Consider the following 144,179-nt stretch of genomic DNA (forward strand, 5'->3'; position numbering starts at 1 on the left):
ATGGACCTTGGGTTCAAAGAACATTTTATTAATTTAACCCCAACGGCAAGGGAAGTAAAAGTTAAAGTACATGAATGGGACTATATCAAACTAAAAAGCTTCTGCACAGCAAAAGAAACCATTGACAGAATAGGCAACCAACAGAACGGGAGAAGATTCTTGCAAACAACACCTCCAATAAGGGGCTGATATCCAATATATGTAAGGAACTCATACAATTCAACAACAAGAAAAAAAACAAACAATCCAATTAAAAAATGGGCAGAGGACCTGAAGAGACATTTCTCCAAAGAGGACATACAAATGGCCAATAGACGTGAAAAAATGTTCAACATCACTAATCATCAGAGAAATGCAAATAAAAACCACAATGAGATATCACCTCACCCCAGTCAGAATGGCTATCATCAACAAGACAAATAGTAACAAGTGTTGGAGAGGCTGTGGAGAAAAAGGAACCCTCATACACTGTTGCTGGGAATGCAGACTGGTGCAGCCGCCATGGAAGGCAGTGTGGAGGTTCCTCAAAAAATTAAGAATACAATTACCATATGACCCAGCAATCTCTGTCCTGGGTATTTACCCAAAAAGTCTGAAAACATTTATCCATAAAGATATATGTTCTCCAATGTTCATTGCTGCTTTATTATGGTGACCAAGACATGGAAACCAAAATGTCCTTCGATAGATGAATGGATAAAAAAGTTGTGGTATATATACACAATGCAATACTATTCTGCCATAAGAAAAGATGAAATAGGACCATTTGCGACAACATGGATGGATCTTGAGGTTATTATGCTGAGCTAAATAAGTCAGATAGAAAAAGTCGAGAACCACATGATTTCACTGATATGTGGTATATAAAACTGCAAACAATAAAAGAACAAGACAAACAAATGAAGAAACAAAAATTCATAGACACAGACAATAGTTTAGTGGTTACCAGAAGGTAAGGGAGTGGTAGATGAGGAAAAAGGGGATCCAATATATGGTGAAGGAAAGAGAACTGACTCTGGGTGTTGAACACGCAATGTGATATATAGATGATGTATTACAGAATTGTACACCTGAAATCTATGTAACTTTACTAACAGTTGTCACCCCAATAAACTTTAATTACCAAAAAAAAAAAAGAGGACCTTAATACTCCTTTAATCCATTATTGGATTCTATACTCTCTATAAAGTATACCAGTACTTTAAAGTTAACTGGGCTAATAACTAAGAACCAGCTGTTATGGAACTTGGGAAGAGAAGGCTACGTGGGACACGAATTCATACAGTCCTTGGGAATCCTCAGTGACCAGTTTGGATACATTTTAATGTTTATGTCCAATTTTTAGGTAATTTAGCTATTGAAAAATTTCTGAAAGGATGTTTATGATGTTTTAATGGGTAAAAACATCCTTTAAGGGAACAAGAACTGAGCGACATATAAAGCTGATAAAAAGAATGTTCCACTATGTACACATATAGCAATATTAAAATATTATATATAATATACATAAATCGTACAAAAATCTCATAAGTGAGACAATTTGAAGACTTGAATCAATAATTCAACTGTTATTGTCTCTCCACGCTGCTGCTTACTAGTTTCTGTGTTTCAACAGGTCTTTCATATTTCTGATTCAGTCAAGCACATACATATTTTTAGACTGCAGGATTAATTAATTTCATTTATTACACTTTCTATCCTATCCCTCAGCTTGGAATTCAATGGAAATCTACATTTGCAGATGTTCTCCAACACCCAAGCATATAGGAGACCTGATCATGTCTACCCAAGGCTTCAACCTCACCGTTTCTATGCTACAAACATCCCATTGCTTAAATGGAATTTTGTTGTTTTAAATGTATTTAACTTGTTTGTTTTATAGGGCTTTGCCCTTCATCTTCCCTCTCATTGATATTTTGCCAAGTTTTCACCCCATCATCTTCTTTCTCCAATGCCCACCTTACCATTGCCTCTCAACAAATCTATTTTCAGATTTAAACATGGTCATGTGGATGGAATATTAAGGCCGGGTCCACACAGGCAAAGCAGAGTACTAAGGTAACTATCTTGAGCTTTCAGCAAGAAGTAACACATTTTGAGCAAAGGGAAAGCAGGTGGGACATTTTGAGCACTGAGTCTCTCCAAACTGATACAAACTGAAACTAGATAATTTCTAAACCTTGCAACCCACTCTCAAAAAGCATATATATTTTTACTATATTTACTAACATGTTTACATGTCTGTTGTACACTTAGTGGAGCAGAGGGTGCTGGGGTGAGGGATATCAAAGAAATGCAAGTGAAGGAAAACATGTATTGAGGAACTGGATCAGGGCTATGAGCTTTATATTCACCATCTCATTTAAATACCCCAAATAAAACTGAAAAGTAGATGTTACCTCTGAGACATGAAGAAATGGAGACTCAGAGCAGTTAACTTTCTAATGGTTTCACAATTCATGAATTAGTATTTGAAAGCAGCTGGGTTGGTCCTATAATTCCTGTTCTTTCTGCTAGCTGAACTGTTCCCCCCCACACACACACACACACACCGCCCTACTCTAATGATGCTTAAAATCCATAGGGAGAGGCAAGATTTACACTGATAGAAAAAGGAAAAAAAACATTGACTTAAAAATATACTAACACAAGAGGGATTCAATCAAATGCAACAAGGAAAGTAGTCAGAAAACATACTGCATGGTCATAGACAAAAATAAAGAGGAACAATCTGTGTGGAATGGAAGTTAGCTTTGCCATATACCCTATTGAGGTGTTCATTATTGCCTTTCCTGTGCTGATTGAAATTTGGATTCATTTGGACAATTCTGACTCTGTCTGAATATAAATGCTGAGTCCCAGGATCCATTTGCACTGTTGCCATTTTTATTCCCTAAACCTTTACCACAAACTTGACCAAACTCCCCCCAAATTCCAGCCAGTAGTAAGCCTTGAAAAATAAAAGAAAGTCAAATTTATTATTATTTTGACAATGACTGTGCAGTATATTCTATACTTCACATCATCCTAAGGGCTGCAGTGTTTACAGTAAGAAAGGGTCAAACCAATATTTGCTTCTGGGGCCTCACCTGTTAGAATAACAGTGAAGAGTCCAAAGTACAGTCCTGAGGACACCCATTGGCCTGCTTTATGAGTGTTTTCCTGAAAGTTACTGGGAGCCAACTCTCTCTGGCCTGCTGCGGGCTCCTTTGAAATGAGGGTATTAGTTCTCCCCATTCACTTATCAGAAATATGTCCATTACTGGGCCAGATAAATTGTTTGAGTACTCATTTGAAAGCAGCAGCCATTCCTGCTTTGGACCCGGAAGACAGTCATTTAAAGTTACAGCCTGATAAAAAAGAAAAGTAATTGGGGAACCGTATCCAGACCCTTAACACTTCTTGTCTCCTTCCTGGAGTTTGCACTGAAGTCCCTGGAGTGCAGCAGTGACCGAGAAAACACCGTCCATTCTACTACTGGAACCCCCAACCCATCTTCCTTTTGTTCTTCGAATAATTATAAATCAAGGCTTTTGAAGCAGGCAATTTCGTTTTGGTTTCGGTAGACTGAAATGAATTCAGGCCATTAGATAAAAGAAAAAGGATGAAAATATGGTTATCCTACACCACCTCAAGCCTGGCAACCTTAGTTCTGAAAGAATCAGTTTTTTAATATAAATTTAGCATGAGTAGTTCCCAGGGAGACATGAACCCATATTTGTATGATAAAGAATATTCCAACTAATGAGCTCCCAATACAGTGAAGTCTCATGTCATACTGGAAAGGGGTGTATCAGGGACTTGCTGGAGAACTTCTGTGTAAGACTGAAAGACAGTAGCATTATATAAACAGCAAGCAACTCGTACTTTTAAAGTTTTCTGGATATTCCTGATGTATGTATTTTGTCCCAGTGCTGGTATAGTAATACATGTGTCTTTATTCAGTGTGTGTGTTCTCTCTTACAGGATAACTCGGTCCTGATTCTATATGATCCCACAAAGCACGGAAGTGATCGTATTTAAAATCTTAGAAAATGTTCATAGCGTCTCACCAGTTATAGACTAAATATAGTTTGAGCCCAGTTTTGAAAATTAATGACAGAGGAATATATTATTTAAAACCGATTTTCTTCTTGATAACAAATGTACCAACATTTTGGACTTGGAAACTACATTGCCAATTATTTTGCTCTTTCACAAGCATGTCCCAGAATCAGAGTTAAAAGCTGAAATACATCCCATTCTTCTGATGCTTGCTTTGCCAGTTTTTTTAAAAAAACAAGATCTCATTTGTGGTCCTCAATGGTATCCACACAGGCAGCTTCCATTGGCCTTACAGCTTTAGTTTGAAAGCCTCTGCGTGGTGGCTCAACTGCTGAGCCAAAAAGGCCTGAGAATGTCTATTGAACACAAGCTGTGTAAGAATGAATGAAACTACGTAGGCCGTTACCAAAACTCCTGTTACCTTTTTCTGACTCCTCAAGCACAATAAATACAGCCCCCCAAAGTCAGGAGCCTTTCACAGGGTACTTCCACAGTCATGCCTCAGTAGCAGCTCTGGGAAATACCACAAACCCCAGAGAATACGCCTGAGTGTGGAAACTTTGCCCATAGAATTGTTGTGGGTTTGTGTTGTGGTCTGAGTCCCTTTATGACTAAATGTAATGACTGGTTTGTTTACCATTTCTTTTCTTTTAAAGGTCCAAGTGGCTACAAAACATTACTGTGAGGACAGTTTGCTGGGTTTTGGTTTTTGTTTTGAACCAGTGCACCAGTCCTTTTAGAAATACAACTGCTACAGAAAGGAAGGAAAAACTATGGGGGTGGGGAAGTACTGGGAGAGAATGCAAGAAGTCTAACTCGTAATTCTACCTCTCTGCCCTGCAGGGGAAACCATTTCCCGATAATAAAAGTGTGGTGGAGACTAGATTCTTTATTTAGTCTTGGCTCCTTCCAAGAACAGTAGAGGTGGAATTCAGGTTCTGAAGCTGCTTCGGCATGTCCACATCTACCCCTGGCCTCTACGAGATGCAACCATGCCTTGGGGAACAAGCCATGTGTCAGGCCAGCCAGCTGACCATAAACTGTGCTTATAACACTAATGGCTCCTTGTTTTCATGCTGAAAATATGCACCCCCTGGAACCTCTTCTCTCTTGGTCAAATGAATGTGCTGTGATTTACATTATGGAATGCGGGAGAGGTGTGTGCTTGCAAGCGCTCTGATCCAGGGGTTTCCATTTATGTACATGATCCCTAGTGCCTTTTGCGGTGCCTTTAATACATTTTTAATTTTGGGCTTATTTTAAAAAGATTCATTTTCTATCAAGCCCTAGGCCTAAAATGGCTGCATGGAAGATAACTGTGCTACAGTGACCAAAACGTCCTGGAGCCTAATTTCTCAACTCCTTTTTACTGTGTTCTAGGAGTCCTTGGCCTTGTCCTCCAGGAAAGGCTATTGTGTGAATAACTGAGAGGGTGGGAAACATCAGCCTTGGATCCACTCTCCCCGCCGTCACCTCCTGCTGAGTGGTGTGTGGGTGGACATATCTGGGATTCCAAGCTTCTCAAAGAACTGTGACAGGTCCCATGAAGACATTAATATATTTGCCGGAACTATCTATATAAATGTCTTTTACTTCCGCATGAGGCTATGTTTGTATTCATTGAAACTTACTTTTAAGGAGAAGATAGGGAGTAAGGAATAAGCTTAATGTTTCTTGGAGTCAGAAAGCCTAGATAGCTTAGTTCTAAGCCTTCATTCTATCAGTAACCCACTAGCAGACTTCATAACTTATTTAATCTTTCTGGGCCTTGGTTTAGGAACACTTGATTGGATTAAGAAAAGTCTAGCAGTTTGGGGTTTTTTATCCCCTTGTATGATCTCTAATTTTTTGGTATGTTAATGAGTACTATAAGCTTCAAGAGTGTGTAGTGAATCCCAAACTGGTAGGACTATTGAACACCCGCCCCCCTCCCACACACCCCCCCCACACAAAAACCTATTCTCATATCCTAGACTCTATTACAAGTGTTCTATAGATTATAGTTTGAAAAACTTCTAGAAGTGGAAATATCTTTTCTGCTCTAAATTTCTATGAAACTCTAAAGGCAATGTAGAATTACACAAATTTAATGGAGATATAAAAAGAGGTCATTTATGATCCCGTTGTACCAAGGCTTTATGTTGCAGATAAAAGTATTCACTATAGTTTAAGCAGAAAGGGATTTATTATAATCATTAGCTTATACTTATACCATCTGTAGGACCAAAGAACCAATTTGAATGCTACCAAGAAAATCACAGGAAAAGGTTGGCCAGAAAAAATGCTGAACCACATCAGTTGTTCACAGAAAAAATACTTCTGCTACTGCTGCTCACTGCTTGGCACAAAGGGGATTAGGAAAAAGAAGTGAAAATTCTGCTAATGCTGCCCTGGAAGCACCATTAATGCCACTGTCACCTTGGTCAATTCTACATTTAAATGGCACATTAGGGTAGGCAGAATTCTGAGATGGTCCCCAAGACTCCTGCTCCATGATGTATGCCTTGCCCAATACGCTATCCTTGAGTGTGAGCATGACTGATTTAGGAATGTGATGTGATGTCACTTTCATGTTTATGTTCTAGTGTATAGCAAAAAAGGAATTTTTGCAAATGTAATTAAGGTCTCCAGTCAGCTGGCTCTGAATTAATCAAAGGGACGATTGGACTGGGTGGGCTTGACCTAATTCAGTGAACCCTTAAAATAAATCAGAAATTCAAAGGCAGAAACACTCAAATTCAAAGAAAGACAACACGTCCTGTTGTCCTTGCAGGAGAAAATTGCCATGTTGTAGAAAGTGCTACATGGCAGGGAATGGCAAGAAGCCTCTACAAGCCATGAAGGACCCCTGATTGATAGCCAGCAAGAAAGCAGGGACCTCAGTCCTACAATCTGAGGCAAGTGAATTTTGCCAACAATGAGCTTGGAAGAGAACCCTGATGAAAGTGTAGCCCTGGCAAACATGATTTCAGCCTTGTGATTTCAACCTGAGCAGAGGATCCAGCTACCGCTTACCCCAAAATAACATTTATTGGCTTCCAGTTTCTGCAGATCAGAAACTGGAAGCCAATAAATGTTATTTTAAGATACTAAATCTATATAATTTGTTACAAAGCAATAGAAAATCAATACTTTCATTTGCATAACAGAGCCCAGCTTGCTCCTTAGTTAACCTCCAAGGGCTTTTGGAGAATGTCCTTTTTAGTTTTCTATCCTCTAAAATTCAGTAAGCCAGAAGTGGCTGGTGTTGGTATTGAGTGACTCCATCTCAAATATAAGCCATCCCCTTCTTTGGGGATTTTTTCTAAAGTATGTCTCTTATAGGTCATATGATAAGTTTTAAAAGTCCCTAAGGTTTTTTGTTTTGTTTTGTTTTTAGATGGCAAAGATAAACCTAATCCTATGACTATTCAAGAAAGAGTAATGAACATTTTTGCCAGCAAGTCTCTTATATAGAATCAACCAATTGTCTCAACTCACATGCCAATATTCTTGTTGATTTCTCGATCAAAAAAAAAAAAAGTTTCTTATAGAACAGACAACTCTGCGGAGAGATCAGTGCTAGGAAGGAGATCGAGCAGGGAGTATGAGGAGATTCGTCCATATTCTTATACATAGACAGTTGGACTATATGCATAAGGCCTGACCTCTTGATCTCACAAACATCAAGTATATGGTGATATTCTTGGTGGTTTTTCACTGAGAATCAAACAAACCATCAAGAAGAGAATTTTTTTTTTTTTTTTTTAATTTTCCCAAAGAGGAGTGTTAGGGCAAATTTTATTTATCTGATGACATGCTGCTATTGTCCCTCGGAGTGTGAGAGGGTGGGGATCCCATCGTGTTCCTGGAAAGTCAACACGTTTTCAGATAAAGCTGAATTTATTTCCCATACCTATACATACACTCATTCACATAACCAAGGTCTCACCTATCTTCCCCACACTAAAGTGATTTAGTTTCTATTTGTTACATCAGTAAGTTTTAACCACCTCCTTTGCCTTATTAATACTCCCTGACCCAACTTCCTCTCACCTCAGAACCACCCACGGTGAGGAAGGTAAACAGTGAGAATGACAATTAAGAAATTGTGATCTCCAGAAACAAAACAGAAAGCCCCATTGGCTTTACCTCATTTCGTAATTTCCCAGACATGTTCCTCTTGGCCAATGTTGAGCCAAGCGTTTTCTCCCTTGAAGGCTGAGCAACTTCTTACAAAACCACGCGATGTGGGTTTTCCCAGGTGCGTGTTATTTCCTGAGCAGTACATAATAATAGCCCCTTAATTTTCACAGTGCTGAAAGTTCTCAGAGTACCTTCAGAAAGTCCTGTTGCAACTCATTTGATCCTCACAACAGTTCAATAGCGGTGAGGGCAAATATCTTTATCTCTAGTTTAAAAGTAACAGAAACTTTCATTCTAGACTTACATGACTGGCTAAACTATGGTAAAGTGATGCTGAGATAGAACCCAAGTCTTCTCAGACTAAATCAAGCAGTCTGCCCCCAGGACTCTGAACTCTGGCAGACACATCAGTGAATGGGTGGAAATAAATATCCAATAGTCAATGGCTTTCTATTGTTCTCTAGTCTTGCACACCCAAATATCTGCCCACACATTGTAAAATGCACAAGTGACCATGGTAACACAATCAAGTAGAAGTTCCCAAGCATACATCTGGATTCTGACTACCTCCTAAGTGTTCCCCTGTGTCCTCCAGGAGCACCCCATTCCTCATAGGCCATTCCTCATACTTCACGGCCTCTGCCTAGACTTGTCTTCGACTGCCTTTTCTGTCTGAGTAAATGTGTTGTTCTTCAAGTCTCTGCTCAGAATTTGCCCAGGCTGGTCATGATAGTCCCCTTCTGTGTCCAGTCTGTTCTCTATTCACCACCTTATTAAAATTTGTGCTGATATGTGCACGCCCTCCCTAGGGTATGAGCCCAGTGAGGTATCTTATTTACCTTATGTCCTCTGTATGTAACACAGTATTGGCCATTTCAGCACTGAGATGTTTGTGAAATTAGGATTTTTAAAAAGAAATGGTTTTACCCGTAGGAAATAAAATAAACAAAAGTGGTCTCAGGCGGTGTAGCTTCCCTATCTAAACTTGCTATGTGGGAATTGAGACTAGGAATATGATAATAATCATGAGCTAGGCTGGCAATGGGAGTGGAGAGCAGAGGGAATCATGGCAATAATCTCTGAAAAGTTCTGCTGAGGATCCTGTATTAATATCAGAGCTTTGGGTACTTTGTTGACCGTGGCCTTTCCCCTCTCCCTTCCAGAGGACCTGATGCAGGGAACATAGCTGACTGACAGCCTCAAACTGCCACGCTTTTGGATCTCCTGCAGCATTCATGTCAGGTCATGCTTCCCACTGGCTGCTCCCAGACACTGACAGAGCACAGTGCGGGTAGTAGGTCCTGGCTACTTCTAGCTGAGACTGAATATCTCTAATGGGAAATTTGAGCGTAGGGATCTCAGGGATCCCATTGCCCTGGCTGAAAGTTTCCCAGAACTGCACTGTGGTCTTAGGCTCCTTCCAGCCCAATCCTCCCTTCTCTCTCTCCTTTTACAGACCTGCTTCAAGGTCTAAAATCTCTCCTTGCCTACTCAGGGTCCTTCAATTTGCCCTTCATAAGCATTTTCCCCAATAAATCTCCTGCCCATCTAATCCTAGCTCAACATCTGCTCTTCCAAGGACCTGAATTGACAGTTATTTTAAGATTAAGGCTAAAAGTCAAATTAAAAAATTGCTCCTCTAAATTTGTGTACTATGTCCCCAAATTAACAATGCACTAACTTAGTCTAAAGCTATGTAATAAGTTACAATCAGGGCTTAAAGTACCATAAAACAGGACCAATGGGTTCTGCTTCTGTATATTTGAGGTATACACACAGGTGAAATGGAGGATAAAAGTAGCTCATCCTTGATACGTGGCAAGTCATGCAGTCACAGCAGTTCTACCGATACTTCAGTAACTCAGTCTGGCTGGTTGTCTTATCTTATCTTTCTGAACCTAGTATTAACGTGTTCTATCGTTTTTGCCTTCCTTTAAAATAAGTTAAAGAAAAAAAAAGGTGACTGTACTTTTCCAACATATTCAAAGAAAAAGAAAAGGTTTATGTTAACCATGATAGTATACTAGATGATAGAAGCTTCTTGGGATTAGTGCATTGTCTCTTGCCTTTATTTAACTCATTGAAAGCCATAGAAGAATGCAAATTACGGCCCCTCCCAAACCTAACCCAGAGATTCTTTTATCACCCATGGGAAGAGTTGGCCCTCAACCTCTGAGAAACCTGGGAGCCAACATTTTCCAGAACTCTTTTTTCTATTTTTTTTTCAATTTACAGAAATTGTACCTTTCTTTTTATTTTTCAAATATAAAATTGTATAAAGATATTTTTTCAAACCACAAATATCCTAATAAAGATTCTGATGTATCCTATCCATCCCTGAATATCAGGATAGATCCAAAATCAATTGAGAAGTATTGGTCTGATCTAATACCCTTACTTTTTCAGATGAGAATAATTGAGGTCATGATTTAAATGATTTGCCTAACTTTGAAAAAATAAAAATGGATATTTTTCAATGTTATATAAACTGACTTTCAGTTTCAAAGTGACTTTAATCACTTTGAAAGTATAGTCCCATAGTTTTGAAAGGCAATGAATATAACAATAAAAAAAGTAATTCCTACCCCAAAATGATAAAATAGAATAGGTTCCTATGGTATAATTCTATTCTGTCTATTAAGGTCCCATGACTTCTCTTCTCCGTCGTCTGTCTGGTGAACAAAGCAAGCAGCAGAGCACAGTTCCTGCCCTCAAGGGACTCATAGTCGAATGGGTACAACTGACATGTAAATAGATGACTTCATGTTATGCAGTAGGTTAATGATAGGAAAAGAACGGAGATGTCGAAGCACAGAAGAGAATGAATGAACCAAGACTAGTGGTCAGGAAAGCTTCAGGGGGCAGTCGAAGGGATGCTCTAAGGACAGAGCCTATAACTATTTCATCTTACTAACCTACTAGTATACCTGACTTACTAGCCCTTAACAAATATCCCTTGCCCTTTTGCATAACAGTTTTATTACACAATTGTATAGCTAAAGGTCTATGGTTTTTAGACCTTTACAAACACCTACAAAATGGTACTCATTGCTCTTATTTTTGCAATTATTTTTACTTGAGTAAATTTACTAAATCATCTGATACAAAAACAAATCAACAACGACAAAAAAAAGAAACACACCACTGTTAACTATCCTATCCAAAAGGAAATTTTCCCTTCCTTTTGTTTCACCACCTCTTTTGTTTCACTTATGAGAACTTGGATCCTTGAATGTTTGTATAAATGAAAACAAAAACAGAATCCTACTTGTATGAATTTTACAATGAAAAAATAAACTCATTAATTAAAATATTCAGATTAGATGGCTGGCCTGGTTATTTCACTCATAGTGTAGAGCAAGAATCAAAGGTTTTAGGGACATGTTGTTACAAGTTCTATAACTTGGTCATTCTCAGCTGCCTCTTTGCCTCCAACTTTCTTTCCTTCTCTCTCTCCTATTAGCTTCAGTGCTGGCCTGGACAAGCAGTGTGACGATATTGCTTTTTTCTCAGAATACTAGAATTGTGCCACCCACAGTCCAATGGCTGGTGGCCAGGGCACTGCCAGCAACACAGACCCGAGTCAGGCTGCGGCTTGCAAGAATTCTTGCTCAGGTTCTTTCCTGAAGGTTCACTTAGAATTGCCATTATTAACAGAATGATGGCAAGAAGTATGGGATATAAAGAAATATGTGGTATGTCAAGTCAGAAAACTTGACTCCCCCTTCTTATTACTTTCTAGATGTGTGACCATTAGCATTTCTCCTAATCTGTTCTGTCTACCTAATAGTTATTAAGAATTAGAATGAGACAATGAAGATTAATAGTTTTAATTTCTGTTCATGAGGGAAAAAAAAAACATGTATGTGGTCAAGTGTAAATTATAACATTTTCTGGAGAACAATTCAGCATTAATTATCAGGCTTAAAAATGCCCAGACCTTTGGCCTAGTTATTCCTCTCCTGCAAATTTAGCCTCAGGAAGTAATTAAGAAGGTGCAGAAAGATGTATGTAAAGATGTTTATCAGTGAGCTGATTGTAATAACAAAGTATTAGAAACAATCAAATGTTGAATCATAGAAATTGGTTAAATTAATTAGAATATGCCTACATAATAGAGTACTATATAGTTGTTAAAAATAATGTGGAAATGAAAATATAGTATTGGTACATAAGGGTGTGTAAATTATAATTATTAAGTGTACAAGCAAGTAAAAATTTGTATATGTGATGTGATATATCTAGATAGATAGAGCAAATGGAACTGTACTCCACACACATACATACTGAGAGAGAAAGAGAGAGAGAGAGAGGAGAGAGAGAGAGAGAGAGAGAAAGGAAGTGTGAAACTGTACTCATCAATGTGTCCAGAGAGTTTAACTCAGATTAATGTTATTTTATTTTTCTTTTATTTTCATCAATTTATGTGTCTGTTATTTTCTAATTTTTCTATAATGTGAATGTATTTCTAGCATAATGAAAGCAACTTAAAAGTAAAATAAGGTATTTGAAAATATTTTATAACACTTGTTTTACAAATACAAGGTATTATATTCTGGTAGCTTCTACAAGACTATAAGGATCAAAGCACTATATATACATATGAATTATAAAATGGTCTAGGCTTTGTCATCTCAATGATACATCTGTTGCTGTAAATTTAAATTAAAAAGGCTTCTTTTTCTATGGCAAGAGACTTCTAAGCTTTTAAAACACTAAAATATTTTTTAAGTTTTCCCTAAAATGAACATTCCTTTAGGAAACTTAATTGAGGTTAATGAAGAAAATGATGATGTCCATGCAGAAGGTGATGGTAACATTGTAAAAGGGAAGAAAAAGTTTGTAAATCTTTGTAAAACAAAGTTTGACCATCATTACCCACAAAATATATGGCATAGAGTGTTCTAAAATAGTTACCTAATTTGCAAAGAGGAAACTCCAGTTCTATTGCTTGTTCCGGCAAAAACTTTCTGCAGAAACTCAGATATGTAGAACTTGTCTATGCTTGAATTAATTTGTCTATGAAATGAACATCATGCTGGCAAAGCCTTTAAATGAAGTTTAGCTTTTGAATATAAAAACATTATAAACCTTCTAAAAATGAACTAGGTGGAGACTTTGGAAAAGGAAAAGAAGAAAGTGTTGATGGGTCTTTAAAGAGAATTTATAGCCATTTCCCAATGAGATGCAACATTTCTTTAATGAGAACATTCTAGTGCTTTAACTCCAAAAAGTTACTGTGCTGAAATTTGAACTATTGGCATTAATATCCAACTTATAAACACCACTACTTTTTTTTATTTTGGTCAAATCTTTTAAAGAAATGTTTTAGCTAACTTTAACTAAACTGTTCTTTTTTACTAAACAACACATGAGCTTTAAATGTAAAAGTCCTAAATTATACAATATTTAGTTTTCAAATTAAGTCAAGTACTGAATTATGTTTTACTGAATTATAAACTCATATAAATATATGTAAACACAACTGATAAAAAGAAATCTATGTATCTGCCCATTACAACTATATCACATTTGAGGGCTTTTCAAATGAAATAGTTGTATATAATTAGCTATAAGACATTCTATAATAAATATATCAGATTTGAGTTTACTGATAGAGCAGTAAAATAGTCATTTTTGGAATATGTATTAATTATTTTGGAACACTAGGACAATATTTCCCAATCCCTAGAACATACCATAAATTCACAAAGGATGATAGTTGTCATTCACATTTCTTTTCCTTTTTTCTATACTCTTTAGACTATTATTTGTATTTTCACATTCTTAATCAACCAAGAATTTGTGCCTGCCATGTCCAATCCATTCTGAAAGGTGCTATGAATAATACAACATAATCAAGCCATCAAAAAAATTACTGTCAAGTATGAGGTTAAGAGATAGACAAAAAATTCTCTCACTGTCAAGCAAACATACATGAATGCTATGTAGTGCTAAAGACAATAAAGATGCCCCACAGTCAAAAGGTAAGTGAGAGCTCCAATGCATGTGAAAAGTACATTTCCAATCAGAAATGCATGTGAAAAGTACATTTCCTAGGACATAATAGGTACTCAATAAATGTCAGGGGATTTTTTTTTTTTTTTTATCCCCCTTGGTTTCCCTCATCTGGAAGTTTTGTGAATAAAGTGAGGGCTAAGCCTTAAAAGATGGGTAAGATTTGAACTGGCGAAAAGGAACGGAATAGGCATTAATACAGGATATTGTTATGACAAAAGGTGCAGAGGCAGGCTGATATATTCTGATTTAATAAACTAACCCCTTCAGTAGGAATAGAGGTGCTAGTAATGGAGGAAAGGGATGTATGGGTGCAATCCAGTAACCTTTAGTGTTTGGACTTGGAATCAGGCATTATATATCCATTACTACTGAGTTTCTATCAAATGCATATTAAATCTACCATGATGCCTGGACCTCATCAGGACCTCCCGTCCTCTTCTACTCCTCCTTTGCCCAGTAGCCCTCTCCTATTTTCACTTCCATAACTACCCTGCTTAGATTCCTTGCTTTAATATTCTGACACCCATCTTACCAATTCTTTAAATTCCCCTCCCTATTGTCTTCCCATAGCATTTGCCTGGCAAAACCCCAATCCTGGGTGAATGCAATTGTTTATTTTGTGTGTGCGACTTACCAATTTGGATTAGTGCTTCATGGTACAGTAAGAAGGAACAATTGGGCAATTTGCTATCATAAATCTGAGATCACCACTGTCAGCTGAGCTGTCCAAGCTGGCTATCAAAGAACCAATCAGATTCCTTAACCATGCTTCCATTTTCCACACTGCTTATGCTCTCTCCTCTCTCCTGACAGCTACACTTTACCTCAAACTTCTATCAGATAACCTTTCCTCCTACTCCACTGGGAAAATACAAGTAATCATATGGGAACTTCTCAACTTCTGACTATCAAATCTGTTAGACCTACTTTTGGTTGCAACCTCTGTTTCTCTCCTTACATTGGAAAAAATAACAGCATCCATTATTTTATATGAAGCCAACCCCTCTACTATGTTGTGCACTATGAACTTCATTCTAATGTTCTCAGGGACACTGCTCTGCAATTAATCTCTCTTTCTCTTACATTCAACCTCCTATCTTACTCCTTCTCTTTCATACTCTTCATCAGTGTTTAAATAAACTCAAATCTTATGGCAGGGAACTGGGGACCATGCTCTTTCAGCATCCCTTCTATCCAATGCTTTATTGCACTTCTACTCCTCACTGTGAAACGTCTTGAAAATCTTGTCTATACTCACTTTGTTTCCTCACTTTCCATTCATACTCTTTAATACACTATAATCTAGTTTCTCTGCCATGATTTACCAGAATTGCTTTCGCCAACACCTAGAAATCCTTGGAACATTCTCAATATTGCCAAAATCACCAAAGTCTATGTATGAATACATTCAGTGGTTATTTCCAGTTATTTTTTCACTTGACTTTCTGTCAGAACTTGACACTGTAGATCACTCTTTCAAATATTCTTTTAATGGTTTCTAATGCTCCTCACACTGCTGGAATACTGCTTACTTTTCTGATTTCTCTTTTGGAGTCACTTTTACAAGTTTCTCTTCTTATCCCTACCTCTTAGAGAGTATATATTAGTCTTTCTTGCTTTGCACACTTTCTCTGGGCTTTCTTATTTATTCCCAAGATTTCAAAATCCCCCAAATCTTTAATCTCAGTCTCTTCTATGAACTTCAGACCCATATGTCCAACTGCTTCCTGGATGTCTCCAAATGAATATTCACAAGCTCCCCAAACTCAACATAGTTCCCAAATGAAAGTCCTTCTCCTCATCTCCCAAGTGGCTTCCTGCTGGAGGTTTCCTGTCATCACCCAGTCAATTGCTCAACAGTAACCTCTCTCTCCCTCTCTCTGTCTCTCTCTCTCTGTCTCTGTCTCTCTCTCTGTCTCTCTCTGTCTCTCTGTCTCACACACACACACACACACACACACACACACACACACACACTGAATGCACCATGAAGTCCTGCTGAGTCTGATGTTGATCACTGCAACAGTCCTATCACCCAGTTCATTTATCTTTTCAACCATCTCAGTGAAAAAACTGTTCAAAGCTGCATAATCGTCATTAAGTCATTAGTGTAGCTAAAATGGTCATCTGTGGGGAGGTTTAAAGTTCTGCTTTTCTTTTTATAGAACATTGGAAAAAAAATCTGGGAAAAGTTTTTCTGTTTCTTCCTCTGTATTTTTAATGATAATGTCAGTAAGATGTCGTCCCCACTTTTCTCACAACGATTTTCTGCAGGTACACATCCTCAGTGTTTGTTTATGCTGACAAAACTGGGAGGAGTGTATTTTCTTTCTGAAAACCATAACATTTCTACAGCCTGGGAAAATATGGGTTATTGCTGTTTGGCTGGAAATATCAACTACATGTTAAGACAGGCTGGACTGAAACAACTTAATCAATGTTTCAAATATCTGCTATAATTAAGAGCAATATTGAGAATGTTCCAAGGATTTCTAGGTGGTGGTGTTGTTTTTTCCCTATTAGCTATAAATCAACAAAGATCATCTATGCAAGACTAAGATCACAAGTGGTGTTAAGCTGGTCCCACAGCCACTCGCACCTCTTCCTTATTCTCTGTGGAAATAGGTCCAAAATGGACTTTTAATTTAAAGCCCCCTGTCTGTTCTTTTAGTTAATATGCCTTCGTGGGCGTTGTAAATTATTTTCTGCAGTCAAGGGAAACAGTAAAGAAAAATAAAATTAGTAAAACTCCAAGGGGTAGGTTCACAAGGGGTATTTCTAGTAGAAAACAAGTGAGAAACACTCATTAGACAGACTGAAAGTCCTGGTCGAGACATAATGTTCATATATTTTAATAGTTTTGAGTATAATTTACATTAGGAAATGGCACCAGTTTAGCCAATACCCAAGTGTAGTCTTAGATTTTTCCCTGTCCTTCACCTTGCCCCCCAATAAGCCTTGACATCTCACCTCCAAGCTAAATTCTACGTTTATCCAATTTCTCCTACCACCCTCCCTACACCCCTATTTCAAGCCACCATCATCTCTCACTGAGTCAATTGCAACAGACTCTAACTGACTTCTACTAGAATCTCTTTTCTATACAGTCATAACATTGATCTTTCTAAAATATAATTCAAATCATATCCTTCTTGTGCATAAAAACCTTTCACAGAATTCTCTTTGCCTACAGAGAAAAAGAAAAGCTCTCTTCATCCCAAGAGGCCTGTGATCTGGTCTCTGCCTAATCTTAGCTCCCATGCTGATGTCACCTCCTACTATTCTCCCCTTCTCTCTGTGACCCGACCACACTTCCTTGCTCCTCAGACCTACCATTTGCTGTTCCCTTTGACGGGAGCCTTCTTTTTCCAGACCCTTCATAGTCGCGTCTTTGTCTTTCAGCTCTCAGCCCCACTGCCACAGAGGCTTCCTCTAACCACTCAGTCTAAATGAATCACCTTCACTGGCTATCACGTCAGCCTGTTTATTTTTGTTTATAATATATTCAAAGGACTGAAATTATTTTGCTCATTTATTTGTTTTTTGTTTTCCAGTTAGGATGTAATTTCACAAGTACAGAAACTTTTCCTATTTTCTTCACTGTTGAATGCCACTGATTAGAACAGGGAACAGCAGACGTTTTCTGCAAAGGACCAGATAGCAAATGTTTTAGACTTTGCAACATACTCTTTGTTGCAACTACCCAGCTCTGGTTTGGTAGCATGAAACAGCTGTAGACAATAGGTAATTAAGTCTGTCTGTATTCCATTACAACTTTATTTATAAACATTTTATTTATAAACATGATATATAATTTTAATGTGTCACAAAATATTCTTCTTTTGATTTTTCTCAACCATTTAAAAATGTGAAAAACATTCTTAACTCGAGCTGTACAAAAATAGGCAGCTGGCCAGATTTGACTCATAGGTCATTTTGCCAATCTCTGATCTGGAATGACTATTGCTATGCATAGGAGGCTTGCAAGAAAGATTCTTTAGGGGCAGCTGGATGGCTCAGTTGGTTAGAGTGCGAGCTAGCAACAACAAGGTTGCCAGTTCAAGTCCCGCATGGGATGGTGGGCTGCGCCCCCTGCAACTAAGATTGAAAATGGCGACTGGACTTGGAGTTGAGCTGCGCCCTCCACAACTAGATTGAAGGACAATTACTTGGAGTTGATGGGCCCTGGAGAAACACATTGTTCCCCAGTATTCCCCAACTGAAGAAAAAAAAAAAGATTCCTTAGATAAGCCAATGGATGAACAAGGAAATAGATTTCCCTTGTAAACATTCACAGTCTTTCCACGGGCTAATAGTTAATATTATTACCCCTTCACCGCTTCAGTCCTCAAGTTGGATTTGTTCTACCTATTTACTTGTTATTTGTTTATGGGAATGACTGATTGTTAGCTCGAGTCACCAGAAGCCATGGAAAACATGGAGTTCTTATCAAATAAGAACCCTTGATAACTTCAGGTATAAAAGGCCAACAAAATTGGGTTGGGTTCTGTATTCACAATCAAAACTTAAATGTTTGAATTCCAAAAGCTTAAACACTATGATGAAAAAATATTAATAATTTATTTCTCTTAAAATATAGTTATGAGTTATAACTTAAAATAAGTTGAGTAAAAACTCATAAAAGTCTTTTGAGAAAACTCTCAAAAGTAATTTTAGAACGATTATTTTTAGCTTTTCCTCCAACTCCCTACTTCATATAATTGGGGAAGGTTTCCTAAAGAAAGTAAAATTTGCAGCATTTTAAATAAAGGCTTTGAAATGAGTCATTTTTACTCTCATTGGGACCATTTTTCTGTCTATGGCCAGGAACTATCCCCCTTAAACTACACTCACCCACACCCAAATACTCAAATAAAGGGAAGAGATTAGACTTCTGTCCCTAAATTAAGACGAAAACAAACATTAAGTTGAAACAATAATAAGGGAAATGACAATAAATATTTCCTCCACAATCAAGGTGAAACTCTTTAGTTTAAAAAGCAAGTTAAAATGACAAGTAAAGAATTACTGGTAAGATGCTAAATTGTTCTCAAGAAAATGGTTTCCCCTAATAAGTCAGATTAAATCACTCATCAGAGGGAAAACACATAATGTCTTAAAGAAAGTTTTAGTAAAACCTTCAATAGCTCCTGGCACAAGAAACTTGGCAGAAATATTTGGAAAGCAATGACAGCATGAGTTTGTACAACTGATAGCTATAAAGAGAGCATTGAGGTCTCTTTGGAAATAAGCTGAATTGGGGGTGGTACCTTACTTTAGATTAGCCCAGAATTCTGCTTCTAAATTGTTGCTTGTAAAGTGAAATACAGAGTGGAGAAATTTTCAGTGATTTCGTGGGCTGTCCCTAAGATGTATTTCATAGCTTACAGTCTCATTCTGTTTAATAAAGAAAGTGTACAAGTGGGAGGGGGCGCTTATTCTTCTGGAAACTCCAAAAGATCATATCAATATTTATAGTCTTGGGAAGGAGGGAAGGAAAGAAGGAAGGAGGGAGGGTGGATACGTCCTTTTCTTTGCAATTACCTTCCGTTTGGAGAGTGATAGGAAGTTTTCTCAGTCGACGGTGCTTGTCTGGGTTTCCATTTCATGACTTTTCTAAGCTCAGTTTTCTAAGAACTGCTGAGAGCTTGCTCCAGGCTTGCTCACCTTTCATTGAGCTGGAACCTTACCGTGTTTCCCCGAAAATAAGACCGGGTCTTATGTTAATTTTTGCTCCAAAAGACACATTAGGTCTTATATTCAGGGGATGTCATCCTGAAAAGTCAGGCTAGGGCTTATTTTCTGGTTAGGTCTTATTTTCGGGGAAACACGGTAGGTATCTGTATGAAAGCCAAGTTCTGAATAAACCTGAGGCTATTTACAGTTCCAGGTGGGAATCATGTGCTATTCAAGTTAAACTTGGCAAGTTTTGCCTGGATTATACTTTTAATGGTACTTGATTGTGAGGCTTGTCAGGAATTGGGGGAGTTCCATTGCTAGAAACTGAATTCAACAAGCATAGAATTTAGCTTTGTATACTCTTCACCTGGAACCAGCCCCCTGGCTAATACACAGTGGATACTCAATAAATGTGTGCCATATGGAAATATAACTAACTATAACGTGGGGCCTAGTTTCAGGCTTCTGTCAATGAAAGGAACATCCAAACCTGTAGAGAATTTTTATAAGAGTTTATTTGAGCCAAATTGACCACATATGCTGGGCAGCAAGATCTCAAATGCTCCAGAGAGTAACAGTTTTGCAATTTCTTTTATGCATTTGAAATTAAGGAGAGGACATAAGGAAGATTACATGAAGGTGGGAAAAAGAAAACAAAGTGAGGATCTGATTACAGGATAGTTAATATTATGTACTCTCTTGAGCGTAGTCTGATTTACAAAGAGAGGTCTAAAATAATGGTCACATATTAGAAGGAGGGGCCTGAAAGGGGGCATTTCAAAGATGTGTTAACCTATACCGTGTTTCCCTAAAAATAAGACCTAGCCTGACCATCAGCTCTAATGCATCTTTTGGAGCAAAAATTAATATAAGACCCCATCTTATTTTCAGGGAAACACAGTAAGAGATGCACAAAATCAATAGGCAGAGCTTGCTTTAAGCAAAGATAAGCCTTTTAGTAAAGAAGTTATATACTATGACCTGCCAGTTAGGAATTTATGATCAGATCACCCTATGAGATTGCCTTCCATAGCACCTTTTTTCATCCACACTTCCACAGTTAAAAGTTGACAGTCTCCTGTCCATTTCCTCCTCTTCCAAATGTATCCATTAAGTAGTATTTTGTCCATATTAGGAGGAACTGCATGAACTCTGTGTATGCGTGGATGTGTGTGTGTTTAGGTGTGTATTTCCTTCACTGAACAACTGCTATAGCTAGATGCAAACTAAGGGAGACAGAGCCCGCTGAGAATTTCTGAGATTAAGGCCAAAAGGACTATCAAGGTGGGCACAGAAATCAGGCGTGTCCTTGTTTCCCCTAAAACTAAGTAACTCGCTCTTATGACACAGATGTGTGCCTCCCAGTTCAAGACGATATGAGAAAGAAGGGGGCAATGACTCTACTTACACTGTCTGAACTTAAAAAAAAAGAAAAAAAAGAAAAAAGTAAGACCTGATAAAATGGAGGCTATCTCTGTATTAACTATTGGAAGCATAGAGGGTAAGGAAGATGCAAAGGACTGAAAAAAGAAAGTCTGAGTGGAGGTTAAAACTTCTCTGAGTCCTGTGGGGAAAGGTTATCAGAGATTTGCATAAGGAACAATCCTTTGATAAGAAGTGCTTAAGGGCAATCCTAGTCAATTAGAATATGTTTTCCTAGGATTACAAGAGACGTTTTAATTTTAGTATAATTAAAATTATCTATATCACTTTGCAAGTTGAATACAGGAAAACACTAAACAAAAACCTAAGTCACTATGTGGGAGAAAGGAGGGAACCTGGGAAAACAGACCAGAGAAAGTAGAGTTCATTTTACCCCCTCAATTTACAAATGACGAAATGGAGTCTAAGGCATTTAAATGGCACAGAAGTTCACTCAACAAATTCGTCAGTGGGGATCAGACTGGGTGCTACTGAAAGGAATTTCCAACCAACGTGAGGTGAGGTCTAGCAGAGGTATTTTGGGCAGGCAGAAATCCCAGGGTCCTTCAAAACGAGCTGTGTTTATACACACAGTCAATTTGTTTTTAGAGGTATGCACAGCATACGAATACATCTTAAAATCTGAAATCCTTAAATGCCATTAGGGACATAACATGGGGAGGGAGAGTATTTTCATTCATGGCATTCCCTAGGTTTGCTAAGGTTATTCGTGCTATGCAGACAAACTGCCTTGGCAAAAAAAAAGATAACTATCTGAAAAAAGAAATATATACATATATATATGACCTGTACAGTTCAAGAGAAAGCTGACCCAAACTACACAAACATAGTAATTGCCTCCCTTTTCCACTTTACTGCCACATATTCTTTTAAAATCCCTGGAACAGTGTCTGCTGCTATTTTGATTATGTCACACACACGCACACACACACACACACGCACACACACACAACTTAGTGATGCCAAATCTCTCTCTTTGCCTGTACAAAGAAAAAGAGAGAAATGCTTGATTGAGTGATTAACCCATGAAGGGAGAATCTCCATCACCATTAGAATCTTCTCATTTGCTGCTCCCCAGAATGACTGGCTTCCAGTGTAACACTCAGTGACACAAGTCAAGATGCCTTCCGCTCCCCCACTAAGATGGAAATAAATCCAGAGTCAGGAAAGAGCACAGGCGAGGGAGGAGGAGGAGTGGCCGTAGTACGGTGCTGTTGGTGTTGTAAGCTTAAGCGGCTCTCTGTGTGTAATTATCATCCCAAGTGTGGCTTGTTTTGAGAAGTAATAACAAGACTATTTACTTAGGCTACTCGGTGAAGTTTGTGTGGCTCTCTCGGCCTTACGGCTTCTTGGTCCTTTGAGTAAATAGATCTTTCCATCTTTTCCTCCAAATGAAAAAAAAAAAAGTTGCAGCTCTACAATTTATCTTGTCTCCTAATAAAGTTTCTGAATCTAATTCTATCTCTAACATGTGATGAACTACAAAGAAGGAAAAAACTCAACTATCTCCATGTGATTGAACTCAGTTTGGGCTCTTATATTATTGATGACTCTAACTAGAACTCTTAAACAGGGGAATGGTATAAATCTTTGAAAGTTAACTTAAATCAATTTCTCAAAATAATTTTTGACCCCCCCCCTTTTTTTCCCCAACTTAGCCATGCTTGTACATACCAGTGTATCAACTTACTAAAGTCACAAGTGCCTCTCTAGGAAAGTGACACACTTTCCATTCCTACTATGGGCGATGGAAAGTATCAAACGCTTCAAAAGGGAATCTGTATTATTATTAGTAGTAACCATTGTGTTCAGTAACCTCCTGTGTATAAGATTACCAGGGTAAATATGTAAGAACCCAACAACTATAAAATGTGTCCTATTTCTTGCTTTAATTGGGAAAGCAAGGCATGTGCATGAAAAAGATAAGAGAAATAACACAATACAAGGTGACCAACCTCAGAGAAAGTGCTACTGGCCACAAAAGTTACAGATGTTCATTAAGCAAAAAATGTGGAGTTACCAAGGGCTGAACAGGTGACTGCTTTCTTATGTACATTGAATAACGGAAACCTTAAGTAAGGTTTCCCAAAACTGTTTTAAACATTTGTTCTAGTTTCCACAATGTTTAATTTCCATCATTTAAGTGACTCAACTGATCCAGGCCAAGCGGAGATCAAGGATGCCTTCCAAAGTAGCGTAAGATGGGAAGCAATTATTCTAAATGATATCTCAAAGTTACTCACAGGATTCTTTTCTAAAGGGTTTCTCTTCCATCTGCGTTGGGCAGGAAGGCAGTTGCCTTGATGTTGCTTCTTTTCTTCCACTGTAGTTTTCAACATATTCTGTAGGACAAGTGAAAATCACACCGGTTAGGACCCCACGGGGGCTAGATGAATATTTGTCCTCCAGCAGTTTCCAAGCATGGCCAGACTCTGAAGAGTGAAAGAGTTTCCTCTGAAGGAAGCATATGAAACATTCAACACCAACAGGCACTTGTGACACTCAGAAACGTTTCTCAAACTTTCATCACTCAAATCATATCCACATGAAACCATATGTCTATATGAGAAATTAAAACAAATACATATCAACTAGTGTTTACAGATATCTGAATGACTGAAGTTTTCAGTACTCACCCAACTGTGAGACTGGAGTTTATATCTACCCAAATAGTCAGTAAATTAGACATTTTGGGGTCTGGCTTCAATTTAACAGTAAGAATTATTCATTAGAAATAGTATAGACTTGCACATAACCAGATTGAAGATTAAGACATTTTCCCCCCAAAAAATGGAATGTAATTTATACATAATTTTGATAATGAGGTTGTATGATTAAGTAGGAAGACACATTGGTTGAGATTAAAGAGTAAAATGGAGATTTAAAGCCTCACATCAAGGATTGTTGGGCAGGTCAATCTAAATTATCTGTTTCAAACTGTAAATATCTAAACAATTTAATTTTCAAAGTAATGATTATTTAATGCTAACCTCAGCCCCCACTAGCCATGTCATTCAACTTCCTTTGCTTGCTTCCCATTTCTAGAAGAAAGAAAGAAAGAAAGAAAGAAAGAAAGAAAGAAAGAAAGAAAGAAAGAAAGAAAAGAAAGAAGAAGAAAGAAAGAAAGAAAGAAAGAAAGAAAGAAAGAAGAAGAAAGGAAGAAAGGAAGAAAGGAAGAAAGGAAGGAAGGAAGGAAGGAAGGAAGGAAGGAAGGAAGGAAGGAAGGAAGGAAGGAAGGAAGAAGAAAAAAGTAACATACTTGCCCTGACTGCCTTAGAAGATTACTCTGGGCATTGAATTATTTAAAGAGCATAAAAGTGCTTCAAAAATTTTAAAGCACTTTGCAAAAGCTAGAGTTAAAATTAAAAAAAATAATATAGCAAAATTAGCCATCTAGCTTTAAAATCAAAAAAGAGTGTAGTATGTTGGAAAATTATAGTTTAATTACAACAATATCTTTCTTTATACCAAAATTAAATAGTAAGGACATTGAGTTTTTTAGTTTGTACTTATAAAATTTTCATCTACGTAGAGAAACTAAGGAAGTAAATACATTTCCACATTCATGATTGCTTCTTGTTTTAATATAGTCACATTCATACACTATATCCTTTCTAATTTCTTCATTTCCTTAGACTTTTGAAAATAAAATGACTTTGGTGTATGAAACTATCTTTTAAGAAAGCAAAACTAACATAGGCCCTTTCCTTTAAGTTACTAATCAAAATCTTGAGTGAATTCCATGTGTGATATTAGTCATTTCAATTTTACCTCTTATTGGGTCAATGTACACATTTTCTTCTTGTTTTTAAAGCTACTTTTTCATGTTTGTACTTATTCTTGAAATACCTGTTAGTAAAGGATACTACTAACTGTTATTAAGTGTTTATTATGTGCCATACACTGAGCCGACACCTTTAACATGTTTATCATTTCATTTTACAGTAATCTCATGTATGTGTCCTTATTGCACAATAAGCAAAATGAGGCTAGAAAGGTTAAACAACTTGCCCAGTGTCACACAGCTAGAATTAGAATGGGGCAGATCACAGGTGTATGGTGAATCCATGCAACCTTTCAGTCTCTTTCTCAATCTTTTCATCTCAAGGCAGGCAAAGTTTTCTTCAAAGTTTTCATCAGTCTCGCTTACAGATAACTGTACTTTTTCCTTAATCGCCTTGGTTGAGTGAGTCACAGAATTCAAGCATCTCCCAAATATGTCTCAGTTACTTTTATCATCACGGCTGGTCTGTCCCTATCCAACAGTGGGTCTAGTCGCAGAATTGAGATCCCACTGGACTGTGCCTTATACTTCCACTTCTCTTTCTACCTAGACCCTTGCTCCTGAGCCCAAAGAGCACCAGCTGCCATAGTGGTATCAAGGTTCTAATGTAGAGCTACAAACTTCTGAGCCAGAATTAATACAGAAAACATTATCTCAGTAGTTAGGTGCTCTATTTTTCCCTTATACTTTCTTTTTGCAAATTCAAGCACCAGTCCTAAATTAAATCTAAAGGATTACTACTATATCAATGGTCAGCTTGTAAAGATCTAATAATAAAGAGAGCTTATCTGAATCGCACCTGCATGTATTTTGTGGCCACTCCGTCATTCACCATCTCAAAAGGTACAGGCAGTATCCAGTCCTTGGGTTGCTGATTCTAAAAGCTTTTCTCTACTGATAAAAACCATTTTCATATCCCATCTACAACTGCAGAACCAGTTAAACCTAAGCTCAGTAACTAAAGACGGTACCAAAATAAGGTTTAGTAGTTGTCATGCAGGGACTCAGCTCCGGCTCCCTACACCAGAACACAGGATATGGGGAGGCCACAAAGGAGCCCCAACAGAGCCATGGATGGGGGGTCATACCACTATAGTGTGGGGACAGAGCCAGGAGTGCAGTTTCCAGGCTCTCGGCCTCACATGGAAAGGTGCTGGCTCAGGTAGTAAATACCCATCGACTGTGATCGGATGGCCATCAGCTGTGGCTAGTTGGCCATCAGCTGTAACCATTGAGCCATTGGGCACTAATATAACTGCCGTGGCTACACTAGCAGCAAATGGGGGCTAGCAAGAATATGGTGGCTGAGCTGGCAAGCGGCGCAGTGAGGGTTATGAACAGTGTGGCTGCTGCTTCCTGTTTCTCTAACCCAGCCGCCAGCGAGAATATAGTGGTATGACTCCCCTACCTATGGCTCCATGGGTGTTCCTTTTTGGCCTCACCATGTCCTTCGTTCTTATGTAGGGAGCTGGAGCAGAGACCCCGCAGGCTGCCCTGCACGACAAATGGCGCAGTGAGCAGGGTCCCCCGCACGACAGTAATCTCTCTGGGGTCTGGGTTGGAGACACAGGAAGCAGGCTCCACAATCTGCCCTCCGCTTCTCTGCCAACCAACCAACCTTGCTAGCCACAGTCCATGCTTCTCTGCCAACCAACAATCCCAGTTGCTAACTACAACCCTCACTTGCTAGCCTAGCCATAGCAGTTATATTAGTGGCTAATGGCTAACTGATTACAACTGATGGCCACCCAGCCACAGCGGGTGGCCATCTGATTACAGCTGATGGCCATCTAATAACTTTTTCACGTGAGGCCGAGAGCCTGGAAACTGCTCTCTGGGACTCTGTCCCCACAGTAGTTCTTCGAGATACCCAGTATTTCCCATAGTAAATACTGATATAAACTTTTCCCATAGTAAATATTGATATAAACTTTTCCCATAGTAAATATTGATATAGAGATGCTTTCATAAGCTTTCCCCTGGACAGTTACTTTTTAGGAAACTTAGAGAGCACAGGACAAAATAAATGTTTCCTGTTAGTATATTAGTAAAGCTTGGTGCAAATTTTAAGCTGAAAAATTTTAATTAACAAGATAAAATCCTGGAAATCCTACCAAGAGTGAAAACTAAATCTATATACTTTAGATAAATAGTTTTATATCTGTTGTCTTTTACTCCTATAAGGTCAAGTCCTTATGGGTAACATGTAAACCAGATAAGAGTGAAAACATATAAAGTTGTTGAATGGATGAAATTTATTCTACCACAAGATAAAATAAAGAATGGGCATTTAGGGAGACCCCAACCAAAATTTACAGAGGCCTCTGTAAGCAAGTCAGAAAAGACAAAAGGAGCCTCTAAACCGTGAAATGAGTATCGGTTGTGGAGCACAGTCCCCCATTTGTTCCGCAACAGGTAGTTCACATTTACCCAGGTCACTGTTCACCTTACGCTTGTCAGAGCTTTATACCTTGGTGCTACTCAGGTGCTAATAAGCATCATTTTACCAAGATCTTCAACAGCTTGAAACTGTAATTCTTTTACCCTTCCATTCACTTGGGACTAATTTGAGTTATGCAAGGCTTAGTCACAAGAAGCATGTAAAAATTGCATCCCAAATCTTTGACAGCTTCAGAAGCTGGTGTGTTTGCTTTAAGATGTTCAAAACAATTCTGGAATGTCATCATTGAAGAAGCTCACTCTATGACTTTGACATGTTTTGAAAAGTGAAGAAGTCAAACTTTTCCTCTTACCTGCTTCCTCCAGATAAGGCCAGAAAGTTGTTATATCAAACTTTGCCCTTTAGGAATTTACGCAGGCAATGAAAGACGCACACAGAAAACGAAGAGCCTCTGAGAATAGACATGCAAGCCTGCAGCTCTCACATCTGTGGGCCTCAGCCCTTCCCCTGTCATCAAGTAAATATGCAGGGAGTGGAGTTGCAAATTCCCCTGAGGCGAGGCCTCTGGTTAGAATTTCCTGAAGCAGCCAGCAGGTCTCTACCACTTCCCTGCTCTGCCATCCTCCAGCCCCAGCCGATAAGTGTAAAGGGCTCTGCTTACTAGGCAGACAGCCGAGACAAATACCAACTGCTCTCAGGGCGGCCCAGCCTCAACTGCAGGAGGACAGTGGGGGCCCTTAAAGACGAGAACTCCAAGAAACTCTAATAAGACAGACAGGCCCCAGTCACCAAGATGTTCTGTTCTAGAACGCTGTTTGAATTTCCATGTGGGGAGGGACCATGTCTGTATCATATTGCTGTACAATACAAAAAATAACTAGCTAATATATATTAAGCACTTTCTATAAGTCAGGTACTCTTCAAAGGAGTTCACATATTACAATTCATTCAATCTTCATGACAATCCTATGAATTAAAAAACCCTTTTATCCCCATTTAACACGAAAGAAAACTGAGACCCAGTGTTCAGAAGATGCATGGCACATGTTAGTCTTATGATAAATATTTGTTAATTGAATCTAAATAAGTAAAAAAGCACTACTGCATATAAATAATGTCATAAATAGGAGACTAACTTCCAAGAACAACCAATAAACTTATTTAGCCCGTTTGTATCTTTTTTATTATTAACTTAACTCGATTTCATTTAAACCTAATACTCATCATAATATTGTTTTTCTAGGGAGATAATGTCCGAAATCCCAGCTTGCAACACCTTTCAACAGTTGTTTGATGAGCAGCTACCTTCTGAAGCAACACTGGAGCTAAAGGGTGCATGCATCCTTTTAACTGAGAGAGGTGCATCGCTACCATTTAGGAACTTCTGTCACCGCCCCACCCCAGGAGCAGAGGTGGTCCTTTCTGAAGGGACTCCCTGGCCAGGGCTGGAATGGCAGTACATCAACGCCCATGCCCGGCCACGTCAGATGCCCCCACACCCTTCCACCTGATCCCTGGGGTTCTCTGAGCTGCTACAGAAATCGAGAGATCATCATCATTTCCCAAATCGCAGTTTTCAATTAAGTGAATGGATAGAATTTTCTCAAGTCTTCACTTTCCTTCGACTTTTGGCACCTGTTACTGCTTGTCTGGCGACAAGTGCTAGCAGATGACAAAATAAATTAACGAGTAGTATATTAACATTAACAGAAAACTGGGGAGACAGCCCATCCTGCTTAGCTCAACAGCTTGGAATTATTTTTGTGGGCCTGGGAGTTCACAGTTGTGATTTTACAGTACATACATAGATTTAAACAGTCATGCTTTCTGTTTGTAACATTCTCCTTTTTGCGGCAAAATAAACCGGATCAGCATTGTATAGTTTCCTCCATGGCATTCACACCCATCACCACTTCAACAGGTTTAAAGATTCCCGAACTATACTTTTCTTGGTTGGACCCACTCTCCAACCCCACCCCACTCAAATACACCAGAGTTTTTCCACCCTGGACTGTGAGCTCTCTGCGGACTGCAGAAGTCTCGTTTATCATTTTATCTTCAGAGGCACCAAGAGTTAGAGATTAATAGTCATAGGCAACGTATACTAGGCTTTGCTGAATTTAAATGGATCCCAGTGTAAGTTAGGGAGTGAGGCTATAGATCTGGCTTCCCCTCCTATCCTATTCACCTAGAGAGGGCTGTCCCAATTCACTGGTTTCAACAGGATCTGCTTATGAGCCACTCCTCATTTCAACTTAACAGTAACAACAAAAAGTTAAAACAGAGACCACCTGGCTTAAACAGCTATTTTTGTTCTCCAATGAAAATATGATTGCATGTTAAACCCAAAGATATTTTAAGTCAGTTCACTTCCTATTTATTAGTTTTCCTAAACATACAAAATATACTCTTATTAGGTAAACCTATTAAACTGTGATCAGGACCCAAACAGCAAAAGTTTCCAAGGAAACCAATATTCTTCTCTGCTGAACATTTAAGTAAAATATCAACTGAAAAGAAATAAAACTAGGAGTTTCATTCCACTATTCCATTAACTAATTTTCAGTGTATCCTTTTATGGTCAGCACAAATTCAACCTAATCTTCTATCACTCTCCAGATGTAGAAATGTACTACAGAATCTTTAACCACCAAGAAAGGTTTGATTATAGCCACTGCTCACTAATTATAAAAAGTCAATTTTAAGCATTTTAGACTTTCAACAAAAGTTGGAAACAGAATTTTTTTTTTTTTGAGTTAAGCCTTTGTCAATCAAAAAACAGAAAGAAGTAAATGACAAGAACGTCCCAATTCCTTGCAAATCCTGCTTAACTGAGCCTTTATCGTACATGGAAATCTTTTTTTTGTAAAAAAAAAAAAATGGAAAAATTATATTCTTGGCAAAAGATCTGCCGGGAAATTCCTTTTAAATGGCAATTTTTCCACTGAATTTAAAATGTAATTTGATTTACAAAAGTATGATTTTCCAAGGTGATCAAAGTGTGTCTGGTGTAAGAAGTGCACCCAGCTGGTTTACTTTCTGTGTGGAGAGACCCTGCTGTGCCCCTTCCAAAGGTGCATTTGCAGCCAAAGAATAGCTTAGATCCTGGGAAAATCTGTCTCAATAACATTTTCTGGAGAAAGAGAAATTTTTTCTCCTTGTATTTGAATTTGGCTAACATCTCATTTTAAATAGCTTGTTCTCTAAGGACAGAAGAAAGGGTAAGGGGGATTGCCACCAGGAAACCAAAACAAACCAGGGTGCCTGGTGCTCCCTGCTGCTCCTCTCTGAACAGGCAAAGCTGTTCATGGTTTCCATAGCCAGGAAGAGCTGACCAGCTAAAGCTGACTGCTGCGAGCTTTGGGAGCCCCAGATTGTGTTTGTTGATAAGTAAACGCATTATTGCTTATCAAACTCATATCCTTTTTCCATGTGCAGAATATACCCGTATAGTGTGCAAAATTCTGTGTTGGAAATACCCCCAAACAGCTTTGAACAGGAATTCCCAGGGAGCTGATTCCTCATTATTGTGTCCAATTAGCCATGCATGGCCTCTCTTAGAAGTTGCATCTTGTAATTGACGCCTTGATGATGATCGTATTGTTTTATTTCTTGCTACAACAAATACAGAGATCCTTTGATCTGCTGTAACACTCAGTCCCTGGTTCAAAAATGAAACTCAGAACGAAGTGTTTCCTTTTTCCTTTAACCCAGAGATCCTCATATTTTAACATCCCTTTACTTTAAAATCACCAGAAAGGCTTATTAAAACTCAGATTGCTGGGCCCCACCCTCAGAGTTTCTGATTCAGTTGGTCTGGTTTGGGGTCCAGGAATCTGCATTTCTAACAAGTTCCCAGGTGAAGCTGATGACCTGGGAGACCAAACTTTTAGAACGACTGTTCTAAACAAATTGGCTGTTTTGCTGAGAATGGAAACTCACCAGGTATGCACAGAGAAATCTGGCTTTGATGCATCAGCCCAGCCACCTTAGACTCAGAAGAGGAGAAAGAGGATGGACTGTTTTGTTTTCTTTTTGTTTTTGTTTTTCCAGGAGACAGTAGGGAATGACAGCTCCCACCACTCCAGGTAAGATGGAGTACCTAATGGAAGACCTGGGTCGACCTTGTCTGGGCAATTCTGCCAGTGGGCTCTAGTGTAATACGTACCACACAGGCTGTTGTGTATGTCTGGTCACAGCCTTGTGGCCAGAGGCCTGAAGAATTTCTTTTAATGATTCTCATGAAGAGTAATGGGCTGGCTTCCCAACCACAAGTAATGGGACAAGTTTTCTAAATTGTATTACCGGAAGTCAATTATAATCTATATTTCAAACATTTGTACATAGATTCAAATTGCTAGATCATTACTAAATTTCATCATCTTGCTTAAAGAATGTAAATTCTAATTAATCTAGGAGACAATCTCTTAATCAAAGGGACAAAGTCTAGTTATCAAATGGCGTTTGCACAACAGATCTAAGCCTTGGAAGAGGATTGTTCAGGGGGCACTTTACAATACTAAAAAAGAGAGAGAGAGAGAGAATCAACCCCAAATATTGGTATATACAGAGGGTGCCGAAAAAATGTATACACATTTTAAGAGATGTTACCTTAAAATGTGTATACATTTTTTGGCACCCTCAGTATTATATATATATATATATATATATATATATATATATATAAATTATATATATATATATATATATATATATATATATATATATATACACACTCATAGGCAATCCCATCGGAGACCAGATATTCAACCATCTCCCAGATCTGAAGAAGTGTTTATTCATCACCATTCATAGCCATCTAATCATTTTGAGCCAATCCTGGGCTAAGCAACATGAATGGAGCCCTGGCCACCAGCCCAGTCCAGGCCCTCATCATTTCATTATCCCTATATTATGTAAAGTCCCCTTCATTAATCTTAATAGGTCAAGACAGCCCTTACTTTTAAATTTCCATGACTCCTTAGCTTCATAATATGCCCTCCCCTCTATATTTCCAATGTCATCTTTCACTACCCCCCCACCCCCTGCCCTAGAATGTTACACCCCAACAACATAGGAACCCATCCCCCTTCCATTGTACCAGATTAATATTCCTAAACAACACTTTTCTCATCATATCGATAACGACCTTACTCAAAAACCTACAGTGATCCTTCAGTGCCCACAGGGCTAAGCTCAAACTCTTCTTTTTCTACTCAAGTGAAAACTGACTGTTTTACCTGACTTATTTGATCTCAATCACTCCCTGAATATTTCCTCTCTCTCTCTCTCTCTCTCTCTCACACACACACACACACACACACAGGCATACTATTCCTAGACCTGAACCTACAGTTAAACGGTACCTCACTAGGAGTGACTGTACCACTTTCCTGCAGGAACCTACAGTGATGAAGAATGTCCACAGACATAGGTTTCTGTGAAGGGCTTATGGTAGGTAGCCTCTAAGATGGTCCTTAATAATCCCTCCTGTCATTCAACCTTTGTGCAGTCTCTCTCCTTGAGTGTAGGCTGCATGTGGTGACTCACTTCTAAGAAATAGAATATGGCAGAAGTAATGGACTATCACTTCCGAGACCAGGTTAACAAAATGTCTGTCACTTCTGTCTTGTGGGTTCTCCCTTCTCTCTTGGGTCCCTTGAGTCAAGGAAGCTAGCTGTCCTTTGTAGGTCAGCCCTCTTGAGGGGCCCATATGAGGAAGTTTGGAAGCAGATCTTCTAAGGCCTCTCAATAGCTACAGGAGTGAGGTTGGAAGGGATCCTCCCCCAGCTGAGCCTTGAGATGACTGGAACCCTCTCCAACCCTTCAACCACAGCCTTTCAGGGCTGCTGAGCCAGAATCCCCAAATAAGCCACTCTGGATTCCTGACTCACAGAAATTGTGAGATAACAAATGTTTATTATTTTAAGCCTCTAAGTTGTTGAGAGTGATTAGTTACATAGTACTAGATAACTAATACAGCACTATCATTTGTGCTTCAAACTAAAGATTGTGTATTTCCTGCTAGAATACATAAAAACCCATTTTCTATAGGGACCCACTTGAAAATAATAGCTGTGGGCACTGGACTCCTTTCTGATAGAATGAATAGTTAAGTGAGGTCACATTTAGTCTCATATTGGAATGCAATAACCATTAAGGAGGGTTGAGTTTTTAAAGGTGGCCCGGATACGCCTGGAATTTTTTTCTTGGTAACTCTACAATATTGTGGAAGAAGAACTTTTCTAAGGCTGGGGTCAGGTGAAAATAAAAACTGCCTAAATAAAGGTTGTCTGGCTCCTCATGCTGCTGTCTGAAAGATAGCTTGGCAACAGAGCTCTCAACCCAGGAGGCAACTAATACCTCCATGGGGAACAGTTTCCCTGAAACTCCACACTGGTGTCTCTCTCTCTCTCTCTCTCTCCTCTCTCTCTCTCTCTCTCTCTCTCTCTCTCTCTCTCTCTCTCTCTCTCTCTCTCTCTCTCACACACACACACACACACAAACTTTCTTTCACATGCACTCATTTCCACACAAATCACTCACACTCACTATTAAACCAGGAACAAACAAAGCAAGGAAACCATGCTCTCAGCTCGTAGGAACTGAGAATGTCCAGGAAGCCTTGGTCCATGGGAGCCCTGCTCTGCTTGGGAGCTACTTTCCCAGCTAGTAGACCAAATTCTTTGCTACTGTCTTTAAGAAAAGACAGAATCCAACCCTGAGGCTCACCACAACTTTACACCCAGAAATATCACCACCAAATAATACTAAAGTTTAAAAGTAAATATTCTTTTCATTTGATGCTCTTTCCAGAGAGGGCTGACTCTGCTGTGTCACTCTGTGGATACCATGCCTCTGAATCTTCATATCCTCATTTTGGGGCCTACTTGGCCGGTTCATTTCAGAAATGAATCCAGACAAAAATGTACTGGGGCTGGAAGTGAGCTGCAAGAACACAAGTTCTGGAGCCAGACAAGGCTGTGGTGAAGATCAAATGATATAATGTGCTAAGCCTCAATAGCCAAGGTAGAAATAAAAAATGTGCTAGGCTGGTATTGCTTATGTCACCATTCTTTTCAGCAAAGTGCCCTCCTCTCCCCTCCTACCTTTCCTATTCTCCTTCCTTCTTCTCCTCTTCCTCTTTCTTCAGTAACTACCACTCCAGTTCTAACCATCTTGCTCTTTACTTTCTAATCTCTAGAAAAATCTGCTCTTACATCCTTCGGCCAAACTCAAGTGATTGAATAACAGCTTTATGTACACTTTTTCCAAAGATATTTATGCATTAACGGGTATTAATTGGACATTTTCACTCAGACACTGGGAGTCATTTATGTGTCTGGATTGTTATCTGGAGACTTGGGAGTCAGACTGCCTCTACTTGAATTCCACCTCTCACTTACTACTGTGTGACCTAGGGCAAAGAAATTAGCACCTTTGCATTTATAGCCTCCTTATCTGTAAAATAAAACCATTCTCCAGCACTGTGATAAAAACAAAATGAGGAAATCTGTGTGACTTTCTTAGACAAGCTCTGGAAATTGGAATAAAAGCTTTGTGAAGGCAGAGACTGTTGTCGGGCTCATGGCTGTACCTATAGCATTAGTCAGGGTCCAGCATAAAGTAGAGGCTCACACACTTGTTGAGTTAGTGAATGGGTACATAAAAGCATGTAGATACATAATATGACACGTGTTAGACTTTTAATACAAAGATGTACAAACAAGAAAATAGATCATCCACTTGCCTTTTTAAATATAAAAATAAATCATGTATAAAGTTAAGAAGTTCAACTTATTATACTTCAATTTTAAGTTTATTTAAAACATCCAAGCTACAGAAATGACAAAATTTTTGAAAAGAGCCAGCCATTCAATTTTTTCCAGAACTTTTCCTCAAAAGATGCTACTATAAGTTTCTCATAAATGCTTTATGCATCTATTATAAACAATCATTGAGATGTAAAGACAAATATTGAAGCCCTGATGGAAAATTTCAGGAGTCGGAGTGCAGAGTAGAAGCTGAGGGGTATTTGAGAGAAGAGTGTAGGGTCTTCCATGGCCCCTGAAATCAGAGGGTGTTGACCACTCAGAACAAGCAAGTGGCACCTTGGTGGTACTTGGAGGCACCTGTTGATCCCCAAGGTATATCTCTTTTTGCATACCAAGAAGATATTAGAAACAAGATAGAGTCATTTTATATGCCACTCCAACTTCTTGGAGTGCAATGATGTCGTCCCATGCAACATTCAGAGCTCAAAATATTAATTAATTAGCAATGTCTGTTGTGGGCACAAGAAAAATATGATATTGTGGACACTATGCTGGAGTCTATTTCCCAAAATGAATAACAAAGTCATTTAATTCATGATTCATTATGGAATCTTTGGGATATAGCTAGAATGCTTCAGGGATTCATTATCCTTTTCATCATCAAATAGGACTTGACTCAGTTGCAAGTGAGAGAAAAATGCAACTCAAAGAAACATAAGAGAAAAAAAAAGATAATTTTTGATTCAATAACTCAGAAGTCCAGGGAAAAATCATGGCTGAATCCACATTCTCTGACAGCTCTATTAGGAATTTGTATGCATCCTCACTTCTAATTAACTCAGAGCTTTGTTTTACAGTAGGCTTACCTTTGTGGTGGTAAGATTGTCCTCAACAGTTTTAGGCTTATGTCCTACTAGGTTAGCAACCAAATGAAAAGATGTTTCTTCCCCAGTTATACAGTTAATGGTGTAGAGCAGACATACTGGCTGTCTTGGATCACATGCCCACCCCTGAAGCAATCACTACAGCCAGGCAGATGAACCACATAGAGTGACCAGATGTGAGACACAGGCCCAACCCTGACACCAGGGAGTGAGATCTACATTATCTGAACAACATGAACTAGAACAGGTTGATTCCCGAAAGAATAATCTGGAGATAGCTAACAGAAGAAAGAAGAACGGATACAGAGCAGCAAAAACAACGAAAACTCGTTCTAGCGTCCTTCCGATTTAACAAGTAAAGAGGGAGCAGTAGCAGGGACATGCTGGTCAGCCCCAGTCTGCATAGACGCTTCCTTGGATTGGCTTACCCAACCTGGGGAGCATAAGGTCAGGTTAATGGGAGGTCAGTAGCACTGGTATTATGGGGTGTTTGGAAAACAGTCAACTTTTTTGTTATAAAAGAGAAAGTTGCTGCCAGTCAAATGCTCAGAAATAGAATAAATTTTCCCTGAGTGCGCATAGCACTATATTTATTAAGCTTATTATAGATTGAAAAAAAGCAAAGGCACACAAATGTCAATCTTACATACAAAAGAAGATATGTAGAAATTGACTTAAAAATAAATGATAAGTATTCTTAAGTTAAAACACATAATGGTAATAGGTATTTACTCGAGGAAAGTAAATTTATTCAGAGTTATCTGGAAGGAAAGGTGGCTTTAGATTAAACCAGATATGTACTTCTGTGTTCCTTTATTTTCTGTTTGTCTCAGCTGTAAAATGCTAAATTCTAAATGGCCCAAGACATCCAGATCAATCTCAAGTAGACACTTCTGCCACATACTTTATAGAGGTTGTCAAAACCAAGAGGAGACAGTTACCATCACTACTGTAACTTCCAGTCTCACTTGGAACACCATAGCAAATCGCTTGCTTGGCATCAATACTGTAAATTAGAAAAACTGAACAGCTAGCTTCAGAAGGGCCTAGATGACAGGCCTTATACAAACCATTGGGACAAGAAATTATTATTTTTTAATAAGATAGTTGACTCTTCTTCATACTTCACTATCTTTAAAATTTATGAGGATAGGAGAATGCCTTTGTAGCTGAAGGGAACCACCTTCTTAGTTCTCAAGATCAGAACCAAGAAAGATGGCTGTATCCAACACAAGTAATCAACAATAAATAACTCTTGAGGAGTCATTTAGGCCACTCTCCCAATTTCAGAATCGGTCTCATTTTAATAATCACTGGTGGACAAATCACACATACTGTTTTAAAAGAACTCTTAACTAAATAGGTAGTTTATAATTTCCTTTAGTATTCCATTCCAGTATTTAGTAATCTTTTTTTCTTCTAGAAGAAAAGCTGTTTGATATTTATGTATGTGTTAATCCTTTACCTCAGAGCTTATTATTCAGCCTTCAGACATAATTTTCAGGAATCCCCATAGTGGAAAGGAAGATAATTTATTCCATATACGTTGTGCAAAGCAAGATGTTCAGTACTATTTTAAAATAACTTCAGTGTTACAATTATTTTCTTCATTCCATTACTCCATGCTGTTTTCTGCCTTGAAAACAATGCAGTCTCTCAAGAGGTACCTGCTGCTGGAATGTTTTCAGCTATAATCTTAGCCTCTTTAGAAGGTAACTTCAGTGTAATGGTAATGAAAGTACATAGAGTTCTTGGAATCCTTTCTAAAGTGTCCATTGTTTAGTCAATATTTACAAATCATCTTTGTTGTTCCTCTGTAACTGGAACAATAGAGAGACAATGAAATAACAAGTGGTGATACTAGTGTGTGGGTATGAAATGTAGCTGCAGCTTTGTCACACCAACGGGATAGTAAATTAACTTATATTTTTTATTGTAAGCATTATATATTAGAATGAAATGAACCTTTTCTTATATTGATGTTGAACTAAAGGACTTTTTATTGTTAGCAAATACCACATGAAAGGTACAGGTTCTGCTTATGTTTTTCAGTTCTTGCTTTTCAAACTCATTGTTAATGCAGCATGATAGGATATTCACATAGGTTATGTGAATTTTTCTACTATCATTCATAGCCTGGGTTCTATTAAGAAGTGTGCATTGTGCTAGATACTTAAGAGCAAAGATGAATTAACAGCCCAGAGACGGAAAAGAAGAATGAAGAAAATTTGCTTAGACCCAATGTGCTGAGAGAAATATCAGTTCCCTCTCCTGGCTCCCAAGAGAGCAGTGTGGCGTGGAGGAAGCTCAGACAGATCAATCAGCAATGACATTTTGATTCCTACTCTTAAAAAGTTTCTTGTGACCGTAAACAAGTAACTTAACCTATCTGTATTAGTTTTCTATTGAGGCTATAACAAGTTACCACAAATTTAGTGGCTTAAACTATAAAAATTTATTGTCTTAAACAATTCTAAAGGGCAGATGTCTGACATGGGTCTCACTGGACAAAAACTAAAGTGTTGACAGTCCTCTATGCCTCCTGGAAGCTCTAGGGAAACGTTTGTTTCTTTGCCTTTTCCAGCATTTAAAGGCTGCCTGCAGTTTTTTCTCATGGTTCATTTCTTCATCTTCAAAGCCAGCAACCTTCCTTCTCCATCACATTTCTTTCTAACTCAGCCAGGAAAGGTTCCCGGTATTTAAGTATTCATGTGATTAAATTGGACTCACCGAGATAATCCAGGATAATTTCTGTATCTCAAGATCTGAACCTTAATCACACTTGCAAAGTCCCTTCTACCATGTAAAGGTAACATATTCACAGGTTCTGGAGCTTCAATTGTGGACATTTTGGGGCCATTACTTGGACTACTGCATTATCTTAGCTTCAGTTCCTTATCTGTAAAAACGTGTAGGTTGTTGTAAGCACAGCACATGCCACATAGAGAGGGTCTTAAACCCTGTCAATAGGATCTTGATAGGAAACAGTTAAGATGATGAGTATGAGAAGGAGGAAGACTGCTGCTGTCAAATAGAGGGGGTGCTGAGTGAGGAATCCCCAAAATTACTGAAATAAGAGAGAAAAATGTATGGACGGAAGAGCAATTCACAGGCTACTTAGAAAACAGGAGTGTTTTATGAAAACTGAAATTAGAAATTAGGATGCTCTCATTTGATAAGAGACAATGAGGGATTTTAGCTCCCTTATTCTGTTTTTGGTTTTTTTTGTGTTTTTTTTTTGTTTGTTTTTCCTCTGAAACTATAGTAAAAGAATTTAAACAGATAAATATAAAGAATCATGCAATGGGAAATTTTTATGATTTAAAGCAAACAAACAAACATTCTTCAAGATCTAGTTCAAGGAAACGATTATCTCTACAGGCATTTGAGATAAGCAGAGAGAGAGAGAGAGAGAGAGAGAGAGAGAGAGAGAGAGAAGAAAAATAAAAATTTTGGTACAATAAGAATGCCCATGTTTGAAATCTTGGCTGAAAACTCATACATAGTAGATTGTATAAGAAATAAATGATTTTTCCAATGAAAGTGACTTGTAAAAAGCCAGAAAATGTAAAGGAGGACAAGGGAAAGAAGAAATGGATCGTTTTCATATAATCCCAAGAAAATAAAATATTACTTATCTTCTGTGATTTAGCTTGTATTAAAGTATATTTATTTGGAAACTCTGATTATTTACAACACATTTATTCCCATTTTATCTCTATCAATATGTCTTATTTAAATCTAAGTTCAATACCAAGGTATTTTAAGGAATTTTTAAAGCTAAACTGCTCACATAATTTAAACTGTTCTCCACAGTTTATGTATTTAAGTGTTACCAAACCAGCTTTCAGCATGCAAGAAATGTGTAAATGGATCTTTATAACTCTCTGGCATTAATATCAATGTGAAAATGAAATCATACAGGACGAGGATTCAGGAAGAAACATGCTTGACATTTACTTGACTAACAATTGTGTCAATTCTAAAATACAGTTCTATAAGTTCTCAAAGTTTAAAACAAATTTAGATGGCATCTAAATGAAGTTTAAAACAGATAAATAATGGTAAATGATGTGAAAGTGTCATATTATAATATATTGAGTCTCTTTAGCTTACCTTTCTGAATTTACTAGAATGAAGTTCTATAGAAATGTGTCCTCAAATCTAATTGAACCATGAACACTTCAGTTAAACTAATTAGTGACTGTCAAATAGCTCAAATTGACTACTTTGACTGACTTAAAACTATAGTATTTGTTTGTCTTCGCTTTTACTAAATTCAGTGGAATTTGAATTCAGTGGTGTGTGAAAAAAGCCAAAATGCAATTTGTATGTGTAAACACTGAATTTATGTGTGCAGAACATAGCAGGCTTCCTCAATACAGAAAGCAAGAGGAGGGTGAGGACTGTCGTTAGCAGGTGCGGGCTCCAAGGTGGTCACCTGGTGACCCAAACATCCACCTGCCACAGCACTGTAATGTGGAGAGTAGGACATGTGTTCCCCAAACACTGCTAAGAGGAGCACACTGAGCCCCTGGAAATTGATTTATTTGTGAATTCTGGTACTGCATCAATTAAAAGAGCATCAAAACTTGGAGAAAAACAAACTCCCTTCAGGAGCACACACCAACTTACAGAGAACCTCCTTCTGCTATGCTAACCAAAATTACATAGCCGAAATAGACATTTTATGACTAAACAAAGTGTGCTGTTTGGAGAGGCTGAAAGTATACTTGGCATTTGGGAAAAAAATACAAATATTCTAAAATGATCTTAGTTCCCAATTATAGGGAAACAAGCCTTATTAAAAGTTTAAGGAACCAGTTAACTAAACAACCATCTCAGAGGAAAAGATCTACAATTTTAGATCTTTTAGACAAACTTCCCATGTCTCTTAACAAATAATATAGGCCAATTGAATCAATTACAAATATCAAGTCATACTTTACACAATGTGTGTTCCAGAAGTAACGCAATTGAAGGAGTACACTCTTTCTACAACTCAAACAATAGTACAGTTGAAATAACAAAGCAAACCATGTGACAACCCAGTTATTTCACTTACTTAAACGTCTGAATCATCCTGGCCACAAAGCAGTCTAAATGATGTCATGGTACCTGGCATCCAGATGGCTGTGAAAACTCCACCAAAATGAAGATGGCTCTACTGATGTTGACGCAGATAATAGATCTGTACCCTTTGGCAAAGACTGTTCAATAATACAAAGCAACTGGGAGTATAATTGATGGTAAGTGTGTTAGTCGCAAAAACGTATTTTTTCATTAACAACAGCTGGTTGCCATTTAGTAAAAGGCATTGAATCAGCACAATGTCATTGTTATGCAGAACATACACAGTTGTAAATAAAACCATCGATTAGTAAATGTTTGTCAAGAACCTATTATGCTCTCAAAGTCCTTGGCCATGTGGAACCTACATCTTGTTTCATAAAATCATATAAAACAATTTGAGAGCAACAGTGTAAGAACAACTTACATTGAGCAACAATTTATTGAGCAACAATGTATGCTCAATAAATTGATGCATAGAGGAAGTCCAGTGACAATTCGGAGAAGACTGATACAGGTATGAACTGATGTCTTTAGGGAGGTCCACAGACAAGGTGAGACCTAGGATTTGGTAGAATTCCCTCACGTGGAATAAGAAAGGCATTAGAGTCAGGAATGCAAGACGGAGGTGCAAGGCAGTATGGTGAGTAATTCAGAAGACGCTGAGAAAGGAAAATCAGTCTGAATAAAGCACAGCTTTCATGTAGAAGAGTCAGAGAGACAAGTTGGAATATGTTAGGAGCTGGTTCTCTACTCTACTAGTTCAGACCATTATAATTGACTGTGAAGTCTGACTTTCTAGCACCAAGCTGCCCTCTCTCTCAGAGAACTTCTGTCTCTGAATTGAAACTAACACCAGGGCTGACAAGAGTTCCTAATAACTTGCATTTGCTGAAGGAATGGAAATGAACAAAAATAATGGAAGATTTCTCCTAGCAGGAATGGTTTTTATTATTAAATTTTTTCAGTGTGATGCAGTGTGGTCATGTAGGAAAATGTTCTTATGGTTAAGAGCTACATACTGTAATATTTAAGGGCAAAGGGTTATGATGTGTTAACGTACTTTCAGATGGTTCAACAAACATGTGTATGTATACAATAGATATTATTAATAATTATTGACAATTTTTAATGTCAACAATTAGTGACCCTAGGAAAAGAGTATATCAGTGTTTATTGTACTAGTATTTCAACTTTTACATATGTTTGAAAATTCTCCAATTAAAAAGTTGCTTACCTTTTACACAATGAGAATATTTCCTGTCTTTTTTGAGTTACAAAAGATTTAAAAAGAAAATGCAGAATGTATTTTGCATAGTAGCTGTCATTATTGAGTTCCTACTGTATACTGGGAATTTTCTATACATTAACCTAATTGCTCTTTTCATTTGCCCTGCAAAATAGGCATTCTTATCCCTCTTACAGATGAAGAGACTGAGGGTCAAAAGAAATTAAATAGCCTGCCCAAATCAACATAGCTTGTTCTGGCAGAACTAGGATTCAAACCAAGATTTTAGTGACTCCTAAGTCCTTGCTTTTTCATTTTGAGTCCCTGCTTCCCAGGTTCTAAGAATGTGGCAAAGGTGTTATTTGGCTTCTTAGGTTGCCATGTGCCCCAAATGCGTATGTTGAAATCCTAACCCCTAACATGTGATCATATTAGAAAGTGAAGCCTTTTAGAGGTGATTTGGCCTTGAGGGTGGAGCCTCATGAATGGGGTTAGTGCCCTCGTAAAAGGGGTTTCAGAGAGCTCCCTTGTTCCATTCTGCCATGTGAGGACACAGTAAGAATTGGAACCAGGAAGCAGGTTCTCACCAGACATCAAATATGCAGGCACCTTAATCTTAGACTTCCCAGCCTCCAGAACTATGAGAAATAAAATTCCTGGTGTTTGTAAGCTAGTCAGACTATGGTATGTCTGTTATAGCAGCTCCAATGAACTAAGACTCCGTGTTCATTCAGTAACTGGCCTTCAGCAATGTTTGAAGTAGAAAGGGCCTGGAAGGAGTAAGATTCTCCAAAAAGGCCACATACCAATGAGGGCTATGACTGAGGTGCTTGCAGGAAAGCATACAGAAGTGAAAATGTCAAAGGTTAGCTTGAAAAAAGAATTATTAAGTGTTGCTTAAAAATAATTTTATAGTACCTAAATCTAACAACAGACTTACAGATTATATGATACGTAATTTGTTCTCAGCAATTGAAGCAGTAAGTATACTTGATCTAAAAATACTTATACAGCATGATGATTGAATGCAGCAAAATAATGCTTGGCATGGAAATGAAGACCAAAGAAAACCAAGGATTCAGAGACTATCTGAGTAACCTATAAACAAAACACAGCAGAAGTGAACACGGTAGGAAACAGGAATCACTGCTAGATAATATAAGTAAATATTAAATAAAGACTAGTATCTAGAAGTAACTGAAAAGACAAACTAAGAAGTTGAATCCACTGGCTGAATAGACAGACTCAGTCTACAAATCTCTGAGGCACGCCCGCTGGGCTTGAGCTGCCAGCACACACTTTCCAGCCTCCTCTGCCCTCACACAGAGAACACAGGAGATCTTGCTGGTATTGAGGGGCTGTTTGTCTTGCAGAGCCTAATACTCCCCCCTTGCCTAGGGACTCCTAAGCTAACTGTTGGTGTTTATTACAAATACAAGCATTCCTTCATTCAACTGACTTTTATGAGCACCTACTATATTTTAACATGTCCAGACCGACTAGATAAATTGTGGGTTCCACTGCAAAATGAAAATGTGGGGCTCATTGTTCCAAAAATTATTAAGAATTTCAAAATGTGACAATAGAGCATTAAACCAAGCACATTGCTCTTCTAAGGGCAGGGCTCTGTGTGACCGAGCAGGCTGTGTGCCCATGAAGCCAGCCATGCTTACGCTCTGTCCTCAAAGTTCACACAGCTTGCTTGTTATGTGTTTGTATGGTCTCATCCGTGGAACCTAATCGCAGGGTTTCTCTTGCACTGTAGTTACTCAGATTCACGGCCATGATCCCTGACCTGGATTAATGGTAATCCTTAGATTCTACCCTTTGAGATCGCTCAGGTTCCTCTGCTTCTCTCCATCAATAATCCTCTCTTCCTCAATAACTTTGACAGCCTTTAGTCTCATCCTCCAGTCCATCAGCTATACTGCCTGCCAGGAGAATCTTTAAAGAACTAACTCGATCGTGTCATACCGCTGCTTAAATTTCTACTAGAGCTTGGCATTGGTCTTAGGATGAAGTCCAAACTCTTTAACACTACTTTCAAAGCCATGTGTGATCTGCCTCGGAGGACTTCTCCAGGAATATTTCTCGCCCCACTCACCGCCCCCATTCCATGGACCAGCCCTACTGTTTGTTCGCCTTTCACGCCACCAGTCAATTTTTTTTCCTCCATTTTCTGCTTAGACATGTTTACCTTCACTCCCAGCCTAATTTCTATATCACAAAGGTCATACTTGCCTGTTTGTCTGCATCATCAGTTTACAATAAGACCTACAAGGGCAGAAAGCAGATCTTTCTTAAGCGCCTTTGACTTTGAACATATAGCCCAACTTTTAATAAATAAGAGGCACTTCAATATTTGTTTAATAAAATAAGACTCAAACATCAAAAACTCTCTGTTTAATGTACAACTACATTTCTTAAATATTTGTGAAAATGTCATTCACTAATAAGGAAAAAATAAAAGAGAAACAATAGTAATTTTTGTGAGCTCATATGTCCCAAAACAACTCGACCTATGAGCCATTGTCCCCTCTGACCTCATTGGGTTTTAGTTCCAGGTCCTCTTGTCCTGCCTGCCATGGAGCTCAGACAACATCTATCAAACTAGCTATTTACACGTATGATTCTTAATGTAATTGAGTGTTTAGCTGATGACTGATCACATCTATTCAAAACATTTTTCATTCCCAAGTTAATCATTAATTTTTCAGAGAAACTGGTAGGGTACTTAAAAATTCTCCTTTGGAAAAATCACTCAATAATATAGTTTGTTCATACATTTATTTAAATAAATATTGATTAGGCATGGACTCTGTGACCAGCCAGCCCTTTGCTAGAAGATGGATATAAAGTAATGAAAAAGACAGATCCTTTCTTTGCAAGGAGATTGAAAACTTTAAATAAGGGTTACATAAAAAATCAAATCAAATTAAATTGAAAAATAAACACACATTTTTACAGTGTTTCCCCAAAAATAAGACCTAGCCGGACCATCAGCTCTAATGCATCTTTTGGAGCAAAATTAATATGAGACCCAGCCTTATTTTACTATAATATAAGACCAGGTCTATAATATAATATAATATAATATAATATAATATAATATAATATAATATACCAGGTCTTATATTAATTTTTGCTTCAAAAGATGCATTAGAGCTGATTGTCCGGCTAGGTCTTGTTTTCAGGGAAACACCATGGTTTTCAACTTTCCTGTTACCAAAGCTCCAACTTTTATATGGATGAACCATCAGTTCAGCAGGTGATTTTCATGATAGATTAATATATACTATAACACTGAAACAACATGGTTATCAGGAGAAAATATATATCGTAGCAATTGAAGCTGAAAGCATGGCAGTTGGAATATCTTCATTGAACAGTATGAAAGAAATCATATAAGCTTATAATTGGCAATTGCTACATTCCAAGTCATTATAAAATGTCTGGGTAAAGAGAGTTTGATGTTTATTTTCCAGTACTTTCTTATATTCCCTCATTTAATCCTCACAGCCACCCTGAGAGGTACGCAGGTCAAATGTATTATAATACCCACTTTTGCATTTAGGAAATTAAAACACACAGGCATTCATTGACTTCTTTGCTTCATTTTATAAATTAACGGCAGAATAGAATTTGGAATCCACATCTCTAGCCCACTGCTCTGGACTTCAGGCCGTCAGGGAAACAAAAGTGATTAGGTGAGTTGTACAGAGTCTGGTTTAAGAATACAGACAGCACAGTGTTCTCACAGGCCCTGACCCTGACTCATGTGTCATTTACAAAGCTATAGAAAATGCAGCTGGGCAAATGTAGTCAGTGTGTTTGTCCTCAATAAATAATCTCTTCCAATTCTTTGTTTGATTTTATTATAGATTCTAATTACTGACATTAGAGGGTATGCTGTTTATTCTGGAAACAGTTTTATGAAAGTACTTATGATAGAACATCTGTGATCTCTTTGGGATTATTTATTAGTCCCAGTGTTATGTGTGATTCTTTCATTATGAATGTTTGTCTAGGTTTCCGTGTTGTCATAGAAGTTTAAAGACCTCTCTGTTCGCTGATAAAGTTACAAAGAATGGCCAAATAAATATGATACACTAGATTATTTGGTTTCCCTCCAAAACCCCCACGCATTATTCTGGAATCTTTAGGAAACAACTGTATACGCCCAGCACAGTGTCAGGATTTGTGAGAAACACCTGAGTATGTTTCATGTCGAGGCTGGAGCTGTTCACAGGTGGGTATGGAGGCTTGACATGAGCCAAGCACCTGTGAAAAATATCAATCTCTCCTTCAACATACATTTCTGTACGCCCACTGTATAGCTGCTCATGGATAAATGCTCAGGACAAAAAAAATGATTAAGACATTGTCCCTGGACTCAAGAAGAAAACAATCTAAAAGCTTTATAATTGCAATTTAAAAGCAATTCTGCTTTTGTGACATTATCTCATTTAGTCCTAATAATCACTGTGAAGTGTCATCATCCCATTTCACAGATGAGAGACCTGAGAACAAAGTCCATTTCCCAAGATCACAAAGTGACTGGCCAAGTCAAGACTCAAACACGGACCTTTAGACCAAGAATCTTTCCATAATTTTCTCCATAATTGTGTTATGGAGGCTTATTCTAATAATTATGTCTTAATGACATTTTCTTTATATAAATGAATCATTTCAGATGAAAACAGATTATTGACTTAGGAGAGTTATCTTATGCTAGAAAGACAACAAAAAGCAGAGAGACACATGCAGTACTTAAATAGTGAAACTGGGAGACAATGGGAAGTGACTCGGGGCACAAAAGGAGCCAAAACAACCTGTTTATTTAGGGAAAAGTTGAGGGGAATACAATTTAAAAATTCTTTTTCCAAAAAATAAAAATAAAAAGAAGAAGATTCAAAGGAAACTGTCCATTTCTGCCTCTGCTGACCAAGATGGGCTGCCTGGAATAGCTTCAGCCACCCTGACACCATCCTGAGGATAGAGACCACAAAGAGAGGGGAGCAGCACTGAGACACCTGCAAGCAAGTGGAGTCACCTTACTGCCAAACTTCCCGTGAGAGGAGACAAATGCCCATGTTTTTGCCAATTTGAGGTGAAGATTTTCTATTACTTGAAGCTGGAGCTATCTTAACGGACATAATAATTTTGTTGTCAACTGTATAATTATTTGATTGATAAAAAGATCCGTTCCCACCCTCAAAACAAACAAAAAATCTTTTTCCTTAATTCATTACTATGTCTCCTGCAGGACAAAATGAGAAAAAGTAATTTGAAAGAACTGTGCTGAGTTTTTATCATAAAATGTTCTCATTTTATTGGTTGTCTTACATGAGACCGTTTTTACAAAGACCCCAGTAACTAGCCTGGCAGGTGGTATCTTTAGAAATACAAGTGAGAAATAAGCAAACATTTGTTTCTCAAGAATCAAGAGCTTTTCTTATTTATCAATGTCCTCTTTCTCTAGTCACTGATATTTACAACAGTTAAAAAAAGAATGACTAATAAAAAAGGAGTAAGATATTTTTCTAATGCTGTTTTAAGCATACACATGTCCAGTCCACTTACTGTTGCTATCAGTTTTCTTTTCCCTTTTTCACTATGCACCTAGCTGAGCACTAAAGTAAGTCAAGACAAGTACCTTAATCAAGTGTCCTCAGTTAGATTGAAGCAAACTAAATGTATTATCTAGAAAGGAGTTAAACACCATTAAGCAAATCAATAACAACTGAATTTCACATTATCATCCATATAATGCTATTCTATATAATTATTGCCATTTTTCCAAAGTATTCAACTATATTCTCAATGGATGCTTAATACACTTTGATTAAATACTCATGACTTACATGTCATGGTCATTCCTGCCCATAATAGAGAAAATCAGAGTCTACCAAACTGCATGTTTTCTCCAAAATAGTTCAGATAAACCAGGGTCACTCACTCTCTCAGGAATGTAGACACTGAATCTCTAAGGAGAAACAGGTATATCCTGAAACAATGGTTTCTCTAGGACTCCATATTTGGCATTCTTCACCCCAATTTAGAACCAGGAATTGAGTCAGAGACTGAAGTCACCAGCACTGAATCAGAACCAATCCTCTGGTTAGTAGTCCATAATAAACACAAATTCAAAATTCATTGACACCCTTCATCTAAACGTCAACAATGCTTCATCTGATTTTCCATTCGATATCTTTACAACAAGCCTAGATCAGAAGTGATGGCTGGAGACTGGAAATGAAAACTTGGCTCTCATCCTGAGATCGCTGTTGGGTTTGATGAGTCCCTCCTCTCCCACAACCAAGGCTGAGGGCTGCATACTAGAAAGAACTAGATGCTTTAGGTACAGATTTTTCCTCCATCTTCCCAGAAAGTTGATGAGATGAGCACTACTATCTTCATTTTGCACATGAAACAAGTGTGGCTCAAAGGTGTTCTGTGATTGCCTTAGTGTCATACAACCTGTCTGGTTTTAAGGCCTCTGACATTTCCACTATCCCATGCTAACTTTATGTGAATTTGCGCTAGGAATTCCTAATCTCTCCAGATGCACTATTCTGTCCTCCTTTAATCTTATTTCTTAGTTCTGCTTTTTTCAGTTTCCATCGTGTTACCTTACAGCAGAATTTTTTTTGTAGGCAAGCCCAACACCTTTGGATTGGCACCCTCGTTCAACTGTCTACTTAATTTATACTCTACATACTACACCTTAGATCCCCCTGGATTTTGGTCCTCTACCCAGTTCAAGTCCCTAGGATGCAAGACTCATCCAACATCTGGAACCAACTTTGGACATGAACACATATGGTCATCTATTGACTGTCCCATCCCCATCTTCAAGCATTATGATGCAAGTCTTACAATAGGAAAAAAGCAGGGAGAGAAGTGAGTGAAAAAAAAGGAAGTGAAAAAGCATGTCTTTAAAATACCAATTGTAGGGCGGCCGGTTGGCTCAGCTGCTTAGAGTGCAGTGCATAACACCAAGGTAGCCCGTTCGATTCCCACATGGGCCAGTGAGCTGCGCCTTCCACAACTAGATTGAAAACAACGACTTGACTTGGAGCTGACGAGTCCTGGAAAAACATACTGTTCCCCAATAAAAAAATAAAATAAAATGCCAATTGTAATCTCACTCTAATTGGGTCCTGTGATACGCAGTGTCTTCTGTGAAGTTGTGCTCAGTGATGTAGACAGGAAGCTAAGGTCAGTTTCTAGCACCTGCAAACAAGGTACATAACGGGAAATTATAAAACAAACAGAATTTTTGGACCAAAATCACAGTTTTATAGCAAAGCTGTGTCTCAGGAACACGTGGCCCACTAATAATGGAAACCATTTGTCTATTGCTTACTACAAACTAAGAACTATGTAGAGAGTTTTGCTGACATTTTCTAATTCTGTAATTCAGTCTGTGAGGTGAACATTACTGTATTTATATTACAGATAATGGAACTGAGGCAAGAGAGGTTTGATGTTCCCAATCTAGTAAGCACCAAAACTAGCTTTTCAACCCAAGTGTATTGATTTCAAAGGTCACAGTCATAGCCAACATGTCATTCTCCACTTCGAACCTGTTTTACAGAGCTAACACATTTCAATCAAAATGTTTATCTGAGCTTTAAAATAATTACATTCAATATACTTTGCGTAAATACAAAAAAACCTTGGTCATGTTTTTTTTTTTTTAACATTACTTAATTGATCAGCTTAGGATGTTATCACCTGAATCAATAGTGACAAATATTACATCATCTCAGAATAAGGACACATCTTCACATTTACTCAATATTTATTCAACAAATATGATTACTATGTGCCGGGCTTAACTTGAAGTTGGCTCTGAGGATCCGGTTGTGAAATAATCACAATCGATTGCTCCCAAGGAGCTCACAACCTAGGTGGGAAGACAGATGTGCAAATAGATAACTATTATTCAAGGTGGTGGATACCTCTGAACTACACCCAAAGCGTGCTGCTCAAAGAGGGAGCAACTCCCTCTGCAGAGGCATATCAGAAAGGGTTTCCAAGAGGACCTAAAATTTTTAAGGTGAAGAGGAGTTCACAAGGCAAAGAAAAGAGCAGTCCATATAGAGATCTCAGCAGGACCAAAGGTGTGGATGTGAGAAAGGGAGCAGTATGTTTGGGGACCATCTATCTCCCTTTCTGTAGTGATTTAGCTTCTATTATCTACAACAATAAACATCGCTGTGGGTACATGAGGCAAGTATTTCCAACTGCACTGTGTTCTTTAGCTCAAAATATTGTTCCCCATCTGTTTTATTTGTCTAGAGTACACAAAGAACATGAAAGATAAGGTGAGAACTTGCCTTGGTGAAACCAGTAATGACCCAAACAAGGTCTTTGTCTAGAAGCCACCTTTCAATATGGTAGAAAAAGAGATTTGAAACAAGGGTTCAATGAAAGAAGTTAAAAATATATACATAAAGGAAAAGAAGGGGAAAAAAGTGATTTGTCACCTACGACCCAATATTAACTCAAGTGAAATAATTAATTTTATCTCAATATATTTTTAATTTTCTTCTGTTATTAATCACAGCTCTTGAACACAACTATTATGTCTTAGAAATAACAATATATACTGGAATAATGTAGATAATAATATGAAATAGTCTATAAATCAATGAAATATAAGTAAAACTTTGTAGTATATTTCTTTTCTGTCTCCTTACTGATCATACACAAAAAGGAAAACAATTGCCATTGTTTCAAGGAAAAAAAATAATAACGTTAGTCTAAAATGTCTAATGATAATTGCATATATCAGTTAAGGACCAGAAAATTAAACTATGCTTTATTTAGATCCAACAGTTATATGAATAATAATTGAAATGAATGTAATGTGATTCTTATTCTACTTTATATTTGACTCTAATAAAGGATGTTGAATAGCATAGCATTTGGAAATTAAATTAGTTCTGCCATTGTGTAAGTCTATAAATTTGGGCAAGTCATTTCACCTCTCTAAGTAGATTTCTCCATCTGTAAATAAGGTTAATAATAATATACACAAAACAAAATTGATACATCAGACAAGGCCATGGCCCCGGAGCTAACTGATGAGTCTAGACTCTGGACTCTAGTGGAAAGTGACCCTGACGTTCATTTATTTCAATCCTTTGTCAGAATCATGCTGACAAGTGTTAGTACAGAGACATGTATGGGTTGCTAAGGAGACTCAGAGTCTGGGCACTTAACTCAGGAGACGAAGGCAAAAGTTAAGCAAATAGAAAAAAGGGGATACAGATACTGAAAACAACATGTGAAAAGAACTTAAGGCCTGCCATTCTGGCCCATTCTGAAAACTTTAGATCATTCATTCATTCATTTGCTCAACATTCATGATGTTCCAATGAATTATTCAACATTCCATTCATTCAACATACATGTATTGAGACATAGTATGTATAAGGCATATATCATATCCAGAAGATATAATATGTTCCCACGGGGCTTCCCAATCTAATACGGAAGCTGGACAATAAAACCAATGAGAAAAAATTAGGTAATCCATGCCATGGCCACAATATGCACACGGATATAGAAAGCACAGAGAAAGAAAGAGCACTTAAACCAGGCTGGCTCATCTGGACACCTTCTCAGAGGAGATAAAGCCTGAGCTGACTTTAAAGGTAGTCTAGGGGTTAACCAGATGAATCAGAGGAGCATGGGAAGAAGATTCTAAGGAGTGAGAACAACATGTGGGAAGGTGAAAAAAGCAAGAGGCTTTCAAGAAAATCCAGGTGTGATTTGTGGTGGGAAGTAGCAGGAATTAACTGTGAAAAGATAGTGGAGAGCCTGGCCAGAAAGCATTCTACCCACCATACTATGGCGACCACTGTGAACTATGCAAAGAGCCACTGAAGGATTTAAATTGGGTCCAGTCGAGATTAGATTTGCATTTTTAAAACTTTATTTTAGCATATTGTGGAACTTGGTTTAAGTGGATCTGAGAAACCATGACAATGATCAAATTAAATGATACAACCATGATAATGATGCAGGTAATGAATTTAGAAAATTTTAGAAGGTTGAAAAAATACCACTTTGTGAACAGTTGTATAGAGAGAAGAGTCTAGGATGACTCCAAGACTAGCTCCTGGCTAAGGCAATTAGGAAAAAAATTAAGAAGAGCCTGACATTTATTAAATCTTTCCTATGTACCAGGCATTGTGCTTAGTTGTACATATCCATGACCTTATTTGATTAATCTTCATAATAATTCTATGACATAATTACTATTAACTCAACTTCAGAGAAAGAAGTTTAGAGTCAGAGATGTGATTTTCACAAGAGCACACAAAGTAGCAAAAACATGTTTTTAAACCAGGTATGTCTAACTGCCTTATCTATCAAACAAGGATATCATACCATCCATGCTATCACGGTCGATGGGTCCTGTCACTAAGACAGAAAATTGTGCGCAAAGAGCCGGTTTGAGAGGCAACCCAACATAGAAGAGTTGAAGAAAGAGAAATACCCATGGGGTTAAGACGTAAATAAACACTGAATGTTAACACAGGAAACCAGGGGATTGAGTGAGTGATCAACAACACTGACGACTTGTGAACAGACGAGGTACTGACTGACAAGTGTTTATTGGATTTGGCGACAAGAATTTTAATGGTTTGTAACCTTGAAAAGAACAATTGTGGGAAAGTAGTGGGGACAAAACCATATTGTGATGGTTGAAAAATGGCTATGTAGAAAAAACTAAATCCAACTTTGTAACTATGTACTGAGGGGATGAAAAAGAATGAGTTATTCCCAAGGAGTGAGCCTAGTCACGGAGCCTGATGTACTGGGAATGAAGGCATAGATTTATGGCATGTTGACCCTGAATAAAGTGTTGATATTTATGTCAAAGGTAACAGGGGAAGGTTGCTGGTTCTGTATAATTGAGAAACTCTAAATGTGTAAGATATTTATCCGAAGGATCCTTCATCCAGTGCAGGCCCCAAAATCTTCCTCCTCAACACTTACATGCTTTATACTCCATGGAATCCCAAGGAAGAAACTTGTGATCACATTCACAATTCATGTGTGGAAAGAGTAGGGGGAAAATGGTAATTATAAAAAGAAAAAAATATATGCAATTTCAAGTGTATGCATATCCATATTTACATACATAAACATTTACTTATCCCTTTAGTTCACAGGTGACAGTCCTGAAAATAAATACCACTTCAACCAAACCTCTTGATTTGGATCCCCAAGCTCTGAGTTTCCTAAACTCTGCCCAACATAACAAGAAAATCAGAAAGTTGTGTGATAAATAGTATCGCTTTGGGTTCTTTTAGAAACATCTATGAAGGGACTGCTTTAAGTAACAAAACAAAAGGCTTATGTTTTAACCACATGAATTTCAAATAGGTTTCCAAATATGGATAGCAATCCTATTCACCTCCTTAAATTATGAAGGATGTAACAATTATCAAAAATTTAAAAATACTTGTTCAGAAATTGAGCTATAGAAATTGTGACTCTAAACTGTTCTTGCTAATATATCTTACTATATTTCTAATTATAATAATTTCTATTCGGTCACCTGAGAGCAGTGGCGTTAATCTCAATTTTAACAGTTGTAATTGAGAATTTTAAACTACACTTGCTTAGACTTCACTTCAAGGAAATAAAGTAATACCAACTGAGTTATTGTGGCTTGTTTTATAAGAAATGACTTATGTAACAAACAACCACAAAGTTGGCAAGAAAAAAAAATTGTAACTAACAATATTTGATACTTAATTATAGTGAGAGAAAACTGTTCCATTTGTGCCACATTCTGACATTTAACATGTATATATAACATACAAGTGGAGGAGAGCAGAATGAGGAAGCAAGCTGTCTTCTCATAGGGCACAATCCCATTCATGAGGCTCTGCCCTCACAACCTACTTACCTCCCAGAGACCCCATCTCTTATTACCATCACACTGGGGTTAGGATTTCAACATATAAGCTTACGGAGGACACAAACATTCAGTCCATGACACCCCACATTATTTTCATGTTATTTTAGGCTGCCTTAAAAGAGGCCTAAGACCTCTAAGGGCCAAGCATCGTGGAGATTTGCCAGACCTGCTTAGTGAATCTCAGCCAACCTGTCACCTCTGAAAGCTCGCCAGGAAAGATGGAAAGTTCGCATCCTTCATATTACTCCCTTTATGTCCTCTTGGGCTTGTTTGTTCCTCTGAAGACAGATCTTCCTCAGCAAAAGGCTGCCAATATTTCTCCTAGGGAGGTCACATTGTACTGTGAGGGGTCACTAATTCTTTTGCTGCCTAAGGGGCCCAGGTGGTAGCCCCTCCAGACCCTATGACATCACCCCTTTTATTCCTCGTGAGTATGAGAGCCCAAGAGAGACTGAGATTCAGAAGCACTTTCAGAGCCAAATAACATGCCCTATAGATTTGCTTCAGCCCCAGGGTCTGAGCAGCAATTTTAGATTCGCTGCCTCTGGGTGATGGGGATTTTATGGAGAGCCACACTCCATACCACAGCTCCCATAGGGTGGCTGCAGCAATAGCCCAAAGACCATAACCAGAAAGTGGCTTCCCAGAAGCCACAGTCCCCATGGGCAACCACCATGGGGAGGGCTTTCTTTTTGCCCTAAACACTTTTTTTTTATTTCTTTAATTTCTTAATTCTATGTTCTTCCAATTTTTAAAAATTTTTTAGTTCATTTAGCTTATTTTGGTTTTTGACAAAGAATGAAGAAGGCATCTGTCAATATTTACAAGTATTGGTTCCCAGATACCTAATAGGGGTTTTGAAGATAGCTATTCAGTTGATTTAAAAAAGCCCATGAGGAAGTGACCAGAAGTGATCTGACACTAGAGAAAGAGTGTCTTCAAATTTCTATTTCTAACTTGTCACTTTCCAGGCTCCTAGGAGCCATGGTGATTACAGCCACAACAATATGGAGTCAGGAAAGAAGTTCATTTGGGTCACAGACTCGTCAGATCAGCTTCCAAGTGGGACAGTGTATTACCAGCATGTTTTTCAGTTATTCTTTCACTTTCTGTACCTGAGGAATAGGGTTGTTTGTTTGTTTTTGTTTGTGTCCAGTTTCCAGTAAGCCCCAAAAGAGCAGACTTAGCCTCTCTTATTTTCTCCTTTACCCTATTCAATATGCCTCTTAAAGTGTGTATCTTCTCCTGTGCATGACAGTTAACTTACAACTTCTCTTTGGCATTAATAGCCACATTTCAAGAGGTTTGGGTTCCCTTACTCTTTTAATAAACATATTTTCAACTTTCCCTTTGCTTAATCATTTTCTCCATCTCTGGCTATCTGTGCTACTTGACCACACCCTAACCCAGCTGTAGAATGTTATCTGCAGGATATACTGTCTGTCATTCACAGATTTGTAATCTAATTACACCAGTTTGCATATTATGATTACTCAAAGTCTGGTAAGAAGTTTGTAGAACACATTACAAAACACTAAGTGACAAGATCCCTACCCTGAGGAGCTAACAACCTAGGTATCTAGGTCAGACAAAAACGAGTGTGGCTAACAAACAAGGCAGAGTTCTAGAATGTTGAGGAGACTAACATTAGATAGATGTAAAAGAGAAACTACTGGATATGTAAACTATAGCCATATTTTCTAAGAGTAATATAAATAGAAAGCATAAAGAAAAAAGATATATATGTATTTGTTCCAGGAAGCTGGAAAGCTGGAATTGGATTTGTCACAGGGAAGATACACACACACACACACACACACACACACACACACACACGAAAAATATTCCCTAAAGTTTACACAAGGGTAAAAACTAAAAAGTGAAACAGGAGATCAAGCTGGATTTCACACTGTGCAGAGCCTGGTTGAAAACAAAATCACTAAACGCAATTTGGAAAAAGAAGTGAGTTAAAGAAGCATGTAACGGAGAAGAGTGACATGACCTTATCGTAGGGCGGGGTGGGGGAATAGCATGCTTGGATCAGTTTTAGATAGACTTTAATGTAAAAAAATTGGAAGTTGAAAATTTATAGTTTGAATAGATTTAAAACTGCTTTTAACTCATTGTAGTACAACGTAATTTTAGATCCCTTTTAATTGTCCATGTTTTATAAATTGGGGTATATATCTAGGTTAACGTGGTAAATAAACAAGGAAATGTCAATGAAATCGAAGTCACCATAAGATTTTACGCAGGTCTATCAATTGTACAAAATTCCTTGGTGATTAGAAGGCATGTCCTTCTAATTTGGATTTTGTTTTAAAAACTGCTTTAGAATTGTTCTACATGACATAGAACATATTTCAGCTAGAAATTCAGCTGATTTTTTTTCTCTTTTTTGTTTTATAGATGAGTAATTTCAGACTTTCTCATTGAGTTTCTTTTTTGTTTTCTTTAATTTCATTGATCCCACACTGAAGTTGGCAGGACAACCAAGTAGACAGTTTCTAAACGCAAATAAAGTATGGTACAGTAAATAACACATTATGAGAACACGCTGCAATTCACTGCTAAACTCCAGGGTAGGCATGTGAAAGTTGATGTTGGCTCCATGATGGCGCTCTCCACAAACGGTACGTGGCCTTAAACAAAGAGTGTTTGGCTCTGTGTGCTTAAGGTGGGGCTGAGAGGGCGTGGGTCAGGTGGGAGCCTGACCCTTCCCTCTGCTGGGAAAATTGCTCTTTATGCCTCTCCCATAGCACAGAGAGTGTGAGGGTGGCTGGAATCGGATGTGTCACAGGGAAGATCTTCCCAGTTTGTCTTCTGTAATGATGGCTGCTACACTCCAGGCCCCTCCATCTGTGGTTTCCCAAAGAGGAAAACTCACATTTTTCTAACCTCTACTCAGTGGGGTGAGGAATGAGTTTCCTGACAGTCTCCTCTGGGCACTGCAGGGAGCCAACTGTCAAGGAAGGGCCTGTCCTCTCAGCACCTCAGGAACCAATGCTCTGGTTCTTCTGCCTTATAGGAAAGTCTCAGAATCGATTGTTACACCTGAGAGAGATCTGAACTATTACCTAATATCTAAATTCATCTAACATAAAGGAGATCTGAAAGATCACTGTTTAGGGCTGAATTGTGTGTCCCCTTCCTTCCAAAGTTCATATATCCAAATGCCCGGTACCTCAGAATGTGACTTTACAAGGCAATGGGGTCTTTACAGAAACAGTCCAGTTAAATGAGGTCACTAGTGTGAGTTCTAATCCAATATGACTGGTGTCCTTATGAAAAGGGGAAGTTGGAACACAGAGACACATGTAGAGAAAAGATGACATCAAGAGACATCGGGAGAGATGGCCATCCACGTGCCAAATGCAGAGGCCTGGAACAGATCCTCCCTCACCGACCTCAGAGGGAGTCAACCCTCTGACACCCTGATTTCAGACATCTAGCCTCCAGAACTGTGAGACAATATGTTTTCTTTGTTAAGCCACCCAGCGCACTGTTAAAGCAACCCTACCAAAACAATGGCATGACTAAATTCAAAGATCACCTCATATGACTCTCTTTCTTCTAGCTGAGGAAGCTGAGGCAGAGAGACAGAAAAGGTGTTCCTTGTCACACAGTTAGTTAGCATCAGTGCCAGGAAGCTGCTTCCTGACTGTAAGTGTACCTCCACCACCCCAGGTGAGCAACTTCCCATCGGGAGACCCCTGAGGGGTCACTTCTAAGGGAACAGTAGAGGTCTCACTGAAGGACCCACGTTTACTCAGCAGCTCTGCACCAGGATGGGGGCCAAGTTTGGGCGGACCCGAGTCTCCACCACGATGGTTCCTCCCAGCACTTCATTCACCTTCATAGAGTAAGGCACCAATAGCAGAGGTCGTTTGATGTGAATCCTGAAGCGATGGAGCTTGGGGAAGTGTTTCTAAACACATGCACCTATGGTTTATTTTCACACTCCTATTTCAGACCCCCACCTCTAGGTCCCAGGACTAATCTTCTACCAGCATAATGTAAGCAATCATTTTTCACCCTCTCCAACACTGTGGAGGAAACTTGTTCCAGGGATCTTGAGAATGAATAATCCAAGAGAACAAGCTGCCCTAGCAGATGTCCAAATCTCCCATGCAACATCTGTCTGTATCTTCACACAGTCAGTCTCCAATGTGAGCAGGTAAGACGTCTCTAAGAGGTCACGCACCCAACACAATTCCAAGGCAAATAAGAATAGCACGTTTGTGTGCTTGCTGCCCCACTATGTGCTATATTTAGTAGATTCTTTTTCTCTAGTTTCTAGGGAAGAAATTTCTTAGGAGTGACATGTTTGCACTGGAAAGCAACAAAAGTTTGTGACTACGATCCACCTTTCTCTAGAAGGGGAATCTAAAGCTGGGGCTTAAATTCAGGCAATACATAAGTACAAGGTTAGAAATCAGGGAGTTCATGAACTCAGATGAGGGAAAAAAAAATCACATCTTTATTTTCATTAACCTCTAAGTAACATTTAGCATTCCCTTCTATTTTGAGATTAGGCAACAAAGCAGTGGTATTAGCAATACCAATAATAGAAATAGAAATATCTTGTTAGAGGTATCAAAATTTAATTTATGCTCATCGCTGCTTTGAAGTTTGAAGGTTATTATACCTACCGCTAGGTATTATTAGTTTATGTATTCATTAAAAAGGCAAGTAATACTTTTTTTTTCTTTGCTGGCTGCATTTTTCAATACAATTTGTTTCTTTGGTAATCGTATGTGTTTTGTTTATGCATTTATAAACATTACTCTAAGAAATGATCCAGAGGCTTACCAGACTCCCAATGGGGTGCATGACACACAAAAGCCTAGGAAACTTGCTGTGGCAGCAAGGACAGCAATTGGGAAAAAGTGTGGCTGGCCAAAACGGTATACGTTCCAGCATGCCATGTATAGAAATACATCTATTAAGACTAGAAAGATCTATAATACACTACTGTATCATGAGAAACTGATTAAGAAATGCAAATAACTACACTTTTCTCCCAGAGAGTTTAGGTAGTCTTGGGTTGAGTTTGTTTGTTTGTTTGTTTGTTTGTTTGTTTGTTTAAAGAGATTTTGAGGCAGGTGGTCTGAGGGCCACAGTTTGAAAAATACTGATGTTGCTATTATATTTAGATAACCTAAGCATTTTAAGTTAACACTTAATTCCTGTCCTGAACTGATTATTTCTTTTCTACTCCTGGTTTCTAAACCCACAATTAAATAAAATAAGCAAAAAAATTTTACACTTTTTTACTTTACTTTTGGTAGCAAAATAATTTTAAAAGTAGTTGCACAACTAACACAGTTTAGAATAGAATTTACGCTTCAGCAATTTTTAAAGATAGGGGCAAACAATGTCAAAAAGAGGAAAATTTAGAAAGGTATATAAACAGGTCATGGGACCCAAAATAGATTCATATCTTTCTTGAGTACCATGTACTTTGCTAATGTGAAAGATGAGGGAACCAAAGGCTATAATGCTTGCAGGCTTGCTCAGCTCCTTGAAAGTTTGCTTTCACAAATACCTCTCTACCTTTTGTGAGTTGTAATTCATCTTGACTCCACATTGACAGCTGACTGCCATTTTGCCAACAAGTGGATACAGTTTGCAAAGCGGCAATTGATATCTCTCCTAGAGAGGTGTGCAGCACTTGAGTGAATGAGGCTTTCGTTAAAAACCCTGTAAACTCCACTTCAAGTACTCCAAGTAAAAAGACTAATTACAATAGCTCTGGAAGGACCAGTGTGTTTGCTCTGGGGTAAGGAGCAAGCATTGTTTTCTCAAAGTTAGTACCCGACCGTGAAAGCCTCCTAGCTCAGCAGCTACTATAGACTGAAGTATCAGAAATTACAAAATTAGTGGTTTTTTAAAAAAGATTTTTGTAGTGTGTCTCCTTTTACTCTGGTCCATTTTTAGTTGCATAACATTGTTTCTGGGACAAAAAATGCATCCAGTTGATACTCCTCTTGATGGACACCTACTTAATGTCCACAATAGATGCTTAGATGGGGTAACCTGAGGATCTCGTTTTGGGTCTGTTCTCCTAACAGCAGCTTGACTCACCAGGAGGGCTGGGGTCTGACATGGAGTCCTGGCTCTGCCACTTACCAGCTATAAGACCTGACATTGAGCCAGCAAGTTACTGGGTATTTCCAAATCTCAGTTTCCTTTGCTGTATAATGGAGATAATCAGGGCACCTTCGTCTCAAATTTTTGGTGGGAATTAAAGGAGATAATGTATGTCACACACTTACGACAGCACCTGGGAAGGGCTCAGGAATTGGTAGCTATTATTATTTTCAACCACAACTTAGACAAAACATAAAAATTATGCTGCTGTGAAATCCTGAACCAGGGAAGACTCAGATAATGGTTATCAATGGCAATCAACAATTTGAGTAATAGAACCACATAATAGAATAGCTCTTAACCAGGTTGCTCATCAGAATCACATTACAGAGCTTCCTAAACATTCTAATAAGCCAGGGTTCCTGTGATCTGGACTGGGTACAAATGCTCTGAAGAAAGCTCACCAAGTATTCGGGATAAAAATTCCTCTGCAAGAACTGCTCAGATATCACAGACATGGCACCATGCCAAGAACTATGGCGGGGGAGGGGTTGCAAAATTATAAAAGAGGTGCTGCTAATTGAAAGGTCTGTGATTCCAGCAGAGGAATTGAGGCGTTTACATGGAGAGTGAAAGAAGAAAACAAGAAGTATTAATACTACACATGACCAAGAGCCAAATAAATGATATTGAGATTATGGCGAACTATGACAGAAAGGAGGGGTGGCCAGATCCTTTCATAGAAGGATCAGTGCAGGAGGAGAAGCTGAGGGGCCTTGAAATAGGTTCACGTGGTGGAGGAAACAAAGAGAGCCCTTTGAGGCCAAGGACAGCAAGAGCCCCTTTATTTGAAACATTTAAATAATTACACTGCCATTTTAATACTATAATTTTAAGCATGTAACTCTCTCTTGAATCTTGGCCAGGCTGTCTTCTAGAAGCTCCAGGTCTCTGAGAGGAATACTGTGCTTTCTTTCCCTTCCTACCCTCCTATTTGCTTCTCACCATCACAGTTTAGGTTAGAGTCTTCCTGCCCTGGCTCCTAATTTCCATTCAGCTGCCTCCAGTTCAACAGATACTTGACACTGTCATACTAACTCAAAAAGAGCCTGGAGACTTTGGTTAGAGAGAAATTGATAAAGATTTATTCAAGGGTCTTAGAGTTTGCAACCTTGAAACACAACTAGGCAAAAACCCAGAAGTGTTCAAAAAGAAAGAAAAGTTAAAAGCCCTTAGTAAAAAGTATATTCTTGAGAAGCATCAGTCCTGCATCCTAAGCCCTAGTATTGGTCCAGGAGAATTATCAGTTAGATGTCAGACATCCTATATGATGGACGTTAGGTGGTCTGGAGAACGAGCTCCAGGAGGTCTGGTGTATCTTGTGGTCTGGATAATGGTCTTCAGGTAAATGTGGCCTGGATACATGAGTCCTTCAGAGGGTAATCAGAGGGTTAGCTGAAGGTCTAGGTGTATATCCAGGCATTGGTACAAAACTGAAAAGTTTAAGTTTCCAAGCTAGTTAGAACAAGAATGGAGTCTTTCCTTGTGTCCCAACCTTCATAATGTTAGTGATTTTAGCAGCTTGGTTAAAATTACTCCATTTTACACACTCCCTATCTTCATTCTTTCCTCAACACCCAGAACTTTGTTAGGCAACCTGCCTGAGGGGAAACTGTGAGAAATCCTCACCTTTTGAATATTTATCTCTTTGTGGTAATGACACTGGAGCAGTATTTCTGGAAAGATGGTGTTGAGGCAGTCTGGGATCTATAAAGTTCCTGGAAACCACAGAACACCTGGCTACTGATGAACAATACTTAAGAACTGTTAACACTTAAGAACAGTTAATGATTTGCTGCTCATTTACAGAAGAGTCCATTTCAGTGGCTCTTTTCAACTGATCTTTTATATTCCAAATATTTATTTTCTTTTCAGATTCATATTTATGAGCAAGTGGTAAGTCACAGAGTTCCCCGGTAAAACATGATTTAAAACTGTATTCATTGTACCTTAAAAATTATTTAAATAGCAAATTTAGCAAAAAAATGGCAAATAAGATATATATCTTACCACAATTTTTTTTAAGTTAATAATGTAATATACCAAAAAGCAAATATACTTTGTTAAAGGAAAAAATCTGCAGGCACAAAATGGTATTGCTTGTGCTAAAAGCCCATGATACCAAAATTAGATTTAATCCTGACATAATTGCAGTTTCAACCTCTCCCAGAAATGTAATCTTATACAACCAGTATGGAATTTTCTAGTCAAATACTGGTAAGGTACTTTGTCATATGGCCCCTCTCGTTCCCCCATAAAAAGAAGAGGCAATGTGCATGATAGAAACCCTTCCCCCAAAAGAAAGAATAATCCAGACCCAAGAATAATCTTTTGTTTTCTTTTTGTGAATAGCTCCATACCCTTCTTCCTGTAAAAACCTTCCCCTTTGACAGCCCCTCGGAATGCTCTTCTAGTACCTGGATGAGCAGCTGCCCAATTTATGAGTCACTTAGTAAAGCCAATCAGATCTTCAAATTTTCTCAGTTGAATTTTTTTTTAACACTTTAAATGGGTCTACTGTATGGTATGTGAACTATATCTTAATAAAGCTGTTGTGTTTTTTTAATCTCTATTCAAAATAGGAAAGTTTTTCAAATCCTTTTTGCATGAAAGGAGCCCCAACAATATCTTTGTCTTCAGTAGATAGAAGTCATAACTAACTTTCTTTAAACATGTTTTCAGTCAAATCAAAGCTTCGAGTCACTTGGGACTCAGGAATTTTCCTTGGAAAATTCTGACTTAAAGGAGAAGGAGGAGGAAGTAAAGGAAGAAAAGAAGGAAAAACAAAAAATAAATATAGAAGGTGTTTCTTCCTGTCTAGCTCAGTAATCCTACCTCTATCTTTAGGAAATAGCAAAACAACTCAATTTCATCATTATGGTTTCCCAGTCTTTTTCCCTTAATCTTGCTTTCTCGTCCCTGAAATAATAAGAGGCTTCCTTGGGATTCCATTGGAGAGGACAGAGCCTTTGCCATCAACCCCCAGTCCTGCTTGCCCTTTCCTTAGTCAAATTGGTCTTATCTTCATTCAACAAAGTCCCACTAAGGTGTGAGAGGTTGATAGAGCTACAGTGAGTTAACATTCGCAGAGATGGCTCTATTACAAAAGTTTAGTTCATTTACTAAAAGGGATGACTCTCTGGGGCTGTACGTATCCAAGGTAATTATGGTCAGATAGGGTTTCCCATCATCTCAGTTGTCATTGCAGTACACTGTGTCCGTGCCTGAGGCTGTCACCATCTATCTTTCCCTTGGAATGACAGTCCTCCATTCCAGGTGGGTACCACTGAGATGAATGTCGTAGCTGGCCTCGTTTTCAAACTCAGCCAGATTGGCCTGAAGATGGTCACTGAGAAAGTTCTTCTCACTAGAGAAACAGCAAAGCCATTTGTAAAGCCTGTGTCCATGTCCTTCACTGTTTACAAAGCAGGGATGGGAGATTAGAAGCTTTTTTTTTTTTTTTTTTAATTTTTTGCACTCAGAAGGCACCAATTTAGTGTTTTAAGGTGAAGAGATTTTTCTACGGTCAACTGGTCAACTAATGGTAAACAGAGCTGGAAATAGAAACACCTCATTATTCAAGTCCTCAAATCACTACCTGGGTTTTAATCTCTTTATCTGCCTGAGATGGTTGAGAAGCCAAGAAAGGAATTCTATGACTCAAGGTCCCTCCCAGGTTTATGACCACAATTTTACTGCAGGGAAAGTCTCAGGATAGTGACAAATTAGCCAACACTGCCGCACCTAAGAGTGACAGAAGCCATTCTGCTTTTTTATCTGGGGTGGTGTGGCCAACCATCCCTCTCCTGAGTGCAATATTAGATATACAGATGCACAGATTAGAATTTATGATTACCACGAAAATACCCAATAAATGACTCAAACATGTATAATATAATATAATGATGGCATTGTACAAGTGGCATATTCAGAATGTCTATGCAAGAAGTGACAATCTGGTTGTTAGCTGAGAATGGGGATTATGGCGAGCTTTTCTTTCCCTCAGCCTACCTCCAGCAGCCCCCTTGGTGGCTTTCATTTGCATCACAACAGGAACCATGTTCTCTATCTGCTACTTGAGAAAATGGATGGGCTTTGGAATCAACCCACCCTTGTTCTCTTTTAGGTCAGGATCTCTACTTGGAATGGCTCAAAATAGCTCTCCCCACCCATCACCTGCTTTACTCAGATTGATCTTTTGAGCTTCCCCTTGTGGCTCCATCTCATCCAATGGTCTACGCCCTGCACAACTCCCAGCGCATCCTGTGCCTCCCTGTTTCTCCCTTGAGATGTAGTTATACTATCATTATCTTCATTTTACAGAGGAAGAAACTGAGGCCTAATCCATGTTCCTTAAGTATTAAATTAACACGCATACATTTCATTTATGAAATGCTAGAGATGATTTAACCGAGAAATAAATCAGCATTTCCCTGTCATATCGCCTGTGTTTGAATACTGACTCCCACTTTCGAATTGTGTAACCTATGTTAGTTATTTAAACTTTCTGAGCCTCAGTTTTCTTATATATATAATGGAGGTAATAATAGTACTTGCTCCTAGGTTGGGAAAATTAAATGAGTTAATACATATAAATTGCACAGAACAATGCCTAGTCCATAGTAACATCCAAATATTGCTATCATGTTGTTTATTAAATATCCATTTAATTCAGTATCTTAGTACTTTCCAGGTACCAGTGTGCTGTGTTAAGCCCTAGGAATACATAGATGAACATTTTCCTTATTAAACCTCTTAGTTATTTAAAACGTTGTGTTTTTTTTTTATTTTTTCAGATGACTTACAAAAGTATAAACTCTGTTGCCAGATAACAGGACCTAGAAGTAGATTAGATAGATAAGGCCAAGGAAGGAGAAGAGTGTGGAGGCAGGAAAACTTCCCAGAAGGGTCACATACTTGGTTAGGGTGGGCCACCTTTCTAAAGCTCTGGACGTCCCTGTAGCCAACAGGAAGCTGCAAAGTTGAACAAGACAAGATTTCCGACCTCAGGGAGCTCTGAGTCTACTTGAGGAAACAGATGTGTAAACAAACAATTACAGTGCAATGTGATGAATGCAAAAGTGGAAGTTCTCTGGCAGGCTTTGCGGAGGAAGTGATATGCGAGACTGGTTTTAAATGATGGAGAGGGCTGTGGAGTATCACCAGGACAGGGGACAGCAGAGATGAAGGCTTGGAGTGAGCCTTGAAGAGCACTGTTGTCAGTTTGCAAAAACAAGTAAGATTTGCTACAGTCTCATCAGAGAAGCTGTGGAAGGCATGCAGGTGCTCAATATATATATACATATATATTGAGCTCAAAATATATATACATATATTTTGTTTTCAGTGAAATAATGATGAGATTCATGATAAGCGTTCCATGGCAGCAAGAACTATAAACATGGTTTCAAAGAAATCAGAGTGAAGTGAAGAAATCAGGCAAAATGCCAAAGAAAGAAAAGAAAAGAAAACCCTCAAAGTCCACCGCTGTTACTATTTGTCCATTACCATTTGGATTTCCTCGGGAACCTGTTGGGAAGGAGAGGGTTCTATGCTTGGATATATATATTGAGCAATTCACAGTCATCGAAAAATAGCATCTGAAACAGTGAACTAACAGAATCGAATATGGGAACTGTGTCAGGTCATTAGAAATTATAAAATCCCACACTCTCATCTTAATTAAGAGGAAAAAGAAGCATAAGCATTTTTTCAAAATCGTTGGTTATTGGTAAAACTGGGACTAGACCAGATTTTCTCCTACTTTCATTTTGCATCTCTTTCTACTTGACCACGTGCACTCTTTCGATTCAGTTGCAAGGTTTTGAGATCTCATGTATTTCTTCAAAAATTAAGGAGTGACTCTGGACCGGAAACAGGAGAGAACAGCTTAAAACCAGAGAGATTCATTCCCATTGCAAGGGTCAAAAATATCTGTTGCAACATGTGAGAGGTCATTAAATAAATAAAGAATTCTGTAGAGGGACTGTACATGTGAAAGTGGAGCCAACTATAAATACGTACATGGTGATTTTTTCAAAATTCTTCCAGCTTGCATAAATGTTTCTTCACATCTACAAGAATCCGATTCAAAAATAACTTCTTTTCAATAAAGAACAAATTACTGAAGCTTGACAAAAGTTTTATTTTTGCACATATTTTGCATTGTCATTTCCCCCGTTGGCTTCAATTGTCTTCCCAGAAATCCTTTATCTTCTTGGCTGATGAATGATCTTTTAAGCAGGGAGTCCTAATACCACATTGTGAGCTGTTTCCATCTGGCTCTCAATCAAGTGGCTTGTCATCTCTGAACATATCTTTAAGAGCACTGAGACAGTTTCGTATTCAAAGAAACTCTTTGTTGAAATATTTTAAGGAAAACAAAGATAAATAATTTCTCCCCCACTGTGCTCCTTTGGAAGCTGTTTACATATTCTGCATTGTATGGTTTTGTTTTAAAAGGGACCACCTTTTTCTTTTTCAAAGCTGACTGGGTTTTCCTGGTGTGAATGATTTGCACGTCCTCACTTCTGTGGTGTGGTCAGTGATTTAGATTTTACAGTACCTGTTTCACCAGGCCCAGACCCTGCTTCCCAAACAAGCTTCTCAGTGGCACCAATGTCCCTCCTGGCCAGAGGACTGGCTGTCTAAGTCCAAGACCGGGATCATTGTGTCTGTCTTGGGACCACCAGGGCCAACTTAGCATCTGACTGGAAAAGCACTCAATAAAAATCTGAACAAATTGAAGGACAAATGATCGGGATCAGGACAACACAGGTAAGTATGAGATGCCTACCTTTAGCAACCCCTAACCCCTTTGTCAATGTTTCGGGGTGTTTTTTCTCTCCCTCTGAGATATCAATTACTCACTGCCCAATAGCTGTCCAAAGCCTCCACTTTTGCTCTTCACTCTTATAAACATCAAACACTATACATGATTATTAGCAGCACTAACATATACTACTTAACAGTTTTAAAAGGGCCTTTGTATTATCTTCTTGAATCCTCAAAACAAGCAAGCATCGTTACCAGGACATAAATGCAAGGAAGCCAAGAACAGGAAGACTGAAAGTTCTGACCACTGGCACTTGTATTAAGTGCTGTTCCCGTCCTCCATGGCCCTTTGCTCTGCTTCATATTGTCCCCATACTCCAAAAAGAGCTCTCATTCCACACCCTTCTTTCACTCCACATTAAAATATCCACAGCTTATCTATGTCATTCAGGAGGCTCTTCTAAGGAAATAAAGTTTAGCTTCAAATCTCGTCTCTACTCCTTATCAAATCACTCAACCTCCCTGAATCTCAGTGGTATCATCTGTAAATTGGGTTCATATATAATATCTTTTAGAATGAACATGTATTCGTTTATCATCTGTGCATTAAAAAACATTTTAAAACAAATACAACTAACTAAGTGGCAGTTAATTGTGATGGCATTTGTAAAGTACCTGGTAGAGAGTAGGCCTCAAAAGGTTGTTCTCCTTTTTTCTACCTGAGCAGTTTCATTACCTAATTACCAAGACTGATAAGCTTCACTGTGATACATTTGTTTTAAAAAGATGTCCATAGCTCAGTGACTTTCTAGTCAGAATATGTGAGAAATAAGCTTGCCCGAATTCCCTCTTATCCTCTTATCTACCCAGCCTTCTCCGGGGATTGGGGGTCTAGGAAAATGCAGCTCCCCTGCAGGTGGGAGGTAGGATTGATCTTGGGCAAAATAACAAAGTCCTTTCACTTCCCTCCTTGAGTATCTTCCCACATTTGGGTTTTTCCTCTTCATTCATTTCACCCACTTCCCTAGATCCTGTATTTTAGCATTCCCCTCTCAAACTTATAATTACAAGTTTGTTTGTTTTTAAGGCTAACAATTCCATTGCATTAAATATCCTTTGGGCCAGAAAAGAAAATGTTTTTGGCCACAAATAATTTTTTGTAGCTAATGATTGTAGTTACAGAGCTTCAAGACTCAGTCTCTTTCAGAAGGAATACATTCCCATATGTTTTAGGAATGTGAGCTCGCTTTTATGTATCATAGATAATTATACTGGTCTCTCCACACTGAGATGGCAGTCAGGAAGCCCTACTTTACTGTGTCCTCGGGCTAGGAATTTTACCAATACTTCCAAGGCATTCTGACTTCCATTAAACAATGAAGCCACCCATCTTTCACAGAACACAGAGACACATAAACAAACACGCAAGTGAGTATGCATGCACGTAAACACACACACACACACACACACACACACTAACCCCAAAATAAGTATTCCTCCTGCCTCTGATTCAAAAGATATATTTCCAAAAGTGGTAAAGTCAAAAAAGGAAAGTCATTTTTTCCATTTGATTGTTTTCTAGTGATCATCAATTGAACCATACCTTGGATGGCACAATGTCCAGTTCTATCTAAACATCATAAATCTAAACTTTGTAGATGTATATTTTTATATACACATGACCTGAGGAGAACATATCCAGATCCAAGAAGGTTTGAATCATTTTTTATGGTTCTTAAATGTGGAAGAATTGGCCGCACCTCTGTGAAATGTCTAAATCTATGCTGTCTAAAATTGTAGCCACTAGCCATATGTGGCTACTGACCACTTGTCTGAGTGAGTATAAGATACACACTCTAAATATTAGATACACAATGGATTTTGAAGATCTAGTATGAAAAAGAATATGCAAAATTATAATCTTTATATGTTGAAATGATAACATTTTGGACATATTGGGTGAAATAAAATATAAAATTATTAAAATTAATTTCATCTGTTTCTTGTTCTGTCTTAATGTGTATATGGCTTATATTTGTAGCGTTCATTATATGTCTATTGGACAACACTTCTCTAGATGTTAATTCAGTCATTAAAAACCAGGACTGTTTTCTTATTCTAGAGTGTATGGGGCTTGCTGAACAAAGATCTCCAGCGGCCATGTAACACGACATGTCATATATTCACTTGCTTATTTGTTTATCCCCCTCTCTCCTCCCACTAGAAAATAAAGTTTACATAAATAAAACTTTATGGGCTGTTAACCCACTGTTGACATAAGAATACCCAAACCTGTAGAGAATTTTCATAAAAATCTATTTGAGCCAGAGTTTACACCTGGAAGCAAGATCTTAACAGACTGAGATAAAAGATTTGGAGAAAAGCAGTTTGCAGTTTCTTTTATGCATTTGAGATTGAGATTAAGGAGAAAAATTAAGGCAGATCACATGAAAGTGAGAAAAAGCAAGACGTGGGTCAGATTACCTCTTGCACACTTTAGAAGGAAGGGCCTGAAAGGGGGCATTTCAAAGGTGTGTTAACCTAGATGCCCAGAAACAATGGACAGGGCTTGCTTAAGGCAGAGATAAGCCTTACACTAGAGAAGTTGTATGCCTGGGGCGTGATGACCCACCATGACCTGTCCAGTTAGGAATTTATGATCAGATCACCTTGTAAGATTACTTTCCATGGAACCCCCTTTTCATCCACACCACAGTGTGTGAAATAACTTACAATTCAAAATGCATCTACCCTCCTTCATTATAAGCAGGAAGGCCTTTTCAGCTTTTGTTCTTACAACTATAGGATGCATGCGGTGCAGCAGTTGCAAGAATGGTGCCATGCCGTAGAATCTGACCACAGTTGGTCACTCATCGCAAAACCTGCCACCTTGCACAGAGTGTCTGAGAAATTTGGGGGCCGATTTTGAAGACATGATTCAGTTTTGGTTTACGGCTTTCCCCTTGTTCCCTCCCTTTCCTGCTTTCTGGTGCTTGAGCCAAAAACCTTCAAGTTATTTTTGACTATTTTTCTCTCACTCTATTTGTAATTCATTGGTAAAGCCTGTTGGCTTTTAGTGCAAAATATTCCAGACTCTGCCCACTTCTTGCCCACCACCGCCACGTTGGTCCGAGTCATCCACATCTAAATAAATAGAAGTCAGCTCATAGCACTCCTCTGTTTAAGACCGCCCAATGTCTCCATTGCAGTCAAAGTAAAAGCCAAAGTTCTTACAATAACTTTCAAGGCCTCTCCTACTCTCTTCCCCCAGATTCTCAGATCTCAACCCCCTAATGCTCTCCCCCTGGCTCACTCTGCTCAAGTGAGTCTCCAAGTTATTCCTCATACCCCGAGGCACAGTCCTGCCTTAGATCCTTTGCACATCCTGTTTCCATTGCTCGGGAATGCCCTTCCTCCAAATCTTTGCATGTTTTGCTCTTCCTTCAAGTCTCTGTTCAAATCTCATGTCTTCTTTGACCACCTATATAAAATGCTATCCTTTTCACCTAATTTTCTCCATAGACCTTATCAACATCTGACATTTCAAATATTTACTTGTTTGCTTTTTATTATCTCTTACTTTTCGAATTTTAGCTTCAGGGTAGTGAGGATTTTGCTTTGTCCATTGCTATATTTCCAGTGCCTAGACATGGCTTATATCATAGGTGCTCAACAGATATTTGTGGAAAGAATGCATGAAATAAATATTTCATACCTTCGTAAATAACTTCCAATTTCAAGCTTTAAATCATTCACACCTACAATTGACAAAGTACACCAGATATTTACCCAGAACCTTGGAAAACAACATATTCCTTTTAATATTCTCCCCTTTCACTGATGATCTCAAAATTTTTTCATATAGAAACAGTATTTATATGGTGAGATATATATATATATATATATATATATATGGGTTACTCCATGGGTTAGCTGGAAAAAATAACATGGCTTCAACTTTCCAGCCTTAACTCATCCTGTTAACTTGGCCTGGATTCTCCTTCCATGAGTTGGAATTCTAATCCATTCTTTAAACTGTATATTTTCTATATTTTGAAGCTCTACATACTTTTCAAAATACAGGTCAACTGTGGGACTTCCCTTATTTTGTCCTGTAATAGAGCTTTAGGGTAAGAAGCTATTCTTTCTTACCTCTATTTTTTTGCATAATTTCAAGAAGGCTATGTCTTATTCATCTTTATTTCCATCTTAATTCTGTATACATAATAAGTGTTCAATTTTACTTGTATAGAATTTAAGTGTAACAAAATTTCATATAAAAATGCTTTATCAGTTGTTTTTTTTTAAACTAACTTTGAAGCAAAACTTGAAAACAGAAATCGTTTTTAAGTTAGACAGAGTCTGTACTGTATAAATTGGCTGTGTTTTGTTATACGTAAGTTTATCCTGTCAATTTAAATTTCCCATAACAACTTTCCATTGTAGGGGCCTAGTGCCCCCAGCCAGAGCACAACTTTAACCAGTTTATTTGCTCTCTTTCTCTCAGAAGATGTTCTGTTTGGAGAAATTTTACTATATACTGCACAGCCTCAAAGATAATGTCTAGGGTTGCCAAACGTGGAAGAGCATTCAACATGGAATAGTATTCAAATTGTCTTTCTTCCTTACCCATTCCTGCCCTGTCCTAGTAGGGGGAAGTAGAATTTTTTTAATTTTAAGAAAAAAAAGTTAGCTCCATAGAAGAACCTATTTCTTTATTTCCACGACTGGGAAGAAGTGGGGGTGGGGGGGGAAGCAACTGTCATCCATCAAGGTCTTCATTTGTTAAAATTATTCTGCAGACAGCAAACTTAGGGGTTTTTTTAAGTACCTTTCCAAAATTGCTTTTACTTAGAGAAAGTAAAACTGATTCTCAGATATCTTTCATTGTCTTATCCATTATTCAGGCTTCCTAATTTTATCTCATCACCATTTTGAAATGAGTGGTATGTCACTGGTCTAACCCAAAAAAGCGTTTTTGGACAGGATTTCTTAATTTGTTCTCTCGTTGGATAAGTGCTTAAAGAATACACGGAGGTCTTTAAGCTTAGCTGGAATCAATTTATTGGGCCAGTAATGAATCTAATTGTTATGCTAGCTTCCATGTCAGCAAAACAACAGATGTACAGTATAATGGAGAAGAAAAAAGTTGCCTTGGGATTGTTAGAGCAGGTGCTACATGAAAAAAAAGATCACATGGAACTTTCTCAAGTACGTTTGGAAACTATTGGAAATTAGCCAAGAGGAACATTCTCCTTTAATCCTTGGACATCCAGTTGTGGGCTGGGATTAGGCCCCTGAACAGCTGAGTAGGAGGACACTGCCACCTTGTCACTTCTTCAAGCTCCTTATTCCTCCCTCACCCTCCAACAAAAGCACCAGAGATTGCCCTCCCCCAACTAGACACACACACACATTCACACATGAGTCCAGCTGCCACATATGGCTTTCAGAGAACACTAGACAGCGTTGAGTCCAAGCAAGTTACCATGGTTCTCTGGCTATTATTGCATCCAACACATCAGGGAATGGAAATAAGTGTGCACGTGTTCTAAAAGGCCCTTTGGGAACGATCAGTGGGGCTGCATGGGGGACACAATGGCAGGCTTTGTCATAGAGAAAAGATTTGGTCTGGCAGGCAGCAACAGTCTTGCTGGACACAGAATTTGTCTGCAAGGGCAGTGTGGGAAAACCATGTGCAAGTTTACAGAACATCCTCATTAGGAAAAGTAGGGCATTTAGCATAATTAAAAGTCATCCTGAAGACATCAGGTAAGAGCCTGCTGTTTTTAATTAATTGCTTCCATGATGCTGTGACTTTCAAAGGGGTGTCACTCTTGCCCATAGAGGTTTAGAATTATTTTAAAAACACAAGTCATTCTTATGGATGCAAAACAGAGTGTATGTGAAAAAAAGTTTTATAAAAGTAAGAGGAGGAAAAGTATGGGAGAGTGAGAAAGAATTGAAAATTATACACAGTCACCTTCTATAATTTGCTAAAATAATTCTGCTCTCTTTTCATGCTCTGCGCTTCAACATCCCCATATCCAAAGTCCAACTCCCCACTGACCTGCATCTTACATTAATATATAAACTATTTGGGGTGGGGAGCGGGGATCCCAGAGTCAAGGTTAACAGAAAACAGCTGAAAAATAAACTGAGAGCCATATGTCACCGATTTTTCCAACTAAGTAGATTTTTTAAAATTCTATTTTGAAGAGTCAGCACATCCAGAACAAGCAGGGTGAATCAAAGACTTTACCTGGCCTCCAGGTTCATGAAAATAAGAATGGTGAGGACAACACAATTTTGTCAGTTAAGCAAAGATGGGGAAGACTGTACATCACAAGAAATCTAATCTAAAATGCATTTTCCTTTGGCAATTATAAAATCCCCAAACTATCTAAATAACTATCTAAATAATTACCACTGCTCTCTGCTTTTTTTAATGTATAGTTTATAAATGGAGAAATGGTTATATATTTTTAAACATTTTTATTTAGACTTAGCTATAAAGTACATTGTATAAAGCAGTAACTGCACATTACAGAGTGGTTGGAAAGGAAAACCACTACAAAGGTTGGAAAGGAAAAATAGCGATGACGCACTGCAAAAATGAAAATATATATATATATATTTTTAATTCGTATATTTTTTTCTTTTCTCCCATCATTTAAATGGCATTGTATAAACTTGTATTACACTTTTCTCACTTAATGTGACAAATATCTCCTCATGTCATGACAGTGTGTTGGCTATTCTATGCAAATGCCTGAAAATTATAATTACACCTCCCTCTTTTCAGAAGCCACAGTTTTCACTAAGCTCATACCTCTTTGTGCGCGTGCACAGCCAAGCTCTCTGCTGTGTGGCCCTGCTACCGCAAGCAAATTCAGAACCAGGGTTGATATTGTACTCAACACAGACACTCTCTATTCTATTAAGACTTATCAAATCTGTCAGATTTTTTGCCACAAGTCATAGAAGAGTTGGTGGTTGGTGGAGTGATGAGGAAGCCCAGAGAAAATGACAGAAATGGTAATAAAGTAAGAACCACGAGGCAATAGAATTCTTAAGGTAGAGAATGAAGTAGAGAGAAACTGGTTCATTGAGATTAAGCTGAGTTGCTCTAATGTGTAAACCACTATCAGAGCCAATAGTCAGTTACTTTCAAAATGTGATCAAATAATTGAGTCAGTAAAGATATATTATATCCTCTGGTAGTTAACATCTAAATAACACTTACTATGTGTCAAGTGTTGTTCTCTGTTCTCTACATAATGCCCTTTGATCTAACTTTCCTATCAATTTTGTGGTGTGGGCTCTGTTGTCATCCCCATTACAAAAATGGGAAAACACAGGAGCAATACTTTTAAGTGACTTACCAAAAATTCAAATCCAGGCAGGCTGGTTCCATGGCTATAATATTATGATTTACAATAAGAGAATATATATATGACCTTTGTCCTGTTTCTGGTGCAGAGCTCCTGAAACCCTTGGATTTTCCTATTTGATGAGAATGATAAAGGTGTCTGAATATTCATAAGAAACCCCTTTCAACCACACCTGAGTTTCTGTTAATGAAATGACTTTTGGAGAAAGCACCTAAGGATGAGAGCTAGTTGCCAGGAGAACCAACCATGTGATTAAGGGGTTGGAATCCCCCTGACCTTGGAGAAGAAAAAGGGGTTGGAGATTGAACTCAGTCACCAATGGCCAATGCTTTAATCAATCATGCCTATGTAATGAAGACTCCATAAAAATCCAAATGGATGGGGTTCCGAGAGCTTCTGGATTGGTGAACTGTGAGATTCAGGGAGAGTAGTCATTGGAACCTGTGATCTGGTGGTTGGTCAGAAGTACAGGTGACAACCTGGACTTTCAGTTGGCATCTGAAGTGTGCATGTGTGTTGGGGGAGGGGAGTCAGTCTTGTAGGACTGAGTCCTTAACCAGTGGGATCTGATGCTATCTGTAACATCTGAAAGTACATGAATGCCTGCGTGTGTCTATATTTTTTTAATCTGAAAGAGTGTCTCTCATACAATGTCTTTATACACTCATACATATGTATCTATATGTATGTGTATGCCTGTATGTATGTTTGTGTGTGTGTGCAGAGAGAGAGAGAGTATGTACGCATGTGTGTATATATTAGGTTGGTGCAAAAGTAATGGTGGTTTAAAAAGTTAAAAACAATTGTGAAAATCGCAATTACTTTTGCACCAACCTAACATGTATACAAGTATATTTTATATATACATATAATCAATCCAGTGTTTATTCCAGTGTTTACATAGCCCATAACCATTCCAGATAGACAGAAAGCAAATAAGTGGTTGTCAGGGATAAGGATGGGGGAGAATGAGTGATTGTTAAAAGAAATGGGGTCTTTTGGGATGATGGAAATGTTTGAAATTAGATAGCGATGATGGTTGTATAACTCCGAAATAAACTAAAATCCACTTAATTGTATACTTTAAAAGATGCAAATTTCATGTATCAAAATTATAGCTGAATAAAGCTGTTATTTTTAAAAAGTCATACTATGCAAGTCTCCTGTAAACAACATGTTTTACTTCTGCAAATTTTAAGTCATGTCAGAGATATGAAGAACATCTTGAGAAGTCACCTACTGCATCTGCCTTCAGACAAACAACTGCTCGATTCCTGGAAGAATTCTAAAATCCTATCAACTTTAAGAATAAGGTCAAACAAGATGTATCTTCCATCTCAGTCACTCTTTAGTTTTCATCTAGTCACTCTTTGTTCACAAGTGTGAACCCCATGATTTGGGTTAAAAAAAGTCAAAAATAATTCTAGTCAAATTGACCCAAAATTCTCTTTAGATTTACAACATACATATCATAGTGGGGGGGGGGGAATATATATATATATATATGTATATATATATATATATATATATATATATATATATTTGCTATTAAAGTATGCATATTTTTAAAGCTAAGCAATGTTAATGAAGGATTAAAGATAAATGTATTGAACCTTTGATTCTACCTACATGTTGTAGGGCTGTGAGCTCCAAAGTCAACTTATAATTCTCCAAAAGAGACTGGGCAAATGTTAACTAATGGTCCATTTCATAACCCAACCCCCTTCCATCCACCCCCTGCCAAAATCTGTTCTTCATCAGATGAAGATACAGAGCTAGGGTTCACTGAGACCCAATTCTACTCATACTTATCCACAATGGCCAATAATGAAATTGTAAGAAATGTTTACTATTTGCTTAAATATAAGAGCATAAGGTCCAGGGAACTTGTCCAATAGTTTCTTAGTGTAACCTTGTTCTAGCCACCACAACCACAATAGAAGGCTTTAAAGAAGTTGTGTGTCACCACTAGCTGGTTACATGCTTCAGTTATCACTTGTACAGAATTTTATATTAAAATAACAAAAGAATATCAAAGGAAATTTTCTTTAAAAGAAAATCACCTATAATTTCACCATCCTACCAAACTATTCTCATTTTTTGTTCTATTGGGGTTTTTCTCAATACACATATTTTACATGGTTATAATCATAGGTGAACATGCACTTTCATATTCCTTTTTCCTTTTGCTTAGCAAAAAATCATGATTCTCACCATGTTTTCATAATTATTATAATTTTTTGTATTGTATTGAAGCATCATGCACTACTAAACCAGTTCCCTAATGTTGAATATTTAGGTTGTTTGCTTTCAATTGATTGTTATGAACTATAAATAATACAGCAAGGAACATCCTAATGCATGATTTTTTTTTCAGTTGAATTATGTGTTTTAGGATGAATTTCCAGGATTGGAATGACTGGGTCAAAGGGAAAAAACATTTTTATAGTTTCCCATATACCATCATTGCTATCCAAAACAACATCTAACAGCTTATGAGAATCTTGTGTTGCACCATCTTTTCTCAGATAAAGTTCACATTCTGAATTGTACTTTTTGTGATCAAATATGACCAAAATAATATGATTTAGCATAATGGGCATTGCTACAACATTTTGTCTTACAGCAAGTTTAAAATGTTCTCTGCAGTCAAAAGTAAATGTCCTGGGAAGTTCACTGTACATAAGATCTTTGATTAATGATTGACCAGCTGAGAAAAAGACATTTTGTTGGACTGCTGTCTGGAATTTTTATAGAAATGGAGGCTGCTGGGAACTACTTCTACTAAGAGATCAAAGTAAGAAGGTAAGATTTACAACCCTTAGCTGACCCAGCATTCATTTAGTTGTACATTCATTCAACACACATTTATTAAGAACGTATTCTTTCCTTTGCTCATTAGAGGCAAATAAGTCTCCCCACTGAGGCTTTTAAAGGTTAGTGGGAACCCAGTGAAGGACACGGGAACCTCAGGAAACACAGGAAAGATGATAGAGGCTGCTGTGTCTACTCCAATTTCACACCCATACCAGATTGAACCTGCCCACCTCTCCCTTAGTAATAGAATTCCCAAATTTTACTTGGGCAAAGGGCCTCGCAGAATAGAATTCATTTCCCAGTTTTCCTTTTAGATGAGGTGTGACCATGTGACTAGTTTATAACCAGCTAGACATAAGAAAAAGGTTGTGTGGCAGCTTCAACAAAATTTATTTTAAAACAGCTAATGCACATACTTTACCCCTTTTTTCCTCCAACCTCCATTTTGCTACCTGGAATCAGTTGTGAAGCCTGGTGCTCTGGCTAACATCTTAGACCATGAAGAAGGAACACACATTCAGAGCGATGAGCTAGAAAGAACTGTGTTTACAAGATTTTTTGGTAACATATTCATTACAGCAGAGTGAACTTTCTACCTCCAGTGTTCTTTTACACTGGAGAACAACTACAACAAACCTTCTCTTGCTTAAGTCATTGCTAATTGGGGCTCTTTAGTCACTTAACAATCAATCCTAAGTGATAGAAAAGGCTTCTATAAGCTGGGCCGTAAAGTCTGACAAAGAGTTTGTCACATAAGGAATGTGGAAAAGGGAGTGAGTTACACAGTCAAGAATGAACCAAGGAAGGAGATCCAAAGGGACAAAGGATTTGCTGGGCAAAAAGTTGCATGAGGTTAATTAAGGTCCAGAAAGATTTGCTTTATTTTGTAGAATAGGTATTTTAACACAAGACCCGCAGTCAGGGATCTTGGCATTTTGTGTCAGTAGAAGTATTAATTATCTATTGCTAAATAACAAATTAGCCCAAACTTAGCAACTTAAAATAACAGTAAATATTATCTTACACAGTTTGTGAAGGTCAGAAATCTAGTTGATTCTGGATCAGAATCTCTCAGAGAATACAGTCAAGATGTTTATGAAGGCTGCAGTCATCTATAGGCTCTATGGGCTCCAAGTTAACTTCCAAAATGGCCCATTCACATGCCTGTATGTTGGCAGGAGGCCTCAATTACTCACCACGAAGACCTCTTCATGGGACTGCTTGAGTGTCCTTACAATGTGGCAGTTGGCTTCCCTCAGAGTGAGTGATCGAAGGCAGCAAGGTGAAGGCACAATATCTTTTGTGCCCTTGCCACAGAACCCATCATTTTTTTAATATTCTGTTGTTACACCATGCGTTGTTCATTGTTTACATAGTTCTATTCAATGTGGGAAGGGAATGAACAAGGGTGAGGATACCAGGAAATGAGAATTACTGGGGGTCACCTTGTTACCTTAATAGGCAGGAAAAACAGAAACCAGCCACAAAGATCCGGTTGTTAGTTAAGGATAAGTGAATGTCTTTCTTCTGAGCATGCAAGTGTCTTTCTGTATAATTAAAGGTATAGAATTAAGTGAACCAGAATAAATTTGGTAAAAATTTTAGCATTACCATTTTGCTTAAGTGAAATTGACTTTCTTTTCTATGACTGTCAGTCCTTGTAGGCCCAATTCATGATGAAGTTCCCTAAAAGATCATTTAGTCACTAAAACAACAAATGTCTATAATCTCACCCATGTGAGTACTTTATTAAAGCGTCTCTCTGAATGTTTTACGTATACAAATCTATTTTAATCAATCAAGTTGCACTTCATTTCAGGGTAGATAGAATTTAGTTTAGTTCATATTGACATGTATTGCGCACCAACTGTGTGTGAGGAATCATGGTCCCCGCAACAAGTTCAGAGTCCAAAGTGGAAGTCATACAGATGTAAATAAATATATTCAGCAGAATGTGACAAACACACCCAGGTGGTCGTTGTCATTCTTTCAAACCTGCTGATAAAACTAGGCAAATAAGTTTCAAAAATCACTAGTCTAAAGTTTTAATCCATCAGTTATTGATTTTAATTGATCAAAACTTTAGACGACTGATTTTCAAGATTTTTTCCAAACAAAATCTTACTTAAAGTTGTTAAATTAATTAAACAAGGAGGCCATTAGACTGAAGTATTGTTAATGCCTTAACAGCCTAGGAAAGGAACAAAAACCTAAGCCTCTAAATGCCTCAGGGTTAAGAAATCAAAACTAAGGACAACCAATCACAAACAGCCAACGAGGCTTTCCCAAATAAAGCAACCACTTAACCTAATAATTTGCTTGCTTTGCTTGTGTTTTCTATATAAAAGTCGCCCCTTGCTCCTGTCTGTGGAATACTCCTAAACACTCCAGTTTGGAACTGCCCAATTTGAATAGATATTTGCTCAAATAAATTCTTGAAATTTTTAGTATGTCTCAGTTTATCTTTTAACAAAGTAAAACCTGACTAGTGTTCTGATATTAATGGGTGTGCCACAGAACTAAACAAAACAAAAAAAACCTTGTCAGCATTAGCAATATTTCCTCTCCAATTACTCTAGAAAATGCATGAGAGAAAGATCAAACACATAAGTATGGCTATTTTAATTTTTCTCTGATAATTTTCTTTTAAAAAGAGTGTGGTGAGAATATCAAGTAGTCATTTGCAGGGTGATATAACAGGCCACATAACGTGAGGCCTGCCATTGCCTCACAGGCTATACCTGCACAGCAACAGGCGTCACATTTTGTCTTCTATTATTATTACTAGTCTATGTTAGGTATTTCATCTGATAATTTCAGCATGTGTCTGTAATGTTATCCAATGTCAATTGTATATTTGTATATGAATCAAATGCTGATAGTTTCTAATTGCAATTAATTTTTCATGAGACCCTTTTATGATTTCTATTAATTCAAGTCTATTTCTCATGAGCTCCAGTTGCTGTGCCATCACTATGGTACGCTTTTAAAAGTACTGTATTGCAACATGCATTTATGAAACTCAGACATAAGCATCCAAGAAAATTTGTGCTTAGAGAATGCAACAAGTTTGGGTTTTAATCCAAACTCCAACAGTCACCATCTAGTAAAATGAACTAGATGAACTATAAGCAGCCACACTTGTCATTCATCAGATCCTGGCACTCATAGGAACAGAGACAGAATGTAGACAGTCCAGAGGCAGCATCCCTTTCTTCTAACCACATTCTGACAACAAATCAAAATGACTATTTCCCAGAATTATAGAACTTCAGAACAGAAGAATGATGGAGGTCATTTAAGTCCCCATTTAATATCAGAAGATCAGAAGGAATATTGTGTTGCATATTCAGAAAGCAGTAATAAAATTACTATTAGAACTTGAGATGGATTGTATTACTGTTCCCAAATATCCACTTTCCTTTCCTATAAGAGGATTAATTAACTCCACCCATTGCAATGTAACATCAGTCCCTTGTACAGGAGAAGTATATATCTCTACCTCATTAACGTTGGGTTTGGCCACGTGCTTTGCTTGGCCATTGGCACGTGAAGAAACATTGCATGTCTATGGTCAAGCAGAAGTTTTAACAGTCATCATGTGGTTTTGCCAGCTCCCTATTCTTTTCCCTCTATCACTAGCTCTAATGTACTGAAGGGAATAGCTCCTTCAACCTGGGACAAAGAGGACACCTGAAGCAGAGAAGCATCTGATCCATCTTCCCCCCATGTCAACAACAGCAAACAAATTTTATTTTGCTGTTGTTGTTGTAAGCTACTGAGATTTTACAGTTATTCATGAGTAGAGCAAAGCTGAATAATTTAGAACACAAAACCAAAAAAGATAAGTAATTTACTCAAATTTCTCCAATTAAGTAGCTAAGTGGCCGAACCAGAATTAAATCTCAGTTCTTTTGACATCTAGTCCAGTGCTCTCTCCGTATCTCAGAGCTCCTTAAATGACCAATGTAAACATCTATACAGTATATTTTACTGAGATATTTAGAACATCCCCAAAAGCCATTTATTCCATGACTACAGCTTTGTCCAATTAATTTTTCCTTATATGCTGAGGGCAACTAACAGGCTGTAATAATCCATGAAATTCTCACTCACTGTGTTCATTACTGACCATACTGACCAGCAACCATCTCTCCTGATGTGAACTGGGTGGTGTGAAGTTGGGGATTGATAGAGGTTTGTCCCTTTTCATCTGTTCTTGTTGGCCTGGTCATCTTCAAGTGCCTGTTATCTGGGATGAGATAGAGGATTCTAGCAACAGTTCCATTGTATAGTCTTATCTTAGGAACATATGGGCTCTTTCACACTTGGTTTCTCTAAGTAGGCCTTTAAAAGTGATGGCAAATTCTGTCAACATCTAACACCTGTTTTGTGTCTTCTCCATTAAAAATATGTCCAGGAGCTTCAGGAAGCTCATTCTAATATGGGCACTCTTTGTGCCCCTGTTTCATTTGGTCCTGTAGCCATTTCCCACCAGAAGTACTGTTAAAATGTATGCCTTCAATAAGCCCTTCCAGTTAAAACTAGAACCTTCTATCTACTGATTATGCTAACCTTTGGACTTTTACACTCCATTTGAACTATATGGCATAAATTTTCTATATCCAACTCAATGTTTGTTCTGCATTCACTTTTGGGTGATTCTTGGACTTGACATCATATTGGACTATTAAAATTTGAATGTGGGACTCAAACTAAGTAATTTACTGTGCCTCATGCTGTGGCCCTTTAAAGGCATTTAGGATATGCTGAATTATACCAATGAAGGCTAATTAGGCTCCCCTGATGATGAGTTACTCCTCTTCATTAATTCAAAGTTAGAATCCTGAGTTTGGGAAAGTTGGAAGATATACAGATAATATAAAGTGAAGGGGATTTGGAGTTGAGTAATCATTGTAGACAACCAATCTGAGCCATTTATTTAGTAGATAGATTCAGTTTTATTCTAAACTATAGGAAGATTTTTATCTTAGTTTTCCTGATTACGTTAAAAGATAATTTATTGATCTATATCTGATACTGTCACCAAGATAAATTCTAAGCAGAAGTGAAAAATAAAAGCATAGACTATTTAGAAGAAAATAAAAGAGAATCTTTTTTAACTTTTGAGTATAAAAAACTTTTCTAAATATGACTCAAAATTTAGAGGCCATAACAGAAAAAGCTGATCAATTCAACATCATTTCAAAGAACTTCTGAAATATACACATAGACACACACACAGACACATGTAAGACATATAACAAACTGGCAAAAAAATAATATTCAACTTAAATTGTAAAATGTCAGTTTTCCTAATATATAAACAGCTACTAAAAATCAATAACGAAAAGAATGACAACCCAAATGTGGACAAATTATATGAATAGATTGTTCAAAAAATGGAAATATAAATGACTCTTAAACATATGAATATAACCGACCTCACTCGTTATAAGAAAAGAGCGAATTAACATTATGCTCAGATATATTTTATCTAGGAAATTGGCAAAAATTCAGTGGTTTAAATACATACCTGTGGGTGTATAAATGTGGACAATTCCTATGATAACAATTTGTCAATATAAACAAATTAATAAATACACACAGAAATTGTTCCAGTAATGTTATTTCTGAGGATTTATTTGACCAATATACTTGCCTTTTTTGCAAAATGACATTTTTACAAATGTATTCATTGAATCATTGTTTATAATAGCAAAGCAAAGGAAATAGCCTAAATGTATACCAATAGAAGACTTTATATTAACTATGGTGCATCCTTACAACAAAATATTCTAAAGCTATGAAAGAGAATGAGAGAACTCTTTATGTACAATATGAAAAGAGTATCAAGGAATATCATTTAATAGAAAAAGATATGGGTGGGGAAGAGACAGACAAGAATAAGGATATAGGAAACTTATCACCGAAGTCTTTATACTTTTCAGTTTTTGAACGTATCCAAGAAACCTTTTTTTAGTACAATAGCAAGGGACAATGTAAAGGGTCAGTGGAGTTAAACAAAATTAGGAAAGCAAGTTAGTTAAGTTAGTTTTCAAAGTCTACTTGACATTAATATAAGTACAGCCTTAGACATTTTTATTCCTTTTCATTTTTAAAACTCACTCTAGAGAAATGGTGTGGCCGAAATCGATATTGCATCTCATAGTGTTGCTAAGTAAAATCCTAATGAAACATGTTCTAACATATTTGAAATGTATGGGCCCTGAGTAGTATTTTCTTGCACCCTCTTGAGAGTGAGTACAGGAGAAGAATTTTGGGACATAGCAATTTATATTTTGGTATTCTGATGAATTTCCTACAGTGTCTGAAAGAATAATGGCATTTTGCATTTCTTTTTCTTGGCAAAAGCCACAGTGGTTAGGTGGCCTATTTCCAACCATATGCTTTCACACTTGATGGCTGTATAGGAGGAAGACAGTGCTGTGTTGTTTTGGAAATTATTATGGATCCACAATAAAAATATTTTAAATACGAGGGGTAGGAATTTTTTCTAGTCAGGGTCACTCTCCAGGTACCTCACTGAAGGAACTATTTGGTGAAAAAGAAATAGAAGAGGGCCTCACAATAAATGTTAATTGGGTAAAGAATAAATAGATAAGGCATATTGAGTCCCTACGGTGTGCAAGGCAGAATTATAGGTTCAAAGAGAGAGAGATTAATAGAATGTGATTTCTGCCCCAAAGAGCTTAAATTTATACAGCAAATAAGATATGTAGACAGTTCATCAAAACACAAAGCAGAATGTACTAAGTTGTTTAGGAACAGATTTATGGAGCACAGAAAAATCACTTTTACCTGGATGGTTGCAATGTCAAGGAAAACAAGTATTGTAAAGTGAAAAATTGTGGTCATTTCTTCAGCATTGTGTAAAGAAGAGAGACCTTCTAAGAACTAATGCAGACAATTTCCCCAGGCTCTACCACAGCCTGGACAAAATAATCCCACAATTCACCAGCTTCCCTTGTATATGGTGATTCTTTTCTCCCAGAGAAACCTTCTGGTTACTGCCGTAGGATGTCTTTGAGACCCAGGAATTGTTTGGAGTAGTCTAATTTCAAAACAGATCTGCCTCCACTTCATACTACAAATTACTAAGTCTCTATGAACAAGTCTCTTATGAATAAATTAGCATGAGAGAGTTAGTCACCTCAAAGCCCTATGAATCCTGTATCAACAGAGAGCACCACATTTCAGAACTTGCTAAGATGAGCACCAGGCACAAGGCCTGCTGGGACCTCAAGGAAGAGCCAGCACCAAGAGCAGGTCAGCCAGAAACAAACAGGCCATTCTGAGCCACCTCCTCTACAATACCTTTTCATCTCATAGCAAATTTTAGTACTTTTGGAAAATGAAATGTGGTGAGCCAATAAATAGAAAACAGGGAAGCATTTTCTGAGGCAAATGCATGTTTGTACAACAGTGTGAGCAAGGCAGTTATAACAAGTCCTAGGGCAGACGATCTAAAATATTTGCCAAGAAGAAAAGACTATCTAACTTAAAAACACAGGTTGACAAAGCTACGTTTTCAAAGCCCATCATTAAATACTAATGAATTAGCTTCAGTTTTTTTTTTAATTAGAACATATAAACTTATGTATAAATATACCTTAAGCAGTCATTTCACAAATTTCTATGACCATAAAATACCTCTAAAATTGTAATATAACAAATTTGAAATTTACAAAGAAATTAATTCTTGGATTAGAACAGATAACAAAAGAAACTAATCTGGACTAATTTTTAAAGTAAAATGTATAAGCATTTTACTAAAAGCGATCTAATTTCATGTGAGAGAATGATTCATATAGGTACTTCTAACATTCACCTCTCAGTACGAGTCTTCCTATCTTTGAACATGTCTGGGGGACACTGGAGAGAGAGTGAAATTCTTCTGCAGTTACCCAGTCTCCTCCAAAGAACCCATTTTCTTTTTTCGCCCCTTTGCCCTTTCTCCCTGCCACCCTCTGCATAGCCTCTCACTTTTTTCTTTCAGTGTTCGCATTATGAATCCTCAAACCAAACTTTAAAATTTGAAGCAATAGTTTTATTATTGTGTCTCTGATTATATTCTCTATTCTGAGTTACATTTTCATTAAAGAGCAAAGGTTACCAAAGTTCAACATGTGTTTGGCATTATTTTAAAAGGCTTTCTGGTAAACTACAGAGAAAATTTAAGACTGCAAACCTGCAAGCTAGCAGCCAAAAGCATATACTACATGGATTTTCTGCTTTATTGCAATAGAACCCTTCACTTTTGTACAATAACTATATTTCTTTCTGACTTTAGTTAGATCAGCTTAAAATAGGAAAGGACCCATGATACCATCACCAACAGCAAACTTCAGTTTTGAACTGAGCACTGTACTTGTGTAAGATGGGATCTCTGCCTTCCAAGGAGGCAGACAACATCAAAACGCTTTCATCTGCAAAGATTAGAGAAAATCCTGGAGTAGAGCTGGGAGGATTCTAAACCCTTAAGAATGTTCAGAGGAAGGAAGATTTGATACCAAGTGCTAATATGAAACAGATAATCAGTTTTAATTCTAGTCCTGATATATTCTCTGTCTTAAAAAAAAAAAAAAAATTTTTTTTTTTTTTTTTGAATTGTGCCACCAGGGCATATTCTCTTCCTTTAGCCAGAGGCAGATCACTAAATGAAAATGACTGAAAATCCCACCTCCCCCCATCCCCCCCACCTCCTTTCTTGGTCTCTCTTCCTCTTTCTCCATTTTAATAATACCTACCTCAAAACATTACTGGAAGGATTCATAAGTATGTTAAATGTTTTGAAGATGAAAAGCAATATATAAATGCTGAAGTATTACTATAAAAGTTCAATTCAATTAAATGAGCTCATAGCATGTGATTTAAGTGGAATGCATGTGAATACACAATCCACAGATAGCCAAACATCTAAAGAAGCTTCAGCTAAGACTCGTAAGCCACATGACACTAAGCCTTTAATATCAGAGAATGTTTTCAGAGCTGAAAGCTCTCAGAGATCATGCAGCGCAAGTCCTTCATTTTATAGACTGGGAAAACGGAAGTCACAAATAACCAGCCTAAGGCACACAGATGGGTAAGGACAGACGTGAGACAAGAAACCAAGTTTCCTTAGTTCCCACTACTGCTTTTTATAGCACTCCATGCTAACTACAGGATGGCAAGTATATGGAAGAAAATAGCATGTTCAAATGTTCAAATTTCAATAGCATGTAGAAATGTTGGTATTTGTTGCCACACATCTGGAGGTTGCTAAATATACTGATTATAGATTGAATTCTTTTTCACTCAGACTTAAGTGTCCTCCAGTAGACATGTCTTGACTCTTATTTATAGATTTGAAGCATTTTCCCATTAGAAGAGTAGTTGCAAAGATCTATATCTATACTTATGTTCTGTAGATCCTCAAAAATATGCAAGGGCTGCTCTGCAAAACAGGTAAATGTGGGTGAGTGAGGAAATGAGAATATTTTCAGCTGACAAAAACCATAACAACTAGAGGTGTTAGCAAGAATGAATAAAAATGGTCTTTGACACCAATCCCTAAACTGATAGCTATTCTTTAACAAACTTCTCAAATGAGACTCTCCATGCTACTTTAGAATTGTATCTGTTTAAAAGGGACATGTCAACGTTAACTATTAATGGGATAATAATACCCAGGACCATTTGAAATGTCACATAATGAGTGAGCTCTGGCTCTGGCATGCTGGTAAAGAGTTCATCTTATTACCAACCCAGTAGTTCTGCTCTGGTTTATGAGGCTGCCTTAAATTCTCCTCAAGTAAATTGGGGCCCTCAAACTTTTAGTGGGCATCAGAATTACATAGAGGGGCTTGTTAAAACAGATTTCTGGCTACACTCCCAGAGTTTCTGATCCAGTAGGGCCATCTAAAAATGGCCCATTTGGAGTGGGCAAATGTAATTTGCATTTCTAGCAAGTTCTCAGTTGATGCTAAGGTGATTTAGGACTATACTTTGAAGACCAATAGGTTAAAGGAAAACGATGCAAATAGGAGTCAACAAACTGTTTAGCTCTGCTCTGATTAGCTGCCTGGGTAGAAAGCTGCCCAGAGTGCAAAGTGCAATTGGTAGTTAACCAGGTAAAATTAAACCCTGAAGACTGGAGTCTATAATTAGCAAGGCTAAATCTGGTCCACAAATATTTTGTCTTACTCATATAGTATTATTTTTTAAATTGAATTTGTTGTCAACATTTAAAATCTGTAACATTTTGTATAAAAATCCAATACCTGGCTTTCCTCAATAAATCAACTATCATGGCTTCACCTGTTAGACAGGGTGCCAGGTCAAGGACCACAGTCTCCACCTGACTTGTTTCATTTGCTCAGACTGCCTTTTGCTTTTGATATTGTGTTGCTGTATAACGAATCTAAAAATTTCAAGCTTCCAATTTTTTTTTATTTTTTTTTTAGTTTAGTTATCTACTACACACAGCTATCTTAGAGAAACCAGGAAACCAGGCATGTCACTCATTCCATTTTGCTGTTATTCTGTATGAAAGAAAGTCTATGTGAATAAGGAAGAACATAATGGAATCTTACATCATTCACTGGTATCCTTAGGGTTGGCCAGGCGATTTTTCAATTCACTTTAGAATAGCTAAATATTATATTACGTCAGTTGCAGAGCACTTCAGAAATAATAAAAAGCTTAGAAAGTATATAAGATTTGTTATATAGAATTGATACTCTCAAGTGTGTATTTTGATAAATAATGAAATATATTTTTATTGTACTTCTTTTTAAAATAATTAGTTTCTATACGTATGTGTTATTTGATGTCATTTTATTATTCAACCCTTACTTTGCATCCAAATCTTCTTACATTTTTTTACTTTAAAATTTTGACCTGTTTTGTATACTTTTAGAGAATTGTTCAAATCCATTTTGGAATGAGACAGAATAATACTAAATTAAATATTAACATTATTCTTCACCCACTTACAATGAGCTTTTTTGGGGAGACGTGTTCAAGTTCTACCTTAGTTTTCTGTGGTCCTAGGACTAGAATCACCTGGGAACTTGTTAGAAATGCAAATTATTGGGTCCCACTTCAGACCCACTTAACAAGAAACCCTAGGACTGGGTACAACTATATGGATTTTACCAAGTTCCTTGGGTAAACAATAAAGTTTGAGAATCCCTACTTTAAGCCATCCAATAGGTATGGTAAATAATCATACCCGTGCAAATAGGAAAGTAAAAAGGACTTTGTGAAAGTGATTCTTGAATAATATTAAAATACGGGGTTTTTTTTGGTCAATGTTATTCTCTATTCAGTAACACTCATCAGAACACAGAGATTTTTCTTTTTCATCTTTCTGAAGGAAATTTGTTTTAGAATTTGCTTTCACAACTAGCTTTGAGGACTATAAGTCATATTTCATTTTAGACTGCTATAGGAGGCAAGAAGATAAACCTACAGTGTCATTTTGTCTCGTCTCTTTTCAATATTCTTAGAAGTCAAATGTATGTGGACCACTCGGGCAACTGAGCTGAAGTAATCTCCATTTTTTTTATACCTCCCACAACCAACATGATGGTATCCTCTTGAATACAATGATTCTCAATCTTGGAGGCCTTTCAACTACCAGGGAGCTTTCCTCAGCGATTCTGATTTTGTTGGCCTGAGATGGGACCAGGGCCACTTTTAAAAGCTCCCCAGGTGATTTTCATGGGCAGTGGGGGTTAAGGAGTCCTGCTTGCAACCTTCCCCAGCACTGGCAGGGACCTAAAAACCACATCTGCAGCCACAGCCCTTCTCTCCCTATAGAATATGAAAACTCCTTATGTGAGTAGAGATAAGTCTAGTAACTTAAAAAATCTTGAACAACTGTCAATTGAAATGACCTAAACACAAAGTCACTCCGTTTATATCAAACAAAGATAAGAATTTGTGTAAATAATTCAGGCTTCCAGACATTTTTTACCAGATAATTGGAGTCAAATCACTTTTTCTTTGACTTGAAATTTTGGATAATTGGCTTAACTCTCCATCTTGCTCTGGGGTGTAGACAAAGCCCATAGCAAAAGTAGTGCATTCTGCTGTTTGCTTGACCTCAGCAAAAAGGGAAAGGGGTGGCAATCAATTCTCCATTATACTTGGTGGGTGGAGTGTTGATACAACCAAATCCCAAGGCCTTCGATCTTTTGCTGGATTCTTACTTGTGAAAACATTAGATTTGGATCAGAATTCAGAAACAAAATGTTAATTCCTTCTCTCCATCCCCCTCAACACTCCTCTTGTTTGTTTATTTATTTATTTTTGCAATTCCTGGTATTTTTTGTGACAATGCTCTCTTCCCACTATTTCCTTATGGCAAGCTAAAGGATCTTTGGTTTTTGACCTTTTGATATGAAAACATGCATTACAGCTATGCTTTTGTGGCTCTTTTTTTTCTCTTTGATTTGGGGAAGTGGCAAGAATGTGTGGAACAATTACAAAGTTCACATTTCCTCTTATAAACAAACGAAAAGGGCAACTCACCAGAGTTTCTCACTGACTTTAGGGACATTTTCTTTAAAGAAAGAGAGAAGAACATTTAGAAAAGATTTAATTTTATGATAGCGACAAAAACTATAACACTGAGGGAGGTCCAACATTTATTTCCAAAGTTTTAGCAAAATCAATTATTTTGCATAGTGTCGAAAAGATCTGCGATGGACTCTTAGTTCTATCCACAAACTGTGTGACTTAGGGAAATTACCTAATTTCCCTAAACCTTGTTTGTCTTCTATAAAATCATCTTACAGGATTCTTATGTAGATTAAATTAGATAATATACGTAAAGCATTTGCACAGTGCCTGGCAAGGAGTATAGAGTCAACAGTGACTTATCCTTATTATAATTCTAGGCAGATACCCTGAAGAATAGCCTAGGCTCATTTCTCAATTTCTTCTCTGTCCGCACCAAACTGAGGTATTAAACAATTCAGAATCAGTGATTTGAGACGCTGCCACAGTAGGTGAAGCTCTAAGAAAAAGGACAGAGCTAGCAAACTCAAAAACCACAGGATATGTGAAAACTTCATAAGCAGGCTTTTATAATGCAACATTCACGTTGGAGAAATAACCCATAAAAATGAGGGTAATCACTCCAAATGGACCTGTAATTATGGAATGTGAGGGCTGTGTCATCAAGAAACTAAGGGAGTGTGGATCATCCTAACTTGACCAGGTCCAGAGTGATGATGGGACTTGGATGGAAAGACTGGCACGAGGCCTACACTTCAGCACAGTACAGAGCGAGCCTACATACCACTGTGGTGCGGAAGCGTTCCAGAGCACTGTCACCTCTTGGAAAAGTCAGCCCCTCCAACTGACATACTGGCTCAGAACCTCCGTGGGACCATCCAAGCAAACAGCAACCTCACTTCCTCCTGCACTCCCAATTGCTCCCCAGGGGTTTGCGTTCCAAGCCTGCCCTGACTCTTCCTCCTGGGGACTCCTCTGAACCCACAGTCTGAGGAATTGTCTGTCTGTCAGAAGACACTCCAAGAAAATTGAGGATGAGAACTATTTTAACTCACAAACAAATCTGAAAAGGAGATGTGGCTTCACACTCAGATGAAAGAGATTTCAGCTTGTGAATCACTGAAAATAGCAGGAAATCAGACAAGAAGGGCCTTGTCCCAGAGTAATAGCCTCACTCAGAGATTAAAATAGGGCTGACCTTTATCTGTGGGATTGTGTGGTCTCAGTCTTATTTAGCTGCTCCAGCTGAGGACCTCTGAAAACCTCCATCCGCATGTTGCGAAACCTTGTCTCTGGGTCAAGGGGTGGTCTCTCCCTGAACACAGAAGAGATACTTATTCAGGGTGGCACTTAACTGGGGCTTGTGGCTGCTAAGCCAAGAAAATGGAGTTCACTGAAATTCCAGTCTTCTTTTTTTCCTGCTCAAATGAAGTTAGAAACAGTGAAATGTGACCGTCAAGGAAATTGAAATACTCCAACTGACACTGAAGTTATGTGATGGTTACCCCCTATTCATTCACCTAAGGGAGGACCTGAAAATCCAAATCTCCTTGTGTGGCTTCTCTACTTAGAAAGCTTATGGGGGGAGCCAACTGTTGCCATGTCTGGGAACTGTGGGGAAAAGCTTTGCTGAGCAGGATCAACAGAACAGAAGGCAAGTTATTTCTAGCCAGCCAGGAGGCCCTGAGATCAGGAAACTGGAAGCCTGTTTTCCACCCCTGCCAGTGAGTCACCGCCTCAAACTCAAATTATTTCTCTGTGCCTCAGTTTCACCTTCTATAAAGTGGAGATAATAATCCCCATTCCTCCCTGCTTTCTCAGTGTATTGTGGAAAGAAACTACTGCATTTGTGAGCCTTAGGGTGGAAAGGCTTAAATCAAAGCACCATTATTGCTATTTTCTATTGCCAAATAGTCTCCATGGTAATCACAGCTTTCTTTTACTAATAACCCATGCCACCTCTGGCCTGGTAACCTAAATGTCAAAAGAAGGATATCACATTACAGGTTTTGAAGGCCTCTGTTCTTTAAAACATTGCTTTTAATCCACATAACATCTAATTTTGCTTAGAGTCACTTAGTTAATTTTGCCACAAATCAACTTGCACAAGCAGACTCAACTAAGATGCAACCAGAGCAAAGGGACTGTGCAGGTCATTAAATTCGATACCAGATGCATTTAGAACGTAAACTCTCGATCTCAGAGTGTACCACCCCATTAGACAGTGGTGGCCATTTGCTTCTGATTTGCTCTTCTGTTGGTCTCTTTGACATGGCAAAAATAAGGTGACACCATTCAACCACCTGTTCTATTTGAAACACACCAACCAGCAAGCACTATTTCAAAACTTGCCTGTGATGAGCAGTATCATGTGTCATCAGGCTCTAGCTCACTGAAAATAGTTGTGTTATTTTATACAAAGAGTGACATGTAACAATCAAACTTGAAAATCTATTTTTTAAATTATCTTTCATTGCGGTAAAATATACGTAACAATTTTTTTTCTCATGCAATCTGGGATGAAGGTACATAACTTTCGTCAGATTCTCTTTTTTTTTAGAAAAATACATAACGTTAGATTTATTGTCTTAACCATTTTTAAGTGTATAGTTCAGTTGTGTTAAGCATATTCACATTGTTGTGCAACAGATAAAATTTTATGTAACCATTTTTAGGTGTATGGCTCAGTGGCATTCATTGTAAGGCAAACTCGCATTGTTGTGCAATCATCCCACCATTCATGTCCCGAACTTTTTATCATCCAAAACTAACTCTATATTCCCACTAAACAACAACTCCCCTTTCCCGTCTGCCCCAGCCCATGGACGACCACCATTCTACTTTCTGTTTCTATGAATTTGCCTAGGTACTTACATAAATGAAATCACATAGTATGTGTCTTTTTATGACTGGTTATTTCACTTAGCATAATGTCCTCAAGTTTCATCCATGTTGTAGCATATGTCCGAATTTCCTTTTTTTTAAAGGCTGAGTTATATTCCATTGTATGTGTATATTACATTTTGTTTATCCATTCATCCCTTGATGGACACTTCATGGCTTCTACCTTTTGGCTATTATTACTGCTGCTATAAACATGGGTGTGTATGCTTATAAAGCATACACCTCATGGCCCTGCTTTTAATTGTTCTTGGTATATGCCCAGAAGTGGAATTGCTGGATGACATATTAATTCTGATTTTAATTTTTGAACAGAATTTCATACTGTTTTCCATAGTTTGAAATGTTTCCATAGTGTGAAATGTTTTCCACCATTTTACATTCTTACCAACAATGTACAAGTGTTCCAATTTCTCTACATTCTCCTCAATACTTTTTAAAAAAATTATAACTGAACTAATGCGTATGTTGAAATTCCATTTTTGATAAGTCAGTGGAGGGGCTAAGATTAAGCAGGTTACAGGACATTCTCATATATTTGTATGGGACTTCTCTTGGACAGGGTGGGAAGGACTAAAACAGAATGGCTGAGAGTTATCTCAAAGAATTGAACTTCTTGGTTACCCTTGCTACAACTGAAGAGGAAGTACACGAAAAGCCTGCAAATGATGGCAGGGCTTTCCCTGCCAACTCTAAGTCAGCAAGAGAAAACTGAGCCTGAAAAGAGAAGAAAGCCAGAAAGAATGTAATGCAAAGTACTGCCTAAGTACACCATGCATTTGGCATACAAATGTTCCAGATGACCCTGAGATGCATTTAGCTTTTTACCGCTTTGCAAAGTTTCACTATAGAATGGCCGGACAGAAGCAGATAAGCCACAGAAGGAAGGGTGGGAGGGGTCTCCTCAGGAACTGGGCAACAGAATGGGGAAAACACGTATGGCTAACTCTGGTCAAAGGTAAAAATTAAAAGAATGAGATGGGAAATTAAGCCTAGAAAAACTGACTTGCTTCTGCTCTTCCCACCACCAGCCCAAGACAATCACCAACAGAATGCAACATTAGTCCTTTGGTCTAGTGGTGATGTCCTTGTTCTTCCTCCCCTGGGGACCTAATATGGCCTACTCTTTTCTGAGTGACCATAGCTCCCTTATGCAGGATTTCACCCATCCTCCACTCTCTTTACTATTTAGGTGTTCCAAAAATATTTATTGGCTACCTGAAAACTATGGAAGTCAAACTTGATAGCTTGAGACTTTTAATATTTTTCTAATATAAAAGTGTGTTCAAAGCAAAATTAATCTCTTCCACAGTGTCATACCAAGGACAGGACAATGGGAGCGGTCTGCCTCAGGTGCAAGCAATTCATCATAGTCTGTAGATAATTTAAAAATGTTTAAATAACAAACTAAAAGAAATACTAAACTCAAAGGCACGCTGCTTTCTATTTTTCCCAGGCTCTGTCAACTCTAAACATGGACAATGATAAAATACTCTTCCCATCCTAAATATCTTTTGTTGGTCCCTCTCAAATGGTTCAGGAATTCTTTGAGCTTGCCTCGGGGCAGTTTTATCTCCAACCTCTAGGGAACTATACATAGCTTCTGGTGTTTAAAACAATAGGTTCAAAAGAAACAATGATTGTGAAGACAGAAAAAAATAAACTTCAGTTACTTCAATTTTGCCTCTGGAAATAATGGAACAGAGTACATAACAGTTTAAAATATTTTCCCTTTTTTCAAGAAATCATTAATGTATTATATATTAATTTCTCTATATATAGCTAAAATATTTTGTCCTGTAACATTTGTTATATTTTATTTTTAATTGATTTATTTGCGTGATTATATATTACATTTAATTAAATTTTATTGTCTACGTTTCTTTTCTGGCTGTTATTATTACTCATTTCATATCATTATTATTACTGAAATACATTTTTCATCGAAGGGTATTAAAACTGATAGATGTTAGGTGTCAAAAATATTAGATACATGACCGCTGTTACTACTTTTGTTTTAATTTGTGTATGACTCATTTTTCTCAATTATCCAACAAAGCACCTGATGTCTGCCAGGCATTGGGCTCAGCTGTGAATGAACAGGGACAAATAAAGCACAGATCAAACCTTGAGGTCAGTAACTCTGGGATATGACAAACTGGAAAGGCCCAGGTTATAGCTAGAATATGAGGTGGAACAGAACATACTGGTCTAACTTACTAGGGAACTAATTCTAGACAACCCAAAACTAAATGGATCATTTTCCATAAGAGGCCCGGTATCTGCCCAAAAGAAGAGGCCTGCTATATTTTTTATACCTACTTAAAAAGACATTCATGAAAATTTTCTAATTCAGTTCTGTGATTATGTTTAAGAAATGCCCATTATCATAATGCATCCTTATGTCATGTCAATAAACACACAATACACAAAGCAGACTTATGGATATCAATCATAAGTGGACCCAGTTTCCATAATCATTCTGAGTATTCATCGTTGAAAGTTACAAAGGTATAGTTGGAGAGTTTCCTGTTTTTCCTGCTATCCTGATGATGGGAAAGGATGCAAGAAGTAACAAGCCTAAAATTCAAATGTTACAAGGAGCACAGGCCCAAAGGGTAGGGGACATTTTAAATATATTTTTATTTTTTCCATGCAACTCTCTTTCACACACACACATACATATACACACCCTTCACTCCTTGAGGAAATCAGAATTCCCTCAGTTCTTCGGGGGGGAAAAAAATCATTCAACTGAATCTAAAATACAAGAGGGTTGATTATTTCTGGGCAATTAAAGCCTAAGAATTTTCTCTTGGAACAATCTTCTGTAGCTGTGATAGACCTGAGACGCCCCCACCCCATATGCCTATTTTTTTTTTCCCATTGGACTTTGGCAGAAGGTTTCATTTCCTATCAACTAGAGCACCTTGCAACCTTCTGTGAAAAATTGTGCAGGTGATCCAAGGGGTAATGAAATAATATTGAGCAAAAGAAATTTTAGGTTGAAAATCAGGGAAAAATACACCTGGGAATAAATACCCCATTATTTCATGAAATAATCTCTCAGAGCAACTGGTAATAGCCTCGTCACTTGTGTAATTCTAAACAAGAATGAAAAAATATTTGAGAGTACTCTATAAGGAAACATCCTTTATTGGAAAAGGAGAAAGAAAATGACCTAATTTTTTATCGGTAATTTTCGTTCGTGATTCTTCCTTGAATAGCCTCTTCACACATAATATCTGACAATTTGGGTATGTAAGACAAAAAACACAAAAATGATCTTTGGCCAACTCTTTGAAGCAAGAGGTAAAGAACTTTAAAAGAAAACATTCTTGATAACAAAAATCACACTTAAAAGTTATGATAAGGTACACATACTTATTTCAAAAATGTATATACTTATTTAGTATTTGTGGTTTATTTTAAGATCAAAATTCAAATGTTTTTCTCTGTACTAGTCACTATTTCGACATCTCTGTCACTGCAGCAGATGCTGATACTGAAGCTTCCGGTTAAGAGTAAAATCCCATTTTTTAGGCTGAGACAGGAAATACCACTCAGCACTAGAACACATAGGAAAATCAGGACACTTTCAAAGACGTAATGCAGGAAATCAACCAGAGAATATTCAAATAGTCACAATGTGCCTAACATTTGAAACATTTTCTTCCTCTTTTAAACAAATGCTGAGCAAAGCTTCCTGTGTTTCAAAAACAACATCAATGGACTCTCAAAATGGCAAGCCCCACATACTTATTATTCTTTCTCTTTTTTTTTTCTATTTCTTCTATTTCTTTTATTTATTCTATAAAGCACTGAGGTTTCCAGGGCTTCACAGATGACCTGTAGAGCACTTCTATGTATTTACATTTAAAGTCCTGCCTTCATGGAGTAGGTAGGAAATAATATCCATCATTAATATCAATAACTTGCTCCTTTGAATTCCTACCTATATGAGTAAATTAAGAGGTAAGAAACCTATCTGTAGTTCTTAAGAGTCTTACAAATTAGGTGGGAAGGGGTGATGTAATGCTGACAACATAAATAACAATACAATGTTATCTGTTTTTTTCTTATCTATGAAATGTAGGTAACAGTACTTGCTTTGTGGGAAGGATTAGAAAGAATGATTATTGCAAAGCACTCAGCAGTGCTTGGCACACAGAAGTGCTGTATCAAAGGTTATTGTCATTATAGGAAAATGGCAGATAAGTACAATTTTTAAATAAAGTCAAGCTCAAGAAGTTGGGGAGAAGCAGAGGTCAATGAGAGGTGAGGCAGTGTGTGGCAACCCAGGAAAATTTCTTGGACAAAGTAGGACTTCAACTGGGCCTTGAGAAATGAGGAAGACCAAAAAGCAAAAAAGTCCCTGTTCACTTCCAAAAATGGCAATTGGCAGGACTCTCTGAGGTGATGACACATTCTTTCAGACTTCTTTCTTGAGTGATCCTGTGGCCTGATTTCCCCTATCTTTTAAACCTGTTTTTCCAGGGAAGGGGAACATCAGAGCATTAGCTTTTTTACAATTTAGTCCTAATCCAATTTTGTTCCATTTAAAATTCCTCCAACAGCACACCCCAACAGCACTCACCAGCCAGTCCTGCCTGAAAAACATCTGGGGCAATAGCCGAAGACCCTTGGAGAACAACAGGAAATGGGGTTTCAGAGTGAACTCAAGCCACTTTTCAACATAAGTCAAAGCAACCAGGTGATGATTTCTTTCTAGTCACTGTGCACCAGTGACAGCCCCACACCCTTTGAGTCAATGGGAAATCATTTCTTAACTCACTTTTGGGAAATGCTGCCAGTGATTCAGCACTGTAGGTTGGCTCTGTGGGTCATCAGAAGAGATATTTCCCTCAACAGCCTCCCCACCGCCTTAGTGAGAGGCAAGTTTCCCTCTCATGGCTCCAGTGTTACCCATGAGCACCCCTGCTATAACAGGAGAGAGCATCAGAAGTTTAAGGGCAGGCTTTCCTTTACCGACACTGAGACTCTAGAAGACTCTTTGAGTAGATACTCTATAATTTATTATCCAAATTTGGAAACTTTTGAGAATAAAATGTGGCACTATTAATAATAGTGCTACCACAGCAGACATAAATGGACAATGTCCCAAGCAAAGAGGGATATATGACCATCCTATCTCAAGGTCTTGGGGCCCTGTCTTCTAAGAATATTCATTTGTGAAACATTTATTAAGCATGTATTATGGACAAGACACTATGATGTATGCTAAAAATACTATATTAACTGCCTTTGCCCTAGAGGCCTCAGAGTAGTAGGGGAGACAAACACATAAATGGCCATTAATAAAGCACTGGTAGAGATCAAGGAACCTAAGGCAGCTGGAAGAGTGAGAGACGACTTCCTGAAAGGAGTGTTAACCTATCTACCTTTCCATCAGATAATGAGGAAAAACTAACTGAATTCCAGGCTGAAATATTATTGAAAAACAAAAATACCTAATATTTATTAACCACTTACTATATATTCAGTCATTTTAGAAAATCTCTCATTTAACCCATACTTATAGTACCTGTTTTACAGATAAGGAAAATGAGCACAGAAATAGTAATTTCCAAGGTGTGACAGTTTCAAACATTGAAAGGATCTATGTTCTTATCCCTTGAATCTTGCTTCGATCGAGAGTACAGTGGCAAGGATGCTATGTGACTTCTGAGACCAGATCCTATGAGGTCAAGCAGCTTCCACATGGTTTGCTACAACACACGTATCGGATTCTTGAGCTGCCAGTGCAATGTCTAATTATCTGGAGATGGCAATGCTGGAGAGGCCACATGGAGGCACTCTTGTTGACCCCAGCTGGTCCATTTTTCATCCATCCCAGACCAGGCACCAGACCATGTGAGTCATCTTAGAAATGGATCCTCCAGACCCTGCATAGAACTGTCCCCACTGGTACTTTCCTGAATCCAGACCCACAGAATCTGGCTTAAAATGGTTATTGTTTTGTACCACTAAGTTTTGAGTGTTTTGTTTCACCACAATAGTAACTGCGTCACAAAAACACATGCCTAAGTGGGTGATAAAAAGAGAATTCAAATCCACAAAATGTGGTATCAAAAAACCCCCTCTTAATTCTTGCTTCCCAGCATGACTTTTTAAAATATATATACATACATACAAGTACCTATGGGAGCTGACATAGAGTGCTTAGTGACAAAAGTGATTAAAGATGGATTTGGAGAGAAAACAAGAATCCATGAAGCTATAGAAATCATTATAAACCACATTAAGGAGTTTGAAGCAATAGGAAGTCATGAGAAATTTGAAGTAGTGACATTGTACTCAGCTTTGTATTCTGGAGGGATCACTCTGGGTTTGACATGAAAGAAGATCCTAAGGGAAACAGGATTGTCGGCATTTAGGAGCCTATTAAAGCAATTCAAATGAGAAAGAAATCAGTGGTAGTGGCAGAATAGATGAGGAAGGTGGGCAAAAATTAAGAAATAACAGCTAGACAGAGGACAATTGTTTAACATTATGCTTTGCCTAGTTTCATAAAATATTCTACAATCATTCTAATACCAAACCTGGATCTAGAGAGAAATTAAGACCAGTAAAATGGAGCCGAATTCAGGGAGAAAGAGAAGGAGAGAGAGATTTGAAAATGTTATGTTTCTGGCCTTGAAGATGGAGTAAAGGACCTGGAATCAAGGAATGTAAACAGCTTCTAGAAAAGCAAAGAAATAATTCTCCCCTGGAGTCCCCAAAAGGAACACAGCCCCTTGATTTTAGTCCAGTAAGATGAATTTTGGACTTCTGACCTCCAAAACTGTAAGAGAATAAATGTATGTTTTTCTAAACCACTAAGTTTGTGGAGGAGATAAGATACAATGGTCAAGGCGCAGCCAGATGGCTCAGGTGGTTAGAGCACGAGCTCTCAATTATAAGGTTGCCCGTTCAGTTCCCACATGGGATGGTACACTGCGCCCCCTACAACTAAAGATTGAAAATGGCGACTGGACGTGGAGCTGAGCTACGCCCTCCACAACTAGATTAAAGGACAACTACTTGGAGGTGATGAGCCCTGGAGAAACACACTGTTCCCCAATATTCCCCAATAAAATTTAAAAAAAAAAGATACAATGGTCAATAAGCTAAAGAAAACTAATGCAACTGTCAACAAATTTGACCTAATTTACATTTATAGAACACTCCACACAACAAAAGATTACACATTCTTTTGAACTGCACAGAAAACATTCACCAAGATAGACCAAATTCTATGTCAAAAGCTAAACCTTAACAAATTTAAAAGAATTGGAATCATACAGAGTATGTTTTCTGATATAATATAGGAATCAAACTAGAAATCAATAACTGGGTGGCCAGTTATCTCAGTTAGTTAGAATGCGGTGCTGGTACGACCAAGGTTGCTGGTTTAATCCCCGCATGGGCCACTGTGAGCTGCACCATCCTTAAAAATGAAAAACAGAAAACAAACAAACGAGAAAAAGAAATCAATAACAGAAAGATTTCTGGAAAAATCCCCAGTTACTTGGAGACTAAACAATATACTTACAAATAACCAATGGGTCAAAGAGGAAATCACAGGGAAATTAGTTAAGTATTTTGGATTGAATGAAAATGAAAATACAGCATATCAAAATTTGTAGGATACAGCTGAAGTAGTGTTTAGAGAGAAATTTATATACATTAAATGCTTATAGTACAAAAAAGATACATTCTCAAATCAATTATCTAAACTTCTACTTAAAAAAAAAAAAAAAGACCAGTAAAATGATTAGGAGTTACCTCTAGAGATGCATTGCAGTGAGTGTTCAGGAACACACTTGCCTTGTGAATTGAAAACAACAGCTGAACCCTTCCCTTCCCTTCTCTTGTAGATGGTAGAAGAGGGACAAAGCACGATAAGAATTTAGTTACATATGTCATTTTGAGAAAATATAACTATACTGTTTATAATGAGGGCCAGGTTCCTCACTGTTAAAAAAATAAATAAATAAAGGGGAAAGCTAGAAATAACCCTGGGATTATAAACTAGAATTGGAAATATTGGAGTGAACTTACAATTTCAGATATTTAGATAGATGATAGGTAAATAGATAGCCAGATATATAGGTAGATAAATCATGATAGATAGATAGATAGATAGATAGATAGATAGATAGATAGATTGACTGATAGATAGAGATTTATATGTATAAAAAATACATGCATATATCTAACTATATCTAACTATATCTATATCTAACTATAGAAATATATAAGTAAAATATATATCTATAGATAGATATAGATATCTGTATGTATGTACATATAGAAGTTTAGCTCTGTTTCCCAAGTGGGTCTAGAAGGAGTGACACTCCACTAGCCATGAGAACAGATTTTGGTTTGCAAATACCATTCTCTACTAAAAGGAACGAGAATTCCTTAGATAAATAATTGATTCCAGCACTTGGGTGGGAAGACACAATATGGGTTTGGATTATCCCATTCTGGAAAGTAAGGAAGTGCTCAAAGAATGATGTAAACACTGTAAAAAAAGACGTGGGAGCCAGTTTACAAGGGTTCTTACTGGCCAGTTCTGGAAAACTTTCAGCATCGGAATAAGAAATGATAGTAATAGACCACAATCCACTGAATAAGAATCCATAAATCTAAACCGATATAAATAAACAACTGAATGAATAAATGAAAAAGAAGGAAAAGATCTATCCAACTAATGAATGATGGAAATAGAAAATCACCATTTGACAGCCATATAGTAGTCATCAATTCAGGAAGGAAACAGGAAAAGATGCTGAGGGTGGTGAGTGGAGGCTTAATGATTTTGAGACTATTGGCATAATTTTGAAGTATCTCAACACAAAATCTTTACTACTTATCAAAGGGGGAAATGGTGATTTTAAAGTAGAGAAAGCTGGCAACTTGACCAGTTGTTTATGCCTGGTGGGCATCACCAGGGATAGGATAGATGGTTGTCCTGTGCCTCCATCAAGGGAAGAGCACAGCGTCATTTCTGGGCTCTTCCTGCCGGAATGTGTGACCTGAGTCTGCTCATAACAAAATACGATACAGGCCCCGGTTTAAGGACATTTTACCAAATTAAACATCTGTACTCTTTCATCTGTCAGGGTCATGAATCACAGGGAAAGACTAAGGAAATGCTCCAGATTCAAGACTGTAGAGTGGTAAAAGTAAGTGCAATGCATGATTCAGGACCATAAAGGAAAAAGACATTACTGGGGAAGCTGTCAAAATTTGAATGGGGTCTAATAGATTGGAATGTAGCATTGTGTCAATTTCTTGATTGGAGGATGGTTTGGAATTAGGAAGAGAATGTCTTTGTTTTTGGGAGATGTACACTGGTCTTCTAGGTCTACGTGAGATACGGAAGTTCTTTTAACTGTTCTTGCAATTTTTCTGTAAATTTGAAATAATTATTTTTTAAAATGCTTAAAGAGACGTTAAAACAACTGGCGGAAGAAATCTGTAACACATGTGGAAAACAATAAACTATATGTGCTCAGAGGTTGTTTCATAATAGGAGCTAAAGTAAAAGGACGTTACTTCATTATTAAAAAAAATATTAAGGACCATTCTATAGGTATTGAACTCTATGAAAACTATCAAGTACAAATAATAAAGTGCTTTACCGTTTTGACTCACAGATGTCACTGGCATTTGAGTAAGTTAAAAAAAAGAAAAAGATCATGGTATTCAAACTGTCTATCCCAGAATTTCTGGGAAGTGATTTAAGTGTTTTATAAATATTGAGTTCAAATTTCGTTATAAAAATATACTTTCAAAAAATAAATAAGATCAAATCAAAAATATGTTCAACAATATATAAGAATTATAATTTAAAAAGAAAATCTGCACTACACTGAAACACGTTCTATGCTGACTAGGAAGACACCAATACATCAACATGAGCCATTGTCTCTTACCTTCTCTATATAGATATTGGAATTTACTGCAAATGTGTCATTTATTAATAAGGTGTAGCTCCAAATTTTTTTCTTTTAATTCAGGACAGATCTGTCTGCATTGCTAACATTGTAAATTCAATCCCTATCGGTATGAACTATAACTTTTCTTAAATCAATTTTGTTTTTGAAATAAAAATACAGAAATAAATTGAATGATAAAACTGATATGACCCTGCAACTATCTTTCCTAACTCTTGATTTTGAATACCAACATTCTTAGGAACAGTCTGCTATCATGATTGACTTTATAATTAGCAAATACTATGAATTGACCTTATTAACAAGCATATTGCTGTTACCACAGAAAGTCCTCTTGCCTGCACATATGCAAGCCAAAAAAGAAAAAAAGACAGAAGAAGTTTGTAGCAAAGAAAGTAAAGGTTTATGTAAAGAGTTGGCGCCAAGCCCAGAGACACAGGTGAGCTAGTGTTCTCAAACACCTGGCTCCTGATGGCCTCTAGTAGCTAGGTTATATAAGGAAAAAATCATTAATCATAGTCACTGTGGAAGTTGGGGTCATGGGCTCTACTGATTGGTTGGGGCTCAGGCAGGAGCAATTGATCATGGCTTCAGGTCCTGGTGTCAGTCAAGGCACGGTTCGGTCTGGTTTTCAGGGGATGCAGTCTGTGGGGCCGTTCTGCTTTCATGAGTCTGGAGCTGAGACATAACTGTGGCCACGGTGTTATCTTTGTTTACTAAAACCTTATTCTAGTTTGAGGTTTGGTTACCGTATCCTGATCTTGATGATAGACCTGAAGCTTTATTCTTAAGTGAGTTCGGTGCTGACCAGAACCTAATGTCCTAGGGGCTTAATGATTAAAAGGGGTGGACACACTGTGTAGGCACAGGTAGGAGGATGTGGGGAAAGAATGCAGGTGAGTTACAGCTCTATCAGGATAAACAAAGTGAGCTTGGATTAAAGCACAAAGCATGCTAAAGAAATGAAGTTCATGTGTGGTTACAATACTAGGAGATTTCTTTTATCTATTTTATATGCTGATTTTTTTAAAGCAGATGTTTAAGTAAGGAAAGAGTTCTGCTTTAAAAAAAAAAGTTGAAAACCACTGTGTAAAATATTGTTTTAAAGTAACTTGTGGGGACAAGATACATTTCCTCTTCCACTTTGTTAGGTGATCAATAAGAAAAAAATATAAAGGCAGCTCACTCTGGAGAAGTACGCCCCTAACCCTTTAAATGGTATATTTTGCCAGATAATCTGGGAAAGGGTGGGAAAGACTGATAATGAAACACCATTGTATGTCAATTGACGTCTTTAGCTCCTTTGTGACACAAGAACCTGCATTGTTTGCATCAGTCAAAGCCAAGTGATTAGCTGTAAATAGACTCTTTCAACATCTGAGAATCATGTGCTCAATGAATTGGTTTCTCCAACACTTGAATATATAATACAGCAAACGAAAACAATAAAGACCAAGAAAAACTATTCTGTTAGAGAACTGTGCCCCAGCAAGTCCTCTCAGAAAATTAGAGCGCTAGTTTTTCAACAGGGGTGATTTTGCACCCCACTCTGGGCATTTGGCAATGTTGAGGACACTTGATTGTCACCACTAGGAGGATGCCATGAAATCTAAGGTAGAGCCCAGGAATGCTGCTAAGCACCTAGCAATGCACAGGGCAGTCCCCCACAACAAAACGTTGTCCAGCTCAAAATACCAACAGTGCTGAGGCTGAGAAATTCTGCCCTAGAACACATACTGTTTTCTTACAGAAGGGTCAAGAATAAATTTTTACGCTGCTTTAGAGTCATACCTGATCTTCCAAATACCTTTTCTTCACTTTTCCCTGTTTTTTTTTTTATAGTTCCCCTGTAATGGATTGATCGTTCAACTTCACTTCCTGGTTAACTCAGAAATGGCATTTATTATGCTTTGTTGCTTTTTTATGTTGTCTTTTTACCCACCTTCCCCACAATTCTAAATTCTAAATTGTTTACTCATGCTTGCATCTATCTATCGATCTATCTATCTATCTATCTATCTATCTATCTATCTATCATCTGTCTGTCTGTCTGTCTATTTATTTATTTTTCATCTTTGTATTTAAAGAGACATGACAGTAAGTGGAAAGCTTCACACAAAAAAGTAATACACAGTGTAATCTTCAGCTTTATAGGTCAAAGAACTTGGCTTTATTAATTAAACCAGACTGTGTCTATTGAAACAACAGTGATCACCATCTTGTTTCCAAGGATTCTTGCCATGTTTTCTTTTTAAACCCCTTCACATAGACTCTATATTTTGTAATACTTTGTCTAACAAATTGCATTTAATCATCTATTAATAAGACATAATTGCTAGACCCACTGAATAATAAGTAATATTACTGTCCTGTGATATGACATAATTATTGCAAAGAATCTTTACCTAAAATAATTGGCTACTATAATCCTCTTGATGATAAGCATGATTTTTATCAGGTTTGTGGAAATGTTGGCAACAATTTGAAGTTTCTCATTTCTACCTTCATTGACTCACCTTTACCAAACTCTTAAGAAATTAATTTATAAAATCATTTATATGATCTATTTATTTAAGAGTACTAGAACTGATGCAAAAGAATAGAACTTGTAATGTACCCTGAGATTTCCTTTTTTGGGGGGTTTAGGTGGAATATTGATGAGGAACAAATTAAGGCAAAGAAACTTGAAAAGTTTCCCAAGGACAATTCCACTAAACTGTCGGTCATATAGAATTATTTCCAGGATAAATTTAGTCCAGGGGAATCGACACTTCATTTAGGAACAATTATTCCTAGTCACTGGCAAGAAAAACTGGGAGGTAGCTCTGTACTCATAGCAACTCCTACCCTTAATTCATCCTTATCTCAAACAGTCAAATTACGGCATCATTGAGTTAACTTCATTTTCTCTACATCATCACATTTTATTCATGAATTCTTTGAGAACACACCCATGCTCTCAGTGAAGAGTTGGGTAACATCCTCTATTTAATAGCAAGGTAGGTTTCACATGAATATTCTCATCCATCCATTTTGTATTGATGTTTACTACATTCGACCTGGAGAATGTGAACTTCTCTTGACTTGGTTTCCTATCTTACTGGGGACTATCTTACTGCAGCCCTGTTTAATTTAAGTACACTTACTTGGGGACTATCTTACTGCAGCCCTGTTTAATTTAAGTACACTGACAACATAAAATACTCAACTAAAATGTCATTTTATGTGCAATTCTACAGATAAGCACAACTACATTATGCCCAAAACAAACATCTGTGCCCTCATCTGTGAGTGTGCTTTCCAGATCCTCAAGTTTTAATAATAGCAGGATGGATGGCTTTTCCTTTTCACAAGTTATCAGTGTTGACCAGACAGAACAGAATTCATTTTAATTAAATATCTCAAAATCCTCACTAAAATGAATCTAGTGGTTTTTCCATCCATTTCCTTCTGAACTATGTGTGACCTGATGCTACTTCTCAACAATACACAGCACTGGCATGTTTCATTGGATGTTTCTTCTAGGTCAGGACTGAGATTTAAGAATTGAGATTTATTGATCAAACATCTTGCAGAAATCTGTATGCTAGATGTTTATTGTCTGTCTCTTCCCGTCTTCACCTTTGCCCCAAGCAGCTTGAAATCACTTTAAATTTTGGAATCTAGATTCCTCAGTTATTAAAACAAGACTTGCAGCAGTCAGCGCTTTCAGTTACTTTCCACTTAGGTGATTTCTTGAGGGATTAAAAATGACAAATAATGGTCATTCTTTATTAAAGAATTTTAAAATAGTAATTACCTTAAAAATGCTTTCCACTAGATAAGCTTGGTTTGAATTTCTCGAGATAGCAGAACATTTGTTTTAGATTTCCACAACTAGTAAGTTTTCACCTCAAAACTTAATTTTAGGAAATCATATTCATTTTTACCAATTTTTAAAAATCCCCAAATACATTTTAAGGGCAAGATTCTTTACCAATAGAGTTCTCATTAATCAGGTTTGGTGGTAGAGAATGATGATGAGGCTATAGTTAACAGAAGATCCATTCTGCAGAAGATATTCTCCTACAAAAGATTGATTCTGACGAAGAAAGTATCTCTTAATTTGGTAACCTCCTACAATATATTCTGATTCACTAGATGTAAGAGGACATTTTTCCAAAAAGGGACAAAACCAAAACAATTTCTATTTTGTATATTGAAAACATGCTAAATATATATAAATTTAACGTAAGGGATCAGCATTTCATTTAAAACCAGTCATTCCTGGTTAATATCCTGGATTATACACAAATATATATCACCCTGCAGTGAACAGTGAAAGGCTACAACAGAAATTAACCAGTCAGTGAGCAGATTCTACAAGCACGTCGGAGCTCACAATGTCCCCAGAAGCTTGCATTACAGGAGGAGGTACCACGGGGGCTGGCTAGGAGAGGAGACATGCAGCAATAGGAGAACAGACAAGAGGTGCAGATGGGGAGAAGGGTTTCAGAAATAAACGGATGCAAGAGCCATTCAAGCAGCAGAAGTGACTTTAAATTTCTTCAGCTACAAATCAGAATTGGTCCCAGTGGCTGAGCCCGGGATGAACATGCTTCTAGAAGTATAGGGCCCCTTGCTGTGGAGAGGAAAGGGCTAGCAAGACTGAGTGCTGAGCATGGTCTATAGAGTATAGCATAGAGGTTATGAGCCTTAGACCTAGACTAACCTCAGTTTACCTGTTATGTGACCTTGAACAATTCTTAACTCCTCTGAGTTTAATTCCTTGCTTATAAAATGTGAATCACGTTAGTACCAACCTCACAGCGGTATTGAGAAACTTAAATGAGGTAACAAATGTAAAGAACATGTAAAGAATCATACAATACAATTAAGGGTTCCATAAGTGCTAGTGGTTATAATAATATTGTTGCTACTACTCTTATTACTATGGCCTGATGCACAAAACAAATAATTGTACAAACCATTTATAGCTCAAATGTGATGGAAAGAGCACTGTTGGCAAAGTCAGAAGCTATTTCATCTAGAACTTATGTGATGGTGACAAAATCTCACTTTTCTGTGTCATTTTCCCTCATCCAGTTCAATTACTTAATTTCTAAAGTGACTTTCTTAGAAACTTAAAATCCTTTTGAGTGTAAATGATATGGATAATTATCATATGGCAGAAGTACTTAAGAATCGCAAATAGAAAATTTAAGGTCATCAACCTACATTTAACTTTGTGGGAAATAGTATGTAAGTAACTTAAAGTTTCAAAAGCCTAGCAATACTGTGCAAAATCAATGCTTTATTGAAGGACTCCACCTGTACCACTGAAAACCAGTATAACTAAGATTTATTTGATGTCGTGCAGATCTGGGTTTTAATTCCAGCTCTGCTACTTATTAATCATCTTGGATAAATTATTTAGCTACCATTTTCTCATATGTAAAATAAATATAATAGTGAAGTTTTCTTCTTAAGGTTATGGTAAAACTAAAATACAAATATATATGAAAAGTACGTAGCATAATGATTGGTATATAATAAATGTACAAAAGTGATATATTATTAAAGAGAAGTACAAATATTCTTGTGGTTTCTGATTGTGTGTGTGTGTGTGTGTAGAAATCAAGGCAACATATTTATCTCTTGTAGGATTATTGTTGACCTTGAGCAACTTATGTAACAATCTCTTTGGACTTTGGATATCTTATCTTTAAAATGGGAAAGTAGTACTGCCTAGAATATTGTGAGACTTAAATAAGTTATGAAAGAAATTCTAGCATAATGCCTGCTCCAAAACGAGGTTGCCTAAAAGTCAGCGTGAATGTAATTTTTCAAACTTAACAAAACATTACTTATGTTTAACTATTTGAGGTATAAATATTGACCCATTAAAAAAATAATAATGAAATGAATGTTATTTAGAGTTGTCTTTGTTTTTTTAAGGGAAGAGTAGAACAGAAGAAGAATAGGCACCTGATTGTGTGAAGTGCTGGAAGATGGCTCTGAGTAGAGTGGTCCAGAGCTTAATCTACTTTCCCTGATGAGGTCATTTATACAATAGAGAAAGCATCCCTTGTTTGTAAAGTGATTAGTCTGAAAGTACCAAGCGTTGTTTGTTGAAATATTTCTCTTCACTTGCAGATCTCCAGTCTTTGCTTTTATATGAGGCCTGACAAGTGAAGTGGAATGCCAAACAACCTTCTCTCAACAAACTAAGAGGGGACAGAAAAGAGAAAAAAAGAAATGTACTTAAATAAATGGTCTAGGACTTCACACAGATGACACCCACTTAGGAAAAAACAAACAAACTTTTGCTTTAGCAGAAGCAGGACAGCCTCGGAGATTTCCACAAGTGTGAAAATGGGATCTATCCCAGTTGGATTCATTTCATGCTAAAAAAAATTAATCCTGATTGGTTCACTCATCTCACCTAGAAACATATGAAAGTCATGTGCTAAACGATAATCATTCACAGCTCTTCAAATAATTCTCCTAGAGTACCAACTACACCAAAATTAACACGTAAATGTACAATAAAAAAAGGGTAACCAGCAAGATTATTGGATATATCATCTACATTTCCTTAATTAACTGCCATTACTTCTCACAAAGTTCTATTCCTCTAACTCTGGTATTGGCTTTAGAAAACAGCCAGCTACCTCTTTCAGCCACCGAATTTTGATAATCATTGCCTGCCTCTTCCCCCGTCCTTATCTTTTTGGCCTTTGCTCACCCTTCCTCTACATTAGGCAAACAAAGAGATTCAGTAGAGCACAATGCACTGAAAAGAATCCACAACCACTGTGTGACTTTGGATACATCACAAAATGCTCATCTGAAAAATGAGTATAATTCCTACCTCATAAAGTTTGAAAGTTGAATTAATTCATGTAAAGTGTTTAGAATAGGACCCAGCACAAACTAGGTGCTGTTTAAATTGGGGAATCACATGCCCCACTTTGCCTGGGCTGGTCCCAATTCATACTTGTTGTTTCAGCTTCCCAATTAGTTTAATATTTGTCGCTCCCCAGGCATCCTGGTTTGGATGATAATTCATGGGCTCAACTTGTGTGAAAGAGTTAAAGCTGCTCTTATTAGTAGTAGTAAATTGTAGACATGTATTTCTAGTAGTTTAGAGGAGTCTTGATTATGAATGTTTATATACAGGTTGAGATATTAATACATGTTGAAATAGTCTAGAATAAGGATAGTGTAAGAAAAAACTAATTCTCACACATTTACTTGCTGTATAATTTGATGGAAGTTACCTAACCTTTCTCAAACCCATATTCTCTCCAATAAATTCAGATAACATATAGCCTCTGAACTCAACGGTTTTAAGAATCCAATTAGACATTATAAATGAAAATACTTTGTCAATGACAGCCCTTAATATAACTGAAACATAATTCTTAGACTAAAATTTGACTTAAAGTATCATGTTTCCGTAAATACCATCTTTAGATGCTGGCGTAATATTTCCACAAGACTTCTGTGCACCTATCACTACCGATGTATTATAAGGGTTTATAATATTGAATTTGGAATCAAAATGACCTGTTTGCTCAACTATGAACTAAGAACTCTAGAATTTAGCTCTTGTTACTTTTTGACTTGCTTTGGACACTTGAATAGACCCAATAGAATCAGTAGTTAAGTACATGGGTTGAAGTCTTTGATTTGCCATTAATGAGCTGAGTAGCATTAAGCAAATTACCTAATGAATTTAGGTCTCCGTGAGGGTAACATTATTACCTATTTCACAAAATTATGAGACATAAATAAGATCATGATTATAAAAGTTTTAGCACCTTTAGACCTTGCTGGGCCTGATACATAGCAAAATATAAATTAATGTTAACTATTACATATAAATTTTAAGAGCTCTTAGCTAAGGTGAACTCAATCTCTATTTTAAAATGCATTTTATCATTGTGGCATACAAGGAGGTCAACAAGCAGATGACCTAGCTCCTGACCCTAAGAAAAGTTTAAGTTGTATCTTAAGGTTGGCAGGAAGGCAGCTGTTGACCCAGGTCAACAAGTATTTATTAAGTAATTGTCATATGCAAAACACTCTGCTAGGCACAGTGGAATATAAAAAAATAACTAAAAGTTGACAAATAACTTATAATAATACCAGTCTAGAAAATTATACAGGAAATAAGGCAGAAAATAGAAAGTGGCATAAGACAAACGCAATAAATAAGATTGGGGTTCAATGAAGGTTATAATACTGGGTTAAATTTTAAATGTCTCATGGAGACAGGCCCATAGATGGTAACATTTTGGATTGGCTCTGAAGGTCTGGGCAAGCAGGGGGTAAGGCAAGAACATTCTAGGTGGAGCTGAAGGAAAGAAATAAAGATTCATTTCCAAACATTTAGCTGACTATTCGAGTTAAAGGACATACGAGTGAGTACATGGGCTACTGGTAGAAAACTTAACAAATAAGACCATAGATATTTTAAATCTCTGGACCAACTTTGTTCATGATAATCTACAAAGAAATTACTATTTACTTACTAAATTTACTGTATCGGTTTTAGCTGTAGTGAATGTTTTAGAGATCAAAGACATTTAGCCTACTGAACCTTTGAAAACCATTTCAAGTAGGATGATCCAACTTTTTATATTATATGTTTTATGTATATAAACCCACATTATAATCATGGTAGTTTACTGCTGATAAATTTCACAATAACGTGAGTGGTGTAGAGAAAATCAAGTACGATTTTAAATCTTACCGTTAAGACTAGTTTGAATTGATCTTCAATTCAATGTCATTCATTCCTTTATTCAAAATACAACAAATATTTTGGAACATGTGCCAAGAACTGTGAATAAGGAATTAAAAATTAACTAAGATTATACACTGTTTCCCCGAAAATAAGACCGGGTCTTATATTAATTTTTGCTCCAAAAGACGCATTAGGGCTTACGTTCAGAGGATGTCATCCTGAAAAATCATGCTAGGGCTTTTTTTCTGGTTAATTTTTGGCGAAACACGGTAGGACTGTCTATACTGTTAATCCATTGTAAACAATAGGAAATAAAATTGACTCGTAATTCCCATAATCATATACTGTGACAAAAATCTATCTTGTCTACTGTTTTCACTCCATTTGAATTGATGTGGTCTTTTCTAAATTGGTTTGTCTCCTTAGATTTTTTTGTTTGTTTTTTAATTTCGGAAAATGAGATTCTCTGCTTACAAGTTTCAGTGTCCAAGGCACTATTAATTATCACTACTGAAAAAGCTACATAAGTGTATCTTCAGTAAAATACAGGTGCTGTATTTATCTAATGGCTAAATTTAGCTTTCTGATGTAAATTAAAGCTGATCATCCGTTATTGAAAAATATGTTTTCAATCTTTTGTGTGTGTTTTTTTCCTTTTTCCGCCTTCCCCCCACTTCGGTTCAAGCTGTTGTTTCTCAGTCTAGTTGTGTAGGACACAGCTCTCTGGCCCATGCTGGTATTATGAGTTTTGTGTGCCGCCCCACCCCCACGCCCCCACCCAGGCAGTCATTGGGTCGGCAGCTCACAATAGCTCACGGCAGTTCTTGCCGGCTGCCAGCCTCTCATGATGGCTGTCAGCCACTCAACGTTGGCTGCCGGCCACTCACGCTTGGCCACCGGCAGCTTGAGGCAGCACACACTAGCCCACAACAGCACAGAGCAGCCCATGGCAGCTCACACCCACCTCCGGCTGCTCACGGCAGCCCAGCTGCAGGGAGAGCCATTGTTCACAATCTTAGCTGTAGAGGGTGCGGCTCACTGGCCCACGTGGGAATTGAACCGGCGACCCCGAAGTTAGGAGCATGGCGCTCCAACCACCTGAGCCACCTTGCTGTCCCGAAAATATGTTTTCAATATTGATTGCAGATATATATTTACTCTCTATTAGACATTATATTTTTTTCTTTTGGTAAAACCAATCTCATTTCTGTATTTTAATATCAGAAAGAACTATAACTGGGATTATAACATCTAATACTCTCATTTTCAACTTCAGAATCTTCACCCCTTATTAATCTAATGTTCTGACTCTCATATCTTTTATACATTACTCTTGGAAAATGTATGTAAGCCAAGGAATTTTATATGATTTCAAATTGTCTATCTGCAACATTGTTTCAAGCCACTTATATACATAATCAAATCAATTATTCTACTGTTTGACCCAATAAAAATAGCACTTATACTTTTAAAAAAATGAAACTATTTTGGCTGAATTAGAAGCCTTCGAACTAACCTAATCTGTATGCATGTCATCACACTTAATTTGGTTGCACTTTTGTAGCTAAAGCATGACACTTAAAGAGAAGATGTAAAATAGGAATATTAGTCAGGAGATAGATTGTTATTATTATTTTTTTATGGTACCAAAAGCAAAAGACAAAAAAGCCCCTGGAATAGCAAGTTGATCTGAGATTCTAGTTATAGAGCTGACTGATTCTCAGAAAGCCTTTCAACTTCCTATAAAACAGCAAATAGAAATACTTCTGGATAAATACCTTACAGATATATTGCTTTATAAATGCAAAATAATTTATTGGTAATGTCAGTAACAAAAATAATTTGATGTTATAAATAAATAACTAAATCATCTTTTTAAAGAAAAAAGGTAGAATTTGAGTGTTGGCCTTGAACATTTCTCAACAAACTAAGTGAGAGTCTCATCCCAGCCATGTTCTGCTTACAGTATTCCTAAGACCAAGGAAAAGTTTGGACTAGTTAGGCTGTATATGTAAGTGGCCCCATTTCTGTTATTTGGATCATCAGAATTATAACTCTGAAACCAAAAAAGTGTTTGGGGCAGAGAAAATAACTCCAAAATGTGACTGATTGAAAAGCACTAATATTTAGGAAAATATGAAGGAACTGCCTAGACAGGGCTGTGAACCACCTTCTTTGGCTTGATTTCATTCTCAGCATCCCTGACAATACTTATTGTGATATCATGATTATTCATTCAGAACTAAAAAATATTCAAGGTATATTTTATCCACCCAAGAAGGTTTTTGCATAAAATAGGTGCTTTAAGAAGGAATAAATTGTCAGTCCAAACTTTTTTATTTTCACCATTAAGAATTTATTTTCTTCCATTACATTATTATGAGGAAGAAAATTTAGCACCTAATTGCCCTTTGCTCTTACAGTGACAGAACAGATGACCTCTTAAAGTCTCTTCCAGCATTAAGATTTGGGCTTTCCACTCTTCAAAATGTCAGAGACCTTTGTGGAGTAAGGAACAAAAGGAGGGCATAGATGTAGGAAACGTAGGTGTAGGAAAGAGGAAAACTGGTATTCATTATCTTCTGGTTTATAGGGTTGATGCCATCAATTGCAGTGGTATTGAACTCTGATGAATAAATAGTATAAATTCCAAAAGGCACTTCCTGGGCTAGAGGGAACTAGAGTTACATGATTCCTACTACTGCTCTTTTCAGCAACTATGTAATGTCAAAAATAAACACATTACACAGGTCTGTGACATTTTTCTTTCAATTTCAATGTTCTGCATTTTCAAATGTGTTGGGCACTGACTGCCACTGTATTTTCCTCCACTCTATTATCTTTCCTTTTACTCAAAGGGAAAGCTAGAGATATCTCTCCCTGACTAAATGGCTTCTATATCCAGAAAAACATATAACTACTGTAAGGAGAAAATAAAGACCCCAGTATGTCTCTATTGCTGTATTTACTTTTTTAAAAATCTGAACTGTACAATCTGTGAGCATAAGCATTCCAACATCAGAGTTAGGTTCTTTAATTCTGTATTGCTCTATTACTCACCCCACCCCACACCCAAGGAATTACAATTTAACATAGTTTGCAGCTTAAAAGCAGCATAAAATAAAATTTCAGAAAATGTCATGGCAACACATTAAACATTTAATGTCAGGTTCCCTTATGTTCATTGCCTTGCAAAAGTCAACCATGGATTATGCAATTTTGGAATGATATTTTACTTTGTAATTAAAAGCGAGGTCCCCTGTGATTGGTATTTGTAGAGCATATGTGCAAAGCGATTGCTCCTTGGGAAGGAAAAATGGTATCTTTGCACCCTGAAAGACCTCTGCCTACAATGTTGTTATAAATAAGCTGTTTTCTTTTGTTAGCATCACCCATCTAACTTCACACCTTAGAAAAGTTATTGAGGAATCACCAAATAACATGCAAGCATAAACCCATTGTTCAGAACTTGTGGTGAAATTTTATTAGACAGTTTCTTTGTTCAATCTGACAAATATTGACTTTACTTAATTTTAATAATGAAAACTTCATCTGATATATCCTTAGCCTTTAATTGCTTTTCAATCCTAAACTGACATTATTGGAATATTTGACTATAATTTGAATAGCCATAAACCAATTCATATGATGTTGAGAAAAAAGATATCTATAAAATTGCTGTAAACACACCATCTTATTTATGGTCTCCTGCTTCTCCTTTATTTGTAGAGCTCCAAAAATGAGGGGCACACATTTTAATAAAGTCTCTTCACTTGAAGTCCATTCATGTAAGTGAGCTTCTCCTGTACGCTGATACCCTGGGGCTTCCCTTATTCTGATACAACATAGCTTTCAATTTGCCTGTATAAATAAGAGTACTACAAATACTTAAGTATTGTTTCATAATTTATTTTCAACCAGTAGAATCAATGCTGTATATTACTAAGGTACAATCATATATGTACGCATCTTAGTAAACAAAATACCTTAATTGGAATACTAATAAAACCTCAACTATATGTGAGCAAAATCTTTTATATAACCATATCTTTTCCTCTGTAAGTGCCAAATCCTTTTGCTATTTGAACAATTTTAAGGCGACATCATTCTAAAATATATTACACAATTTTCTACCACCTTAAACAGAACATACTGATCATAATAATTTTTTTTCCAAAATAACTCAGGGCCATTTTGAGCATGAATTGTTATTTTATACTCTAATATAAGAATGACCTCAAGAACCGTTTTCCTTGTTACTAAATGACTCCAGGCAACTGTTTTCAACTTACTGTAGCATTTTACAGGTTTTGTTTCCCTCTTAGTCACAGAAAGTTTAAATTTTCTTTCTGAGTCTTGCCATTGTGTATCCAATGAGTAAAATGATGTTGTTTTTTTTTTTAACTTTTATTCTACTTTGGACTTAGGAACTACATCAAGAAAAGTGGTTGAAATTGTATATAAACCACGAGTACACAGACATCAGCTAAGGATTCAAGGGATATGGTCTATCAATAAGGCTATGAGCTTTCTTGGGTGGACTTTGTAACATTCATTTAGTCTATTCAGAGATATTTATAGCTCAAGTCCTATTCTATTATTTCAAGTGGGCTACTGGTTCTTTGAGTTCTCTATTAAAAAAGGTATCACTATGCTATAACTGACTCAAACTTCATAGAAGGCAGGTAATTTATTATTGGTTCCTAGAAAAGAGCTTTAACAAGATGTCTGTCGTCAGTTGTTTTTTTCTTAACTATAAAAATATTTTAAGTAGTAAGCAAAATGAAGTCAGAGAAAAACACAGCTGATAGTTGATTTTTACAAAATTCCTCCATTAGTAATATAATAACTTCTAAACACGTGACCTATTATAGGATGGAATTTATAATAACAGGCCTCTTTTAGCGAATCCATGGTGTTGAGATAATAGAAGTGTAAGATCTCACAGTCCCACAGCATGGCTTCTAAATATGCTGTTTTAGCAAAACTACAGAATCAGGCTAGAATCATTTTCAAGTTTGTATAGTGTAATATTAAGAATCCAGCACTGTAAAAATACAATGATAGGTTTCAAACAACTAACCAATAAGGAGGTAATTAAAACTGGGGGAAGAGTGAAGAATGACTTTCACTTTATATTTTGTATTTCTATATCGTTTAACTTTTTAAACAGCATATCTGTGTATGTGCATATCTATCTATCTAGGTAGATAGATAGATCATTGTTTTTCAGTTAAAAATTTATTTTGATTATGAATAAAACCACACACACACATTCCATTTCAAACAAACAAAATTTCACTTTACTTTGTGGCATGACTCAAAAACAACACAAAATTTCACTTTACTCTGTGGAGTGACTCAAAAACAATCAGAATTTTTGCTTCTTATTTTACTTACTCCTTAAAATTGGGTTGGGTGTTGTGTTAGTCAGCTAGGGTTGCTGAAGAAAATATCACAATCTGGCTGGTTTAAACAACAAAAATGTATTGTGCTACAGTTCTGGAGGCTAGAAATCCAAAATCAAGATGTTGGCAGGGTTTGTTCCTTCTGAAGTTTGCGAAGAAAGGATCTATCTGTTCCAGGCCTTACTTTTAGGCTTATAGATGGCCTCCTTCATGTTCACATGGTGTTCTCCCTATATGTGTGTCTGTCTCCAAATTTCCCCCGTATATGAGAACACGAGTCATATTGGATTAATGCCCACCCCAAGGACTTCATATTAATTTGATTATCTCTGTAAAGACCCTATGCCCACATAAAGTCATAATTGCAATACTAGGGGTTAGGACTTCAGTATATAAATTTGGATGGGACTCAATTCAACCCATACCAGGTATCAACAATCTATTGCCCTTTTGGAGATCTGGTTAATCAGAGAATTTTCTGAGGCAGCTTAGGGCCCACTGCCTCCTCAGCCACACTATGCAACCCCCCGCCCCCATTTCCTCTTGGCTTCTACTATCAACTCTGTGGATGTAGCCACAGCTCGCCTTTACCATAAGCAAGTTATTATGACAATTCCGTTTTCATAGTCTTTTCATTGCTTCCAAGGAATAATTAAAAGGGTAGCTGGAAATATCTTTTTCTATACAGACAGAAATTTTCCTGAAAGTTGAGAGTACTGCCTACACACTTCTGACACAGACAAAAACCAACATTAAATGTTTTCCTTAGGGAAAACATTATTGCTTGAAAACCCATTTTGTTACAGCTAGCACAACAACATACCAAAGCATATAAAAACCAACACATGCACATATTGATGCTGTGATTCTCATTTTACCTAGTTCTAAATGAGAATTTTTATGATGAAAGAATATGTCTTTGGTTGACATCCATTTATATCTTCCTGATTCCTATTTTCTTAAGTTTTTATAACTAAAAGATCCCAAATTTCCCATATGTCTTATTTTAGAAGGAAATTTCATTGTTTTTACAGAATTATAAAGTAAGAAGAGGACCTTGAGCAACTAGTCCTTGCAAACTTTCATTTCCCAGATTAGCAAGTAGACCCAAAGGAGTACCACTTGATGGTACTCAGTTAATCACTAGAGGAAAATGGTCTTTCTTAGGGGGAAGACCCCTAGGCTCCATGCATGCTTTGACAATATTTACAATTATGATGTAGCTTATAAGGACTAACCTTTACAACAAGTAATCAATTGTGGGGGAAAAACTTAGTCATATATACCTAAAATCCAGAATGCATTTGTTAGTTTAATAAGGCATGGTGTGAGAGGAAGATGGAGCTTACTGCCAATAAGTACACATTTATATATTGAGTTTGTCCATGAAAATTTTTTATGGACAAGATTACCAAAAGACATATAGCACTTAAAATATTGGTATATTAAATATTAATACAGACCACGTAAGTCAATTTAAAGCGATAGCTCCATTGTTCCATTACCTCTTTGAGTTCACCCTCTCTATTTCTCTTCCACTGGAAAAAAGGAAGGAAGGAAGGAAGGAAGGAAGGAAGGAAGGAAGGAAGGAAGGAAGGAAGGAAGGAAGGAAGGTCCAGCAAGAAACAACTAATGATGAAAGACCTTTAATCCTCATTGCCTAATCAGGAGCACCATATATCCTTGATATAAAAGCTTAAATATAATTTTTCCATAATCAACAAGTTCATACAAAACAAGATACTTAGAGATAAAATTAAATTTATCAGTGTTTTTTTAAAATTTGGGATTAACATTAATATTTATAAATTCAATTTTCATCCATTCATCATGAAACAATATATATCCATAAAACACATTCTCAAAATGCAGTAAAAAGCATAGGAAAACAATCAAATAATACTGAATCAAAGAAGCAGTAAATAAAACTCCCTATGATATTAATTTTTATTTTTTATTACAGCTTTATTAACATACAACCAAATGCAAGATCTTAGGTATTCATTTTTATGAGTTCTGGAAATTGTGTACACTAGTGTAATTACTATCCAAAATAAGAAACAGAACACTTTCATCACCCCCAGAAAGTTCCCTCCTAACCCTTTTCAATCAATTCTCTTCCTTCATTCTGTATAGGCAACCATTTTCTTATTTCTATTTCTATAGTAGATTAGTTTGTCCTGTTCTTGGATTTCATATAAATGGAATCATACAATATTTACGTTTTGGGGTCTGACTTCTTTTACTTAATAATTATATCATCACATTTTGAGATTCATTCATGTTGTCAAATGTGTCAGTTCATTATTTTGCATTGTACAGTAATATTCAAATATATACATATGCCGTTTTATGAATTTGTTTTCCTTTCCATTAATAAACACTGGATTGTTTCCAGTTTTAAGTGTTTATTAATAAAGTTAATGTGAATATTGCCATGTCTAAGGCTTTTTGTACGTGTTTCATTCACTTCTCTTGAGAAAAATACCAGAAATGGGATAAGTTAAGTGTAAACTTAACTTTTTAAGACACTGTTAAGCAATTCACCAAAGTGCTTGCACTATTGTATATTCTCACCAGCAGTGAGAGCTCCAGTTGCTCCACATCCTCTCCAACATTTGGTTCTGTCAATCTTTTTCATATTCGCACCTTAGTGCATTGAAATAGTATTTCGTAGTAATTTAATTTGCATTTATCTGCTGACTAAGGAAGTTGACCACTTTTCTTCCTGTACTTATTGCCCATTTATATGGATCTTTTGTGAAGTGTCTGTGGTGGTTTTAAAATATGTCCACAAATTATTTGATACTTCTCCATTCAAAAGGTGTAACGTCCGTCTCCTTAAATGTGGGCTGTACTTAGTGACTTGCTTCTAATAAATAGATTTTGGTGGAAGTGATAGTGTGAATATCTATCTAAATTAGAATATAAATGGAACTGTGACTTCCTCCTCGTTCTCTCTGGGATTGTTTGTTCTGGGGGAAGACAGCCGTCATGTCATGAGCACTTTCAGGTAGTCTATAAAAAAGTCCACCTGGCAAGGGACTGAGGCTCCTGCCAACAGCCATGTGAATGAGTCATCTTGGAACTGGAGCCTCCAGCTTCAGTCAGACCTTCAGCTGACTGTAGCCTGAGCTGATATCTTAACTGCAGCCTCTATGGGCAATGCTAGACCAGAACCACGCAACTAATCTGCCCTCAAATTCACGATCCTCAAAAAATATGAGATAATAAATGTATGTTGTTTTAAGCTAAGTTTTAGAGTAATTTGCTATGCTGCAAGAAATAACTAATATGCTCATTTTTAAATTGGGTTGTCCTTTTATTATCGCATTTTAGAATTCTTTATATATTCTGGATACACGTCCTGATTTTGGATTTCTGGCCTCTAGAACTGTGAGACAATAAATTTCTGTTGTTTAAGTCACCCAGTTTTACCATATAAATGTGTTGAAAATAATTTTTTCCCAGTTTATGACTTGATTAGTCATTTCTGAATAATGTCTTCTAAAGAGCAGAAACATTTTTACACAATCCAATTTAACATTTATTTTCCTTTTATTGTTGATGCTTTCTGTGTTCTTTCCATTAAATTTTTGCCTACCCCAAGATCAGAAAGATATTCTCTTTTTATTATTCTTGTAGCTTTATGTTTCTTGTTTTCAGTTTAGATCTATGATCTATCTCAAATTAATATTTGTGTGGAGTGTGATGTGGGTCAAAGTTCATTTGTTTTCTTCCACATGGATTAAAAGTTGTTCTAGCAGCAGTGCTAAATCCTTCAAGTAGACTTGACACATTAGTTGATCTTGATTTATTTTTTAAAAAGATAATATACAGACAAAAAGGCGAAAAGTAATACTAAAAATGGTAACAATGATTGTTATTAAGTGGTAGGGTTATAAGTAGTTTTCTTGTCTTTTTTAAATTTTTTTGTATTTCCTTAATGTTTGACAATGAACCTGTAATACTTTATAATAAAAATGTATAAAACATTTAATTTTCCATGTTTTTTCCCTCTTTTCCTTTAACTGTAAAATAAAATCTGTAAAATTATAACTTAGTATACACAAAAATAGATGTAACTATAAAATTTTATGTGAATGACTCTATATACACAAATACAGTAATATCGTACTAATTTAGATAAAAGTCCATCTAAATAAGTGGACACATTGCAAAAAGTACTGTAAAAATTATTTTATATTTAAGCTTAATTTTTATTACTTTTATTTACATTGAATAATTTTGAAAGTCTGTAAAATCTGTCAAGTAGGAAACTTTGCATTCTGCTTTTAGATATGAATCCTTTGTCATTTCAATTTTGTAACTATTTATATTTAAATTATTTCTGTGCTGCTAAAGTGTTTCTCAAAGGCACAGAGATTCCTTTTTCCTTGCATGGGTTAAACATTTATCTCATAATCCTGTACACCGTTCTTTGGAAACTCTTTCTTGTAAGTGTGAAGTAAACAACCTCTGTGTGTCTGAGTATCACAAATATAGTCAAAATGAAAGCAGTTTTACTGTTACATGGTATTATGCCCAAAGAGATAAATATACACTGGCAAAAGAGGAAGACGGGCTAAGCATCAACAGTAAAAATGTATAACTCATCAGTTTCGATGACAGAAATGTCACATAAAACTTTCTGTTTTGAATTGGTTTTCGATTCCCTGAGTTTTGCTTGAGGTTTCAATTGCAGCCTTAAATGATCAAACACCAGTTCTCTTGGCCTGGCTTTCTCACTTTCACAGCAATTCAAGCCAGCTTAGACAATTCAACTTAACCAAAATACAGTCAAACATTTGGAAAACTCTCAACACACCTGGCCTACAGTTGAGCTGTATGACAACCTGGGTTTCAAGCTTCACTGCATTAATTGGTGGCAAAACAGCCGTATGCTTGGGAGATTGGGGCTGTGTCACTCAAATGTTGAGAATGGAAAGTATGGAATGCAGTGCTGTCAGAAATACATGTAACAGAAAGGATCTTGCCACATGGAACAAATAGTTAACATGGATAAACACTGAGGGGAAAAAGAATCCTGGAAAAGCGATCACAAAACTGCAAAACGACTATTTAGGACTGTAAGATTTCATGTGGAAACTTTTCTGCAGCTGTGACCATTCGTCTGTATTAACAACAGACCTGTTTTGTTTTGTTTGGGGGTTTGACAAATTACAGTATCCTGTGCTGTTCTCTTGTCTTGTGGAAAAATAAAGGGAAATGTAATTCTAGAAATTCTTCATCCTGTATTTTTACATATTCCCCAATTCTCCTGAGCTCTCCCATAGCTGTAGACTGAATGAGAAAGTCTTCGAACTTCAGTTGTAAAGTCAGAGGGAAAGGTTTGATCTTGGCAATTGTAAGCCAGTCACTGATGGAAATGAAAGCTGTACACTCTGGAAACCCTGGCTTCGGTGCTTGGGGATCATGTGCAAATGTGGAAGAAGTGGTTGGGCTGGAGTCTGGAAAAGCTTTCCCATGCTTTTGCCCAGTCTCCTGTCCCCACAATTTCCATAACCGCTTATCCCAACTCTATTTCTCTGCTATTCTCCTCCAACACAAATTAATGTTTTCATAAAAAGTTTTTGTTAAGTGCCTAATTGGTGAAGAAGGCAAGGTACTACATCAAGAAGTGAAACAGAGTTTCCTTTCCTCTAGGACAAATGTAAAGTTATAAGAAAACCAAAATCAGTTCAGAAAGTACCATGTTTCTCCAAAAATAAGACCTAGCTAGACCATCAGCTATAATGCGTCTTTTGGAGCAAAAATTAATATAAGACCCAGTATTATATTATATTATATTATACTGTATTATATTATATTATACCCAGTCTTATATTAAAATAAGACCGGGTCTTATATTAATTCTTGCTCCAAAAGACGCATTAGAGTTGATGGTCCTGCTAGGTCTTATTTTTGGAGAAACATGGTATTACTTTTCAAAGATCAGTAGATGAGATCCTTGTGGTTTTTAAAACTTAAGGAGAACAGTTTGGCATGATTTAGGCAATAAAGAGAATATTCTTACTACTTGAACTGTTGCCCCAACACACACACCAGTACTGACTTTTTGTTTTGTTTTGTTTTAAAGAAAAAAGTTTGTCTGTAGGTGATAACTGATTTGAAGAGAACGGGAATAACAGAGTGTATGTCTGCCATCTTCTACTCATTGTTATTACATGGGATCCAGAGGGAAGAAGAGAGGAGTTTCTGTCTCTTTCCTATTTGTACTTATGGATACCACCTTTATTATTTTTTTATAGTCAATGTAGAGGGTTGAATGGTCGCCCCCAATAACGTATGTCCATGTGCTGACCACCAGAACCTGTGAATGTGACCTTACTTGGAAAGGGGATCTTTGCAGATGAAATTAAGTTAAGGATCTCAAGATGAGATCCTCCTGGATTATCCAGGTGGGCCCTAATTATCCTAAGGTGGGCAATGACAAGTGTCCTCATAAGAGACAGAAAAGAAAGGAGAATGGAGACAGAGATTGGAGTGATGCAGCCACAAGCCAAGAAACAACTGAAGCCCCCCAGTGTCTAGAAAAAGAAAAGAAGGAATCTCCCCTAGAGCCTTCAGAGAAAGCATGACCCTGCCAAAACCTTGATTTGAGACTTCTGGCCTCCAGGTCTGTGAGAGAATAAATTTCTGTTGTTTGAAGCCACTAAATTTGTGGTGACTTGTTACAGCAGCCGTGGGAAATGAATGCAGTCATCTAAGGCGTTTATTAGCTGCTGTTTCCTCAATCTGTTATTCATTCACTTGTTCAGAAAGCAAACAGGCAATGTGTCAGGCACTGAGCAATGCACAAAGGACTCTGAGTTAAAAAAAAAAATTGTTCTCAATAGCTTTATAATCTGGTAGAGAGACTCAGACATGTAAACTAAGAAGTACAATAAAGTATTACTGATGTCATTATAATGTGTGGGCAAGAGAAGAAAGTGGTCACTGCTTCCTGGGATAGTCACCAAAGGGCTCAATGAAGAGAGACACATGAAAGTTGAGAAGGTGTTTGCTAGCTAAGCCAGCTGAGAATGGGACAGAGGGAATTCTTGGAAGAGAAAGTAGCATGAACAGAATATGGAGGTATGAAATCATGTAGCCTCTATGGGACTTGGATGTTTTTAAGTATGTCTAGTAAGATTCCAAAGAAGAAAAGGGTAAATAAAGGCCAGATTATAGAGAGCTACATTCGCTAAACCGAAGAGTTTATAACGCATCCCGCAATGAATGGGAAGACACTGAAGAGTTTTTAGCAGGGTGAGAACATGATCATTCTCGTGTTTTAGAAACTACTCTGGTAGAGATAGGGTGGCTTGGAGACTCACGATCAAGGCTGAGAGGTTCATCAAAAGAGTACCGATATGACCTATGTGGCAGATGATGAGAGGCTGAATTAAGGCACAATTGTGAGGCTAAAGCACAGGGATGGAAAAAAGAGAAATTTACAAAGGAATCTGAGATAGAATAGAGTCTGGGTTTGAGAAGTAGGAAGCAAACAAAGGAAATTCTATTACAGTAACCAAGAGAGATGAGGGTCTCAAGAAAGGAGTGACAACTTAGAAGCCAATGAGAAGCCCTGTAATGTGACGACTGAACAATCCATTGAATTAGTCAATGAAGAGGCCATTGGGAAGGTAGATGTTATCAACCAGCCGTATACATTGCTAATAAGTCAATTAGCGTCAGCAAAGTAAGGGAGTTGGTCAATAGATCATTAGTTGTCAAAGTATGTTCTGTGGACTTTCCCTAGCATCATCCAAGAAGTTAGAAATGCAAATTGTCAGGCCCCACTCCCATTAAATGAGACACTCTTGATTGGAAGCCAAAAATCTGTGTTCTAACAAGCCCTCCATAGATTCTGATACTCGCTGAAGTTTGAGAACCATCTCCACACAGCATATAGGGTCTCACTACTGAAAACATGATTTGTGGGCAGGCAGCATCAGTAGCTCTTGGGAGCTTGTTACAAATGTGGGATTTTGAACCCTACACCAAAACCCAATCAGAATGTGTATTTTTAAGGAGATCCCTAGCACTACTGAAGGATTTCCATTTCAATAGCTTCCTTGCCCAACATCTCAGATTACTTATTATATAAATCCAGTAAATTGCTAATTCAAAGAATGGGAGAGAATTCAGTATAATGCAGCAAAACGTCCTCCCTCAGAGGGGATAATAAATAAGAGATAGAAAATGGGCTATAGCTTAGATGAGACCAAAAGCATTCCAGGTATAATTAAAGTAATGTGTTTTCTAGTTCTTCGGCATTCAATTCCAGGTTACAGAAATACACGTTTGTTTGTTTTTCAAAAAGCTAAAATACCTACTGAAGTTCATTATACCTTTCTGATGGAAAGTAATACCAGGTCACTAGGACTTTATTCCAAAAAGTAACTTCGTGTCCTTGATAGAGACAGTATATGGGAACAGGTAGATCTTTATATGACCTAGTAGGGAATTGCTTATGTTAGGAAACCAACGACATTGAGATCTGTTTTATTTACTATCTGTAAAATATAGCTCAATAAAAAAGAATCCAAGAACGATTATGTTTATTTTGTGTGAACATGGTTTAACCCAATGGTTCTCAAAGTGTCCTAAGGCCAGCAGCATCAATATCACCTCTGAGTTTGTGAGAATTTATGTTGTTGGGCCCCACTTTGACCTATTAGATAAGAATCTCTGCAGATGGGGCCCAGGAAACTGTTTTAACAAGTTCTCCAGGTGATTCTGATGTACATGAAGTTTGAGAAGCAGCAGTTGAGGCATCCGAAATAATTCATGTAGAACACTTCTGGCTGCTTTGTCTCCTGTTCACTTAGATTCTTTTCCTCTTAGGTTCTTCTCCATTTGTTTTCATTATCTTTCATGTCCTTTCATGGCTCCTTCTTTTCTCCTTCCTCTTTTTTCTTCCTCTATTTACCTATGTCTTTCCGTTCTATTTTTTCACTTCCTATTTCTTTCATAGCTCACTTTAGCTTTGAACTACCCCATTCTCGAAGATGCATACAAATCTAGCACTTCTGCTCAAAAGTTGCCAGTCTAAGCAAGTCTACCATATACCCATGCTCAGCATTATGAAAGAAATAGTAAATCAGCCACTTTGTTCTGGAAACAATACAGCTTGCAGAAATGACAGTATAGAGCCAGTCATTGTACAGTTCTTGGGTATTACTGTGCATTTAATTATAAAGAGTGCTCATGACAGTCATGTGCTAATTGTCCAAAAAAAAGTCCGATAACAAGAAAGAGTATAAGACTTTCAGTCTACAGGCAATTTATCAGAACATTTGGGCCCGGTTTTCGGATAATGTGTTCATGCCTTCACCACAGGAAGTGGCTAATAACCACAGCGGGGACAAATATTAATAATATTAATATGAATAACAAGAGCTCTCTAGTTTAACAGAAATAGTCTGTCTTTATTATATAGTCTACTGCTAATAATAGTAATTGCTCATAATTAATTATTAGGTTGGTGCAAAAGTAATTGCGGTTTTAAAAGGTTAAAAGTTGCAAAGACCTCAATTACTTTTGCACCCACCTAATAGTGCTAAATACGATCTCGGCCCTTTTTATGAGCTTTAATGATTAATGTATTTAAATCTCCCACAACCCTACAAATTCAGTAGTACTATCATCTCCATTTTACAGATAAGGAAATGGAAGCATGGAGAAGTTAAGTAACTTGTCACAGATCACATTGCTGGGAAGTACTAGAGGTGCATATAGGTAATCTAGCTTTCAGGTCCTAGATCAGAACCACTGTGTTACATTGCATCTCAAGTGAGAATGAGTTGAATTATAGAAGGCATATTGGAATTTCACACTCCTTTGTATTTCACACTAAGAGACCAGATTTATTAAACAATTTCATGTTTTAACATTTTCAGTTGTAAAGAGTTTGCTATAGTGGGATAAACTCTGGACTCAACAAAAGTCCTCAATTTCAATCTTAGTGTTATAGGCAACTAGCTGGATGATTATGGGTAAACTCACAGATTCAATCTCAATAGTTCACAATTTCTTCTCATGTAAAGTGAGAGTGCTAGACTTCATTAGATCATATTTATGATTCTCTCCAGATCCAACATGAATTCTAAGAATAAAACGTAGTCCCAGGAAATGATGAAAGAGGAATATAATGGCACACAGAATCATAACTAATCAATTTTCTAATTATTTCTTTAGCTATAATATAAACAAATAACTCAGCATGGCATAATTCTTGGTTATTTAGGCAGACAGAGGTATTTGCTACTACATGACCAACATGCATAGAAATAAAGACTAAAGTAGGTTTGCTCAGCATAATAAAGGCCAGAGGGGAGGGATCGTATTAGTTTTCTATTTTCTGCTGTAACAAATTATCACTTACTGGCTTAAAGCAAAACAAATGTATTATCTTATAGTTCTGGAGGTTAGAAATCTAAAATGTGTCTTATGGGGCTAAAATCAAGGTCTCAGTAGGGCTGCATTCCTTCTGGAGGCTCTAGGGGAGAATCGGTATCCTTGACTTTTCCAGCTTTTAGAGCCTACCTGCATTACTTGGCTGATAGCACCTCCTTCCAGCAATGGCATGTTCAGTACCCACAGTACATTATTCTGACCTCTTCTGCCTCCGTCTCTGACATATAAGGACCCCTGTGATTAGATTTTGCCCAGCTGGATAATCCAGGACAAACTCCCCACTTCAAACCTTCATTTAATCATGTCTGCAAAGTCCTTTTGCCATGAAAGGTAACACATTTTAACTGGTTTCAAGAATTAGGACATGGACATCTTGAGGGACATCTTGAGGGACCATGGGCATATTTTAGGGTTCCTCAGGAAGCATTTTTTCACATATTTAAAAACAAAACAGTATTCATAACAAAAAGGAAATAATTCAATTCTAAAGTAATATTAATGATGTTCTCAAACAATGAAGTGCATATATCCATTTAGTGAAGGTTTTCTAGAGTTGATACTGCTTTGAGTAAAAAAAATGTTAGAGACCAGAAAGACCAAAGAGATGATCTAGTGAAGTCAATTCTCCTTAGTTTCTATATGAGGAAATTCAGGCCCAGAGAGGCTAGTGACTTGCCAATGAGCGAGAAGTGAGCCTTAAACCTCCTGGCATGGTTCCCAGGTCTCAGTCTCTTTTATTACCCCTTAGGTGCCCCTCATTTCATTCTACCAATAAGTTCTGACATTTCTGCAACTCTCTCTTTCACAGCTAATACTAATGATTAATACAGGTCTCTTAATCTTCCTTCTTTGGGGAAGTATGTGAAAGAGCAAGATACTGCAAGGGGAAAAAGACTACTGGTCTTTTGATTGCCATGTGACGAGAAAGAGTAGGAGGAAAAGTATGCTGTGGTAAGGAAAGTAACTAAACCACAGATGAGAGGTTCATCAAAAAAACATTTTGTCAGTACCCTTTCTTACCCTTAAAATGTGGTAAATGCATGCCTCAGATGTCATGCCAGTAAGGAGATTTAATAGCATGTAGGCTGTTTATAACGCAAAAATTGTATTAAACGTAAAAATAAAAAAAACGTGTGAATAACAACAAACTCAGTTGATTCCTTAAAATGCCATAGTCTCTGTTGGTCAAATCCTTGTTTTGAAAGACAAATCTTAATTTCTGCAGGGCAGAGCTAAGTGCAATACCAGCCCTAAACACAGGCAGCATGAAGAGCTTTGTCATCCTCCTACCCCAAAGTTCTTCCGATCTTATAAAGCAGAACATTTTAGCTTCTCCTTGGAGAGGAGCAACAAAGACCATTTGAAATACTGCTGTTAGAAACCCTACCATTAGAAAAAACGACATTAACAGATTAAGGTTAAGGAGTATGTGATGTTTCAATAGATGCCAGGAAATACAAAATCCATTCCTTTTTTAAATTTCATTTTAGCCAACTAGAAATGGAAAGCAATTTTCTTAAATAAACTTGTTGTAGAGGACCTACCGGAATTCTAAAGCAAAAATCATAATGATAAAACCCATATTCCCCAAGATTCCAATTAGCTTTTTTAATGTCCCACTCATAATAATAAATAGTCAAGGATCCTTAGACATTTGTTTAAAACTTCTAACAAGATCAAAATAAACAAGCACATAGGGACAAAAATGCAGAAAGCAGAAGAACAAATAGAAAGATTTTTTTAAAAAACTATAGATAGGAAGGAAGGAAGAGAAGGAGAAAGGGAGACAGGGAGGAAGACAACATTCAGAGAACATAAAAGAGCTCTGGAAACTTAAAAATATATACGAAAAATAGAACAAAGCAAAACAAAGGAAGGGCTAGAAGATGAGCTGAGAACATATCCCAGAAAGTAGAACATAAAAATAAAGGGGTTGAAAGTAGTGGAGAAAAGAGGATAATTAGAGAATCAATCCAAGAGATGACCCTGTTTCCACGAAAATAAGGCCTAGCCAGACAACCGGCACTAATGCGTCTTTTGGAGCAAAAATTGATATAAGACCCGAAATTATACTATATGACTTGATATGATATGATATGATATATGATATTATATTATAAGACCAGGTCTTATAGTAAAATAAGACCGGGTCTTATATTAATTTTTGCTCCAAGAGATGCATTAGAGCTGATTGTCCAGCTAGGTCTTATTTTCGGGAAACATGGTACTAACTGAATAATAGGAATAAGAGAAAGCGCAGAGAAAATGGCAGGGAGGACATTATTGAAGAAATAATATATTAATAAGAAAATTTCCAGAACTAGTAAACATGCGTTTCCAGATTAAATTACAAAGCACAAAGGCACTCCAAAGCACATCATTGTGAAATTTCTGAGGACAAAGAGAAGATTCTATAAGCTTCCAGAAAGAATAACAGGTTACAAAAAAAAATGGTATTGGATTTCAAATAGTAACACTTTTAGCAAGTAATTAAAGAAGAATGCCTTTAAATTTTTGAGGAAAAAATATTTCTTACAAAAATATCTGGAGTCAGCCAAAATAAAAACCATATCTAGTGTGACACATTTCAGACATTTAAGGTCTCAAAAACTTTACTTTCCATGAGTCAGAAAAGCAACTAAAGAATGTGTGCCACCAAAAGAAGGGAGTAAAATTTAAAAAAATAATAAAAAATAATAATAAGGAAGACTCGAGATTCCAATAAGCAGGAATGAAGGAAAAGGAAGAAGTCAAAGGACTTCCTAGATGAATGGCAGGGGCAATTTCAATAAGTACCTGTACTCCCCTGGATCCACAGTTGGGAGTCTGTGGATGAGGAGGGCCAAAGTATGTGTTGATCTCCAACATTTTATATAGGGGACATGAGCATACGTGGGTTTGGCATCTGTGGTGGGATTCTGAAACCAAACCCCTGTGTACACCAAGGGACAATGAAGTTTTCGGGGAGTCAAAGGTTATACTCAAGTTTTTGACTTCGAGAGAGGTTGGTCAAAGGTCAACTGTAAATTAATGATTGCAAAACATTTGCCATAGTGGACTAGAAATGGAGATGGAGAAAACTGGAAGAATACTGTTTTGGTAATATCATATAACTTAAATTATGTACATATATTCATTTAATAAAAATTAAAGTTGAATTAAAATAAATCTAATATAAAATGTGCAAGGTATGTGAAAAAATTAAGCTATTTATGAAGGACATTAAAAAAATATGAAAAAATATAAAAATAAGCAGTGATCCTGGAAAAGAGGCTCCATATTTTTTACCACTTCACAAATAGTATAAGAACCTTCCTACAATGTGTATATATATATATATATATATATATATATATATATATATATATATAATCTCCCATCCCTTGCGCTGTTGTTTCATTTATTGTATAATCTATGTGTTGTTATTATAAAATCTACAACATAGTTATTAATTTAGATTTAACCATTCAATTATCACTTAAGGAGATTTGTTTAAATACCATTTATATTTATGTGTCTGTTCACTCTTTCTGGTGTTCTTCATTCCTTTGCGTTAATCCAGATTTATACCTGGTATCACTTTCTTTGTGCTTGAAGGGCTTCCATGAACATTTCCTATAGTGCAAGTCTGCTGGTAAAGAATTCTTTTAGCTCTTATATGTTTGAAGGAGTCTTTGTGAATTCTGGCAGCCTTGGCACCCCTGAATTCTGAGCTCAGTATTCTGAAGTCAAGGAACCCACTGGATTATTTGGGTTCTCTTCTGTTGCACTACAGCCTGAAATTCAGTCTAGCTAGGTAGCAAACTGGGGCATTTGTATGGCCCTTCTCAACTATTTTCCTTCTCTCAGCAGTCACAAGCCTGTTCTCTAAAGCATGAAAATCATTGTTTCATATATTTTGTCCTGCTTTTACTTATTTAAGGCAAGAGGGTAAATGTGCTCCGTTACTCCACCACGACTAGGATGTATAGATGTCAGCTCTCCCCAGCTTAAACAGTAAATTTAATGAAAACCTAGTCAAAAGCCCACAGGATTTATAAAGAGAAATTGAGCTGGTTAATTTAAAAATATAACTAAAAGCAAAAATGCAATCAAATAACCAAGACATTTTTGAAAAAGACTAATGAGATAAATGTTGCTCTACCTGACATCTTATAATCTTACAATCTTAGAAAAAAATGAAAGTGATATAGTTTGGGAACAGGTATATACATATAGACTGATGGATATTAGGCATAGTTTCTGCAAGCATGGGTTCCTGAAGCTTAAACTTTCTTAGCTTCACTGTAAATCTGACCCCCACACAGCATAAAAAAAGATATTATATAAAGATCAAGTTGGGTTCACCACAGGAAAATGAATAGTTTAATATTTGAAATTTTAATGTTACTTATCACATTAACAGAATAAAGAAAAAAACTGTATGGTCATCTCAACAAATGCAGAAAAAACACGAGTAAATTCAACGCATTCATAATTTTTTAAGTGGACATATCGAAATGGGAAAAAGGAAACCTCCTTAACCTATTAAAAGATACCTATAAAAAATACACAATAAACATCACAAGCAGTGGTGATTCTTTTAAGACCAGAAACAAAATAAGTATGTCAGCGACTTCTAACTCTATTCAAAATTGTGCTGTAGGTCCTAACCAGCACTGCGAAGCAAAAATGAAGGAAATCATTGAATGTACATTCGAAGTATAAAGATTGGAATGGAAAAACTAGACTTTCATAATTTGCTAATGATACAATCAATCATCTATCAAAAAAACCCAAAATAATCTACAGATAAATTATTAGCTATAGTAAGAAAGTTCTGTAAAGTTGCTATACCTCATCAATAGGCAAAAAAATCAACTGAATTTCTAAGTTTGAGAAACAAAATATTAGAAAGTCTAATTTAAAAAAAAAGATATCATTACAACATGGATGAATCTCACAAACATTATGTTGAGTAAAAGGAACATGGCAGAAGAATGCATATAGTTAAGACTCCATTCATATAAAGTTCAAAAATAGTCGAAACTAAACTACATTATTTAGGATGGCATATCTAGGTGTTAAAACTAAAAGCAAAAAAAAAAAAGAAAGATCTGATTATTTTAAGTCAGGACAGTGGTGACTTCTAGGGGGAGTCTTGAAGGTTGGAACTTAGAATATTTGCTGTGGGGCTGGAAATATTCTATTATTTGACCTGAGTAGTGTCAACATGGGTGTTCACTTTCTAATTTGATAAACTGTACATGTCTGTTCTAGGGTCTTTCTATCTGCATATTAGACTTCATGATAACAATAGTAAAGAATATACCATTTCTAATAATAATAAAAATGTAAGTTCTCTATGTGAAAATCTAACCAATATAATACTTTCATGGAGAAAATTATAAAATTCTGTTAAAAGGCAGTAAGAAAAATCGTTTTAAAAATCTGCAGAGATACACCATACACATTTACAGAAAAGTTTAATACTATAGAAATGTCAATTCTTACTAAATTAGCCTTTACGAGTACGTCCAATATAAACCCAAACAAAATCCTAACAAGAATTTTTGTAGAATTGACAAATTTATTTCAAAATTCCCAGAAACCTTGGGGCAGGGAGGCCCTAGAGATGACAGGGAAAGTCTGAGTAGGTGCCTGATGGCTTGGCGGTGATGGGCTGAGGCTGAAGGAGGGAAGAGGGCTTTGAGTTGCCCCGAGCAAACCAAAGTGAAGGAAGAACAATGGGAAGCTGCCTCGGGGTACCGCTTGCCCAGAGGAGTCCCACAAATGCTGCATATGGTTGGAGTGGGGACTAGGAGTGCTGCATAGCCAGTGTTTGACTTTCTTTTCAAGTGGGGGCAAAGGGGAGAGAACCAAGAGTGAGGTGAGTTCTCCTCCCCAGCCCGTCTGTCTGTCGTAGTTTTTTCCAAGAAGGTGTGGCAAGACCACAAGTCAATCCCTTCCCCTTCCAGGCCTCCTGCTGTAGTTGGAGGACTTGTCAAGTTTCTGGTTTGCCTGTGGTTCCATGAGGATGTGGGACCCTTCAATAAAGGCTAGCAAACAGAAAAATAAAATAAAATTCAAATGGAACTGTAAATGGCCAGAAATTGTTAAGAAATTCCTGAAGAAGTACAATGTTGGAAGTTTTAAAACCATGATAATTAGGGTAGTGTGGTACTGACATAGGAATAGACAAATAGACCAATGGAACAAAACTTAGAGCCTAGAAACAAACCCATGAGTATATGGAAATTTAATCTCTGACAGAGTTGGAATAGAAGCTCAAAGCGGGGGGAAAAAAAATGTACTATTGTATAAATGATGTTGGGACAATTGAAATACATGTGGAATAAAATATAATTGTATCTCTACTTCAAATCAGTCTCAAACATCTGTTGCAAGTTGATGAAATACTTTAATTCTGAAAACCTTTTTGAAAGATAAAACTATAAAAATTTTAGGAGACAATAGAGAAACATATCATTATTACCTTAAGTTAGGGAAGACATAATGTGCTAACTGTAAAGAAAAATTTGGTATATTCATCTATATTTAAATTCAGACATACTACCTATCAAAAGATACACAGAGAGGATAAAATATATTAACAGAACAGAACGGAAAGCATAGAGGAGACCCACAAATATACAATCACCTGATTTATGACAAAAATGTCACTGCAATTCAAAGGGAAAAGAATGATCTTTTCAACAAATTGTGCTGGGTCAATCAGATATCAACGTAGAAAAACATAAATAAACCTAGACATCTTTACACTAAAAAAATTACATTAAAAAATTTCAAATGCATTAAAGACTTAAATATGAAAGCTGAAACAGTCAAAAGTCTAAATGCAAGCATATATAACCTTGGGGTAGGCAAAGATTTCTTAAACATGAAATATTTGTGTAATGTTAATCATTACCATAAAAAAATATAAATTGGACTTCATTAAAAAGCATTAACCATAAAGAATTTATAAATTGGATAGCATTAAAATTAAGAACTTCTGTTTATGAAAAGACAACATGAAGAGAATGAAATGGCAAGTCATAAATCAGAAGATAGTTTCATTACATATGTCCAACAATGGACTTGAATTTATAACATAGAAAAAATATAAATAAAAATTAGAAAGACTGATAATCCAAAGATACAGAGAGCAAAAGACAGTAGCAAAGGATGTAAAAATATAACTGAGAAAACATATTTGTAAAACATATTTGACAAAAGATTTGTATCCAAAATACATGCACAATGTCTATATATTTTAAGAAAAATATAAACAACCCAATAGAAAAACAGGCATCATTGAAAAGAAAACAATAATGGACAAAAAAACCCCAAAAAACAAACAACAAAAAACACACATAAAAAGATGTTCAAACTTGTCAGTTATCATAATGGAAATGTTTATTAAAATCACAACATTTCCAACCACCAGAAAAGCAAAACTTTAAAGTTCATCAATTTTGACTATTGGCAAGGACATGGAACAACCAGAATTTAAACACAGCTGGTGGCACTTTTTATTATGATGATGATGATTACCATTTATATCTAGTTAAAAAAACATAAAATAAAACAATACATTGATTAGGGTAATGTTTTATGTTTTAAGCTGGATAGAGTGCAGCAAAGTATTTGTTATTTTTCAACAATTGTTGCATTGAACTTCTATATCACATTTCTATTAAGAAAGAATTGATAATAGTTTGTTTAGGTTAAGAGAAAAACTAAATGATCTCTTAAATTTCTTCTAGTTCTGGTAAATTAAAGGGTTTTGATGTTATCATTAAAAGTCTTCCCACCTCGCTTTAATATTCCAGTTATCTGTGCATTCCACAGATGGAAGCCTGAGAAGTATTATTATCTGGAACATGGACTAACAGGCACTCTTTTCTTTTGTAATACAGTACCTTAAAAAACATCATTTTCTACCCCTGCCTTTCTTCAAAGGATACAAACAAAATGTTCAAGGTCAATGAAACAATTTACTTTACTAGTTTTACCTACCGGGTACAGGGAGAAAGTAAAAGACAAATAGATAAGGCTTAATTCCCAAGGACTTTCTGATATATAAAAAGTCTGTTGGAAAATTTGTATCTTTCTAAAGTAAAATCCTTTAGAAATCACCTCATTCTGTTGTTATTGCATAAGCCAAAGATAAATTGAAAGGGAAGGAGAAATGAAACCGACCAGCTGAAGCTGCACTATCCTTTCAAATTGTGATTCTCTTTAGACATTACACATTTAGAAGACAAACTCTATGCAAATAAAATTTAGCGTCACAAAAATATAGTTTTCTACTAGTAGCAATAGAGACATTACTAGAACACTAATAATGACAGATTCACCTCAGCTAAAAACTCCTTACAGAACTTTTGGAATCATGAAATATCTCTGACTTGAGAATGATATTAACCATTGGGTTATGAAAACATGCCACAAACACACATTTTATTTAAAGGTATAGTTTAGTGTTGGGACCTTATAGAAATTACCCATTTCTGCAGCATTAGTTATCTCTGTCATTTCATTAAATGTCAGTATTTATCTCTAACATAATTAAATTATCCCAATAACCCTTAATAAGATATATCAGGATTGTTACACCTTTCTCTCCTTCTATATCCCCTGATCCTCAGGACTCAAAACTCACCTAAACTTGTAAAATAAATTGGACCTTTATATAAATGTCACTTACAGGTTCTACCTGAATTTCATTCCTTATACCTTAAGTTTTTGTTAAACATTTACTTGGTATGGTGTTTCAGACAATCAAGGGAGTCAAAAATCTTGCTGTTTCAAAACAAAAAAGACCCTTTATAATTCCTTATCCATAACACTTCATAAACCTGAAACCTGAAGTTCATGTTCCTCTTAAAATTGTTTTCACCCTTGTGTTTTAATTGCTATGGCAATGTGAAGAAGAGGGAGGTGGTTTGCAAATATTTGTGAAAGCGAAGATAACTTACTGACAACCTGAGACTCAAACTTCCTGGTTCACAGCACAGATGGGGAGCTTTCCATGTCTGCACGATGCCAGACAAAGGTGTGTGCTCAGTGAAAGAGTCACCACCTGAGGACTTAATCAGTGGTGCCCAAATGATTAGTTTGATTCAGCACATTTTCTATTACTTTTGTCCCATTTACAATGTAAATGGGTGAATTCTTGGTTAAACCATTGTCATTTTTCTGTCAATTGTTGTGCCCTTCTACCCAGACATTTTGACATTATACTGATCTTTAGAATTAAGAGTTCTTTGTAAACCAAAATGAAATGTGGAAGAAGCAGTAGTGTCCTTACTCTCTTGACACATTAAAAGGGAGAGAGAACTAGTATTGAGGTCCTTCAATACAGTTGAACTGTATGTCGCTGAATAGAAACAATTGCTTTTTTTTTCTCCTACCTAGGGGTGCATCATGTTTATGCTATGTTATTAAATCCTTAATTTCAGTGTTTGTTCTAAAATCAATAGAAAAATTTAGCTATAAATTCATCTAAATAAAATATAGTAAAATCAACCTAGAAGGAAAATCAAAGTAGTAAAGCAAAGTTCCAACAAATTGTGCTGCGTCAATTAAGCATATTTTCTGAAGTGCTAACATGTTCTTAGAAATTACGTTTTAAACTGTAACATTTCAAAGTAGACATCATAGGGGTAAGAAAGTGGGACTAAAAGAGTAGATGTATAAGAAGGAAAGAAACAAAAACTTGATGGTCTTTTAACTGACTTTGGTGTTCATTACAGAGTAGATATCCAGTTCATACTACAGTTTTAAATAAATAAAGTGATAGAGTTTATAAAATATTAGGTACAGTACGATCCAATTTTTATTTTTTTAAAATTTACATATTTAAAAAAATCTACACATAAATAAGCAGAAAAAGATCTGAATATATATATGCTGAATGGATATTTTTGGCTATGGAACTCTATATTTTATCTTTTTAATTTTCAAAAGTATGTGTATATATAAATTATATGTATATATTTTATATTACATATACTTACATAAATATTTTCTATGTTGCTATATATACATACTTTTGCTAATAATAAAAAATTATTTTTAATTGAAAAATGTTGTATCATTTGATTGTGACCCAAAAGAATCCTAAGTTAAACTTTGGGAACTCTGACCATTTCATTCATTAAGTTATTCAACAAATACTTTTGGAGTATTTACCATATATCATGCCCTCTATAGGGGCAAGGGATACAGTATAAAATGTATGATATTTGACAGTATCTTTTTCTGTTTTCAGGCACAGTCAAGTCCCAGATCTGTGTAATTCTGCTCTGCCTCAAAATCGTATAGATTGTTTCAACAACTATTTGTTGGGCAGTCTTTAGGTGCAGAATCTTGTGTTAAATCCTCAGAGGAATGAAAAGGGGTTGGGATCATCACAGACATGCAAAAAAGTTACCAAATTTTTAATTGTCCCCAAGAGTGTTCTTTACTTCCCCCAGCTGTTTACTTACTGGTCATCTATAAACCAGTTAGTAAAACTGTTTATAGAGGGAGAGTAATATGTAATACCCCACCCCTGGCACAGAGTTTTATTTCATGAAATGCCCGTGACCAAGCAGGAGTGATCATCCAAACCCTTTAACAACTCCCAAAGAGACACCAGGACCCATTCACTCCTGACAAACCATACTCTTTATAGCCTTTGTACTGTAGCACTTTGGATGTCTACTAAATTGCTATTTGTTACAAAGCATGCTTTTGCTATGACAGATGCCCCCAACTCCTTCTCCCCGCTGAGCTCATGGAATCACAGCTGTGTTGTACCACAAGTACAGTGTTGTCAAATTCTTGCTTTGTTTAATTATTCAAGTTGGTTCCACCACAGAATTAAACTGCCTGGGGATATTATGGGATTTCAGTACAAATACGCTTGTGACCATATAGATGCCAAACCTTGCCAAAAATCTACATGGACTCCACTTGTCACTCACAGTGGTACCTGACGGCATGCCCCCTAATAACCAGGAGCAGAGCTAGATGGACCAGTTTAATCAGAAGCAGTTTGCCTTCATACTGTACCACAGTCCTTCAGGCTGGGAGTCCTTGCTTGTTCAAGGTCAGCATAAATCAGAAGCTCAACCTAGAAGTTACCTCTTCAAAATGCAGGATCTGACCAATCCATGAGCCCTAGTTCAAGGTTGTAATTTCCTGAATTTAATAGAAATGTCAGGATCAATTTTATCCTCTGAAGTTTAGTTTTTCTTAACTCTTCCCAAAGTACTTTTAAAAGTATAGATAAGTGTTTATCTGTAAACTAGACATAGTGCAGTACTCCAGGGGGATTATGAGAAGACTAACTTAGAGTGTTTATTCTCTTACATCCCATGGAATTTTAAAATAACAACAACAACAACAAAAAAAACCACAGAAGTTTATGAGAGGAAAGAGACTTTAGAGATTATCTAGTCATGTCTAACTAAAGCCTCTCATTTTGCAAAGTGGAAATGGAGGTCCAGAGTGGTAGAGAAGCTCGAAAGCATCACACAGATAAGAAGGAGCAGAGCTGTCACCTAATCCAGGCTCTGCCACTACACCCCACCTCCTCCCATTACTGAAGAGAAACCAAAAGAGGTACGCGTCTATCATCCCACCCTCCTCTCTTTCTCTGCACCTTCCCAGGGTGAGTGTTCCTCTCTTGAAGAAAGAAAAGACTTAACTATGCAGTCTCTCTACTGTGTTACAGTGTAAACTGGGCTAGTCTAGAGCCAGGAGGAGGAGGGGGCAACTTTGGAGAGGTCGTATTTATAGGGCAAAGTGCCTCCCAAACCCCTACGACATCCTGGTGCCTCAATGTCTACTGGCTGAAAAATCAGTGCATAGAAGGACTTTTCTTGGTCACCGTGTAACTAGGAGCGCAGCTGCACTGGCGGCCGCACAATTCTCCAGGAGCAACCAGGCATCAGTCCAGCACCTCTGAGAACTGACGGAGCTGGAGGAGCTGACTTTTCCCCTCCACACTTGGAAAGATGCATTTTGAGCTCTCCCAGGCTGAGAGGGAAGAAGCAGTAGGAGGCTACAGATGTTGAACCGAAAAGTACCCATTCACAAGGAGAGCCATCATTTCTCTAATTTACAGATATTTGGTGTAATGTACAGTTTCAATATTTCAAGGATTATCAGTACATATTGCTAGGTGGGTTTTTTTCCTGCCTGCCATAGAGAAACAGATTTCTTAGAATTTTAAGGGACCTGAGAAGTCAGAAAGTACAAAATAACAATTAACTGAGGCATCCTTTCTGTAACAAGCTTAAAGCCTTTCAAGTCATCATGAAGAGAAGAAAATGAAATATAATTTTTAATTTGCTAATTTGTACTAATAAAATACTTCCCAGGAGAGAGAGAAGATTGAGATTGTTACCTAAATATTTTACTGGCCTGTGAGTTTCACATTTAACTACTTCCTTTGTACCGCAATCACAGGGACATAGAGCCTAGAGTTGCTTATGATTTTAGGTAGTTTTCAAGAAAAATGGTTCACAAAATGCGTACTTTGTGCTAGGCACTTTACAGAGAAAGACAGATAGTAAAAATAAAAAGGACCTGGTTCTCCCACCAAGGAGCCTCTAACAAAGCCAAGTCGCTGGAAAACTCTATCTGTATTACTCTCCTAACCTTTGACCTTCCTCCTAAGCTCAAGTCCTGAGCTTTTAATAAGCTGCTTCCCTGCCTCTCTTGCATCCATTTATGCATATCTCAAGGCGAAATGTGTCAAGCTGAATGCCTTGTTTTCCCTCTAAAATTGATTTTCCTATTTTTATAAATGGTATCACTATTTTCAAAGTCATCTAAACACAAGACCTTGGAGTCAGTTTTTTTTCCACCCTTTTCCTTATTTTCAAACTCAAATCACATCATCCTATTGTTTCTTCCTTCATAATCTTTGCATTCTACTTTTCTGCTCTAGTCTCACTGCCTCATGCCTTTATATCTGTGTCAAGATGCTCACATACTTTTGCACTAATAACTAATTCTTCTAATTCCCTCTGCCTCTAGGCTGTCCCACTACCTTGCATACCATTACTTGAGAAATCTTCATAAAATATATCTTTGATCTTATCACTCAACTGCTCAAAAATTTGCTTGAGAAGATTCAATTGCTTTAGCTTAGTATTTTCAATGTTCCATTCTCTAGTGGTTATTTACTGTCTGTCATCTCCCCTAACTTCCCAAAGATGTATTCTTTTCCATAGGTACCAGTTGCTAATGTTTTTCTTCTCCCTGGAATGACTTTACCCCATCTCCACCCATTACCACCCTGAATAATTCCAGGTGGCTTTTTCTGCTCATCGGCTCATCTCTTAATTCCCTGAGCATCTATTATATGTACCACCCATCTGTTAACATAACATCATATACTGTCCTATACTACTGTTGTTTTTCTATGTCTTCTATTACATATGTATTTGGTATCTACTACATATGTGTTTAGCAAAGTACAAGGGGACGTGCTAAGCAGTGATAAGAATTATAGTATAGGAAATAAACATGCATGTAAATAACAGTAATATGTATCATCGCTTGATAAATACTATTAGAAAGTTAGAAAGTAGGAAATCAGAGCCAAGAAAGATTACCCGCAACTGAGGTTATCGGGAAAAAAAATAGCAGCATTAAACCTAAATCCTAAAATTGGTTTGCATTCTATGGTATCTTAAACATACTAGATTCTCCAAGAATATGTATGATTAAATAAATAATGAGTAAATGAATGAACTAATGACTCATGAAAATGGACCCAAAGTACAAGGTGATTTATAAAAAAATCACCCACTAACTTAAGATAAAGATTAGAAAAGCTTATGTAAATGTCCCACGAGCAGTTCTCAGTCCAAATTGACATTCCGGCCTTTTTTTTTTTCTTTAATCTTCAGGTCCGCCCAGATCATGTAGCATGATCTACCAGAGGTGTGTGATATTAGTGTGTCATTCCAGAGGTTGGCAGTATCTGAGAGCCAATAGAAAAATGGATGCAGACCTGCCTTTCCAGTCCCTGTAACTCTACACTGCTCCTGGAAATCTCTACTTTTCAGAGGGAAGAAAATAGTGTTAGCCTTTCTGAGAGCAGGAGAATGTCTTGAAGGCAGCTTTGCAAACCGCCGTTTGTCCTATTTGTAACAAGCCCATGAACAGTCACTCAGGCCATTTGGGGAAATAAAAGGTATCAGAGAATTGCCCAAAGTCACAGAGGAAAGCAGCAACAAGTAGACACAGCAGCAACGGGCTGGGGTTTCCTGCCCCATGTCCAATGGGTCATGCCACCTCCACTTAGGGCTAGTTGGAGTAGCCAGAATTAGTCCCAGGGCTTTTGACTGTGGGACCTTTTGACGACTCCAGTCTCTTTATGTGTTAACAAACTGTATCAACTCTCCCACCTGCCATGCACTAAGTTTCCCACCCCCTCAGGCACTGACATTACAGGTGCCTAAAGAGGAGGTTATAAATATTAATCAAGAGAGTGAAGTTCATGCCTGTGAATGTTATGACAGTTGATGTAACACATAAGACAGAAATTGCTTCCACTGAATAAGAAGACATCTTTTCTCTGTGTGAAGGCTCTGCCTGCAGTATAATTTCCTGTAGAGGTGGCAGCATGAAGGAAAGAGTAGAAAAGCAAACCAATATGGTTCTTTATAATGAATGCATTGACAAGGTCTTATGAAAGTAAATAAAATTCCTGTAAAACACTAGGAAATTTCTTTGAAAATAGCCCATAAATTGGCCATAAAGGTTACCTCAGCCTGAATGGCGAGGCCATGAATATAATTAGGAATCACTAAAAGAATCCAGACCAAGGGTGAGCAGGGGCCTATGGACTGTGCAGTGTGAAGGGAGCAACCAGAGAATGATCAGGTAGGAATGTTAATTGCCCCTTGAATAGACCCCTGAGGAGATTCTGCAGACCCTCTCCATTCACTTTTGGGGTGAGGCCCAGTTATGGGGACAAGAGGTTAACCATAAAAATTTCACCACTAGACTAATTTCCTTTGTGCAGTCAAGGGCAGTTGACTGATTACTCCCAGACTCAGATATTTTTCCTATATTGTTGAGTCTGAAAATATAGGAAAGGTACAGAAAGTGATTCCAAAAATCCTTGAATTTTTATAAACCCGGTAATTAAGAACTTAAAATCATTATGTTGGGTCATCTTATTGGTACCTTATTAAGGCATGTTTATAGTAGTAGCTCATGTTTCTTTAGCTTTTAAGGGTTTACAAATGATTTTTTGTTTAATTACATCATTTGAACCTCCCACAAAGTATGTAAGGTAAGTTAACTGAGGAAACTTAAAGAGCTAGCTCAAGACCAACTAATGCCCCAGGTGGTTCAGGGGGAGTCACCAGTCAGAGTTCCTTTGGGTCCTTTCACCAAGGTGAATTACTATGTCGAGGAATGCATTCAATGCTGGCTGCACACTGCTCCTGTGCCCAGGATCACTAGTCCCGGTGTGAGATGATCTCAACAAAATGTGGATGAGAAAGGACAAGTATTCTCCAGTTATTGAGTGAAAGTACGGACTTAAGGAATCTTAATCTCTCACTAATGAAATCTTTGGGAATCTACTTCTCTCTGGTGCTATATATTGGGCCAGTGGAAAGTCTACAAGTTCTGTGCAGCGTAAATTTAAAAACGTGAAGATACACACACACATATATAATTTTGGTATCTATATACTAGGGGTGCCAAAAAAAATGTATACAAGTAGACACTTTGGTCAACATTGCTCAAACAGTAGTTCCCCGCAATCAGAAGTGTCTAGACGCTGATGGTAACCACTTTGAGCACCTCTTATAATTGCAGAAGTCAAACATGACTTGTATTCATCTTTTGTTACCGATATGTATTATTACAATTTTAACAGTTTTTTCCTTTTTTAAAATGTGTATACATTTTTTTGGCACCCTCTGTATATGTGTGTGTGGGTATATAAGATCAACCAGTTTCTTGCACTAAAATGGATACAGATTGTTAATATTTAAGGTCCAGAAAATTCAATAATTCTTATGAAATTCAGTAAACATGTAAGTGTAACGTGGAAATAACTAAATATAGGCATTAACAAACTCCAGAAAGGAAAGACAAGTAGCAAAACAGAATTCACCAGATTCTTAATGAGATAATCATTTATATAGACATTTTTCTTTTAAAAAAATACATATCTTCACACTTTTCACTGAATGAGAGCATGACATATAAGTGGTGTGGCTAAAATAAATTACAGAGATCTCTAACAATTACCTTTATTTATCCCTTGCTGCGTTAAATGACCAGTGGGGCACACCCAGAGACTCCTGGGTACAGCATGGAGACATGGGTACAAGCTTTCCCATGAAAAGAACTAGGTCTAAAACACACTTCTCGTACTAGGTAAATGATTGAGAGTAAGATTCTTAACATACATGTGAATCAATTTACACATCTATGAAATGAAGATAATGATCTAATTCCTATTTCACAAAGTGGCTTAAAAGATTTTTTAAAAAGTAATATATGTAATGCTTTGCAAAATGTGAAGTAATGCTAGTGGACTTTCTTATTTCCCTTCTTAAATTCAACCTTCTAAATTAACAGAATTTTTTAAAGTTTTATAGACTTAGCTCGCAATAAGTATTTCATATAAGTGTGGTATTTCTGAAGCCATAGACACCTGT

This window comes from Rhinolophus ferrumequinum, chromosome 3 (assembly GCF_004115265.2).
Source record: "Rhinolophus ferrumequinum isolate MPI-CBG mRhiFer1 chromosome 3, mRhiFer1_v1.p, whole genome shotgun sequence".
Lineage (NCBI taxonomy): Eukaryota > Metazoa > Chordata > Mammalia > Chiroptera > Rhinolophidae > Rhinolophus > Rhinolophus ferrumequinum.